This window comes from Cinclus cinclus, chromosome 28, assembly GCF_963662255.1.
Source record: "Cinclus cinclus chromosome 28, bCinCin1.1, whole genome shotgun sequence".
Taxonomy (NCBI): domain Eukaryota; kingdom Metazoa; phylum Chordata; class Aves; order Passeriformes; family Cinclidae; genus Cinclus; species Cinclus cinclus.
In genome coordinates, this window is record NC_085073.1 from 6,499,672 (window position 1) to 6,634,884 (window position 135,213).

Sequence of the window (135,213 nt, forward strand, 5' to 3'; positions counted from 1 at the left end):
ACCCTCACAAAAAAAATCCCCCAAAACCTCACTAAAAATCCCCCAAAATCCCTGAAAAACGCCACTAAACCGCCCAAAACCCACAAATACCCCACAAAAAAGTGAAAACCCACCAAAACCCCCACAATACCCCAACAAAATCCCACCAAACCCCCACAAAAATCCCAGAAAACCCCACCAAAACCCCCTCCAAATCCCACAAAAAAACCACACAAAAACCTCACAAAAACACCCCAAAAAAACCCAGAAAAACTACAAAAATCCCACAAACAACCCCCCCAAAAAAAACCCGCAAAAGCCTCACGAAAAGCTCACAAAATCCCAGAAAACCCCCAAAAAATCCTTCCAAAATCCCACAAACCCCTCACAAATCCCATAAAATTCCACAAAACCCCACAAAAACTTCGCAAAACCCTCACCCCCCCCCAAAAAAAAACAAACCAACACAAAATCCCCACAAAATCCCACAAAAAACGCACAAAAACCTCCCAAAATCCTCCCAAAAAACCCAAAATCCCCCCAGAAACCCCAAATCCCACAAAATCCCGGGAAAGGGACACGGGGATGACCCCAAAACAAACCCCGGGGGGTTCTGGAGCCACCGGAATGCCGGGAATGCGCCGGGATTTCCGCTGGCTGCGGCTGCTCCTTGATCCCAAATCTCCTCCCAGTTCATCCCAGTTCATCCCAGTTCATCCCAGTTCATCCCAGCGCCCCTCTGGAGGGCGAATTCCCAAATTTCGGGGGTGGATTTGGGATTCAAAGGGGTTTGAGAGGGAATTTGGGATGCTTTGGTTGTGTGTCAGAGGTTCCTCGTTCATCCCAGTCCTCCCAGTTCATCCCAGTTCATCCCGGTGCCCCTCTGGAGGACGAATTCCCAAATTTCGGGGGTGGATTTGGGATAGGAAGGGAATTTGGGGAGGATTTGGGAGCTTTTGGGATGTTTTGGGATTTGCTGCGGGTTGGGGGCTCCTCGCTGATCCCAAATCTCCTCCCAGTTCATCCCAGTTCATCCCAGTTCCCCAGTCCTTCCCACTGCCCCTCTGGAGGGCGAATTCCCAAATTTCAGTGATGGATTTGGGATAGAAAGGGGACGAGAGGGAATTTGGGGAGGATTTGGGAGCTTTTGGGGTTTGGCTGCGGGTCAGAGGTTCCTCATTCATCCCAAATCTCCTCCAGTTCATCCCAGTCCTCCCAGTTCATCCCAGTTCTCCTCTGGAGAATGAATTCCCAAATTTCGGGGATGGATTTGGGATTCAAAGGGGACAGAAAGGGAATTTGGGGAGGATTTGGGATGTTTTGGGATGTTCTGGGATTTGGCTGCAGGTCGAGGCCTCCTCGTTCATCCCAAATTTCCTCCAGTCCTTCCCAGTGCCCCCAGTTCATCCCAGTGCCCCTCTGGAGGGCTGAATTCCCAAATTTCAGTGATGGGTAAATAAGGAATGTTGGAATTTGGGAGACCCGCGGGTGGGGAGGCAGCTCCCAGTTCCTCCCAGTCCATCCCAGTCTCCTCTTACTCCTCCCAGAGGGCGATCTCCCAGATCCCAGTTCTGGGTTTTTTTGGTAGGGGGGTTTCAAAAAGGGGTGATTTGAGGGAAGAATAACTTGAAGATTTAGGAAAAATCCGGGACAACCCCAAACCTTCCCTCGGGGTCCCCGCGTTGTCACCTCCCACCCCCTTTGTCACCAGCACCGGGTCCCCTCCATGTCCCCAAGGCCACCTCCAGCGCGCCTTCACCTCCTTTTTTTTTTTTTTTTTACTATTTTTTCCCATTTCCCATAATTTTTTTAAACACTTTTTTTTAATTTTTTTTTTTTTTTGCTGTTTTTTCCTCCCCTCCACCTCCCTCCCCGCCGCATTCCCGAGCTCATCCAATTTTAGCAGCTCGACAAAAACAAACGCTCCGCGCTGCCGGAGCCTCGCGGCCGCCCCGGGCAGAGCTCCCGTCCCTGACTCCGCTCCAGGGATCGGCTCCCGGAGCTGGAAAAGGGCGAACCCTCGCCCTATAAAAGCCGGATCAGCTCCAGCCGAGGTCGCAGTCGCCGTGCGGAGGAGCCATGGCACAGCTGGCACAGCTGGCACAGCTGGCACAGCTGCTGGCACAGCTGGCGGTGCTGGCACAGCTGGGAGCCCCAAGCGTGGCCAGAGGTGCAGGTAAAAAATGAGGGTTTGGGGTTTTTTTTTTTGGTTTTTGTTGTTGGGGGGAAAGGGGTTTGGGATTGCCAGTGGGAATGAGGAGAGGGGAAAGGGGGTGGGGGGTGGTGGCACGGGGTGGGACAGATGGCACCTGCCAGCAGGGAGGGGAGGACGGGCATCTGGGAATTCTGTCCTGCCTGGGATGATGGAGCTGGAGGGACAGGGATGGGGACAGGGATGGGGAAAAGGGATGGGGAAAAGGGGATGGGAAAAAGGGGATGGGGACAGGGATGGGGAAAAGGGATGGGGAAAAGGGGATGGGAAAAAGGGGATGGGGACAGGGATGGGGACAGGGATGAGGAAAAGGGGATGGGGAAAAGGGACAGGGATGGGACAGGGACAGGGATGGAGAAAAGGAGATGGGGACAGGGATGGGGAAAAGGGACAGGGATGGGACAGGGACAGGGATGGAGAAAAGGAGATGGGGACAGGGATGGGGAAAAGGGACAGGGACGGGGACAGGGATGTGGCTCGTGTCCTTGTCCGGGAGCTGGCCAGGAATGTTTCCCACGGATACGGGGTGGGTTCAAACCTCGGCCACCCCTTGGGCCACCCCTGGCTCTCAGGACACCATGGCCCACCCTCGGTGACACCGCCAGCCTGGCCTTGGGGACATCACAAATCCCATCCCCCGGACTGGGGGGGCTCAGGGCGGGGGACACGGCTGGGGAGGGACCCCGGGGATGTGGCAGTGCCACCTCTGCGTCCCCCAGAGCCGCTGGAGAACGACTCGGAGCCGGGCAAGGCTGGCACGGCCGGGAAACCCTGGAAAGCCACACCCGACCTGGAGGAGCTGGACCTGGGCACGGCAGGTACGGCCACCCCGAGGGTCCTGGGGGCCACTGTCCCCAGGGGCTGTCCCCACCGTGTGTGACCCCGCTGTGACATTCCCATTTACCCAGGGGACAATTCCCATCCTGTGCCACCCCTGTGGGACACTGGTGGTGACCACTGTGACATTCCCATGGCTCCAGGGGACAATTCTCATCAGTGGTGACCCTCCATCCCCACAGCCTCTGCCCTCCATGTCCCCTCTCTGTCCCCGCTCTGTCCCACTCTGTCCCCACACTGTCCCACACTGTCCCACTCTGTCCCACTCTGTCCCCACACTGTCCCACACTGTCCCCACTCTGTCCCCACACTGTCCCACACTGTCCCACACTGTCCCACTCTGTCCCCACACTGTCCCACACTGTCCCACTCCATCCAACTCTGTCCCACACTGTCCCCACTCTGTCCCACACTGTCCCACACTGTCCCACTCTGTCCCACTCTGTCCCCACACTGTCCCACACTGTCCCACCCTGTCCCACACTGTCCCACTCTGTCCCCACACTGTCCCACACTGTCCCACACTGTCCCACTCTGTCCCACTCTGTCCCACACTGTCCCACACTGTCCCACTCTGTCCCCACCCTGTCCCAAACTGTCCCACTCTGTCCCCACACTGTCCCACACTGTCCCACACTGTCCCACTCCATCCCCCTGTGTCCCCCTGTGTCCCCACCCGTGGCACCCTCTCTCCGTCTCCCCCAGGTAAAGGTGCCGAGTGGACGTCTTGGTTCAACATCGACCACCCGGGAGGTGACGGTGACCACGAGAGCCTGGCGGCCATCAGGTTCTACTACGGCGAGCGGGTGTGTGCCCGCCCGGTGGCCATCCAGGCCCGCAGCACGGGCTGGGAGCTGCCCGAGGCCCTGGGCCAGGTGGTTCATGCCAGCCCCAAGCGCGGCTTCCGCTGCCTGCACCGCGAGCAGCCCCCGGGCAAGGCCTGCGCCAACTACCACGTGCGCTTCCTGTGCCCGCTGGGTGAGGAACTGGGGGGACTGGGGCGACTGGGGGGACTGGGGGTACCTGGGTTATACCAGGGACCAGATGTGTCCCACCTCTGTCTCACCTGGCACACCTGTGTCCCACCTGTATCCCACCTGTATCCCACCTGTATCCCACCCATATCTCACCTGTATCACACCTGTGCCCCACCTGTATCACACCTGTGCCCCACCTGTATCACACCCGGCACACCTGTGTCCCATCTGTGTCCCACCCGTATCTCACCTGTATCACACCTGTATCACACCTGTATCACACCCATCTCTCACCCATATCTCACCTGTATCACGCCTGTATCACACCTGCGCCCTACCTGGGATGCAGCATGGGGGTGGGGTAAGAGCATCACTTCCCCTTTTAACCCTTTGGCTGCCGGCTCCCAGTTACCCCCAGTATCCCGGCAGGGCACATTTACTGGTCACACTGGTCACCGTGGAGCCCCTGCTCACGCAGCACCTGCGGCACCTGGGGCACTCAGAGCCGCACCCGGCGCTGCCGCAGCGCCCGCAGCCCGGCCCCGCTCAAGGAGCTGCGGTGCCAGGGCAAGGCCAAGGAGCGCCGGGCCTGCAGCACCGGGCCCTGCCCAGGTAGGGGTCACTCACCTGTGGGGTGGGGGATGGCAGGTAGGGACCCCTGAACACCATCGTGCCACCCACCTGTGCCCTGGGGGGCTGCTGGGGAGGGGACAGGAGGTGGCCACGGGGTTGCTGCTGGAGGTGTCCATGGGGTGGCACTGGGGTGACAGCGCAGGTGACAAAAGCCAGGGCTCTTCCCAGGGACCCTAAATCCCCATCTCAGCCCCCACAGAAGGAACAGGTTGTCAGACCAACCTGGTGCCAGCCGGTACCACCGGGTGCCACCCACCTCCGGCTCCTCTGCCCGGGGGTGTGACCCAAGGCTTTGAGGGGACCCGAATCCCACCGGGAATGTCCCCTCAGAGCCCACCTGGACGGAATGGGGCGCTTGGGGTCCCTGTTCCCGCAGCTGCGGCAGCTCCGGGACTCGAGTCCGACACCGGAGCTGCAGAACCGCCAAGACCCCTCCGTGTCCCGGCCGTGCCACCGAGTCTCAGAAATGTCCCCTGTCACCTTGCCCAGGTAACACCCCCAGGTGCCCCTTCCGCGTTGCCACCGCCCCGGGCCCGCTGCGGGCTCTGAGCCGCGTCCCCCCCGCAGGTTGCCCCGGGCTCGCTCTGCACGGCACCGTGGTGACATCCAGCGGGGCGGCACTGCCGGATGCCCGCGTGTACCTGGAGGGCCACCCGGACGTGCCGCTAGCCCGCAGCGATGCCCAGGGGCGATTCACGGCCTCGGGCTTGTGCCCTGGCCCCTCCGCCAACCTCAGCGCCCACCGCGACGGCTTCGCCCCGGGGCTGGCACCGATCGTCACCAACGGCTCGGGGGTGGCCGTGGCTCACCTGAAGCTGCGGCGGCTCGGTGAGAAAGGAGGGCTTGGCTTTGGGGGAACCCCCGGAGGGGCGAGCCGGGGGTGCCCATGGGCTCGCTGGCCCTTTTGCCCCTTTGCAGAGAAGCCCTACATGGTGCTGCACCCCGCGGCCAAGGTGCGGGAGGCCGGGCAGGACGTGACCTTCTGCTGCAAAGCCTCGGGCACCCCCGCGCCCCGGGAATATTTCTGGTGAGGCGGCACAGGGAGCGTAGCGGGCACGGGGGGTGCTGGTGGTGGCAATGTCCCCGCTGAGCCTGTCGCTTTGTCGCCTGTCCCCTGCAGGTACCACAACGGGACCCTGCTGGAGGGGCCGGCTCAGAGCACCGGCGGTCGCCTGGAGCTGCGGGGGCTGGCACCGGAGCAGGCTGGCACCTACCACTGCAAAGCCAGCTCCGAGGCGGGTGCCATCCGCTCGGCGCCCGCACAGCTCACCGTGCTGGGTGAGCGAGCACCGGGGGGGCTCCACCGGGGGTGGCGAGACCCCCCCTGACCCCTCTAATGCCACCCCGTCCGTGCCACCCCTAGCCCCGGGCCAGCAGAGCTGCAGGACGGAGCCGGAGCCCAACCTGGTGGAGTTACCCAGCGAGTGCCCGCAGGATGCCGGCGGCTCCCGTTACTACAACGTGGGGCGCTGCCCGGCCTCGCCGTGCCCGGGGGGCCCCGGGGAGCCCGCGGGGTGCGGGGAGGAGTCGGGGCTCTGCTGCGGGGTGCGGAGGATGGAGCTGCGGCAGGTGCCGTGCGCCGGCTCCGTGCTGCCCGTCAAGGTGGTGGCCGAGTGCGGCTGCGGGCCCTGCGCCCAGCCCCGGGTGTTGGTGCGGGGCCGGGTGACGGCGGCCGACACCGGGGAGCCGCTGCGTTTCGGTCACATCTTCCTCGGGGGGAAAAAAGTGGGTTTCACCGGTTACCAGGGTTCCTTCACCATCGAGGTGCCGCCGGACACGCGACGCTTGGTCACTCGCTTCGTGGACGGCCAGCAGCGTTTGGTGGACACCGTCAAGGTGCTGCCCTTCGACCGGCGAGGAGGAGCCGTGTACCAGGAGGTGAAGATGCCGCGCAAGAAGGAGCCGGTGGAGCTGGACGGCGGCCGGAGCAACGCGATCCCTCTGGGAGAATCCGGCGGCCGGGAGCCCGTGGGGGAGCTCGTGCTGCCGGCCGGAGTTTTCCTCCGGCCATCCGGGGAGGTTTTTAATGGCACGGTCAAAGCCAGCGTCACCTTCGTGGATCCCAGGGACGTGGCCACGGCCAGCGTGGCCTCCAGCGACCTGAGCTTCGCCGACGCCGAGGGGGAAATCGTCCCCCTGCGCACCTACGGGATGTTCGCCGTGGATTTCCGCGAAGGCGACAGCGGGGCGGCGCTGCAGGCGGGGCCGGTGCAGGTGAGGATGGACGCGGGGCAGGTGTGGATGGCGGAGCACCTGCAGAAGATGAAGTTGTGGTCCTTGAACCCCGAGAGCGGTCTGTGGGAGGAGGAGGGCGTGCTGCGGCCAGCCGGGGGTAGCCGGAAAAAAAGAGAGGAGAGAACTTTCCTGGTGGGCAACTTGGAGATCCGCGAGCGGCGCCTCTTCAACCTGGACGTGCCCGAGGATCGCCGCTGTTTCGTCAAGGTCAGGGCTTACAGCAACGAGAAATTCAACCCCTACGAGCAGCTGGAAGGGGTGGTGGTCAGCCTCATCAACCTGGAGCCGCAGCCCGGCTTCCCCAGCAACCCGCGGGCCTGGGGCCGCTTCGACAGCGTGGTCACCGGCCCCAACGGAGCCTGCTTGCCCGCTTTCTGCGATGGCCGGCGCCCCGACGCCTACACCGCCCTGGTCACGGCCACGCTGGGTGGCGAGGAGCTGGAAGCCGTGGCCTCCAGCCCCAAGCTCAACCCGAACGCCGTAGGGGTGGCGCAGCCCTACTTGGGCAAGCTGGGCTACCGCCGCTCGGACCACGAGGACTCGGCGCTGAAGAAGACGGCGTTCCAGATCAACGTGGCCAAACCCGACCCCAACAACGTGGACGAGAGTAACGGGCCCGTCTATTCCTACCGGAGCCTCCGGGAGTGCGAGGAGGCGCCGGTCGGCGCCAACCACCTGCGCTTCTACCGCGTGGAGGTGGACAAGTACGAGTTCAACGTGGTGCCCTTCAAGGAGAGCGACGTCACCTCCTGGACCGGAGATTACCTGGCGTGGTGGCCGAATCCGCAGGAGTTCCGGGCGTGTTTTATCAAGGTGCAGCTGGAGGGGCCGCAGGAGTACATGGTGAGGTCTCGGAACGTCGGGGGGAGCCACCCCCGCACTCGGGGACAGCTCTACGGGCTGCGGGACAGCCGGAGCGTGCGGGACCCGCTGCTGGAAAACACCTCGGGAGCCTGCGTGGAGTTCAAATGCGGCGGGATGCTCTTCGACCAGAGCCTGGTGGACAGAACCCTGGTGTCCGTCATGCCCCAGGGCAGCTGTCGCCGCACGGCCATCAACGGGCTACTGCGGGACTACCTGAGTCGCCACCCGCCGCTGGCCGAGAACAACCACACCGGAGCCTTCTCCATGCTGGCCCCGCTGGACCCGCTGGGCCACAATTACGGCATCTACACCGTGACGGACCAGAACCCGCGGCTGGCCAAGGAAATCGCCATCGGCCGCTGCTTCGCGGGCACCTCGGATGGATTCTCCAGGGAGATGAGGGCGGGCGAGGGCACGGCCGTCACCTTCAGCTGCCAGGAGAGACCCCCGGGCAGGGAGAGTTTCTTCCAGCGCCTGCTGAGCGCTCCGGCGGAGGCGCTGGATGAGATCCGCAGGGAGATGGGGAGATCCGAGCTGCGCCGCGCCCCCCCCGAGGTGATGGACTTCGCCTCCGGAGCCCCCGGCCCCACCCGCAGGACCCCCAGCAGCCAGCGGAGACCGGGCAGGCTGAGGGGACAGCGCTGAGTCCCCTCCGTGTCCCCTCCCCGGCTCTGCTTTGTCGCCTCCCCCCATCCTCTTTTCGCCTTTGTCGCTTTTTGGCCGCGCTCATTTATAACGCCCGAAGAATTGGGGGGACACGGGGAGCGGAGCGGGGGGGGGGGGGGGACGGACAGGGGGTAGGGGACAGCGGGGACGTGGGGAGGGGGTCCTGCCGTCCTCCCCTGGTGCTGTCGCTGCCTCCTCTTGGTGCTCAGCCCCGCGGAGGTGCCGCCGTGGGGATCGAAATAAAAAGAATAATTAAAAAATTTAATAAAAAGGGGGGGGGGGGTGGGTGGGTGGGAACAAACCCGGCGAAGGCCGGGGGTCCCCGCCCGGTGTTTTGTCCCGTTCCACCGGCGGAACCCCGGTGCACCCCGCGCCGGGAGAGTTTCATCCTTGAATCCCACCAAAAAAAAAAAAAAAAAAAAAAAACCCAAACCAAAACGGATTTTTTTTTTTTTTTTTCGAGGAGGAAACCCCAAGGATAACGCGGATCCGAACACCCTCCCTGCGCTGTCACCCCCCGCGGCGGCCCAGATTTGGGCGGATTTGTACATTATTTATTACAAAAATATACAATTCTTATACACCCGCCTGACTGCTGGGCTTCTCCTGGACTGGGAGGGGGAGTGACCCAACCCCGAGTGTCCCCCCGGAGTGTCCCCCCCCCCGCCCCCCCCGGTGCGTCCCCGTTGTCCCCAAGCCCTGCCCCCGTTCGGTAGCACCATCCCGGCCGCTCCTGTTTGCCTGGGGCCGGGCTCAGCCGGGCTGGCACACACCGGGGACGGGCTCGTTGCCAGCGGGACGTGGCAGCCGGGGAGCGAGGAGGGATCGGACCCACCCGGATTGCCCCTCCCGGCACCGGGATGTGCCAAGCCACCAGCCGGGCCACCCCCTGCGTGACCCCGGACAGGGTGGCTCCGTCCTGCTGCCACCTGGATGTCCCCACCGAGGTTTTATTTTATTTTATTTTTTTTTTGGGTGGTCCCCCCCCCCCCCCCCCCCCCCCCTTTTTCTCTCCTCGCCGTCCCAGCCGAGGATGCTGTAATGGAACAAGCGGCGTTTATGGGGCCAAACCCGGGACAACATTTCCCTTTTCCAAGCCGCCCTGGCCGCGGCGAGGCATTTTTCCATCCTTTTTCCACCCTTTTCTCTGGATGAGGGATCAAAGGGGGCGCGGGGGCCTCCCGGGGGGGGTTCCTTGGCTGAAGCAGCGGCCAAATCCCGGCCCCGTCCCGCCGGGATGCGATCCCACCGCGGGCGGATACCGGGGGGGAGACGGAGGGAGGAGGCACCTGGAATGCTGAGATTCCATGGCGAGGTGTCATTCCAACCCCTCCTTCCCAAAATCTGGGTGCTGCCTGGGCCTGGCTGCTCCTTGTCCTGGATTCTCCTTCTCCTGGGTGTTGTTTGTTTTTTTCCCTGGATTCTCCTTGTCCCTGGCTGCTCCTTATCCTGGATTCTCCTTCTCCCGGGGTTTGTTTTTCCCTGGGTTCTTCTTATCCTGTGTGTTGTTTTTCCCTGGATTTTCCTTATCCTGGATTCTCCCTATCCTGGGTGTTTCTTTTTCCTGGATTCTCCTTATCCTGGATCCTCCCTATCCTGGTTTTCCTTATCCCTGATTCTCCCTATCCTGGGATTTGTTTTTCCCCGGATTCTCCCTATCCTGGGATTTGTTTTTCCCCGGATTCTCCCTATCCTGGGATTTGTTTTTCCCTGGGTTCTCCTTATTCTGGGTGTTCCTTATCCTGGTTTTCCTTATCCTGGATTCTCCCTATCCCGAATGCTGCTTTTCCCTGGATCCTGTTTACCTCTGGCTTCTATTTATCCCTGGATCCTGTTTTTCCCTGGATCCTGCTTTCCCCCCGATCCTGATTTTTCCCGGGTGCCAGGAATTGTTCCCACCCCAGGGGAGAACACCTGGATCCGGGATCCTGTGGGAATCCGGGAATGCCGGGATCTGGAATCCTGTGGGAATCCGGGAATGCAGGAATGTGTGAATTCAATGTGGGAATACCAGGATCTGGGGTCCTCTGGGAATCCGGGAATGAGAGAATGAGGGAATTCAATGTGGGAATCTGGGAATGCGGGGATCCTGTGGGAATGCGGGAATGAGAGAATGTAGGAATGTGGGAATTCAATGTGGGAATGCCGGGATCCGGGATCCTGTGGGAATGCGGGAACGAGGGAATTGCGGGGATCAGGGATCCTGTGGGAGTCTGGGAATGTCGGGAATGTCGGGAATGTCGGGAATGTCGGGATCGTTTCCCACCCCCTGCTCGGTTTGGGGCAGACGGAAGCGGATCCCTGGGGCTGGGAAGGAAAACGGGAGGGGGCGGGGGGGGGGGGGGAAGGCAAAAATGGGGAAAAAATGGGGAAATGGGAGCAAAAAAAAGGGAAGGGGGAAAGGGGAAAAAAAAACCTCAAAAGAGGGACAGGAAGGGGTGACTCCCAATCCCAGGAGATTCCCACTCCGGGAACAAAGATCTGTGGAATGGGAGATCCAGAGGGGATTTTTGCAATTTTTTGGGCCAAAAAAAACCCCTCAATTTCCCTGTTTATTTATTTATTTATTTATTTTTTCTTAGCACTAGGAATGTTAAAAAAAAAAATTGGGAATGTGAGATGGGGATGGAGCGAGGATCCCTTAAAATGTCCCGGCCGTGAATTTTGGGGGTGACCCAGAGATGAATTCAACCCTGGAGTGTCCAGGAGGCAGAAACGGGGCTGGGAATATCCCGGGAGAGCTGGGGGGGAAAAAAAAAAAATGGGATGAGAAAAAAACTCAGCTGCTTCTTTTCCCCATTCCAGGCTCCATTCCAAGCGGGAATGGGAACGGGAGCACGGAGCAGGCAGCTACCGGCCCGCCCCGGTAATTTGGGATGGCCGAATCCCAAAAAAAAAAAAAAAAAAAAAAAAAACCCCCAAAACCCAAAAATAAACTGGGAAAAGGATGTGCCAGCACGTCGGGATCTCGTGGCGGTTTTTTAATTTAATTTAATTTAATTTTTTTTTTTTGGGATATTCCCCTTTCCTACAACATCCAAAAAAAAAAACCAAACCAAACCAAAGCAAAACAAAAAAAAAAACCCACGGGGAAGCGGGAGAATTTGGGAATTTTTTTAGGGATTTTTTTTATTTTGGGAATTTTGGGGTATTCCAGCCCTTCTTCCCCCCTCCCCGGGAATAAGGAGCTGAAAAAGAACTTGGGAAGCCGCTTTTGTGCGGTTTTTTTTTTGTTCTTCTTCTTTTTTTTTTATTTCTTTGAAAGAATGGAAAATGTAATGACAGGGTCTGAATGAAAAGGATAAAAGGAAGCAGCTGGAAAGGACCTAAATAGAGAAAAACTAAAAAAAAAATACGAAAAAAAAATGTAAATTCTAAATTAGGGGAAAAAAAAAAAGGCTGAGAGGGAACGGGGGATGAAAAGGGGAAGGAAAATTTGGGATTCCCCCTTTCCAGCCCTGTCCCCATCCCTGGGAACCCCAAAATTAAACATTCCCAGGGGTCCAGAGAATCCCTGGGGACCCCAAATCGGAGAATTCCGGGGTGTCCAAAGCATTCCCGGGGACCCCAAATGGGGAAATCCCTGGGAATCCCAAACTGGGGCATTCCCGGGAATCCCAAACCGGATCATCCCGAGGTACCCAAAACATTCCCGGGAACCCCAGACCCGAGAATTCCTGGAGAATTCCTGGAGCATTCCCAGGAGCGGGGACACGGGAGGTGCCAGATCCCGACTGTGCCTCCAGCTGTGGAATTCCAGCCTGGATCCAGCTGTGGAATTCCAGTCAGGATCCAGCTGTGGAATTCCAGCCAGATTTTAATGGAATTCCAGCCTGGATCCAGCTGTGGGATTCCAGTCAGGATCCAGCTGTGGAATTCCAGCCAGATTTTAATGGAATTCCAACCTGGATCCAGCTGTGGGATTCCAGTCAAGATCCAGCTGTGAAATTCCAGCCAGATTTTAATGGAATTCCAGTCAGGATCCAGCTGTGGAATTCCAGCCTGGATCCAGCTGTGGAATTCCAGTCAGGATCCAGCTGTGAAATTCCAGCCAGATTTTAATGGAATTCCAGTCAGGATCCAGCTGTGGAATTCCAGCCTGGATCCAGCTGTGGAATTCCTGCCAGTTTTCTATGGAATTCCAGTCAAGATCCAGCTGTGGAATTCCAGCCAGATTTCTATGGAATTCCAACCTGGATCCAGCTGTGGAATTCAAACTGGAATATTTTGATGGAATTCCAGCCAGGATCCAGCTGTGGAATTCCAGACTCCCACCCTTCCCAAAGCGTCTCCCTTGGGAAAGGAGCCTCCAAGAACCGGGAATTTTTTTGGGACAATGTGCTGGGAGCAGGGAAAAGAAAAAAAAAAATCCCAATCCCAAAAATCCAACACAGCCCAAGGGGGTCTCCAGGAACCAGGAATTTTTTTTTTTTTTTGGGAACAACCCAAGGGTCTGTGAGATCACCGATTTTTAAATTTATTTTTTCCCCAGTGTAGAATTCCACAGGAAAATTCCTCTCTTTCCCAATACATTCGTACTTTTCCAAGGTATTTTATTATTTTTTATTATTATTATTATTATTATTATTATTTTTATTTTCAGCTTTCACATCCCGAACGTTCAAAACGAGACGCTTCTGGAAAAAACATCCCAGTTTGTTTTTTGGTTTACTTTTCTTTTTTTTATTATTATTTTTTTAACATTTTCCGTCTATTTTTGAACCTTTTTTTGGCTTCCTTTCCCCCTCTGGGGCTGCAGCCCATAAATAATAATAATAACAACATTTCTAAAGCCTTTTCGCTGACACTTCACCGGCCCTGCCAGAACCTTTTCAATCTCCAGATGGTGAAAATCCGCCTCAAAATAATAATAATAATAATAAAAAAAATCTAAAAAAAAAGTGCCTGGAAGTTTTGGTAAATATTTGATTTTTTTTTTTTTAAATTCTGTCACATGAAGCAGGAAAAGTCCTAAAAAAAGTGGAGCAGCTGTTTTTTGGGATGGGGAGGGAGGAAGGTGGAACCCAGGGGTGGCAGCGCCCTGTGCCCAGTTTGGGGTGCCCGAGGGTCCCCCCGAGAGTTTGGGGGTGTCACAGCCCAGGGAGAAACCCCAAATCCCGGTTATTCTATAGCCCAGGAACCCCATAGGATGGATATTTCTAATCCCATAGAATTTCAGGTAGCCAGATCCTAAATATCCCATGAAACTTTCCCCCATTCCCCTGACCCCAAATATCCCACACTCCTGATTTCCCATTCCCTGAATATCTCTGATCCCAAATATTCCAGACCTCTGATCCCTGAATATCCCACACCCCACGAATGTCCCCAAATCCAGCCCGGGAATGTCCCCAAATCTGTCCCGGGAATGTCCCCAGATCCATCCCAGGACTGTCCCCAAACCCATCCCAGGACTGTCCCCAAATCCGTCCCAGGACTGTCCCCAAATCCGTCCCGGGAATGTCCCCAGATCCATCCCAGGACTGTCCCCAAACCCATCCCAGGACTGTCCCCAAATCCAGCCCGGGAATGTCCCCAAATCCGTCCCGGGAATGTCCCCAGATCCATCCCAGGACTGTCCCCAAAGCCAGCCTGGGAATGTCCCCAAACCCATCCCAGGACTGTCCCCAAAGCCATCCCAGGACTGTCCCCAGATCCATCCCAGGACTGTCCCCAAAGCCATCCCAGGACTGTCCCCAGATCCATCCCAGGACTGTCCCCAAATCCGTCCCGGGACTGTCCCCAGATCCGTCCCGGGACTGTCCCCAAAGCCAGCCCAGAGGTCACCGATTGTCCCCGAGCTGGGGATTTTGGGAGTCACGTGATCACCACCCTTTTTTTTGTTGTTGTTTGTTTGTTTTTTGGGTTTTTTTTGTAGAATCGAAACCTCTGCGTTTGGGGTTCGGAACTCGAGGTGCGTCCCTTGCGACAGGCACGATGGGGCTCTGGAAGGCGGTGGCATCTGTGACCCTGATGGCCACGGTGACCCTGGTGGTGGCCGTGCTGGTGGCAGTGACTGTCCCCACGCTGCTGTGTCACCGCGGGAGCTCCACGGAGGAGCTGCAGGAAGCTCTGAATGTCACCAACAGGTCCCTGGCTGCGTCCCGTGAGAGGTGGCAGCGCTGCAGGGAGGAGCTGGTGGGGGTTGGGGACACGGGGACAGCAGCTCTAGGGGGTTTGGGGACACGCTGAGGGGACAGCCCGTGGATTGTCACCGTGTCACCGCTCAGAGAGAACTGCAGGGACGAGTCTTGGAGCTGGAGCAGGCGCTGGCCAATGTCACCCGGCTGGAGGGTGAGTGCTGGCCACGGGGTGGCCACTGTCCCCTGGGCCACCCTGGACAATGTCCCCTGGGTCACCTCGTTCCCCTGTGTTGTCCTGGTCGCTGTCCTTTAGGCCACCTTCATTTCACTGGGCCACCCTGGGGAAATGTCCTGTCCCTTGTCCCCTGTCCCCTGGGCCACCCTATCCCCTGTCCCCTCCGCAGAACAGAACCGGGTGTTGGGGACAGAGGTGACACAGCAGCGGGAGCAGCTGGCAGAGGAGAAGAGCCTCAGGTGAGCTCCACCCCCGCTGCCACGCCCTGTCCCTGTCCCTGTCCCCACTGTCCCTGTCCCTGTCCCTGTCCCTGTCCCTGTCCCCGTCCCCATCCCTGTCCCTGTCCCCACTGTCCCTGTCTCCGTCCCCATCCCTGTCCCTGTCCCTGTCCCCATCCCTGTCCCTGTCCCCACTGTCCCTGTCTCCGTCCCCATCCCTGTCCCTGTCCCTGTCCCCACTGTCCCTGTCTCCGTCCCCATCCCTGTCCCTGTCCCTGTCCCTGTCCCCGTCCCTGTCCCTGTCCCTGTCCCTGTCCCTGTCCCCATCCCTGTCCCTGTCCCTGTCCCCATCCCTGTCCCTGTCCCCACTGTCCCTGTCTCCGTCCCCATCCCTGTCCCTGTCCCTGTCCCCGTCCCTGTCCTTGTCCCAGTCCCAGTCCCAGTCCCTGTCCCTGTCCCTGTCCCTGTCCCTGTCCCTGTCCCTGTCCCCACTGTCTCTGTCCCTGTCCCTGTCCCCATCCCTGTCCCTGTCCCCACTGTCCCTGTCTCCGTCCCCATCCCTGTCCCTGTCCCTGTCCCTGTCCCTGTCCCTGTCCCTGTCCCCACTGTCCCTGTCCCCGTCCCTGTCCCTGTCCCTGTCACTGTCCCTGTCCCTGTCCCCACTGTCCCTGTCCCCGTCCCTGTCCCTGTCCCTGTCACTGTCCCTGTCCCTGTCCCTGTCCCCACTGTCTCTGTCCCCAGCAGGGCCCAGCTCCAGCTGCAGATCCGGCTCCTGCAGGAGCAGCTGCAGGACATGAGGAGCCCGCGCTCTGCAGGGCACAGACCCGCGCTGTCCCCAGGTGTCCCCATGCTCCTCCTCCTCCTCCTCGGGATGCTCCTCCTGTGACCCCGAGCACCCCGGGGTCCCCCTGTCCCCTCTGTGGGGTCGCCGGGGACTGTCCCCACCTGCCCTGGGGGTGGCAGTGGCCCCAGGGTGGTGCTCAGCCTTGTCCCATGGTCCCCAGCTCCGTGGGGACATCCCAGAGTGACCATTCCCCTCCGGCCACCACGGGAGGGAGGGGACAGGGACACAGGGATGTGACAGCGCTGCCGATATCCCAAATTCCTCGTTTTTGAACCAATTCCCAATAAAACCTGACAAAACTCAGCTTTTCCTTGCTGCGGGTGACACAGAGCTCCGTGGTGGGGACAGATGGAAACCTCAGCACCCCAGCGGCCACCAAGGCCACCGCGGCTTGTCCCCTGAGCTGCGACAGAGCCCTGTCCCCTCTCCAGCACAAACAAAACCTATTCCGGGCTGTGACCTGCGACAAACCTCAACCCACACGCGACAATTACGGAGCATCCAGCAGCGCCACCGGCACATCCCGGCACGGCCACCACAGGAGCGGGTCCGCCTGTCCCCTCCTGTCCCCTCCTGTCCCCTCCTGTCCCCGCCTGTCCCCTCCAGCATGGACCCCGCGGTGCCCAGAGCCACCCTGAAGGTGCTGGGGCTGAGCGCGGCGCTGCTGGTGCTGGTGGCCGCGGTGACAGTGGCGGTGGCGGTGATGGTGTGGCGCTCCGAGGCTCTGGGGAAGCTCCGGGGGTGCCGGGAGCGAGCGGCCAACGAGAGCCGGGAGCTCGGGAATCGCCTGGAGCAGCTGGAGAGGCTGCGGGAGAGCCTGGAGCGCGATGGGGACGCGCTGCGCCGGGAGCTGGCACGGGCACGAGGTGACAGCAGGAGGGACAATGCCAGCCTCGTGTCCTGCGGGGAGCGGGCGGTAGGTGGAGGAGGGGTGCTGGTGGCAAGTTTGGGGTGGAAAAAAAAGGGATGGGGACAATGCTGGCTGTCGCCTCACCCGGGGTCTAAGCAGTGTCCCCGTGGGTGGCCGGGGGGTGGGGACAAGGCGGTACCTGGTCACTTTGGGGGGGACAAAGGGATGGGGACAACGCTCGCTGTCCCCTCGGCCAGTCGCTCATTCCATCCCCAGTCCCGATGGGTGGTGGAGGATGGGGACAAGGCGGTCCCTGGTCGCTTTGGGGTGGACAAAGGGATGGGGACAATCCTCACTGTCCCCTCACCGCTGTCCCCTGTCCCCGTGGGTGGCCTGGGGGGTGGGGACAAGGCCGTGCTTGGTTACCTTGGGGTGGAGAATGGGATGGGAAATCGGGAATAGGAAATGGGAATGGGAAATTTAGAATAGGAATGGGAAATGGGAACTGGGAGGGGAATGGGACGCCCCCTGTCCCCTCACCCCCGTCTCCTGTCCCTCCCTCCCTGTCCCAGCCAGGTTCAGGGGACTGCTCCGTCCCTGGGGCAATTCCCACCAGGAAAAGCCCAGGGAATTTCCAGCCGGGGTGAGGAGTTGGGAAATGGGCACGGCCACCGGGGGCCAGAGCTGTGACATCCCTACAGGGAACACCCCAAAAACGAGCCCGGGGTGCTCCGGGCTCCATCCCCCTCATCCCCCCCATCCCCGTCCCGGCGGGGGCAGCAATTCCCGGCCGTCCCGAGTGTCTCCATCCCGGTAATTACCCGGTCCCGAGTGTCTCCATCCCGGTAATTACCCGGTCCCGAGTGTCTCCATCCCGGTAATTACCCGGTCCCGAGGCCGCAGCGGGGGCTGGAGCTCCCCGGTTTGTCCTTCCCGAGTATTTTTAGCTGCGGTTCCAGCCTGGAAAGGGCTCGGGGGAAGAGCCGGGTCCCGCCGCTCCTCTTGGGCTCATCCGGCTGAACAATAGCCCGGAGAGGCTGGAAAATGTCCCAGGCAGGGCTGGGCAGGCTCTGGGAGAGCTGCTGTCCCCTCCCTGGCACCAGCGGTGTCACCCCTGCGGTGACCTGGGGCTGTCGTGACAGCTCGTGGCTTCCCCAGGGCCAGCTACACTCCAGGGATTGTCCCCAGATCTGTGTCCCCAACCCTCTGAGGGGTGCAGACAGGAAGCCAAGGCCACCAGGAGTGTGGGGACAGTTTAGGGACGTGGGTGACCGAGCTGGGGCTCTCCTGTGTGATCCTCATGCTCAGGACAAGCCACCCCTCCAGGGAAGAGGGATTGTTCCCAAATCCCTGTCCCCAAACCCATGCCCCCAAATCCATGTCCCGAAATCCATGCCCCCAAATCCGTGTCCCCAAATCCGTGTCCCCAAATCCGTGTCTCCAAATCCGTGTCCCAAACTTTTTGAGGAAGATGAGAGGGACATCCAAAGCCACCAGGAGTTTGGGGACAGCTTGGGGACGTTGGTGACCTGTGTGATCCTCACACTCAGGACAAGACACTCGTCCAGGGAAGAGGGGTTGTCCCCAAATCTGTGTCCCCAAATCCGTGTCCCCAACCTTCTGAGGAAGGTGACAGAGACACCCAAAGCCACCAGGAGCGTGGGGACATGGGGTGACAGTGAGGCAGAGGAGCAGGGGACGACACCGCCACCGCTGTCCCCACGTGTCCCCTGTCCCCAGGCCAGCCTGGAGGCCAATGTCACTGCGCTGGGGGACGAGCTGGTGGCGCTGAGGCTCGAGCGGGCTGAGCTGGCCGGTGACAAAGTGACACTGCAAGGTGAGCTCTGTCCCCCGCTCCAGGAGCCCGGCCGGGGGGTGGCGGGGTGCGCTCGGTCCTGGGGTGACACCGGTGTGGCCGCTGTCCCCAGAGGAGGTGGCGCGGGGCGCGGAGCAGGCGCGGGGGCTGCGGCGGCGACTGCAGGAGGCGCTGGAGCAGCAGCGGGAGCTGCGGGAGAGCCGGGAGCGCTGCGAGGTGCGACAGAGCGAGCTCCAGGACACCCTGTAAGGTCCTTGTCCCTCGGGGACATCCCCCTGTCGCTTGGGGACATCCCCCCGTCCCTCGGGGACATCCCCCTGTAATGTCCTTGTCACCCTCAGCAGGGTGGGGCCACCCCCAGATCAGCCACCCCCCTAAAAGGAACCACCCACTCCCGCCTTTGTGACATCCTGCCCTGTCCCCTCCCCTCCCCATGGGGACACTCATGTGTCCCCCTAGTCCCCTCCTTCCCTTCCCCGTCCCTGTCCCTTCCCCGTCCCTGTCCCCATCCCTGTCCCCATCCCTGTCCCTGTCCCCGTCCCCGTCCCTGTCCCCATCCCTGTCCCTGTCCCCTCATGTGTCACCCCAGTCCCCTCCTCCCCTTGGGGACCCCCTGTGTCCCCTCCCCGGGACAGGGTCACCCCCTCCACGTGGCTCCTGTCCCCACAGCCGGGACTACGCGGCCGAGGTGGAGGCGCTGCGGCGGCGGGGCAGGGACAGAAGCACCGGGCGCAGGTGTCCCCCGTCCCGGTACTTTTTTGGGGGGACATTCCGGGCAGTGGGGACATCCTGGAGAGGGGACAGCCCGAGGGCGACGTCCCGGGGAGAAGGACAGTTCAAGGATTGGGACATTCCGCGAAGGGGGACAGCCCGGAAAGATGGGACACCCCGAGGAGAGGGGACAACCTGGGAAGTGGGGACATTCTGGGAAGAGAGGGACAATCAGGGAAGGGGACATCCCGGGAAGGTGACACAATCCACGGAGTGGGAAATCCCGCAAGGGGGGACATCCTGGGAAGCGGGGAATTCCTGGGAACTGGGGACATGGTGGAAAAGGGGGACAATCCCGGAAGGGGACGTCCCGGGAAGAGGGGACACAGCATGGAATGTGGCTTCGCTGCCATTGTCACCCGTGTCCCCAGGGCAGCAGGACTCACCCCTGTCCCACCCCCCTCTGCAGGAAGGGCTGAGGCCCCGCAGCCCCCCCGGCCCCGCCCCACCGATCGCGACATTCCCGGTTCTGAGCGCGACATTCCCGGTGCCGCCGTGTCCCCAACGCTGGGACCAGCGGGGCCCAGTCCCGGCCCAGGAGCCGCCAGCACAGCCCGGGGAGAGCTGGGGCTGGGAGAGGGGTCCCGATCCCACCGTGATCCTGATCCCATCGATTCCTGATCCCATTGATCCCTGATCCCATTGATCCCTGATCCCACTGAGCCCTGATCCCACTGATCCCTGATCCCACCATGATCCCACCATTGATTCCTGATCCCATCGATTCCTGATCCCATCCCATGCTCTGACCCTACAGTAGTTCCTGATCCCATCCCATGTTCCAATCCCACTGTGTCCCGATCCTGATCCCACCGCGTGTCCCGATCCCAGTGTGTATCCTGGTCCCAGTCCCGATCCCGCCGTGTCCCAGTCCCCATCCCGATCCCGTTGTGTGTCCCAGTCCCGATCCCGACCCCACCACGCCCCGATCCCTCTGTGATGTCCCCACCCCATCCCGCAGCAGAACAAGGGTCTGCGGGATCCCTTTTCCATTTTTGGGGACACTTTTGGCTCATCCCGGGCACAATTTTTCCCTGGAATCCACTCCGGGAGTTACCGCCACAAGCGCAGCGCTCCAGGAACCGGGAACACCGGGAATTTTGAGGAATTTTGAGGAATTTTGGGGAATTTTGGGGAATAAAAGCTGCTCTGCTCTCCGGGACATCTCCCTGTGCCACCAGCCCGCTGCCCCCTGCTCCCCTGACCCCAAATGTCCCTTCCCCAAACCCAAATGTCCCCCCTAAACTCCAGGGATTTTTCCCAGCCCGGATCCCAACGGCTCTGCCAGGGACCCCAAAACACCCCGAGGCGACACTGGGGGACACAGAGCCACCCCTCACCCTGTCGTGGGGTCACTCCCGGTGTCTTTCCCCCGCGGGGACATCGCTGGCGAGGTGGCTCTGCCCAGCCGGGGGTGGCACCGTGTCCCCATCGTGGTCCCTGCGGGTCCCTGGGGGTCGGGGACACCTTAGGGACACCCTGGGGACACTTTGGGGACATGGAGGGGACACCCTGGGGACATGGAGGGGACTCAGCACAGGGCAAAGGTGGTGCTTGGGGAGGCTGAAGGCGGGGGGCGACATTGTCACTTTGTCACTCGGTGCCACCTCCAAGCGGGTGTCTGGGGGTGTCCACTACGGTCACTGTCACCCTGTCCCCAACCCATGGGGATGTCGCGACTCCCCAGCCCTGCAGGATGGCCAGGGGGAGTCCGAGGGGGCCAGGATGTGGGGCCCCAACTCCTGCCACCACCATTGTCACCCTGTCCCCAACCCATAGAGAGGGGCCGGACCGTGGGACATCGTTCCTGCCACCACCACCGTCACATTGTCCCCATCCCATGGGGATGTCGCGACTCCCCAGCCCCTCCAGATGCCCGGGGGGGGGGAGGGGTTCGGGCACCACGTCCTGCCCACGGCCACTGTCACCTTGTCCCCAAGCCGTGGAGAGAGCTCCGGCTTTGCTCGCGCCCCCAGCCCCGCAGGATGCCCGGAGGGGCCCGGGGGGGGTGCGGGCCGCGGGGCTGACCCCTGCCCGGTGGCTGTTTCCTGTCCTGGCTGCTCCGGGTCCCTTGGGGACAGGGAAGTGTCTGCGATGGCCCGGCCGGTGTCGCTGCCGGAGCCATTCTCAGCTACCGCCGCTTCCTTTTCCTGAGCTGCAAATAACAGTGAGTCACCCGCGGCCCCCCCGAGGGGACAGTGCCACCCCCGAGGGGACACCGCCACCCCTGACCTCCCCCCGAGGGGACAGTGCCACCCCCGAGGGGACACCGCCACCCCTGCCCCCTGTCGCCGCCGGGATGCTCCAGATCCCTCCTCTGTCCATTCCCAAATTAACACCCCCCAATTAACCCATCCCCACACCGTGGGAACGCTGTTCCCAGTTCTGGAATTCCGTTCCCAGTTCGGGAATTCTGTTCCCAGTTCTAGAATTCCGTTCCCAGTTCGGAAATTCTGTTCCCAGTTCTAGAATTCCCTTCCCAGTTCCCCTCCCCAACCCAAACCTTCCCAGGGCAGGGGGGACCGCCCTGGGCCCCACTGGGGGACACCGGGGGACACAAAGGGGACACCGGGGGACACTGGGGGCATCCCCCCGAGGGTTCCGGGGGGACTCCTCGGGGTGGGGGGGCCCGGATGTGTGGCTGCCCTTGGCACAGGATGCGGCCGCAGGAAAATCCAACTTTCCTGGAAATCTTCTTCCAAGCGAGCCCGGGGGCGCTGGGCAGTCACGGCAGAGCTGTCCCCCCCTGTGCCCGCCCTGTCCCCTCGCTGTCCCTTCCCACGGTGCCACCCGAGCTGTCCCCAGCCCCGAGCTGTCCCCAGCCCCGTGTGCCGCCCCGCAGGGACACGCACACGCACTCGCACCCTGCGTTCCCCGCGGGATCCGATTCCCCGCAATTCCCACGCCGCTCCTGGGAACTTTTTTTTTTCCCCCTAGGGTGAGGGGCAATTCCAGGGCACCGAAATGGGATTGGGGGGCGGAGGGGGGGGGGGGGTGAGGGTGGGATCGAATTCCATTATTTTGGGGCAGGAAACAATTCCGGATAATTCCAGGGATGTGCCAGGCAGCGAAATGGGATGAAGGAATGGAATCCCGATTTTTTCCCTCTTTTTTTTCTTTTTTTTTTTTTCTTTTTTTTTTTTCCCCCCTTCCCCTCTCTACTCCAGGATCAACGATTCCAGAGCCCGGATAACCCGACAGGATCGAATTCCCTGGAATTCCCACGCTGGGGCTGGGAATTTTGGGGCAGGACATCATTCCAGACAATTCCAGACAATTCCAGGGGCGAGCCAGGTACCAAAAGGGGATGGAAGGAATGAAATCCCAATTTTTTTTCCTCCGCTCCAGGAACGATCCCAGTGCCCGGATAACCCAGCAGGATCGAATTCCCTGGAATTCCCATTCCGGAGCTGGGAATTTTGGGGCAGGACACAATTCCAGACAATTCCAAGGGTGCAGAAATGGGATGGAAGGAATGAAATCCCATTTATTTTTTTCTTTTACTCTCTCCACTCCAGGAACAATCCCAGCGTTGGCATAACCCAGCGGGATTGAATTCCCTGGAATTCCCATTCCTGGTCTGGGAATTTCGGGGCTGGACACAATTCCAGGGACGAGCCGGGCACCAAACTGGGATGGAAGGAATGAAATCCCATTTATTTATTTTTCTTTTACTCCCTCCGCTCCAGGAACAATCCCAGCGACTGGACAACCCGGGCGGGATCGAATTCCCACGCCGGGGCCGGGAATTTCGGCGCAGAACACAATTCCAGACGGGCGCCGAAACGGGATGGAAGGAACGAAATCCTTTTTTTTTTTTTTTTTTTTTCCTCTCTCTCCACTCCAGGAACAATCCCAGCGGCAGCAGAAGCTTTGCCCGGATAACCCGGCGGGTCCCCGGGAGCATCCGGCACGGCAGGAAGGAGCCCGGCAGGAGGAAATATTAAATCCAGGGATATAAACACCGCTCCGGGAGCAGCTCCACCCCAACACACCCCCCCTAAAAAGCGGGGTGAAGGCAGGGTGGGGCAACCAGAGCTCGGGCAAGGATGGAGAAGAGCAGCTTCGCCATGGCTAAATTCGGTTTGGAGCACAAAGAGGCGATCCCAAAGCGCGACTGCGGTTTTTATGTCAAATATATTTTCCTTTTCACCTCGCTGATCCAATTTTTGATCATCCTGGGGCTCGTGCTGTTCATGGTGTACGGGAATGTCCAGGCGGGCACCGACACTCACCTGAGGCTGCTGGAGGAGCAGGTCCAGAGCCACTACAGCAAGATTGTGGCCTTGGGTGCCACCAACGCCAACCTGAGCCGCGTCCTCAACGCCACCCTCAAGGACAAGGACAAGGTGCAGGGGATGGCGCTGAAGGTGCAGAAGGAGCTGGAGAAGTGTAACAGCAGCCAGAATTCCAACAGCGTGCCCCAGGTGGACCCCGGGGTTTGGGGAGGGTTGGGAATCGGCGGAGGGGAAGGGGTGGCCCAGCCTGAGGGTGACGCTGGTGTCGCCTCCTCGTCACCTCGGGCGGCTGCGGCGAGGGAAGCGCCGAAAGGGGGGGTTTGGAATCTCGGGGTTTTCTTCCTCATCCTCTTCCTCGTCTTCTTCATCCCGTGCGCCCGGAGATCTCCCAGAGCTCAGCAGGGGGTGCCGGGGGATTTTTATGGAGTGTTCTGATCCCTCTACTCTTCCTCCTCTTCCTCCTCCTCATCCCCGGGGCTCTCCCAGAGCCCCTGAGGTGGTGCCGGGGGTGTTTTTGGGGTGCTCTGACCCCTCTCCTCCTCCTCTTCCTTCCCCCGGGTCTCTCTCTGTCACCTGGGATGATGCTGGGAATGTTTTTGGGGTTCTCTGGCCCCTCTCCCCTTCCTCTTCCTACTCCTCCTCATCCTCCCCAGCCCCTGGAGCTCTCCCAGAGCCCCTGAGGTGATGCCGGGGGTGTTTTGGGATGTTCTGACCCCTCTCCTCCTCTTCCTCCTCCTCTTCCTCCTCCTCCTCCTCCTCCTCCTCCCCAGGGCTCTCTCTGTCTCCTCTGGGGACCGGGATGGTGCCTGGGGTGTTTTTGGGGTGTTGTTTTGGTTGTTTTGGGGGTGTTCTGAGCCCTCTCCTCCTCCTCCTCCTCCTCTTCCTCCCGCCCAGCTGCAGGAGCTCGTGTACCACCAGGTGAAGCTGACCGAGTGCCACATGCTCGCCACCATCATCAACACCACCTGCCACGGTAAGAGACACCCCCACCCCCCCCCCCCAAAAAAAAAACCCTGGGCACCCCCCCTCCCCACACTTCTGAGACCCCCAGAACCTCCTGAGAACCCCCAGAACCCCTTGAGGACCCCCCAGAATCCCCTCCTCACCCTCCTGCACACCCCGAACCCTCCCTGAGGACCTCTAGAACCCCCTGGGGACCCTCAACATCCCCTTCCCATCCTCTTTGGGATCCTCAGCACTCCCTGAGGATGCCCAGAACCTCCTTCCCACCCTCCTGGGGACCCCCACACCTCCTGAAGACCCCCAGGACCCCCTTCCCAGCGCCTTTGGAACTCCAGAACCCACTTCCCACCCCTTGGAGCCCCTCAACTCTCCATTCCCACCCTCCCGGGGACCCCCAGCACCCCCTAAGGACACCCAACTCTCCCTTCCCATCCTTTGGAGCCTGCCAGCACCCCCTTTTCCCACCTTTTGGAGCCCCCAAATCTCTCCCCACCCACCTGGGCACCCCCAGCACCGCTTTGAGGATCCCCAGCATCCCCTTCCCACCCTTTGGAGCCCCCCCCAAAACTCTCCATTCCCACCCTCCTGGGCACCCCCAGCACCCCCAAGTGACCTGCACCACCCCAAACCATGGGGTGACACCCAGGGGGAGACCCCCGAATCCCAAATCCCCCTTCCCCAGACCCAAACCCTGTCCCCACAACTTTCCCAAAGGTGACAAGCTGGAGCTGCAGCGACAACTGGACCTGGCCAGGTCATCCAAAAAAACTCTGGAAGAAAATAACCAGCAGAGCCGGGGTGAGCTGGCCAAAGCCACCCAGGAGAGGGACAGATGCCAGCAGGACCTGAAGAGCGCCAGGACCGAGGGTGACCTGAGCAGGGTGGAGCTGGAGGTGCAGAAACACAAATGCAGCTCCCTCCAAAACGACGTGAACGAGAAATTACCAAGGATCTCGGAGCTGCTGAAGCAATTCCAGTGCAAGGAAGCCGAGAACGAGCTGGGGCAGATCCGGGGTCGCGTGGAGGGTTTGTTCCGACAGCAGCAGGAGAGGGATTCCCAATTTATCTGGAAGGGCACCTGCGAGCTGAGCGTGCAGCAGTGTCGCCTCAACTGCTCCCGGGAAATGCAGGAGCTGGAGAAGAAGATCCAGGGGCTGGAGAAGAGGGAGAAAGATGGAGTGGAGGAGAGGAAAAGGCTGGAGGTGGAGAGGGACAAGGCGGGGAAGGAGCTGGAGGAGAAGAGGAGAGCAGCGGAGGCGCAGGCGGAGGCGCTGAGGGAGAGGCTGGTGGGGTGCATGGCCAAGGTGGGGACACGGGGACTTCACTGGGGACACGGGGACACGGGGACTTCATTGGGGACACGGGGACACGGGGACTTCACTGGGGACACGGGGACACGGGGACTTCATTGGGGACACGGAGACTTCACTGGGGACACGGGGACTTCACTGGGGACACGGGGACACGGGGACTTCATTGGGGACACGGAGACTTCATTGGGGACACGGGGACTTCATTGGGGACACGGGGACTTCATTGGGGACACGGGGACACGGGGACTTCATTGGGGACATGGGGACTTCCCTGGGGACACGGGGAATTGGGGGACACGGGGCACTGGGGACATGGGCACAGGCACCTCTGCACCAGGATTTTCCTTCCTGACACCGGGATTTGGTTTGTGTGGGGAATTTCCCACTGACCAGTGCCCCCCTGACCAGTGCCCCCCTGACCAGTGGCCCCCTGACCAGTGCCCTCTGTCCCCCCAGATGCCCCACCTGGAGCTGTCGGGCTCGCGGGTGCCGCTCAGCACCGGCCGCTCGGGCTCCTTCCCAGGCCCGGGCTCCTACATGGAATTCCTGAGGAACCCGGCCACGCTGGGCACCATGGGTGAGTCCCTGCAGGGATTGGGGACACTCCGGGGGGAGTCACCGTGTCCCCCTGGGTGCCCATCCCATCCCATTATCCCATCCCATTATCCCATCCCATTATCCCATCCCATTATCCCATCCCATCCCATCCCATCCCATTATCCCATCCCATTATCCCATCCCATCCCATCCCATTATCCCATCCCATCCCATCCCATCCCATCCCATCCCATCCCATCCCATCCCATCCCATCCCATCCCATCCCATCCCATCCCAATCCCATAAATCCCATCCCATTCCAACCCCACTAGGAAGGAAGAACCTGGAGGACGTCCAGCGGATGCTGCAGGTGATGGAGCAGTACCTGAAGACCCCCAGGTGAGGCTACACAGGTGACACAGGTGACACCGCACCCTTTCCCCACTCCTGGACGTTCCAGTGACCCCAATCCCAATTTCCCCACAGCGGATAACGCCGGGAAAAATCCCTGGAGAACCAAGAGCCGCCCAGGAGGTGCTTCCCGCAGCACGGATGGCATTGTCCCCTCGTGCCCGTGTCCCCAACCCTGCCCCGTGTGTCCCCAGAGGATGTAACCCCCCCCCGGCTGGAGCGGGACAACAGCCAGCCCCAAATCTGGGGACAACTCGCTGCTCGTGTGTGCGGAAATCCATGGAAAAATCGGGATTTGGGGAGTGGGAATTGATCCTGGATCGGCACAGAGGGGTGGGAAATGCCCGAGGATGAGGGACAGGGGTGGCCTTGTCCCCAAAGGATCAGGGACAGGGGTGGCCCCGGCCCCCCTGGAGCCGGGAAGGATTTATCCCCAGCATTTATTCCCACAATCCATTCCCGCCATTTATTCCCATGATTAATTCCCAGAATTTATTCCCGAGATTTATTCCTACGATTTCTTCCCAGGATTTTTTACCAGAATTCATTCCAAGGATTTATTCCGGTGATTTATTCCCAGGATTTATTCCCGGGATTTTTTTCCTAGGATTTATTCTCAAGACTTTTTTCCCAGAATTTATTCCCGCAATTTCCCCCCCCCCTCCAGGATTTATTCCGGTGATTTATTCCCAGGATTTATTCCCGGGATTTTTTTCCTAGGATTTATTCTCAAGACTTTTTTCCCAGAATTTATTCCCGCAATTTCCCCCCCCCCTCCAGGATTTATCCCCGCGATTTATTCCCCAGATTTATTCCCGGGATTTAAATCCACCTTTCCTGTGGAAAATCCTTTTCCTGTCCTGCCACCAGGCGCTCCTCAGCGCCACCTGAGTGTCCCCTCCTCTGTCCTTTGTGCCACCCCAAATGTCCCCAAATCCCAGGATAGTGGCACTGCCACCCCAAATGTCCCCAAATCCCAGGACAATGGCACTGCCACCTCCAGGGATGGCGATGTCACCGTGTCCCCCCCCCACCCACGTCCCTGCCCCGCCCCCTTCCTGCCCAGCCCCAGGACGGGACTGTGGTGACAAAAGTGACAAAAGTGACAAATTGTCACCGTCCCTGAAGGTCTCCGGCACTGCCAGAGGATTTCCTGGAATTCCTCCATGGATAATCTCGGAGCACCAGGCGCTTCCTGAGCCTGGGGAGGGGAAGGGGATGGTGGCACAGGGGTCTCCCCAAGAGATGTCACCATCTTGAGGGTGGCAGAGCCACCAGCAAAACCCCAAATCTGTCGTGGTTTGGGGGAATTCCATGGATTGGGATGGATCCCGGGGATCCCAAACTTCTCCCACCGAATCCTTGGGGTTTGGGGATGCAGGGACGTGTCCCATGTCACACTGGGGATGGGGACACCCCAAGGTGGGGACACCTGGGGTGGCTTTTCCCGTCCAGGTCCTTGTTTGTCCCCCTGATCGGGAAACGGGACCTTTTTTGGGTTTTTTTCCCAGCCTTTTTTGGGGGTTTTCCAGGCCTTTTCTGAAGTTCTTTGCCCATATTTGGGGCTTGGGGACACCCACAGGGGGACACCAAAGCCACCACGGTTTAATCCCGGTGCCACCACAACAATGGGGACAATCCCACGAGTGCTGGTGTCACTTCCCGACACAAAAATCCCGAAAAATGACATCCAGGATGTCATCGGTGCCCACGTGCCCGGTGATCCTGCCCAGCTCCCGCCGTGCCACCCTCAGCAGCTCGGCTGCCACCGCCAGGTCCCCGGTGTCACCGGCGTCACCGCGGCCGAACCGCGCCAGCGCCGCCGCGCAGGCCCCGAGGTGACGGCTGTGCCTGGTCTGGGTCAGGGTGGGGGACCCCAAAAGGGGATCCCCACATCTGGAAAAGGGGAGCAGGTGTGGGGAAAGGGGATTGTGGGGAAAATGGAATGGGATGGGATGGGATGGGATGGGATGGGGACAGGGATGGGATGGGATGGGATGGGATGGGATGGGATGGGATGGGATGGGATGGGATGGGATGGGATGGGATGGGATGGGATGGGATGGGATGGGATGGGATGGGATGGGATGGGGACAGGGATGGGATGGGGACAGGGATGGGATGGGATGGGATGGGATGGGATGGGGACAGGGATGGGATGGGATGGGATGGGATGGGATGGGATGGGATGGGATGGGATGGGATGGGATGGGATGGGATGGGATGGGATGGGATGGGATGGGATGGGGACAGGGATGGGATGGGGACAGGGATGGGATGGGATGGGATGGGATGGGATGGGATGGGATGGGATGGGATGGGATGGGATGGGATGGGAAAAGGGATCAGGGATGGAAAAGGGATCAGGGATGGAAAAGGGGATCACCCATGGAAAAGGAGGCTCACCCAGCCCAGAGCACCCCAAAAATCACCAGGATGAAGCTTTGGGATCCCCCACCCGCCCCCCCTGGACTCACAGCTGTGCCAGCTGCTGTGCCAGCAGATCCAGCAGCGCCTCCAGCCCCTGGCCCGTCTTGCAGGACAGGAGGGTGGCAGGGTGTCCCTGGGCACAGGTGGCACTCGGGGACACGCCGTGCCCCCCCAGCAGGTCGCACTTGTTGAGCACCAGCACACAGGGGGTGTCCGGGGGGGGCTCCAGGGCGGCCAGAGCGTCCCCCAGGGCCACCGGGGTGGGTGACACCGAGGTGGCATCCAGCACTGCCAGCACCAGGTCAGCCTGGCACAGCCTGGGGACAACACGGTGAGGTCACCTTCGGGTCTGAGCTATGGGGACAACCCCAAAACCCACCTAAACCACCCCAAAACCTCCCCAAACCACCCCCAAACCATCCCAAAACCTCCCTAAACCACCCCAAAACCTCCTGAAAACTCCTCCAGCCCCACTGAGGTGACATCCAGCACTGCCAGCCCCGCACAGCCTGGGGACACACAGCAATGTCACCTTCGGGTCTGAGCTATGGGGACAACCCCAAAACCACCCGAAAATCTCCCCAGAACCACCGCAAAACTTCCTGAAACATCTCCAGCCCCCAGGGCCACCAGGGTGGGTGACACTGCTAAATCTCCTCAAAATCCCCCCAAAACACCTCAAAACCACCCCAAAACCTCCTGAGAATCTCCCCAAAACCCCCCTGGGCAAATGCAGCTCCCAGGGCCACCATGGTGGGTGACACTGAGGTGACATCCAGCACTGCCAGCCTGGCACAGCCTGGGGACACACATGAACGTCACCTTCGGGTCTGAGCAACGGGGACAACCCCAAAACCTCCCTAAACCACCCCAAAACCTCCCAAAACCACCCCAAACCTCCCCAAGCCATCCCGGGTCTCACCGGTGCCGGGCCCGGGTCACCCCCTCGCGCTCCACGGGGTCGGTGGCCTGGCGCAGCCCCGCGGTGTCACTGAGCACCAGCGGGTACCCCCCGATGTCCAGGGCCACCTCCAGCACGTCCCGCGTGGTGCCCGCCACGGGGGACACGATGGCGGCGGGACGGCGGCCTGGGGACAGCGGGAAGGGTCCCTGGGGGATTTTGGGAATTGTCCTGGTCCCCGCTGTGGGTGACCTGGGGGGCAATGGGAATGGTTCCCTCTGGAATTTTGGGAGCGTTATCCCAATCCCTCCACACCCAGTCCCCACCGTAGGTGACACAATGGCCTGGGGACAGCAGGAATGGTTCCCTCTGCAATTTTGGGAATTTTCTTGATCCCTCCATGCCCGCAGGTGACTTGGGAGACATCGGGAAGGGTCCCTGGGGGATTTTGGTAATTGTCCCAGTCCCTGCTGTGGGTGACCTGGGAATGGTTCCCTGTGGAATTTTGGGAATTATCCCAACCCCTCCTCACCCATGGGTGACCTGGGAATAGCTCCCTGTGGAATTTTGGGAGCGTTCCCACCACGGGTGACACGGTGACCCTGGGGACACCGGGAACAACTCCCTCTGGAATTTTGGGAATTATCCCAGCCCTTCCACACCCACGGCTGCACACAATGACCTGGGGACACCGGGAACGGTTTCCCTGTGGGATTTCGGGAATTCTCCCGGGTTTCCCCGTGCCCCACTCACACAGCAGGTTCAGCAGGCTGCTCTTGCCCACGTTGGGGGGTCCTGTGATGACCGCCCGGACCCCTCCCCTCAGCAGCTCCCCCCGGCGCCCGTCCCGCAGGTGAGCTCGGATCTGCTGCTCCAGAGCCCGCACGGTGCCCTGCACTGCGGGGACACGGCCGGGGGTCACCCCAAAGCGGGGGGAAACAGCCCGGGAGACCCCCGTGCTGACCCCAAACCAGGGGGATTAAAACAACGGGAGAGACCCCCTGTGCTGACCCCAAATTTGGGAATAAAACAACGGGAGTGACCCCCTGTCCTGATCCCAAATTTGGGATTAAAACAACGGGAGTGACCCCCTGTCCTGATCCCAAATTTGGGATTAAAACAACGGGAGAGACCCCCTGTCCTGATCCCAAATTTGGGATTAAAACAACGGGAGAGACCCCCTGTCCTGATCCCAAATTTGGGATTAAAACAACGGGAGTGACCCCCTGTCCTGATCCCAAATTTGGGATTAAAACAACGGGAGTGACCCCCTGTGCTGACCCCAAATTTGGGAATAAAACACCAGGAGTGACCCTCTGTGCTGACCCCAAATTTGGGAATAAAACACCAGGAGTGACCCTCTGTGCTGACCCCAAACTGGGGGGGAAACAATAGGAGAGACCCCCCCCCCCCCCCATGCTGACCCCAAATTTGGGATTAAAACAACGGGAGTGACCCCCTGTCCTGATCCCAAATTTGGGATTAAAACAACGGGAGAGACCCCCTGTCCTGATCCCAAATTTGGGATTAAAACAACGGGAGAGACCCCCTGTCCTGATCCCAAATTTGGGATTAAAACAACGGGAGTGACCCCCTGTCCTGATCCCAAATTTGGGATTAAAACAACGGGAGTGACCCCCTGTGCTGACCCCAAATTTGGGAATAAAACACCAGGAGTGACCCTCTGTGCTGACCCCAAATTTGGGAATAAAACACCAGGAGTGACCCTCTGTGCTGACCCCAAACTGGGGGGGAAACAATAGGAGAGACCCCCCCCCCCCCCCATGCTGACCCCAAATTTGGGATTAAAACAACGGGAGTGACCCCCTGTCCTGATCCCAAATTTGGGATTAAAACAACGGGAGAGACCCCCTGTGCTGACCCCAAATTTAGGAATAAAACACCAGGAGAGACCCCCTGTGCTGACCCCAGATTTAGGAATAAAACACCAGGAGTGACCCCACATCCCACCCAGGTGCACAAACACAAACCTGGATTACCCAGGTGGCCAAAAGCCACCCCGAATGTCCCCACTGCCCCGTGCCACCGTGCCCAGCAGCCCGGTGGGGACACAGCTGTGACACAGCGAGGACATCACCTCCTCACCTCGAGACAAAACCTCTTCCTCCACGTTGTCATCCTCACCGAAATCGATGTAAGCCTCGATATGGGCCAGTGCCTGCTTGGGAATGCGAGCCATGGGGACATCCCCAAACTGGTGGCCACAATAATGAGGTCTGGTAGCCCTCCAGGTGAGTCTCACCTGGGTTAAGGGATATGAGCAAGCACCTATTTGGGACTGTGAGCCCCGGGATCACCCCCCAAACTGGTGGCCACCACAGGGAGGTCTGGTAGCCCTCCAGGTGGGTCTCACCTGCGTTAAGGTGTGGCTCCAGCCCTGGTACAGCCGCCCCAGGTCTCCCTCCATCTGTCTCAGGGCCTGCCGTCGCTGTGCCTCGGTCTCGGCCCCGATCAGGTCCCGCAAGCCCTCGGCCGCCGTCAGGTCCAGCTTGCCCCGACGGAACGCGCGCAAGGTGAACTCACCTGGCTCGGCCGGCCGGAGCCCGGGCAAGCGGCCTGAGACAGGGGAGAGGGAGCAGGAGATAAAGGGGAGAGGTGGGAAGGGCGGGAGGATCCCGAGGGAAAAAGGGTTTGGGAGGAACGGAGAGGATTTTGGGGTCAGAAGGGAGAAGTGGGAAGGGTGGAAAGATCCCGAGAGAAAAGGGATTCCAAGAGAAAAGGGATCCCGAGGGAAAAGGGTTTGGGAGGAACAGAGAGGATTTTGGGATAACAAAGGGGAGAGGTGGGAAGGGTGGAAGGATCCTGAGGGAAAAGGGATTCCAAGAGAAAAGGGATCCCGAGGGAAAAAGGGTTTGGGAGGAACGGAGAGGATTTTGGGGTCATAGGGGAGAAGTGGGAAGGGTGGAAGGATCCCGAGAGAAAAGGGGTGGGGAGAAACTGAGAGAATTTTGGGATCACAAAGGGGAGAAGTGGGAAGGGTGGAAGGATCCTGAGGGAAAAGAGGTCCAGACTCTGAAATTTGGGGAAAGAACATTGGGAGAGGTGTTGTGTCCTGACCCCAAATTTGGGGAAAAAACAGCAGGAGAGACCCAGCATGGGGAGTAACTGAGAGAATTTTTGGGATCACAAAAGGAAGGGGGGAAAAGGGGTAGAGGAGAATCCCCTGGCAGCATCAGGATTCTAAAGGGAAGGACACCAAGGGGAAAGGGAAAAAGGGATAGTTTGGGGTAGGATGGAAAAGGGACATTTTGGGGTGGGACAGGATCGGGATGGGAAGGAAAAGGAAAATTTTGGGGTGGGAAAGGGATATTTTGGGATGGGAAACAACCAGGATAAGATGGCAAAGGGACATTTTGGGGTGGGGGCTCACCCAGGGCCCGCAGCACCCCGCTGACCACGGCGGGCCCCCCGTGCACGTGCAGCTCAGCACAATCCTCCCCAGTGAAGCTGTGGGGTCCTGGGGGCACACGGGACTGGGCTGGGCTGGGCACCCCCATCTCCCACCCCAAACACCCCAAAATGGCATTTGGGCACCCCCAGGACTGACCTTTTCCCTGTAGGATCCCAAACTGGGCCGGGAAATCCCAAAGGGATCTGCCAGTTCCCAAGAGCCCCATGGGGCACTGAACACCCCCTAACCCATCACCCAGAGCCCCCAAAAACCCAATTTGTGCCCCCCAAATTCCAAATCCGTGCCCCCTACTTGGGAACCAGACCCCCATGGAGCCCTGAGCTCGCCCCCAAACCCCGATTTCTGATCCCCAAACCCCAATTCATCCCCTAAACCCCAATCCGTGCCCCCAAACCCCAATTTCTGCTCCCCAAACCCCCAATCCGTGCCCTCCCAAACCCCAATTTTTAGCCCCCAAACCCCAATCCATTCCCCCAAACCCCAATTTCTGCTCCTCCAAACCCCAATTCCTGCCCCCCAGACCCCAATTTCTGTCCCCCCCAGACCCCAAATCCCAATTCCTGTCCCCCAAACCTGGGAACCAGACCACCAGTCCCCGGTCCAGGGTCTCGGCCGTGTGGGGGTCCCGGATCCTCCTCAGGGCCAGGACCCTCGGGGGGGGCATTTTGGGGGTCCCGGCCAGGCTCTGCAGGGCCCCCCGGCTGCCCGGGCCGCTGGCACGGATCACGGCCACCCCACAGCGACCCGGGGCAGAGGACAGCGCGAAGATGGTGTCACCTGTGCCACCTGTGCCAGCTCTGTCACCTGTGCCACCTCTGTAACCTCTGTCACCTGTGTCACCTGTGCCACCTCTGTAACCTCTGTCACTTGTGTCACCTCTGTCACCTCTGTCACCTGTGCCACCTCTGTAACCTCTGTCACCTGTGTCACCTGTGCCACGTCTCCCTGCAGGTGGCACCGCGCAGCTCAGGGGACGGGCCCAGCTAGGGGAGGGGAGGGCTGGGGTCATTATGGGCACCCCCGGGTGGGCACAGAGCGGGAGAGACCCCCGGGCGTGCCCAGGGAACCTCCACAGGTGTGCTCAGGTATTCCCGTCTACAGGTGGGACCCCTCTCCAGGTGAGACCCCTCCCCAGGTGAGACCCTTCCCCAGGTGGGCCCCTCCCCAAGTGAGACCCCTCCCTATACACCCCCTCCCCAGGTACCCCCATCCCCAGGTGAGACCCCTCCTCAGGTACTCCCCTCCCCACACACCCCCCGCACCCCACATCCCCCAAACCCCCATCTCACCCATTCCCGTCCCCTCCATCCCAGAGCCACCCCCGGGGGTGTCCCCGTGTCCCCGTGTCCCCCTGTCCCTGTTACCTGCCCCGCACCGCCCTCACAACCCCGCGCAGCGCCATCATCCCGCGCCCCCCTAGCCCCGCCCACCGCCGCACGCCATTGGTCGATACTCACCGGGACGGGCGTGGCTACGAGGAAATCCCGCTTCTGATTGGCTAATACGTAACAATAGCAGCGCCCTTTCCCCTGCTCTTCCGCCCATCAACGCATACTATTGGTCAGTACAAAGTGGGGGGCGTGGCTAATAGTGAAACATCGATTCTGATTGGTTAATAATCAAACATGGCGGCGCCCTGATTGAAGCCATGCAGACCCAGCAGTTCCGCCCGGTCCTGCCCGGGGATCCCCGCGTGTCCCCTCGGGGTCGCGCTGCCCGAACCCCCCCCGGGTTTGTTCCCCACCCCGAGGGGCTACCGGGCTGCAGCCCGCTCCTCTCGGTCCCTTCCAGCCTCTGCTCGCCCACCGCTCACGGCTGTACCCTAAAAATCCTCCTGTACTAGTTTCGGATTTGATAATTTGAATATTTTTTTTGGCCAAAACACCAAATTTATGTTGAGGGTTTAGCGTTGGCCAAATTGTCAGTGCGCTTACTAGAATGTTTTATTCCTTTTCTGCTGTGAGATAGGATTAGGAGGGAGGCAAAACAGGTTTAACTTTAAATGATGTAATGAAAATCTTTATTACTAAAAACCATAAGGAAAAGAATAAAACTTAGAATAAACGTTTCAGAACACTTTTCCTCCCCCTACAACTTCTTTTTTTTTTTTTTTCCCCACTGACAATGTACAAAAATAATTCGTCCTTTCTACACCCACACATGTTGCAGTGCCGGGTTGGGGGGATGTGGCTTTGTCCCCATCCTGGGGTGTCCTGGAGCATCTGAGGGTTTTGGGGGACCCTTGCCCACCTTGGGGGGTCCCTCCCGCTTGGCACCCCCGCACCCCGAGAGGCTGTACCCACCCAAGCCGGAGCTGCTCCTCCCCCGGGAACCCCAATCCCAGCCCGTCCCGGGGCTCCGATCCCCCCGAAGGGCTCGGCACCGAGCCCTGGCTTGGGGGGCGAGGGGGGGACCCCAAAAAAATCTTCCCTGGTGTGCGGGGAAGAGCCGCGGCCGCCCGAGCCCGCAGCGCTCCGTGAACCAGAAAAATGATCCGGGAGCCGCGTCATGGCTCGGCTCGGCTCGGCTCCTCGTCCTGCTCTCCATCCTCATCCTCATCCTCATCCTCATCCTCATCCTCCTCATCCTCATCTTCATCCTCATCCTCTTCCCATCCTGCTCGCCTTTCTCTTTATCCCCCATCCCTTCCTGCTCTCAGTCTACTGGGATAGACCGGGATAGACCGGGAATCACACTGGGATAGACTGGGATGAACAGAGATGGACTGGGATAGACTGGGAATCCCACAAGGATATAGACAGAGATAGATCGGGACAGACTGGGACAGACTGGGAATCCCAGTCAGGGACACTGCCCAGGCCACAGCGATTTCCGGGGTACCTGAGCCCAGCGATGCCACTGGCTCCCCAAAATCCCCGCAGGCACCACCCCCAGACCCCATTCCCCACCCGGGACAAGATTCGGGGATCATCCCGAAGGATCCACAATCCCGATTCCCACCCGGGACAGGATTCGGGGATCATCCCGAAGGATCCACAATCCCCATTCCCACCCGGGACAGGATTCGGGGATCATCCCGAGGGATCCACAGCCCTGCCATGCTCAGCCCTGCCCTCCCCAGGAAATATTCCCAATCCTGCCCCCCCCCCGCCCCCCCCCCCCCCCCCCAGATCTAACTGTGCCCTGTCTCCAGCTGAGGTGACAACAGCGGGGACATCTCCTGGTGGCACCAGCGAGCCGGGCTGGCACCCAGCCCCTGCCCCAAAATAGCCACGGGAGGGGCAGGGGGGGCAGGGCTGGGCACAGCTCTCACCCCAAATCCCAAATTCCCGGGGAGCGGGGAGGGGATGGGGGGGGTCCCAGGCGGTCCAGGCCAGGAAGGACCCTCCGGGATTTATTTTCTGGGAGGTGGGGGTGGGAGGTGCAGGGGATCCCCTTAAGATGAGGAAGACGGGGGGGAGCACAGCCCGAGGGGGGGAGCGGGCGGGGGGGGGGTCACCCAAAATGTCACGAGGGCAACGCGCGCCCCGCTCGGATTACCGGGAACGGGGCGGGGGAGGGGGGGGGGACCGAGGGGGACACTCGGGGACAACCAAAACAAAGATGGGGGGGCGGGGTGAAGATGTGAGGAGGGGACACTGGGGACAGCGTGGGACAAAACTGGGACCCCCACCCACTCGTGAGCCCCCCCCATCCCCACCCCCGGGACAGGGCGCGGCCGGACACGCGTGGCCGGTGCTGCGGGCGCTGGGGAGACGCGGCCAACCAGAGCATTAAAGGGGGGGAGGAGGACCGGGAGCTGCGGGCTCCGCTCCGCCGCCTTTGTCCCTCCTCCCGAGCCGCCGCCGGCCGTGGCACCGGCGGTGGCACCCGGTGGTGGCCCCGGCGGCCTCATGCACCGCTCCCCGCCGCCGCCGCCGCCGCCGCGCTCCGTACCATGCCCGAACCGGCGGACGGCGAGCGGCCCCGGCGGGCCCCGGTCACGGAGGAGAGAGCGGAACCGGCGGGCCACACCGGAGTGTTGGGTACGGGAGAACCGGGGGGACGTTGCGGGAAGCGGCGGAGGGGAAGGGGAAGGGGGGTACGGGGAGAACCGGAGGGACGAGGAGGAGGAAGGGTGGGGGGGCCGGGATGCGGCTCGCTGCGGATGCGGCTCCATGGGATTACCGGGAATGGGGAGGGGGTCGGGGTTGCCGGTGGAGCTCTGAGCATTCCCGCCCCCCCGGTACCGGGATAGCTCCGAATCTCCCCCCACCCCCTCCCCACGTTGGGGTCTCGCTTCATATTGGAGGGGGGGGGGGGTTGTTAAGATTTTGTGTCGCCCCCTCCCCAATCCCGGACAGCTCCGAGCCCTCCCCGGGATGGGGTCCGCGTCCTCCGCTCACCGGTGACACCCCCAGCGCCCCCCTACCCGTGTCACCCCCACCCCAGCAAGGAGGTTTCTTCCCCCCCCCCCCCCCGCCCCCCCCCAGCACGACACGGGGGTGGCGCAGCTCGCAGCCTTTGTGTCGTTGTCCCCACGTTGTCGTTGGGGTCCCCTCCCCCGCGTGGCGCTGGGCCAGGTGACATCCCCCGATTGGGGTCCCCGCGGCGGGGGGTGGGGGGGGGGGGGGTTGGTGACAAGGCCTGGTGGCTGCTGTGCCACCGAGCGCCACTGCTGCCTGCGGGTGACCCACTTCGTGTCCCCCCCACCGCCCCTCGGGGACACCGCTCGGGCCCCGGGCAGTGGCGGTCCCCGGCACGCCGCAGCTCCGGTGACCTTAGCCCGGGAGCCAAGGTGAGCGACACCGCCGGGGACAAACGGGGACAAAGCGGGGGGACCCAGGGGGGTGGCACACCGCGCCAACACAGCCCTCAGTGTCACTTCAGCGGTGCCACCGTCGGGAGGGGTTGAGGGGGACGCGTGTGAGGGTGGCGGTCACCCCTCAAATCCATCCAGTTTGGGGGTGCTGGGGTGTCACCCCTTTATCCATGACCTTGGGTAGGAAAAGCCCCCCCGCCCTGCCCATGGATCTGCGCCCACCGGGCTGGCACAGGCGCGTGGCAGAGTCGCGGGTGTCCCCGTCCCCCCGCAGCCGTCACCCGCGCCGGGTGGCACCGCTGCGGGCAGGACATAAATAATGCAGGGTGTGGGTGAGCTCAGCCCGCCGGCGTCACCCGGCTGCCCGGGCAGGGAGGCGTGTGCCCACCGGGCAGCCTGGGAGATCTGCAGCGTGATATCCCAATGGCCTGGCACCCTAAAACACCGGCACCCTAAAACACCGGCACCCTAAAACATCAGCACCCTAAACCTTGGCACTCTAAAAACACCGGCACCCTGCTAGCCCCAAAGCCTGATATCCCAACGGCCTGGCACAATAAAAACACTGACACCCTGGCACCACAACACCCGAGCACCCCTAAACCTCAACACCTCTGCACCTTGCTACTCCAACACTCTTGCACCCCCTTACCCCACACCCTGACACCCCAGTACCCCGAGACCCCAACACTCTGACACCCCATTACCCCACACCCCATTACCCCAACACCCCATTACCCCATTACCCAACACCCTGACACCCCATTACTCCACACCCCATCACCCCACACCCCATCACCCCACACCCCCTTATCCCATTACCCCAGGGCAGGACCTGGCCGTGCCCCTCCTGCCGGGCCGGTGCCACAGCGGGGGTGGCATCCTGGCCTTGTCCCCAAAGTGCCACCCACGTCTCGGGGACAGCGCAGCCTTTCAGGGCGCCGCGGGGTTTGTGGGGTCTCAGCAGAGATTCCGGCAGCTCCCCGGGATTTGGGGTGCATTCCCTGGCGCGAGCAGCTCTGGAATTTCCTGTTTTCCCGGGAGGTTCCGGCACCCCGAGCCCTTCCCAGCCCTGGAGCGCCCGGCGACATCCGCGGCCGAGGAGGCGACCCTGAGGCAGGAGGGGACACCGCGACAAACGTGGGGTCCCCGCGCCATGGAGGGACCCCCGTCCCTCCATCCCTCCCAATCCTGGCTGTATTTTTTTGGGATGCCCCTTGTCCCCCACCCTCCCCGCGATGGGGACAACGCGTCCCAGCGGTGCGGCCACCCCAGAGCGGGACATCGGCGCTGTCCCCTCGCTGCCACCCTCTCGGGGGGTGGCTTTGGGGACTGTCCCCATGTCCCCATCCCATTTCCGTGCGGCGGCGCGGGGCCTCGCTGGGTTTCCATGGAGACCGGTTGAATTTTTTTTTTTTTCCCTTATTCGTGTTTTTCCTGCGGTTTTCCATCCCTCGGAGCCCGAGGGGCAGAGAGAGGAGGTGAGAGGCTCTGGGGACACTCCGAGGGGACATCCCGGTGACATTCGGTAACCTTTGGGGTGCCAGCACGGCTCCCGCAGCTGTCGGGGCTGATTTTTGGGAATTGCCGCAGGAGAAATCCGATGCCAGGGCGGTGGCACCGCTGTGACCTGTGCCATGACCGGGTTGGGGACAAGCGGGGACGTGTCCCGCACCCATCCCGAGATTCCTGGGAGCTTTGGGATTCGCTTCCTCGGGATTTTCATCCTTTCCCGGCCTCTCCCCGGCAGATAAACTCTTCGGGAAGCGGCTGCTCCAGGCCGGGCGCTACATCATGTCCCACAAGGCCTGGATGAAAACGGTGCCCACGGAGAACTGCGATGTGCTCATGACCTTCCCGGGTAGGAATGGGATCGGGAAAACCGGGATCGGGATGGGGAAACTGGGATCGAGATGGGAAAACCGGGATTGAGATGGGATGTAACTGGGAAAACTGGGATCAGGATGGGATGGGGAAAACCGGGACCAGGATGGGCCCGGGAAAACTGGGGTCGGGAGGGGTGTGACTGAGAAAATCGGGATTGGGATGTGACTGGGAAAACTGGGACCGGGAGGGGATGGGGAAAATTTGGAAAGTCGGGATTGGGATGGGATGGGATGGGATGGGATGGGGAAAACCGGGATTGGGAGGGGTTGTGACCAGGGAAACCGGGATTGGGATGGGGAAAATGGGGATTGGGATGGGGAAAACCAGGATCAGGATGTGACGGGGAAATCCAGGATTGGAATGTGACTGGGAAAACCAGAATTGGGATGGGATGTGAATGGGAAAATCGAGATTGGGATGTGCCCTGGAAGATTGGCATGGGATGGGATAATGGGAAAATGGGATGGGAAGTTCCCAGGAAAATCTGGGATATCTGGGGCAGGAAGGGGTGGGGATGGTGGGGAGAGCCCGGGAGGTGGCAGTGGGGGATGGGGGATGTTGGGAGGGATGTGGGATGTTGGGAAGAATGAGAGATGTGAGGAGGGATGGGATGTGGGAAAGGGACAGGGCCTGGAATGAGGGACCCAGGGATGGACGAGGACCAGGACAAGTGACACATAACGGGATAAAGGACACGGGGATGGATGGGGAGTGGGATAAGGGACAAATAACGGGATAAGGGACACGGGGATGGATGGGGAGTGGGATAAGGGACACGGGGATGGATGGGGAGTGGGATAAGGGACACGGGGATGGATGAGGAGTGGGATAAGGGACACGGGGATGGATGAGGACTGGGATAAGGGACACGGGGATGGATGAGGAGCGGGACAAGCACCCGGGGATGAGGACGCAGACCCCGCTGCCCGCCCCGCAGACAGCACAGATGACCACACGCTGCTGTGGCTGCTGAACCACATCCGCCTGGGCATCCCCGAGCTCATCGTGCAGGTGCGGCACCACAAGCACACGCGCGCCTACGCCTTCTTCGTCACCGCCACCTACGAGAGGTGCGTCCCCAGAGTGTCCCCAGAGTGTCCCAGAGTGTCCCCAGCCCATCCCCAACGTATCCCCACTGCTGTGGCTGCAGTTTGCTGCGTGGGGCAGATGAGATCGGGCTGCGGAAGCCGGTGAAGGCAGAGTTTGGGGGCGGCATGCGGAGCTTCTCGTGCGAGGAGGATTACATCTACGAGAACATCGAGAACGAGCTGGGCTTCTTCAGCTCCCAGGTGGGGTACGGGGTGTGGGGGACGGTTATGGGGTGTGGGGGACAGGTATGGGGTGTGGGGGACAGGTATGGGGTGTGGGGGACAAATATGGGGTACGGGGTGTGAGGACAGGTATGGGGTGTGGGGTGTGGGGTGTGGGTATGGATATGGGGTTTGGGCTTTGGGGTGAGGGGTATGGCATGTGGGAATATGGGGATGTGGGGGTATGAGATATGGGATATAGCATGTGGGACACGAGGTGTGGGGTGTGGTGGATATATGGAATACTCCGTGTATGATATGGAGTATGGATATGAGGTATGGGATGTATGGTACGGGGTGTGGGATATAGGACATGGGATATGAGATGTGGGGTGTGGGGTACAGGGATATGGGGATGTGGAAATATGGGATACAGGGATATAGGGTACAGGATATGGGGTTATGGGGAGTCTGGGTGAGGATCGAGCCACTCCCGGCGCTGGGGACAGGAGGGGACAGGAGGGGACAGGAGGGGACAGGGACAAGCCGGGCTGTGCCCCCAGGAGCGGCAGAACATCATCCGGTACTGGCTGGAGAACCTGCGGGCCAAGCAGGGAGAGTCCCTGCACAACATCCACTTCCTGGAGGGACAGCCCATCAGTGAGTGTGGCACTGGTGGCCCTGCCATGACACCTGGTGGCACTGCCATTGTGGGATCGTGACGGGCACAGAGCTCCCACATGTCCTGTCCCCACTGTCCATGTCCCTGTCCCCATGGGGTGGCAGCGGTGTTCCCTGACCCATGTCCCCATCCCTGAGCTGTGTCCCTGACCCCTGTCCCCATGTCCCTGTCCCCATGGGGTGGCACTGGGGTTCCCTGACCCCTGTCCCCATGTCCCTGACCCCTGTCCCCATGTCCCTGTCCCCATGGAGTGGCACTGGGGTTCCCTGACCCCTGTCCCCATGTCCCTGTCCCCATGGAGTGGCACTGGGGTTCCCTGACCCCTGTCCTGTCCCTGAGCCGTGTCCCCGGTGCCAGTCCCGGAGCTGGCAGCTCGGGGTGTCATCCAGCAGCTCTTCCCGCTGCACGAGCAGAGGATCCTAAAGCGCCTCATGAAGTCCTGGGTGCAGGCGGTGTGCGAGGCGCAGCCCCTCGGTGAGATCTGGGGTCACCACGGGGAAATTTGGGGTCACCCCGGGGCAGTTTTGGGGAACCCAGAGGGTTTGGGGTCACCCCAACAGGGTTTTTGGGGTCCCAGCTCCTTGCTGAGATTTGTGATGACCGTGGTGGGGTTTTTGGGATCCCAGATGGTTTATGTTGGCCCCGGTGAGGTTTTTTGGGGTCCTGGCCCCACTGACACCCCTGTGCCCACCCAGATGACATCTGTGACTATTTTGGGGTGAAGATCGCCATGTACTTTGCCTGGCTGGGTTTCTACACCTCGGCCATGGTGTACCCAGCCGTGTTCGGCTCCATCCTCTACACCTTCACCGACAGCGACCAGGTGAGGCCTCCAGGGGGCACGGGGGGTCCCCAAACTTCCTGCAGGGGGTCCAGCCCTTCTTGGGGTTTCCAGCCCTTTTTGGGGTTTCCCTCTCTTCTTGGGGTTTCCAAACTCCTTCAAGGGTTCCCAAACTTCTGGGATGTTTTTTATCCCTTTTTGGGGTTTCCATCCTTTCTTGGGGTTTCCAAACTCCTTTAAGGGGTTCTGTCCCTTCTTGGGGTTCCCAGCCTTTCTGGAGGGTTCCCAAACTTCCTGGAGGATTTTTATCCCTTCTTGGGGTTTCCATCCCTTCCTGGGGTTTCCAAACTTCCTGGAGGGTTCCCAAATTTTCTTGAAGGTTTCCATTCCTTCTTGGGGTTTCTGGACTTTTTTGGGGTTTCCGTCCCCCCTTGGGATTTTCCATCCCCCTTGAGGGGTTTCCTTTCTTCCTTGGAATTTCCCATCTCCCTTTATGGGGTTTCCTTTCTTCCTTGAGATTTCCCATCCTTCCTTGATGTTTTCCTTGGGATTTCCCATCTCTCCTTATGGGGTTTCCTTTCTTCCTTGGAATTTCCCACCCCTCCTTGATGTTTTCTTCAGGATTCCCCACCCTTCCTTTTCCCCTTCCTCCCATGAAGGATTCCCTCCCTCTTCCTCCAACTTCTCCCTCAATCCCCCTTCCCTGCCATTCCCGCTGTGCTGGGCGATGGAATTCCCACCCCTACAGAGCTGCATTTGGGGGATGTCAGGGCCGGGAGGGGACCAACCCCGGTGCAGTTGGTGCCATCTGTCCCCCAGACCAGCCAGGACATCTCCTGCGTGGTCTTTGCCATCTTCAACGTCGTCTGGGCCACGCTGTTCCTCGAGGAGTGGAAACGCCGCGGAGCCGAGTTCGCCTACAAGTGGGGGACACTGGACACGCCCGCCGAGTCCATCGAGGAACCCCGACCCCAATTCCGGGTCTGAGCCCTGAGGGAAGGGGGTCCCAGCCCTCGGGGGGGATCTCGTCCCTTGGGAAGGGTCACGTTCTTTGGGGGATCCCATCCCTTGGGAAGTGTCCCATCCATTGGGGGATCCCATTCCTTTTGGGGGATCCCATTCACTGGGGGATCCCATTCCTTGAGGAGGGTCCCATCCCATCTCAGGGATCCTATTCCTTGAGGATGGGATATGAGAATGTGGGGTCCCATCCTTTTTGGGGGGATCCCATCCCTTTTGGTCAATCCCATCCCTTTGGGGGATCTGATTCCTTGGGAAATATCCCATCCATTTTGGGGGATCCCATTCCTTTTGGGGGGGCTCCATCCCTTGGGAAGGTTCTCAGATCTGTGAGATCCCATCCCGAGGGGGGTTCAGACACCAGCCCTGGGTTCACAGGGGGGATTTCAGGGACTGTGGGGTCACAGGAAATTTCAGGAATTGTGGGGTCACAGGGAATTTCAGGGACCGTGGGGTCAGAGGGAGATTGCAGGGACTGTGGGGTCTCAGGGACCGATTGTGGGGTCCCAGCTGTCTGTGCCACCCCAATCCCAGGGCATGAAGCGGATCAGCCCCGTGACCAGCACCGAGGAGTTTTATTACCCGCCCTGGAAGCGGCTCTTGTTCCAGAGCCTCGTCAGCCTCCCCGTGTGCCTCGCCTGCCTCGCCCTCGTCTTCCTCCTCATGCTCGGCTGCTTCCAGCTCCAGGTGAGACCCTGGGCCAGCAGGGACAGGGACAGGGAAAGGGACAGGGACAGGGACGGGGACAAGGACAGGGATGGGGATGGGGACAGGGACAGGGACAGGGACGGGGACGGGGACGGGGACAGGGACTGGGACAGGGACAGTGGCACTGCTCCTGCTCCTGTTCTTGATTCTGTTCCTGGCCCTGATTCTCTCCCTGATCCTGTTCCTTTCCCTGATCCTGATCCCGATCCTGATCCTGATCCTGTCCCTTATCTCTGTCCCTATCCCCATCTCTGTCCTGTCCCCTGTCCCCTGTCTCTGTCCCTTTTCCCCTGTCCCTGTCCCTGTTCCTGTCCCTGTCCCTGTCCTCACAGGAATTTGTTCTGAGTGTCCAGGAGCTGCCGCGCATCCTCCGCTTCCTGCCCAAAATCATCCTGGCTGTCATTGTCACTGCCTGTGACGAGCTCTACAAGAAAGTGGCCTTGTGGCTCAATGACATGGGTGTGTTGGGGACCCTGGGGTGGCCCTGGGACCGCCCCCCCCCCCCCCCCCCCCCCGAGCCTCCCTGACCCTGCCTGTGCCCTACAGAGAATTATCGACTGCAGAGCGCCTACGAGAAACACCTCATCATCAAGATCGTCCTGGTGAGGGGACAGGGGACATGGGGACAGGGGAAATGGGGACATGGGGACAGGGGAAATGGGGACATGGGGACATGGGACATGGAACAGGGGACATGGGGACATGGGGACAGGGGACATGGAAGAGGGGATGTGGGGACATGGGGACACCTCATCATCAAAATTGTCCTGGTGAGGGGACATGGGGACACGGGGGTGTGGGGACATGGGGACATTGGGGACACTGGGGGACTGGAGGCATCCAGGATCAGGGACTGGAGGGACTGGGAGGGACTGGAGTGGTCCTGGCAGCTCTTGGTGAGGGGACAGAGGGGACAGAGGGCTCCTGGCAGCTGCAGAGGTGACAGATAAGGCTGGCAATGTCACCAAGGGGACACAGAGGGAACCGTAAGGTTCCTCCTACCCTTGATGGGACACCGAGGTGCCCGAGGTGCCACCCCCCGGTGTCACCACCAGTTCCAGTTCGTCAATTCCTACCTGAGCCTTTTCTACATCGGATTCTACCTCAAGGACATGGAGCGGCTCAAGGAGGTGAGGACACCCTGCCAGGAGGGGGTGGACAGATGTCCCCAAAGTGTCCTCAATGCTCCTTCACCCCCCTCTCCACCACCACAGTGTCCCTCTGGGTGTCCCCGTGTGTGTCCCCACCACGGTGTGGCGGTGCCAGCGCAGCTCACGGCCGTGTCTCTGTGTCACTGTGTTGGTGTCGCCGTCGTGTCCCTTTTGTGTCCCTTCCACAGCTCCTGCTCATCCTGTCCCTGTCCCAGAGCCTCGCGCGGCAGCTCCGGGAGGCTCTGCTCCCCTCCATCTTCCTCCACCTCCACCTGTCCCTCATCTTCCTCAGGCGCCTCCTGAGCTTTTGCTGGACACTGGGAGTATCCAAAGTAGGAGCGGGGAGGGACAGGCTGGGAACCCGGGGGAGGGGACAGACAGGGGACAGAGGTGTCCCCAAAACCCCCTTGGTCATGGGGGCACTCAGGGGACATTGGTGTCTCCAACTCCCCTGGGTACCCAAGGTCGTGGGGACATGGGACAGGAGCAGGGACATCCCAAGAGGAACAGGGACATCAAAGGAGAAGTGGGGACAACACAAGAAGAACGGGGACATGACGAGGACACCACAGGAGGAGCAGGGACACCATGGGGGGAACAGAAACCCTACAGAAACCCTACACCCCCTTGTCCCCCACCATCCCCGAGCGGGTGAGAGGTGACACCGTGGCCACTGTGTCCCCACCAGATGCTGGCCACGCTGCTGATCACGCGGCAGTTCCTGCAGAACGTGCGGGAGGTGTCGCAGCCTCACCTGTACCGGCGCCTCCGCCGTGGCGACCTCACCCTGCGCAACCTCCGCCAGCTCGCCCACACCCTGCTCTGCCTGCTCGCCCCTCGGCGACCCCCGCAGCCACCTCCGGAGGGGCCACGAGGCGAGAAGAAATGTCTGAACGGGGGGTGCGGGGTGCCGGAGGAAGAGGAGGAGGAGGAGGAAGAGCGGCGCGGTTCGGACTCGGAGGAGGAGAGCTCGCTGGACTGCGGGCTGAAGCTGAAGAAGGTGAGCTTCATCGAGCGTGGCGAGCGGCGAGCGGAGCCCGCTGGCCCCGAGGACGAGCCCTTCCTGGAGGAGGGTAGCCCCACCATGGTGGAGAAAGGCATGGACCCCGCGGCCGTGTTCGAGCTGTGCGAGGAGGAGGAGGAGGAGGCCGAAGGGCAGCCCGGGAGCCCCGGCAGGGCGGCGGAGCCGGCGGTGCTGGCGAGGAGGAGGAGGAGGGAGGACGAGGAGGGAGAGGAGGAAGGGAGGAAGCGCGACCGCGCCTCGTGGATTGACCCCCCCGAGGAGGATTTCTCCACGCAGCTGACGCAGGCAGAGGTGGAGAGCTGCATGAAGAAGTACGAGGTGGGGTGGCCTTTGTCCCCTTTGTTCCTTTGTCCTCCTTGTCCCCTTGTCCCAGGACCTGCTGGGCTCCCCAAGGTGTTCCTGGGGCTCCCCAAGGTGTCCCCGTGGCTGGTGGCCTTCCCAAAATGTTCCTGGACCTGGTGGCCTTCTTGAGGTATCCCCATGGCCATCAGGATCCCCAAGGTGTCCCATGGGCTCCCTGAGGTGTCCTCATGGCCAGTGGCCTCCTCAAAGTGTCCCTGGACCTCCTGGGCTCCCCAAGGTGTTCCTGGGGCTCCCTGAGGTGTCCCTGTGGCCATCAGGATCACCAAGGTGTCCCTAGACCTGGTGGCCTCCCCAAAGTGTCCCTGGACCTGGTGGCCTTTCTGAGGTGTCCTCATGGCCACCAGGATCCCCAGGGTGTCCCATGGCCTCCCCAAAGTGTCCCTGGACCTGGTGGCCTCCCTGAGGTGTCCCCATGACCACAAGGATCCCCAAGGTATCTGATGGGCTCCCCAAAATGTCCCTGGACCTGGTGGCCTCCCCGAGGTGTCCCCATGACCACCAAGATCCTCCCTAGAACTCTCCCTGGCCCCATCCACACCACTCTTGTCCCCTCAGGACACCTTCCAGGACTACCAGGAGATGTTCATCCAGTTTGGCTACGTGGTGCTCTTCTCCTCGGCCTTCCCGCTGGCCGCCATGTGCGCCCTGGTCAACAACATCATCGAGATCCGCAGCGACGCCTTCAAACTCTGCACGGGACTGCAGAGACCCTTCGGCCAGAGAGTCCAGAGCATCGGCCAGTGGCAGGTGGGCACCTTGGGGACACCTTGGGGACACCTTGGGGATATCGGGTGGCTCTGACAGAAGAGAGATTTATGCTCCTGCAGAAGGTGATGGAGGCCATGGGTGTGCTGGCCATCGTGGTCAACTGTTACCTGATTGCCCAGTGTGGCCAGCTCCAGAGGCTCTTCCCGTGGCTCAGCCCCGAGGGAGCCATCGTGTCCGTGGTGGTGCTGGAGGTACGGGGTGGTGGCCCTGGGGTCACTGAGGGGTTTGGGGGCTGCAGGAGTTGGGATCTCAGATTTTGGCTGTGGTTGTGGATGTCCGGCTCGGGGCGGGTGATGAGAGGGGAATGGTGGGGATGGTGGAGATGATGGGGATGGTGGAGATGATGGGGATGGCGGGAATGGTGGGAATGGTGGGAATGGTGGGGATGGTGAGGATGGGCGAGGGGGTTGAGGTGGCTGGGCAGCCTGGACACTCAATTCCTTGGACACTCAATTCCCTGGACACCCAAATCTCTGGACACTCAAATCCTTGAACGTTTGATTTCCTGGACACTCCCATCCCTGGTTTTGGGATTTTGAACTGAATTTTGGGATGGAAGGGCTGGATTTTGGGATTTTGTGCTGGACTCCGTGATAGAAGAGGCAGATTTCAGGGTGGAAGTGCCATATTTTGGGCTGGGTTTGGGGCTGAATTTTGGGATTTGGGGCACTCTGGGAACACTCAGGTGGGTCCCCGTGTCCCCGTGGTGTCCCCAGCACTTCGTGCTGCTCCTCAAGTACGTGATCCAGGTGGCCATCCCTGACATCCCCGCCTGGGTGGCCGAGGAGATGGCCAAGCTGGAATACCAGCGCCGCGAGGCTTTCAAGGTGGGTCCTGCCAGAGTGGTGTCCCCAAGATGTCCCCAAAGGCTGCTGGGCTCCCCAAAGTGTCCCCAGAGTCAGTGAGTGCCCCGAGGTGTCCCCAGAGTGTCCTGGGATCACTGGGCTCCCCAAGATGTCCCCAAAGTGTCCCCAGGGTCAGTGAGTGCCCTGAAGTGTCCCCAAAGTGTCCCCAAAGTGTCCCCATGGCCACTGGCCACCCTGGGCTGTCCCCCATGCCTGGTGTCCCCTGGATGTGTCCCCATGCTCGGTGACCCCTCAATGTGCCCTGGATGTGTCCCCATGCCCAGTGTGATGTCCCCTTTGCTGTCCCCATGCCGATGCCCCCCGGCTGTGTCCCCATGCCCGGTGTCCCCTCGATGTCCCCTTCGCTGTCCCCAGAAGCACGAACGGCAGGCCCAGCACCATTTCCAGCAGCAGCAGCGCCGCAAACGCGAGGAGGAGGAGCGGCAGCGCCACGCGGAGCTGCAGGCGCGCCGGGAACGCGACACCGGCCGCGACGAGGCCACCAAAACCGAGGCCACCGGGCAGGACCCGGCACACGACAAGAGCCAGGCCAAAGGGAAAAGCTCCGGAGCTTCCTCCTCGCACGGATCGGACAAACCCAAGCGGCCGAGCTCGCTCCTGGCTACCAACAACGTGATGAAGCTGAAGCAGATCATCCCCCTGCAGGGCAAGTTTCTGTCCGGTGGCACCGCCGCGGGTGGCACCGCCACCGCCAGGTCGCCTCAATCGCCCACGGGCAGCGAGAACAAATTGCCGGGATTCTTGAGCTTCAAATTCCTCAAATCGCCCGAGACTAAGCGGGACGCGAGCACCGAGAAGGTGCAGTCGCCCACCAAGCCCTTCAACCCCGGCAAGCTCTTTAATTTCGGCAAGTCCGAAGGGCTCGGGGCTAACGGGGGAGCTGCCAGCGCGTCCCCGCAGCCCCGGGCGGGGCCCTCGGTGGACGCGGGGACGGGGAAGTCGCATCTCAACGAGGAAGGGTCGCGGGAGGAAGCGGAGAACCGGCAGGAGGAGGAAGGCGGCGGTGCCCGGCTCTGACCGGGGATCCGGGGGTTCGGGAGGAACCGGGAGAGCGGCGGTGCCCGGCTCTGCCCGGGGATCCGGGAGCACGGGGAGCCGGAGAAGCGGGAGGAGGAAGAGGAGGAGGAAGGCGGCGGTGCCCGGTTCTGACCGGGGCTCCGGTGGTTCCGGGAGCCGCTCGCTCCCTGCTGCGCGTGGCCGTGGCCGTCGGGAGCCTCTCGCCACCGCTCGCCCGCGGGGCCAGCCCGGGCCCGGGGGCTTCCAGCGCCGCGCTCCGCTCCGGTGCTCTGTGCTGTGTCCCCCCGTGTCCCCCGGGCTGTGTCCCCCCGTGTCCCCCCGGTCCCCGGGTCTTTGTCCCCCCGGATCCCCCCGGTCGGAGCCGCCGCCGTCACCGACCCGGGGGGACAGCGGGGGAGGCTTGAGAGCGGAGAAATCCCGGTACCGGGAACATGGAGAGAGATATCCCGGAGAAATCCCAGTACCGGGACTGGAGCATCCCGAATTTTTCCAGGCTCACCGGGAGGAATGATCCCGGTTTTTTTCGGAACATCCGGGTTTCCATGGGAACGGGTTGGAGTTATCCCGGTTTGGCTCGAGCATCCCAAAATTCTTCCATGCTCCTGGTCTGGCTGGAACATCCCGGTTTCCATGGGCACGGCTGGGATTTATCCCGGTTTTTTTGGAACATCCCAAACTTTCCCACATTCCCGGTTTATCCCAGAGACGCCTTTGGATCCTTCGGGGGCGCCCGCAGCCACATCCCCGCTCCTGGAATTCCCGGAATTCCTGAAATTCCCGGGACGAGCCCGATTCAGCCGTGCCTCAAACCCTGTTCCTCCCGATCCCAAATCCCGGATGTCAAATCCCGGACATCCTTCCCAAGGAATTTTCCAGCCGGGAATGCCGTGCATGGGGGCAGCGTTTCTTGCACTAAATCCCAATCCCAAATCCCGCCGCCGGTGCCGCTTCTCCCCATCCCCAAAAAAAAAAAAAAAAAAAAAAAATCCCAAATCCCAACGGGGGAAAATTCCCGGCTCCATGCAGCTCCGAATTCCCTGGAATTCTGTCGCAATAAAGGGCGGGACAAGGAGGGGACACGGGGAGGGACAATTTGGGAGGGGGTGGGAGCCGCTTCGCTGCTGCCGCAGGAAGGAATTCCTGGATTCCCTGGATTCCCTGGAATTCCTGGATTGGTTTTTCCAGCGGGATCCACGCTGGGAATTTCACTCCCTCCTTTCCCTGCTTCGCTTTCGCGGGGTTGGTGGCACTTGGGGACATCCATTCCCAAGGGGGGGGAAAATCTGGGAAAAGAGGGGAAAAAAAAACTGGGAAAAGGGGAAGGGATCCCCTCCCTGTCCCCTCTTCCCAAAAGTCAGGTTGGAATTTTTTTAGGGATTTTTTTTTCTCCCCTCCTCTTCCGAAGAATCCATGGGATTTTGAAGAATCCGTGAAATTTTTTTTTCAATTTTTTTTTTTTTTTTTTTTTTTTTTTTTTGTGGGGGAAGCAGGATTCCCAAATCGAAGCCATTTTCCTGAGCAATAAGGGCAGGAAAAAAAAAAAAATCAGAATTCCCAAGGGAAAGGTTCCGGGCTGGGAAAAATCCAGGTGGGATCGGGGAAGGAGATTTGGGAATTTGGGAAGGGAAATTCGGGAATTGGGGATGGAAATTTGGGAATCTGAGCGAGGAATTTGGGGACGGAGATTTGGGAATTTGAGGCAGAGATCTGGGATTGGGGATGAAGATTTGGGAATTCAAGACAGGAATTTGGGATGGAGTTTGGGAATTTCGGAGGGAGATTTTGCAATTGGGGACAGAGATTTGGAAATTTTGGATGAAAATTTGGGAATGTGAGGCAGAGATTTTGGAATTCAGGGACAGAGATTTGGAATTTGGGATGGAGATTTGGGAATCTGGGGATGAAGATTTGGGAATTTGAGGCAGGAATTTGGGGATGAAGATTTGGGAATTCAGGATGAAAATTTTGGAATTTGGATCCAGGATCCCAAATCCCCCCCCCCCCCCTCGGCCTGGAAGATCCCAGAGAAATCTTGGGGCAAATCCTGGGAAAAGGGAGCTCTGGGAAAGTTGGGAATTCCAGGAGCTCTGGGAAAGTTGGGAATTCCTCACTCATTCCACGGGATTTTCCAACTCTGCCCATCCCAAAAAAACCCCGCTGGATTTCCCAGGAATGGCTTCAATCCCATTTCCCTCCAGAGCAGAGAATTCCTGGAATTCCCAGAGGGAAAAGCCCCAAATCCAGGGAATTTTCATCCCTTCCCCCCCTCCCCCTCCCAAAAAAAAAAAAACCAAAAACCAACCCAACAACAACAACAACAAAAATCCCTGGAATTTTGGAGGAGGGAAAAATTCCGGAATGGTTTTTCCTTTGACTTTTTTTTTTCCTCTTGGAATGAGAATTCCGTGGGAATTCCGGGAAAGGAAGGAAAGGGGGGGAGGAGGATTTAATTTATTTCTTTTTAATTTATTTTTGTAAAAGCCGCAATAAAAAAGAAATTTATTTCAACAGCTCATTTGCATCTCATTTGCATATTTAAATATTCTAATTAGGCAGCAGGAGCCGGAGCAGCATTCCCAACCTCTGGAAAACAGGATTCCAAATATTCCCAGGAGGAAAGGATGGAAAAATCTGATTAAATCCTAGAAATGCCATCAAATTATTATTTATAAAAATGTGGAATTGTTGGATTAAAATTCTCAGAAAAAGAATTCCGATGGAAATCAGGAATTTTTTTGCTGGATTTGGGGAAATTCCAGGCTTTTTCCAGCTTCACAATCCAAGATTTTGGGGGAAAAATGAAAAGATTTTGAACAAGAAATTTCCCCCAAAATAAAATTATTCAGTGGATATCTGGGATACTCACAGGATTCTGGGAACTCTTTATGGGATTTTTTCAGAAATTTTGGGATAAATCCCAATTTTTTCCAGCTCTCTGATCCCAGATTTTGGGTGGAAATGAAGGATTTGAAGGGGAAATCCTGGAGTTGGGAATGCTGGAGATTCCCAGGATTTGGGAATTACCAAAATTGGGTGGAAAATTCCCCAAAAAATTCAGGATTTAGCTCGGGATGAGCTCAGGAATTCCAGGAATTCTGAGAATTCCAAGCCCTGGGGGCGTTTGGGAGCAGAATCCCGGGATTTGGGCACACAGAAACTTCTGGGATGAGGAGGAAGAGGCAAAAAAACAAAAAAAAAAAAAGTGGAAAAAGCACAGGATTTGGTGGATTTAGGGAATTCCATGTTGGAAGGCACCAGGAAGTCACAGGAGGGGATTTTTCTGGGAATTTTCTGGGATGGGATCAAGGATGGGGGAAGATGGGAGGCAGAGCTCTGGGAATTCTGGGAAAAGTTGGGAATGAGCTGGAGGAGGAGGAGGGGGGAAGGGATCCCAAATCCAGGGATGGGAAAAGGAAAGAAGGATCCCAAAGAAATCCATGGAGAAGCCCAAATCCAGGGATCCCAGAGAAATCCATGGAGGAGAATCCCAGATCTAGGGATCCCAAATCCCAAATCAATCCAGGGATGGCTCCGGACATCCCGGTGCTCCCAACCCCCTCCTGTTCCTGTCCCAGCTCCGGCCATTACCAAATTTCCCTCAACCCCAGAATTCCCAAATCCCATTTTTCTCAGGATCAATCCTCATTCCCAAAGTTCCCATCCCCCTTTTTCCCCAAAGGGGAAGAAAAGCTGGAATTTTGCACCAGGAAGTGCCAACACTTTAATGGAACAACATTCCCGAGCCTCTGGAATTCCGGGATCCGCCCTCCTTTCCTGGAATCCCGGAATTCCTTCCAAGGATTCCTCAAATCCGGCTCTTCCCGGAGTTTTCCAGCTGGAAATCCCATCCCAAAAAAAATCAAAAAACAAAAACAAACTAAAAAACCCAAACAAACAAACAAAAAAATCCCGGGAATTCCGCTTTTCCTCCCCCCTCCCCCCACCTCTCCCCCACCCCATTCCAGGAATTCCAAAGTTGCATCCATTAAAAAAAAAAAAAACCAAAAAACAAATAAACAAAAATAAAATTGGGGAAAACGCAGGCAGAGCCAAAGTTCTGGATAGAATTCCAGTCCCAAATTCTGGGAGTTCCGACGGGAGCTGCTCTTCCCCGGGTTCCGCTTCCAACGCCGCCAGAATTTTGGCCTTTCCCAGCCTGGAATTCCAAGGATGGATCCAGGATTTTCTGGGAAAAATGAGTGGGCAGGAATCCTCCGAGAGTCAGAGCTTGGATTTTTTGGGTTTTTTTTTTTTGGGAATCTCCTGGAAAAATCCACGGATTTCACAGCAGAAGGGGAGGGAAAACGGCTCCGAATTCCAGGATTTCTGTGGGAATTGGATCCTCGTGGAAAAGCAGCTGGAATTTTTTGGGATCACTTTGTCCTTTCCTGGCTTTTCCCCGGGGTTTTCCATGAATCCCAAACTTCTGGATGGTCCTGGAAAAGCAGCTGGGAATTGTCTCCAATCCTGAAGATTTTGGGAGCGCTGGATTTGCTCCAAATTCCTGGAATTCCATCCCAAATTCCATCCTGGATGATTCCATCCCAAATTCCCAAATTCCATCCTGGATTCTTCCATCCCAAATTCCCAAATTCCAGCTGGGATTTCTCCCAAATCCAAATCTGGAGCCGCTCCCGGTCCCGTCCCTTTGGAATTCCGAGTGATCCCTCGGAGAGGATCCGGTGATTTCCCGGGAAAATATTCGGGATTGAAGGATTGAAAACTCTGTTTTTTTGTTTTTTTTTTTTTTTTCCAGAAGATTGGGGGGAGGGAAAAATATAAATAATCCACAGATCCCAAAAAAATTCTGGGATCCAAATTCCTGGGAATTGGCTCCAGCCATGATCAGAGCAAGGGAAGGGGTTGGGAATTTTTTTCTGGAAAAATGGGAAAGGCCTCAAATTCCAAAGGATTCCTGGGAATACGTCAAGGGAAGGGATATAAAAAAATTCCTGGAATTTTATAGGGAGGGGATTTGGGGAATCCCAGGGAAAAAGGGATTTTTGGGAAGGGTGGGGATAGTGGAAAAAGTGGAATTTTGGGAATGAGGAATTCTGGGATATCATAGGGAAAAGATCCCAACAATCCCAAAAAAAGCAGAATTTTGGGAAAAAAAATAATAATAATAAAAAAAAAGGTTATCCTGGAATTTTGTGAAGAGTAAATTCATGGGGTCCCAGAAAAAAGGGAATTTTTGGGAATAAGGGATTTTGGGATATTACAGGAGTAGATTTCAGGAATTCCAGGAAAAAGGGAATTTCAGGAAGGAAATAAATCCCAGGAAAAGTGGATTTTTGGGAAAGAGAATTCTCCTGGAATATTTCAAGGATTAAATCCCAGTAATCCCCAAAAAAAGTGGATTTTTGGGAATGAGTTCTGGGATAATTTAGGAGCAAATCCCAGGAATCCCAGGAAAAAAAAAAAAGGGAATTTTGGGAATAAGAAATTCTGGAATACCACAGGGGTTAGAACCCAGGAATCCCAGGGAAAAAAAAAATGGGAATTTTGGGAATAAATTCTGGGAAATCACAGGGAATAGAAGCCAGGAATCTCATTTAAAAATGGGAATTTAGGGAATAAATTCTGGGAAATCATAGGGAATAGATCCCAGGAATCTCATTAAAAAAATGGGAATTTTGGGAATAAATTCTGGGATACCACAGGGAATAGAAGACAGGAATCTCATTAAAAAATGGGAATTTTGGGAATAAGAAATTCTGGGATACCACAGAATTTCCAGGAAAACCCCCTGCCGCCCAAAAAAAAAAAAAAAAGAAAAAAAAAAAAAAAAAAAAGGAATTTTGGGAATAAGGGACCTTCAGGACGATCAATTTTAACAATTTCCCCTCCCCATAAAAATCCCATAAATACAAAGACAAAGCCCGGGAAAAAGAGGCAAATCCCAAATAAATAGGGCGGATCCTGGGAATTCCCAGCGGGTTGGGAATGGAAGTGGGGAGAAGGGGAGGTGAAAAAAAGCGGGAAGAGCTTTGGGAATTCCCGAATTTTGTTTGTTTTTTCGGGGTGTGTTTAAGTGTCCTCGGTCATGTCCTGGCTCCCGGTCCGGGCGATTTTCCGGGGTGGGGCTGAATTCTCCCCCTCCAGCTCACCCTGCTCCTGGTCCCGCTTCTTGGCTGCATTCTGGGAATGGCAATTCCAGAGGGGATTCCAGAGGGGATCACAGGATGGGGATTGCTGGTGGTCCCACGGACTGGGATTCCCAAATCTCAGCGTTCCCACATCCCAGTGTTCTGAAATCCCGGAGTTCCCACACTACAGAATGTCCCACATCAGCATTCCCAAATTCCAGCGTTCCCACGTGCCAGCATTCCCAAATTCCAGCGTTCCCCCGTGTCAGCATTCCCAAATTCCAGCGTTCCCCCGTGCCAGCATTCCCAAATTCCAGCGTTCCCCCGTGCCAGCATTCCCAAATTCCAGCGTTCCCCCGTGCCAGCATTCCCAAATTCCAGCGTTCCCCCGTGCCAGCATTCCCCCGTGCCAGCATTCCCCCATCCCGGGGCTCCCCCATCCCGGCGTTCCCCCATCCCAGGGCTCCCCCATCCCGGGGCTCCCCCATCCCGGGGCTCCCCCATCCCGGGGTTCCCCCATCCCGGCGTTCCCCCATCCCGGCGTTCCCGCACTTCAAATTCCCAAACCCCCTCAATCCCAATTTTCCCCTCACTTCCATCCCAGGATTTCCCGCCTGCAATTCCCAAGTCAATCATTAACATCTGGACAATTAGTGCAATTTCTCAATCCCAAATTCCCGTTTTTCCCCGGGAATTTGGATCCCAAATTTCACCTTTTTGTCCCACTGCTGGTGGAGGTAGCGCAGGAGGATGTTCGTCTTCTCTGTCACAATAACTGGGAAAAAATTCCAGGGAAAAAAATTCCAGGTTTTAGGGGGACTGGGATGGGTGAGGAGGGAGGAAAAATTGGGAATTGTTGAGGGGAAATCAGGAATTAAAAAAAAAAGGGGAAAATGGGAATAAGTAAAGAGAAAATTTGGAATAAATGAGGGGAAAATTGGGAATAATTAAGGAGAATACGGGGAATAATTAAGGAGAATACTGGGAATAAATGAGGGCAATATTGGGAATAATTAAGGAGAACACTGGGAATAATTAAGGGCAATATTGGGAATAATTAAGGAGAATATTGGGAATAAACAAGGAGAATATTGGGAATAAACAAGGAGAATATTGGGAATAAATAAGGAGAATATTGGGAATAAACAGAGGGGGAAATCTGGAATAAATAAAGGGCAGAAATGGGGATAAGTAAAAGGAAAAATGGGAATGAAGAAGAGAAAAAATGGAAATAAAGAAAGGGAAAATTGGCAGTTAATAGAGGGAAAATATGAGATAAATAAATATTGGGAATTCATAAGGGGAGAATTTGGAATAAATAAGGGGAATATTGGGGGTAAAGGAGGGGAAAGTTGGGAATAAATAAAGGGGAAAAATTTGGAATAGATAAGGAAAAAAATGGGAATTAAAAGGGAGACTATTGGGAACAAAGAGAGAGAATAATGGGAATTAAAAGTGGGGAGAGTTGGGAATTAAAAGGGGGGAAAGTTGGGAATAAAGGGGAAAATTGGGAATTAAAAGGGGGAAATTTGGGAATATTGGGATTTTGGGATTTCCAGACAAGCAGGATTTTCCTGGGAAAACTCACTCTGTTCCGAGGGGAATTCTCTGGTGGGCAAATACACCGAGGGCCGGCGGTTCTGGAATGGGAATTCCAAGAAATCCTCAGGAATGGGAATGGGAACAGGACTGGGAGTGGAAATGGAGGGGTTGGGAATCTCAGGATTGGGAATGCTGGGAATTCTGCGATTCAGGAATGTCAGGATTTGGGAATCCTGGGAGAATGCCAGGAAATGAAAATGCAGGGATTTGGGAACACTGGGATGGTGAATTCTGGAATTTGGGAATTCTAGAATTCAGGAACTCCGGGATGGGGAACACCAGGATTTGGGAATTCTGGGATTTGGGAACTCCAGAATCTAGGGACACTGGGATGGGGAATGGCAGGATTTGGGAATTCCAGGATGGGGAATGGCAGGATTTGGGAATTCCGTGATGAGGGATGGTGGGATTTGGGAATTCCAGGATTCAGGAATTCCAGGCTCAGGAGCACTCACGGAAGCCTTGCAGACGGAATCCGCATGGAATCTGCTGAAGTTGCTCTTGTTGTACACCGGGAGCCCCTTCAGGAAATCTGCCTGGAAAATCCAGAATTCCCAAAAAAAAAAAAATAAAATAAAAAAAAGAGCCCTCAGGCAAGGAGCAGGGAATGCTGCCAGACCGCAGATTTGTGCCATCTGGATTTGTGTCCAACCCCAGCTTCCAAGGATTGAGCAGAAAATCCCCAGGATTTGGGCAGCTCCAAGTTTTCACTTCCCAGGTAAAATTCCCCCGGTGATCCCAAGGCTGCAATTCCCAACCCCTGGGACATCTGGGAATGTTCCTCATCCAAGCCCATGGAAAAAATTCCCAACCCAAAATTCCCAAGGGATCATCCCAGAGGAGCTCAAATCCTGAAATTCCCATCCCCAAATTCCCAAGGAATCATCCCGGGGATGGGATTCCAAATTCCTTAATTCCCAAAAAACCTGAGGGTGGAGGAACTGTCCAATCCCAACCCCCAAAACTGAAGGTGGGGAAGCCCCCAAATCCCAGGGGGATCCCAAAATATTCCAACACTCTCTCCAAATATTCCAAGGGGGAACACCCAGCACCTCTAAACCCTGCCCATAAAACAAATGGTTCAGTCCCATTTTAGGGTTCCCCCTAAAACCCCCACATAAAACAAATGGTTCAGTCCCATTTTAAGGTGCCCCCTAAAACCCCCACATAAATCAAATGGTTCAGCCCCACTTTAGGGTGCCCCCCACCCATACTGGAGTGCTCCAGCCCCACCCCGAGCCCGTGGCACCCCCCGGAACCCCAAAATCCTCAAACCCACGCAACCCCCCCTGCCCTGCGCTTCGTCCGCAACCCTAAAATCCTCCGGACCTCCCAAACCCTGCCCTGAGACTTCCCCTCGACCTCAGCACCCTCAGCACCCTCCGCCCTGAGGGCGGGAACCCCTCACACCCCCCCCACCCCCTCAGCCCCGCCACCCCCGGCCAGGCCGCGGCGGGCGCGGCCTCTCCAAGCCGGAGATGGCCGCGGTTCCGCCCTTGCGGTACCGGGAAGGCCGCAGCCGGTGCAGCGGAGCCCTGGAGCCGCAGCCGGGCCGCTGAGGCCGGCCCGGGGCCGCCATTGCGGCCGGGGTCTCACGTACCATCTTCGCCGCCGCCAGCCGGGAGGAGCCGCCCCGGCCCGCCCACTGCCAATGCCGCCCGCCCGATGCGCGCCGATTGGTCCGCGCAGCGAAACGCGGCGTTTTTATTGGACGAGATGCCTGTCAATCATCGACAGTAAGGTTGGGTTGAAGCAGGAAGTAGCCGCGCGGAAGGGTGGGGGAATGCAGCGCAGAAGGACCCGGATGGAGCGCAGGGCACGCTGGGAGTTGTAGTTTGGTCGGCGGGTTCGCGCGTTAATTAAGGGGCGGCTCATTAGCGGCGGGGAAGGAGAATTCCTTCCCTTTATTCCATCCCAGAGCTGCTGCTGCTGGAGTCAGGATCCTAAAGGACGGAGCAGCGAAGGGGCAGAGGCGCTGCTGAGTGAAGCCAGCCTGAATTCCATTCCTAATTCCAAAAAATCCTTAGCAAATATCTGCCCCTGGAACACGCCAGATTCCCCCTCCTCATTGCATTTCCCATCCTGATTAACGCAGGAAATTCCAGGCGACACGCTGGGATTGAACCACACTCCGCATTTCCACGTTTATAAGCAAACAAACAAAAAAAGGGAGTAAACACACGGAAAAACCGAGAATAATTTAACAACTGGAGCAGCAACCGCGTCCCAAACCCCTCCGAGGCCACGCAGGTGACAGGGACAGCAGGGCTGGCCACCACCTTCATGGCTCGGCGGGATCATCTTGAACTCCTGGAGAATTCCCAGAGAATTCCAGAGGGTCCCTCAGTGGCTCAGGGATTTCCTGCCCTTGAGCATTCGGCGCAGGATCACGGCGATCCCTCCGGGAGTTCTGATCCGTTTGATCCAGCCGTGAGTCTTCTTCCGCTTCCAGTTGTTGGGCTGGTATTCGTTCCCTCGGGCTTTTCCACGGATTTGTTGGAAACTCCACACTGGGATGGGGCTGGAAGTCCTGGGAAGAGGCTCCAGAGGCTTTGGGAGCACCGGGAATAGAAAACCTTGCAGCAGTGAAAAGCTTAGGGAAAATTCAAGCAGAACAAAGAATAAAGACAGGAAAATAAAGGATAAATTGGGACGTTTAAGGTTGGAATTTCCCCTCCCGGTACCTGCGGCCACCGACTCGAGCCCACACCCGACCCAACGCCGCCATTTTGCTCCGCCCGCCAGCAACACCGCTTCCCATTGGCTCCGTCCTCCAGCCAATCACAGCTGGCGCTGCGCCGGAAGGGCTGATGGGGGTTGTAGTCCTTGGAGGGGGGGTCGTGGCGGAGTTACCATGGCAACGGCCCCACCGCGGCCTTGTCGCCTCGGGGGGTGTCGTTTGTCCCCAAGGCTGTCGCGACAGGCCTCAAAGCCACTCCTAGAGGGCAGGAGAGGGTTTTGGGACAAGGGATGGAACTCTAGGACACAGGGAATGGCTTCAGAATGGAAAAGGGGGATTTGGGAAGGAATTCCTGGCTGGGAGGGTGGGAGGGGAATGGAATGGAATGGAATGGAATGGAATGGAATGGAATGGAATGGAATGGAATGGAATGGAATGGAATGGAATGGAATTCCCGGAGGAGCTGTGGCTGCTTCTGGATCCCTGGGAGTGACCAAGGCCAGACTGGAGCCACCTGGGATGGTGGAAGGTCCAAGATGGGACTGGATGGGATTTCAGGTCCTTCCAAGCCCAACAATTCTGGGATCCCAATTTTCCTGGATTTCCTGATCAATCCCAGCCCTACCCCAAGAGCAGGAACAGCCCTGGGCTTTTTCCCTCCTGGTTTTTGTGTCACTCATGGCACTGTCACATGTTACACGATTGTGGCACTGTCACCTTCATGGCACTGCCACACGTGTGACACCTTCATGGTAGTGACAGGTTTGTGGCACTGATAGATTTGTGGCACTGTCACCTTCATGGCACTGCCTGTGGCACTGCCACGCTTGCGTCCTTTGCCACCCCAGTACCTCCACACTGTCACCACCCCATCCCAAATGCCACCTCTGTTCCTGTCCCTATCCTACCCTTGTCCCTGTCCTGTCCCCATCCCTGTCCCCTTCCTGTCCCGTCCTGTCCCACTGTCCCTCCTGGAGCTGGCACTGCCCTATCCCTGTCCCCATCCCTGTCCCCATCCCTGTCCCTTATCCCTGTCCCCATCCCTGTCCCTATCCCTGTCCCCTCCGTCCCCTCCTGTCCCCGTGTCCCTCCCGGAGCTGGCACTGGCCCTTCCCGCTGTCCATCACCTCCCGGTCCCGCCTCCTTAGGAGGGATTTGGGGTTTTCCATGGCGACAGCTCCAAGGACAAACCCCCCCGAGTCCCCATGGAGCGGGGGGCAAGCGGCGAGGGGGGGAATTTGGGGAATTTTGGGAATTTTATGGGGGGCGATGAGAGCAGCTGAAGAGATTTCCCCCCTCGCGCCCCTCCAAAAAACCTGGAAAAAATCGGGATTTTAACCACCCTGCTCCCACCGCCTCGGGCATCGCTTGCTCTGCTTTTCCATAGGGAATTCTGCGGAATTCCAAGATTTTTTTTCGCCGTCCCCAAACCCCGACAACCCTCGGCAATAAATGAGGTGAGGTGAGCGGCGCTTTTATTTATTTATTTATTTATTTATTTATTTTCCCTTCTGCGGTGCTGCGGGAATGTCCTGACGCCAAAGGTGCTGCTGAGAGGGAAGGGAGGGAAATAACCCCAAAATGCGGGAATTTTTTCCATCGGGAAAAAAAAAAAAAGGGATCCGAGGGGGGTTTGGATGTTGCAGGAGCAGAGATTGAAATAACCTGGATTTCTCCAGGTGCCCCGAGGGAGGGAGGAGGGGAAGGACGAGGGGGATGGGGGGATTTATCCTGGAAATGCAAGTTAAGGAAAAGCTTCGCTCGTGATGCAACGGCGGGGAAGGATTGCTGCGGGAGGGTCCCAAATCCCGCTGGAATTGCGGCTGGAATTTTGGGAAAACCTGCCCGTGGTGGGGGGAGAGGCTGGGCTGATTCCAGTGCCTGATTCCAAACCCTGATCCCAAAGGCTTCTGATTCCAAACCCCAATTCCCAACGCAGATTGCAAACACAGATTCCAAACCCTGATTCCAAAGGCTGATTTCAAAGGATCCTGATCCCAGACCCAGATTGCAAACCCTGATTCCAAATCCCAATTCCAAACCCAAATCCCAAACCCCTATTCCAGATCTTGATTCCAAACCTAGATCCCCAACCTGGATTCCCAACCCAGATCCCAAACCCAGATCCCAAAGCTCTTTTGTGTCCTGAGGTTTTTGTGCTTCCCGAAAGGGCGACCAGCAGCCTTGGGGCTTCTCCCCTTTCCCTGTTCTCTTTTCCCAGTTCCCTTTCCCTGTTCCCTTTTCCCAGTTCCTCTTTCCCAGTTCCCTTTCCCAACTCCCTTTTCCCATCCCCATTCCTTAGGGATGTTCCCTTTTCCCTGCTCCCCTTACCCAGCCCTGTGCCATTCCCACATCCCTCAAGTCATTCCATGTCCCTTGTGCCACCCCCCTGTGCCATCCCCGTGTCCCCTGTGCCTGTCCCAATGTCAGGATCCCAATGTCAGGATCCCAGTGGAAAGATCCCAAGGCAGAATCCCTTGTCTGGATCCCTTTGGCTCCAGGATCCCTTGGCTGGATCTCTCAGGTGGATCCCAAGGTTGGATCTCTCTGGCAGGATCCCAAGCCCAGGTTCATCAGCCAAATCCTTTTGGCTCCAGGATCCCTTGGCTGGATCCTTCCAGCTCAACTCCAACGTTGGATCCCTCAGCTGGATCCATTGGCTGGATCGCTCTGGCAGGATCCTGAGGTCAGATCCCTCTGTCAGATCCCACAGCTGAATCCCTTTACCTCCAGGATCCCTTGGCTGGATCCCAGGACCAGATCCCTCAGCCAGATCCCTTTGGCTGCTGGCTCCCAGGACTGGATCCCTCAGCTGAATCCCTCTGACAGATCCTGCCATTCCCACCTCATTGCCATTCCCACCCTTACCTAACCGGCACCAAATTACCAAAATCCTGGTGGCTGAATTCCCAAAATCCTGGTGGCCAAATTCCCAAAATCCCGGTGGGACCCAGGATCAGGCTGGGAAGGGGGGGTTGGGATAATCCCCCCCCCCCATCCCGTTTCCATGACAACTGGCATCATTCCTGCTTTCCTGCATCCATCTGGATCCTTTTCCAGCTTTTTCCCTCCCTGGATGTTCCCAGCTGCTCACGGGGTCACAGAATGTGGGGGAGGTGGGAGACAGGAATCCGGGAATCCCGACCCCGGGAATGAGGCCTGGGGTGGAGCTGAATCCCTGGAATCTTAAATTCCTGCTGGGCTTTATCCCTGGAAATGTTGGATCCAACCTGGAGGTTGGATTTTGTGATGCCAGGAGGATTTTCCAGCCATAATTCCAGGATTTCAGAGGGGTTTTCCGTGGATTTCCATCAGGAATGGGCAGATCCTGGACTGGGATCTCCAGCCTGGGTGAATCCGAGTGGATCCAGCTTTTCCAGAGGGATCCAGAAATGTGGGAACACCAGGATTTGGGAATATTTGGGAGAATGCTGTGATTTGGGAATGCTGGGATTTGGTAACACAGGGATTTGGGAACACCAGTATTCAGGAACACCAGGATTTGGGAATATTTAGGAGAACGCTGGGATTTGGGAACACTGGGTTTTGGGAATGCTGGGATTTGGGAATGCTGGGATTCAAGCAGCTTTGAGGCTCTCCAGATTCCCTGGATGTTTCTCCAGAGCCATTTTCCCCCACATTTCCCCACATTTTCCCCCATTTTCCACATTTTCCCCCATTTTCCATGTCCTTCCATGTTTTCTCATCTTTTTTCCACATTTTTCCATATTTTCCCACTTTTTTTCCTGTATTTCCCCCCATCCCCCCCATCCCCCCCATTCCCCCCATTCCCACATTCCCACATTCCCCTCAATTCCTCACATTTTCCCGTTTCCCCACAGCACCTTATCCCACATTTCCCCCAATTTTCCTGTATTTCCCCACATTTTTCCCACTTCCCCCCTGGATTTTTTCCCCCCCTCAGGGATCAAAATGCTGACCACCATCACCGACGGTTTCCTTTGCTGCCTCCTGGGCAAGACCCCCAACGCTGTGGGGCCGCTGGACAGCGTTGAATCCAGCGACGGCTTCACCTTCCTGGAAGTCAAACCCGGCCGAATCCTCCGGATCCGTCACAACGTTCCCAACCGCCCGGAATTCCCGGCGGAACCGGAGGAACCGTCGCCGCGCCGCCGCGGCGCCGTGCGCTGCAAACGCCGCATCACGCTCTACCGCAACGGGCAACTCCTCATTGAGAACCTCGGCGACGCCGAGTGCCGAAACCTCGACCTCGACGCCGAGTTGGAAATACCGGATCCGCCGGGAATTCCGCCGGGAATTCCTCCCAAGGACGGCGCCAAACGTCGCAAGCGCAAACCCAAGAAAGTGGTGACGGTGGATTGCGAGAAACTCATCACGAGCTGCAAGGGCACGCACGGGGACGTGGTGCTGTTCTTCATCCACGGCGTGGGAGGTTCCTTGGACATCTGGAAGGAGCAGCTGGAATTCTTCGCCAAGTTGGGATACGAGGTGGTGGCTCCGGATTTGGCCGGGCACGGTTGCAGCTCGGCACCGCCCGTGGCCGCTGCCTACACGTTCTACGCGCTGGCCGAGGACATGAGGGCCGTGTTCAAACGTTACGCCAAAAAAAGGAACATCCTGGTGGGGCATTCCTATGGGTAAGGGGGATGGCAACATCCCAAAAAATGGGAATGTCAGAAATCCCGAGTTTTGGGGATGTAGGAGGCGTTTGTCCCATTTTTGCACTCTGGAGGCATTTGTCCCACTTTTGTCCCATTTTTGCCTGAATTTTGCCCTATTTTTACCCTATTTTTATCCCATTTTTATCCCACTGTTATCCCACTTTTTAAATCCAATTTTTATCCATTTTTTTCCCTTCTTCATCCCACTGTTACCCCATTGTTACCCCTTTTTTATCCCATTGTTATCCCATTTATCCTGGGGTTTGGAGCTCCCGAGTGGCCCTGGGTTGTGTTCAAACATTATGCCAAAAAAAGGAATAACCTGGTGGGGCATTCCTATGGGTGAGAGGGATTCCCCAAAAAATGGGAATGTCACAAATCCCGAGTTTTGGGGGTGTAGGGTTAACATTTGGGGGATTTGTCCCATTTTTACCCCTTTTAAAATCCCATTTCTATCCCATTTTTACCCCATTTATCCCAGGATTTGGAGCCCCTCAATTCCCTGTAGGCCCATCTCGGTGCCTGGATAATCCCAGAGGCACTGGGAGGGCAGGGACTATAAATAGAATAAAGCTATGATTAAAGCTCCTCATTAGGTGGAGACTAATGAAGGGGAAGGAGCCTGATCAGATCCAGGCAGGATTGGCTCAGGGGTGGCACAAAATCTTCCCCCTGCTGCAGAATTTGGAGACTCTGATCCCAAAAATTTGGGGTGGATTGTTGGGATGGTGGAGACTGGGAGGGAGAGGAAAAATCATCTGGGTGGGGTGGGCAGGGACAGCTTGAGATGGGTCACGATGGAAGGGACATGGGCAGGGGTGGCACAGGGACACCTGGGCATGGCTGGGACGCCTGGAATGGGACAGGGACACCCGGGTATGGCACAGGGACCTGGGAAGGGACATTTCCCATTGTCCCCAGATGCTCCAAGGGACACTGCCAGGAATGACACAGGGACAAGAACGTGACCATGGGCCACCAACCCCTACCATACCTACCTGCCACCCTGATGTCCCCGTGTCCCCTCAGGGTGTCCTTCTGCACCTTCCTGGCACACGAGTACCCGGAGCTGGTGCACAAGGTGATCATGATCAATGGTGGTGGCCCCACGGCGCTGGAGCCCAGCCTGTGCTCCATCTTCAACCTGCCACCCTGTGTGCTGCACTGCCTGTCCCCCTGCCTGGCCTGGAGCTTCCTCAAGTGAGTCACCACTCCTGGGGACAGCCTGGGCCACCCTGGGCCACCTAGGGGGATGTCCCGGGAATGCCACTGCTGGGGGATGGGACAGGGAGTGGCTGGGACTCACCTCAGCACTGCCACTCCTGGGGGATTTAGGGGATTGGGATCTTCCTGTGCCACTCTGGGGACATCCTGTGCCACCCTGGGGAGTGTCCTGTGCTACCCTGGGACATCCTGTGCCACCTGAGGGGGTGTCCTGTGCCACTCTGGCACTGCCACTGTTGAAAGAGGGGACGAGGAGTGACTTTTTGGGTGGTTGGACTCTGCTGGCACCTCTGAGGGGACTCATGCCAGTGCTGCCACTCCGAAGGACGGGACAGGGGGTGGAATTTGGGGAGCTGGGGGCTTCCTGTGCCACTTGAGGGTCTCATCCTGGCACTGCCACTCCGAGGGAGGGGACAAGGGGGTGGATTTTTGGGGGACTGGGGGTGGATTTTGGAGACTGGGGCTGCCTGTGCCACCTTTGACCCTTCCTGCCCCCCCCCAAATTTCGGGCTAACCCCATTCCCCACCGTGCCAGGGCCGGCTTTGCCCGCCAAGGTGCCAAAGAGAAGCAGCTGCTGAAGGAGGGCAACGCCTTCAACGTCTCGTCCTTTGTGCTGCGGGCAATGATGAGTGGCCAGTACTGGCCCGAGGGTGATGAGCTGTACCACGCTGAGCTGGCAGTGCCCGTGCTGCTGGTCCATGGCATGCACGACAAGTTCGTGCCTGTCGAGGAGGATCAGAGGATGGCAGAGGTACGAGGGTACAAAATCCTCCCCGCCCCCGCAGCAGGGTTTTGGGGATTCTGATCCCAAAGATTTGGGGTGGATCGTTGGGATGGTGGAGACTGGCAGGGTGGGAGGGAGAGGAAAAATCATCTGGGTAGGGTGGGCAGGGACAGCTTGAGATGGGTCACGATGGAAGGGACACGGGCAGGGTATGGCACAGGGACACCTGGGCATGGCTGGGACATGGACAGGGACACCTCCCACTGTGCCAGGGTGCTCCAAGCCCTGTCCAGGGTCGCTCCAAGGGAGGGGACACAGTGTGGCTTTTGGGGACCTGGGGTCTTGTGCCACCTCTCAGAGGGGTCACCCTGGCACTGCCACTCTCGAGGGAGGGGACAGAGCAGCTTTGGGGCTCTCATGCCACCTCGGAGAGGTCTCAGACATTCTCTGCCCGCCCGCAGATCCTGCTGATCGCCTTCCTGAAGGTGATCGACGAGGGCAGCCACATGGTGATGCTGGAGTGTCCCGACACGGTGAACACGCTGCTGCACGAGTTCGTCCTCTGGGAGCCCGAGACGCCCGACGGCGACGGCGACACCAAATGAGGGCCAGCGCCGGGCCAGGACACCGGGCTGCTCCCCCGGGAGAGGCGGAGCGCGGAGAGGGCTCCGGTTTGTGTGCCCGAGCACGGAGCGAGGAGGCTCCGCCAGGCCGGGATGTGCAGAGCCGGCAGCAGGAGCGAGGGGAGGCGGCGGAGCCGGTCCCCGACCCTGGGGACAGAGGGGACGTGGAACGGCCTGTCCCCAGCCCCGGACATTGTCACAGCCTGTCCCCAACCCCGAGGACAGCAGGGACATGGCACGACCAGTCCCCAACCCCAGGGACAGGTGGGACGTGGAACAGCCTGTCCCAAATCCTGGACATTGTCACACCCGGTCCCCAACCCCAGGGACAGGTGGGACATGGAACAGCCTGTCCCCAACCCCGGACATTGTCACACATGGTCCCCCGACCCCAGACATGCCACCCACTGTCCCCACCCCCGATCCCGCTGGAGCGGCTCCATCCCGTTTTTGTTGTTTTGGTTTTTTGTTTTTTGTTTTTTTTTTTTTTTTTTTTGTTTGTTTTTGTTTTTTTTTTTTTTTTGTTTTTTTTTTTTTTTTTTTTTTTTTTTTTTTTTTTGTTTTTGTTTTTTTTTTTTCTTTTCTTCCCATTGTTGTCACTCCCGCACGAGGAGGCAGCTCCGGGGACCCCGGGAGAGGAGGGGGTGACATCGGGAGGGGGTGACACCGGGAGGTCCCCGCAGGGATTTTTGGGGTGGTTTTAAAGAGAATCCAGAGGCTCCTCTGCGTTGGGATCTGCCGGGATTTTTTTTTTTTTTGGGGGGTGGGGGGGGGGGGGGAGGGTGTTGTCCTTGTGGGGTTCGGCAGCTCCTGGTGGGATGAGGAGGATTCCTGGGATGAAGGCATGGGACCATCCCGGGACTCCCCCAGGCTTTTCCAGCGGCTCCATCCCTGTGATTCCCGGGGATGATTCCCAGTGATTCCTGCATGGATCCATGGGATCCCGGAGCGCCCCATCCCATCCCTCTGTAAAATCCCATCATTCCCACTCTTCCCAGGGTTCCTGGGAATGATTCCCAGGAATTCCTGCACGGATCTATAGGATCCCAATCCCATCCCTCCATACAAATCCCGTCATTCCCACTCTTCCCAACAGCCAGGCACGAGCGGAGAAGCCACCTCGGGATGTCCCCGTTGTCACCCACAATGCCAGGAGGTGCCACCTGCGTGTATTCCAAGTCCCCCTTCCCGAAATTCCCCAAAAATTTAAACCAAAGAAATCCCCATGGAAATCCCAACCCTATCCCTTGTCCCCAAAACGATGCCAATGCACCCCAAAAATATCACCAATGCCCCCCCAAAATGTCACCAATGTCCCCAGAAATGTCACTAATGCCCCCAAAACTGTCACCACGTGGCCGTGGCCATGTCCAGCCAGCTGTGGGGTCACAGCTCTGTCCCCTCTCGTGCTGCCACCCCCGTGTTTGTGTCACCACACCAGTAAAGCCTTGCTGTGTCCCAGCCGTGTCCAGTTCCATACTGGGAATGTCCGGAATGCATTGGGGCGGGGACAGGATCCAAAAAAATCCCCCCAAAAAACAGCCCAGGTGGAGTTTATTAAGAAAAAATAACAATATCCCCCAAAAATACCACACCCGGGGGGACCCGGTGTCACTTTGGGGTGCTCGGTGTCACCTGGCACTTGGTGTCACACTGGGGGGTTCAGTGTCACCCTGTGGCACTCGGTGTCACCCGAGGATGTCCCCAGGGCACATCTGGCACTCAGTGTCACCCGGGGATGACCCCAGGGCACAGATGGCACTCGGTGTCACCCGGGGATGACCCCAGGGCGCAGATGGCACTCGGTGTCACCCGGGGATGTCCCCAGGGCGCAGATGGCACTCGGTGTCACCCGGGGATGACCCCAGGGCGCAGATGGCACTCGGTGTCACCCGGGGATGTCCCCAGGGCGCAGCTGGCACTCTCCCTGTGCCAGCAGGACGTTCATGGCACGGTGCAGCAGGGACACCCCCAGGCGCCGGCGCCGTTCGGCCGGCCAGGCCACGGCCACGCCATAGCATGGCCCCTGGCGGGCATTGGTCAGAGACTGCAGGCCTGGGGACAGGCACGGGTCAGGGTGGCACCCACGGGGACAGAGGTGGCACCCGCACGGATTTGGGACAGCCTTAGGACCCCTGGACTGTGCTGGGATTGTGAGAATGAGGGGTTGGGGCTGCAGGATTGGGAGTGGAGGAGTAGCATTTGGGGTTTGGGATTGGGGAGTGGCAATGGGGGCAGTGGGATTTGGGATTGGGAACGTATGTGGGAGTAGGGCTGAGGGGCTCACCCAACGCCTCCAGCATGCAGCTCTCGCGGGTGAAGGCCTCGGCGGGCACGCGGTGCTGGAAGCACTGCAGGGGCACCACGCCCTGCCCCGAATCCCAAATCTCCAGGATGCGCCGCACCTTGGGGCAGCCCTGGGCACCACGGCACTGTCACCACAACCCCAAACCCCATTCCCAATCCCTTGCTCTCCGGCCCCCCCAGAGCAGCCCCTCATTCCAACCCCAATGGGCTCCAGCCCTCATTCCCAATTCCCTGCCCCACTCCCCCCATTCCAAATCCCCCTTTTCCAGTCCCTTAATGCCCCATTCCCATTCCCCATTCCCATTCCCATCCCCATTCCCCATTCCCATTCCCATCCCCATTCCCATCCCCCATTCCCATTCCCCATCCCCACCCTGTGTGTCCCACGCTGGTGCTGTGCCCGCGCTTGCCGCAGGTGCCACCAGGGCCTGGCACGTGTCCCCTTGCCCACGTAGAACACGGCGGTGACAAAATCCTGGAAGAGCTGAGCCGGGCTGAGGCTGGGGCTGCGCCGGGGCAGGTCCTGGGTCACCCTGGGGGACACCGGGGTGGCATGGAGATGGCACAAGGGTGGCCCAGCTATGTCACAGCAGTGGCACAGGGATGGCCTGGGGGTTCCATGGAGGGGGCCCAGGCTGGCACACCTGGGGTCCAGCAGCAGGTAGTTGAAGCTGCACTTAAGCTGCCCCTCGCGCCCGGCCCGGCCCCGCTGTGGCTGCTTGAAGTGCCGGCTCAGTGCCAGCTCGTCCTGGGCACAGTCAGGGATGTGCCCGGTCCTGAGCGCGGCCACGAGCTCCGGGCTGTGCCCTGTGGGCAGTGCCAGCCGTGGGCACCCAGGGGATCCCCTGTGCTCGGCAGCGTGACCGCAAAACCCCAATGCTCATCGCAAAACCTGTGACCGTCCCCATGGCACCAAAACCCCAATGCCATCCTCACGGTCCTAAAACCCTGACACCCGTCAACATGATCCCAAAATCCCTGGTCCAGCCCCATGCCCACCCCCATGACCCCAAAATCTCAGCACAGCTCCCCAAAACCCCAGTGCACATCCCCACGACCCCAAACCCCCCCAGTGTCCATCACCATGGCACCAAAACCCCAATGGCCACGCCCATTGCACCAAAATCCTGATGGTCACCCCCATGGTCCCTAAACCTCAGTGCCCATCACCATGATCCCAAATGCCCCCAGTGCCCATCGCCATGACCCCAAAACCCAATGGCCACCCCCATGGCACCAAAATCCCAATGCTCAATCCCCTGACCCCAACAACCCCCAGTGCTCATCCCCACAACCCCAAACCTCCCCATTCCCATCCCCCTCTCTTTCCCGCCCCCCACAGGTTCCCGGGGGATCCCTGGGGTGGCACCCGTGGGTGGCACCCCCGGACTCACCCTTGGGCCACCCCCGCTGTCCCCGTGCCAGGCCCTCGAGCCGCGGCAGCTCGGTGACAGCACCGGGATTGTCCCCAAGATCCGGCTGCCACAGCGACACGCGGCCACCGCTCCCGGTGCCACCCCCGGCGCTGCTGGTGGCATCCGTGCCACGCCCGGGGCTGCCACCAGGGCTGTGACATTCGCAGGGTGCCTGGTCCTGTGTCACGTCCTCTTGGTGGCTCTCGGAGTGTGGGGTGGCACAGCCGGGTGACAGTGGCACCGAGGGTGTCCCCAATTCCCCGTTGGGTGACAGTGGCACCGAGGGTGTTCCCAGCTCCCCACTGGCACTGCCAGGTGGTCGCGGGACGAGGAGGTGCCTGAGGACCCGCTGGGACCGGGATGTCCCCAAGGGCGAATGGCGTTGCCACCCAGTGCCACCCTCAGTCCTGGGGCTGCTGGTGGCACTGGGGGGACCTCGAGTGACCGGCGGGGACTTCTGGGGGTGTTGCCGCTTCCCCGGGACCGGCCAGAGCCAGGGACTGGATCTGGGGGAGTCCCGGGCAAGTGACAGAGAGTTCTGGGTGTGTCCCTTGTCCCCAAGTCCCCGCAGGACCCCGGTCCCGGATTTGGGGGCGCTGCCACCCCCAGGGGACAAGCCGTGGACGGTCTGGGTGTCACCCCAAGAGCCGCCGGTCCCTTCTCCATCGCCACCGGACACGTCCCTGTCCCCTGCGGGGACACAGCGGCCCGGGGGGGAGGTGACAGCGACCCCGGGTGGTCTCGGGGACATCGGGAGCGTCTCGGGGAAGAGGGACGAGGAAGAAGAGCACAGGCGGAGCCGCGCTGCCACCCCCCGCAGGCGGCTCCTGCTCCTGGGGGTGACGTGGCGGTCCCCAAAATTGTCGCGGTCCCCGGGGGTGACACCGCCAGGGCTGCCAGGACGGGGACAGCAGCGCGGGGACCCCCCGAGGCTGCACCCCCCGAGCGGGGCAAGGAGCCCCCCGACATCCGAGCAGGACTCGGGGATTTGGGGGTCGGCCCTGGAGTCCTCCCATCCCAAATCCTGCCCCAAATCCCGGGGGGGTGTGGCGGGCCCTGCCCCCTCCGAGGGACCCCCGGGCTGAACCCCCCCGGCCCCGCTGGTCCCCAGGGACTCGCGGGCGCTGACGAAGCTGTCGCTGCTGTCCCCAAAGCCAGCGCGGTCCCCGCCGCCCGTCTCTGTCACCCCCGTGTTGGGGACAGCCCCTCCCCACCCCCCAGGGGTGTCACCCGCGATGTCACCGGAGCTCTGAGGTGCCACCGAGCAGCTGCTGAAGCCACCACGGGCCAGGAGGGACCTCGGGGACACCGCGCGTGTCCCCAAGATCCCGCCCGGGTGCTGCCTCAGGGACACACCGGGAGCGACACGGGGACAGGGGACAGGGATGTCACCAAGGCTGGGCGTGAGGGGACATCCTGTCCGTGTCCCCAAAGTGCGGCTCGGGGGTGGCTCCTGGGGACGATCTCGGTCCCAGAGCAGAGTGCTGGAGGCCAGGGGTGGCAGGGGGACAGCGGTGTCCCCACGGTGTTCTTGGGGACAGCCCGGCCAAAGCCAGGGGACAGCGCTGTCCCCCGGCTCGTCCAGGAGGGACCTGCGGGTGCTGCTGAGGGGTCCGGCCTCGGGAATGTCCCCAAGGGGCACCCAGGAGTCGCTGTCGTCGCTGCCATCTTCGGTCAGGAAGGACAGGGCCCTCCGGGGCCACCCCGGCTCTGGGGACACAGATTGGGGTCACCCCCCCCCTGTTCAGCCCCCCCACCCCCCGTTGTCCCCAAGCAGGAGGGGACACCGTGGGGACCTCACCCACCCTTGGCAGGGCTCTGGCTCCTCTCCAGCGCCAGCGGCTCCTGCGGGGAGGGGACAGCGCTGTCACCGCTGCCACCACGGGGTGGCACAGCTGTCGCTGTCCCCATCCCCATTCCGGGGTTGTCGCTGACCCCATCCCCTGGTTGTCGCTGACCCCACGCTGGCCCCGCTCACCTGTGCCCGCAGGCAGCGGTGAAACCCCCGGGCCACATCCAGCGGTGGTAGCTCGCGGGTACAGCTGGGGGGGGGGGGGTTGGGGGTGGCACCGGGACAGGGTCACCCCAGGGCACGGCCATCCCTCGGGGACACGCCAGGGCCACCAGCAGCGCTGGGGACATCGCGTGACCCCGGCCGGGACACGGGGCTGGGGTCCCCCCCTCGGTCCCGGTGCCACCCCCGGTGCCAGGGTCTCCTCGGCAGCGCTGGTGTCCCCCAAGGTTGCGTTGTGTCCACCCCACGGTCCCAATGTCCCCCGCCCTGGATCCCGACATCCCTATCGCTATATCCCGATCGCAGTATCCCAATATCCCGGTATCCCAGAATCCCAACCCCGATATTCTGATCCCCCGATAGGGCGGTGTGCCAACGCCGATAACTCGATATCCCTATGCCGACGCCAATATCCCGATATTCCGGTGTCCTGATATCCTGGAATCCCAATTCTAATAGCAGGATCTCGATACCGATATTCTGATATCCCGCTGTCCCCGTCCCGCTGTCCCTGTCCCGATATCTCCAGCCCGTTCCCCCTCCGCTCACGCTCTGTTCATCCCGCCCGTTCAAATGCCCCACGCCGCCGCTGATTGGCTGAACAGGAGCCAATAGGAGGTGGCCACTGTCGGTCACGCCCATCACGCAGGATGACGTAATACGCAGCAGGGCAGGGCCAATACACTGAGCGCCCCCCGGTGGCCAAAACTGGTAACGCCCAGTGCCACCAGTGTCCCCAAACTGGCACTGCCCAGCGCCACCAGTGTCACCCAGCGTCCCCAACCACCCTGGGGTCCCCAAAATGTCCATCCCTGTCACCTGGAGGTGACAAACGACCAGCAGAGGTGACCCCAAACACCACCACAAAAACGCCAAAAATCAGCACAATTCTCTTTACTTTCCCAACCAGTGACACCACCCTGGGGTGCCACCAACTCCAGGAGCTCCATCCCTGTCACCTGGAGGTGACACAGAACCAGAGGAGGTGACACAGAACCATGAGAAGTAACCCCAAACCCCACAAAAAACACCCCAAAATCACCAAAACCCCCTTTCCCCCACCCACCCACCCCACGGTGCCACCACGCCGGTGTGTCACTGCGCTGTCCCCTCAGACGGTGGCCTCGCTGTCAGGGCTGTCTCCCCCGTCCAGCAGCCCATAGGCCGCGTGGCTCTGGCAGGGGCGCTGCAGGGGATGCGCCAGGAGCTTGGCCATGCAGTTGTGCAGCTCCAGTGCAGGCCCTGCCAGCGCCACCTCGTATTTGTAATTGGTGCCTTTGGTGTCCAGGCTGCCAAAAAATCCGAACATGTCCTGGGGCGTGGGGAAGGGAGGGACGGACAGACAGACAGACAGAGGGACACCGTGCTTCAGTGGGGTGCGGGGAGGAGAAGTCACCGTCTCCAAATCGCCCCAAAATTCCTCTTTTCCCCCCCCTTATTCTGAGCCAAAATTCCTCCAATAAACCCTTTTGTCGCCCCATTCTGCCCCAAAATTCCCCCCAAATTCCCTCCTTTTTCCCCCCAATTCTGCCCCAAAATTCCCACCACAAACCCTTTCTTTTGTCCACGATTCTGGCCCCAAAATTCCCCCCCCAAATTCCCCTTTCTCCCCTTCATTCTGTCCCCAAATTCTCCCCAAATCCCCCCTCATTCTGCCCCAAAATCCCCTTTCTCCCTCCATTCTGCTCCTGAAATTTTCCCCCAGAATTCCCCCCAAATTTCCTCCTTTTCCCTCATTCTGCCCCCAAAATCTCCTAATTTTCTCCCCATCCTGCCCCCAAAATCCCTTCATTTCCCCCCCCATTCTGCCCCAAAATTCCACCAGATTCCCCTTTTTCCCACCATTCTGCCCCAAAATTCCACCCAAAATCCCCCTTTTCCTCCTCTATTCTGTCCCCAAATTCTCCCCAAATCCCCCCTTCTGCTCCAAATTTTCCCCAAATTCCCCCCACTGCCCCCCTCATTTTGCCCCAAAATCCCCTAATTTTGCTCCCCAATTTCCCCCATTCTGCCCCCACAATTCTCCCCAAATTCCCTCCTTTTGTCCCCCCATTCTGCCCCAAAAGGGGAATTTTGGATGCAAAAGGTGGGATTTGGGGGTAAATTCAGAGGGATTTTGGGGTAAATTTGGGTGGATTTGGGGGTAAATTCAGAGGGAATTTGAGGTAAATTTGGGGGGATATTGGGGTAAATTGAGGGAGATTCTGTGGAAAATTTGGGTGGATTTGAGGGTAAATTCAGTGGGATTTGGGGGAAATTTGGGTGGATTTAGAGATAAATTTGGGAGGATTTGGGGGTAAATTTGGGTGGATTTTGCAGTGAATTCAGAGGGATTTTGAGGTAAATTTGGGTGGATTTTGGGGTAAATCAGGGGGGATTTTGAAGTAAATGTGGGTGATTTGGGGATAAATTCAGGGGGATTTTGGGGTAATTGTGCCCCCTTTACCTTCCAGCTACCCTCGTCCTCCTTGTCATCCTGCCCGTTGTGGATGTAAACGACATCGAAGAAGAAATAGGGGCACTGCAGCAACTTCTGGGGGAAAAAAAAAAGGAGGAAATTAGGGGAAAAAAGGGGGAAATTTTGGGGGGGAAATGAACGGAAAAGGGGAAATGGGGAGCAAGAGGGGATGGGGGATTTTGGGTGGAAATTTTGGGATTTTGGGTGGAAACCACGGGATTTTGGGGTTGCTCAGACCTTGACGTGGTCGCCCCCACAGAACTGGGGCTGGCAGCGTGGGCGCCCGAACACCAGGATGGTTCTCACCACGAAGGGAGGGGGGATGGTCTGGACATTGTCGGTCACCGGCAGCTCGATCTTCTGCTGGCTGGGACACGGACAGGGTGACACCCGTGGGGACAGGAACAGGGACAGGGTGACACCCCCCCGTGGGGACAGGGACAGGGTGACACCCGTGGGGACAGGAACAGGGAGACACCCCCCCGTGGGGACAGGGACAGGGTCACACCCGTGGGGACAGGAACAGGGAGACACCCCCCCGTGGGGACAGGGACAGCACAAGGACATGGTGACACCTGTGGGGACAGTGTGGCACCCACAGAGTCAGGGATGAGTGGGAGGTCAGGGTGGCACCCCTGGGGCCATGGGACAGGGTCATAGTGGCACCGACAGGGTCAGGGGACAGGGTGCCACTCTCTCCTGGCCCTTCCAACCCCTCCTATCCCCCCTCTCCCCCCAGAACCTTCTGAAATTCCCAACCCCCCCCAAGTGCTCACATGAGGTTGAAGAGCCCGTCCAGATCTGAGCTGGGGGTCAAGGCTGGCACCTGGCACCTGTGACACCCCCAGGGACACCTGTGCCATCCCCAAGGAGACCTGTGACACCCCTGGGACACCTGACACCCAAGGGACTCTGGTGGCACCCCGATGGCACCCAGAACACTCTGGTGGCACCCAGGACACCCCAATGGCACCCCAGTGACCCCAGTGGCACTGATGGCAGGATACTGAAGGACTGGCACACGACAGTGTCCAGGTCGTAGAGGCAGCTGCAAACCTCACGTGGGTCTGAGGTGAACCCTGAGAGCTGTGGGGTACAGAAGGCATGGGGACAGGGAGGGGACAGGGATGGGGACAGAGTTGGCACAGGACTGGCACTGAGTTGGCACTAGTCTTGAGTCCATCCTTGTCCCAGTCCCCACCTCTGTGCCCACCCTGTGCCCATCCCTGTCCCCACCATGTCCCCACACACTCCCTCCCCACTCCTGTCCCCGGGTCCCCCTCATGCCCCCCATCCCCGTCCCCATCCCTGACCCTGTACATGTCCCCTCATGTCCCCCCGTGCCCACTCCTGCCCCCATCCCTGTCCCCCTCCCTGTCCCCGTGTCCCTCCCATGCCCCCTCGTCCCCGTCCCTGTGTCCCCCCTGTCCCCATACCCAGGTGGCATCGTTGTTCACCACCACCAGGGCGAACTCGTGGCTTTTGTCGATTTTGTGTTTGGTCCTGACAAACATCTCGATCATCTTCTGGGACACCGTCAGGGCATTGCTGCGGCACCTGGCACCCCAAAAACCCCAAAAACCTCACCTGGCACCGAGGGCACGGGTCAGGGCACCCCAAAAACCTCACCTGGCACTGAGGGCATGGGTCAGGGCACCCCAAAAATCCCAGAAACCTCACCTGGCGCCAAAGGCATCCACCCAAAAACAGGAGTACAGGGATGGGCACAAATGTGGCACAGGACTCAGAAAGTCCCCAAAAAGAGTTGGGGACAGGGACAGGCACAGGGACGGGCTCAAAGCAGGGCTGGGGCTCAGGGCCCCAAACCAGCCCCCATGGCACTGACCCCGGCACTGACCCGTTGAAGGACTCCAGTTTGGGCAGTGCCATCTCCTCAGCCAGGTCCAGGCAGATGATCTGGGGAGAGGGCACAGCTCTGAGCCCAGACTATCCCCAGTAACCTCCCAGTATCCCCAGTAACCTCCCAGTCCATCCCAGTGCCCTCCAATCCCCCCCATTCTCCTCCCAGTGATCCCCATTCCCCTCCCAATCCCCCAATTCCCCTCCCAGTCCCCTCTAATCCCCCCCATTCCCCTCCCAGTCACTCACCACCTTCTCGGGGCAGTTCACCCGGGGTGTTTTCACCTGCACCTCGGCGGGGCCATGCCAGGCGCTGCCCTGCCCGGGGCTGGCCTGGGGGCTGTGCCCAGCGCTGGCCGCCTCCCCTTCACCCTCACTCCGGTTGCCCACCCCGGGCTGGCCCCGGTCCTCAGCACCCTCAGGGTTGGAGCGAGTGCGGGGCCGCACTTCTGGAACCTTCTCCTCCTCATCCTCGGCAGCGCTGCCCGGCTCTGGTGTATCCATGGGGAGCGGGAGGGGCTGGCACCCCAGGAATGGGGAGGGGGGGAGGACAGGGGGTGCAGGGAGATCGAATCAGAGGTGTAGGGGGTGCTAGGACACCAAAATCAGAGGGTTAGAGGGGCCTGGGGGGCTGGAACACCAAAATCAGAGGGCCAGGGGTCCTGGGACACCAAAACAGGGGGTCAGGGACCCCAAATCCAGGGTGCAGGGGGTGCTGGGATCCCAAAAGCAGTGGGTTAGGGGGTGCTGGCGGTGCAGGGACATCAAAACCGGGGGTCAGGGACCCCAAAACTGGGGTGTCGGGGGATCCTGAGAGGCTGAGATCCCAAAACCGGGGGTCTCAGGCGGGTCCTGGTGCTTGGGAAGGAGCTCCACGGAAAGTGGGGTACGGGGAACAGGGTCTCTGGGGGTGTTCCCCACTCCTCCCTTCCAGGCCCCCCACCCCAAATTCCCTGCACCCACTTTCCCACGCACCCCTCTGCCCCATTTCCCTATCTCTTCACGCCCTCCTTTCCCCACGGCCCCTAATTCGTGTTTGCCCCCCAGACCCCCCAAAACTCCCCCGTACCCCCCAAAATGCCCCTGAATCCCCCCAAATCCACCTAGCCCCTCACGCTCACCGCTGCTCTGGTCCCGCCCCGTCCCGCCGGAAGTGGCGCCGCGCGAAGGCTGCTGGGAGTTGTAGTCACTCGGCTGCCCGGTGACCACCGCGGGGAGCAACCCCCGAGCCCCGAACTCCGCTCTTAGCCCCCATCCCCTCACGCAGCTCCTTCCCCACATTTTTCCCGGTTGTGTTTCTCGACCCCCGCCAGGCCCCCAAAACACCCCGGAGCCCCACAGAGCCCCCCACGCTCATTCCGCCGCGCTCCGCCGGAAGTGAAGCCGCGCGGAGTCTGCTGGGAGTTTTAGTCCCTCAGGGCCCCACGCCGCACCCCAAATATCGTGTCTGCCCCCCATGAATTGCTTCCTGCACCCCAAATACTCACCTGCACGCCACATACCCTGTCTGCCCCCATGAAGTGCTTCCTGCACCCCAAAAAGTCCATTTGCAACCCCCTACACCCCAAATATCCACACGTGCACCCCAAATCCCCTCTCAGCACCCCAAAAATCTCCAAACTCGCTTCTCACATCACCTCCACACCCCTCCCAGCGCCCCCAAATTTTCCTGTGCACCCCAAAAGTGTTCTGGGGATGTTTTCTGGGGAGAGCTTTGGGGGGCATATGGGTAAGTTTTTTTTGGGGGGTTCTGAGCGTGGTTTGGGGGGTTTTGGGAGGGGTTTTTGGGGGAGTTCTGGGTTTTTTTGGGGGGTGCTTTGGGGGGTTTTGGGAGGGTTTTTTTTGGGGGGGTGAGAAGGGTTTTGGGGACAGTTTTTGGGGCGATTTGGGAAGTAGAGCACCCCGAAGAGGCTCCTCTGGTCCCCAGCAGCCAGGGCAGCTCCAAGGGTAAAGGAAGAGGAAATAACAGCAGGAACCACCGGGAGGGGCCGGAACCGGGACTGGGGGGGAGAACCGGGGACAGAACCGGGGACAGAACCGGGGACAGAACCGGGAGAGAGAGACTCTCGTGGGGAACTGGGACCTACTGGGATGGAAAGGAAAACCGAGGATGTAACGGGAGCCCCAGGGGGGATCTGGGATAGAATGGGAAAACCGAGGTGGGACCAGATGAATGCTGGCCCGTACTCCAAACCTGGCTGCCAGCGGAAGGCCAAACTTGAATCTCACTAAATAAAAGCAAAAAATACTCTGCAAACTAAAAAACCTACACCATACAACCCACTACCAGCAATAAAAAACCCACACTACATTCTTTTCACTAAGAACTCTCATCACATTCTTAAAATGAAACAGAAATAAAAAACTGTATAGAAACCCTCATAACAAATCACAAGTACTACTACAAAGAATAAATCAAACCATCTTATTTAACTCAGAATGATGCAATTGACTCTAAACATTCCTAAAAAAAAATAACTAAAACTCTACCTCTACACTAACTCATAAATAGTAACGAATACTCTAGAAAATAACTTTAAAAATCAAAACTAATTGATAACATTACAGGAATCTAAAAGTACTAAAATATTTAAAAAAAATTACTACAGGAAAAAAACCTACCTAAAAAATCCACTCTATAAATATCCATGTTCCCAAAAATAAAACTAACAAAAAAAACCCAAAACAACAAACCAACCAAACTACAAAAATGAAAATAGCACAAATAAACCTAAATTTACTACGCCAGAAGAAATTACTCCTAACTCAATCAACCCATTATGTCTCAAACCATCAATACACAAATACCACCTATAAATAAACACAAAAACAAAAGATAATGTAAACATAAATAGTATCTCCCATATTATCTATAACTATAAAACACATACTTCTAAAAAATAAAAGCCCAATGATATAATAATAAAACTAATAAAACATAAATACTAATTGAACAAACCAAACAAATCCCGTATAATATAATAATAAGCCAATATAAATAACATAACCTATATAATATTCCAATTATAAGAATAAAAAATTAATAAATCAGCTACATGACATTACCTCAAACCCTCCAAAACAAACACTAAATTCTCACAATATTAAAAGCCATCACAAAATAATTGAAAACCTATCCTATGCTTTACGCTACAGCCCACAACACCATCGTAAACCTTATCAACACATCCTTGAAAAAAAAAACCACCAAAAAAACCCATAAAAACAAAACTCAATTCAAGAAATACCTTATCATGACCTAAACTAAAAAATACAGCATTAACTAGACAATATCTCTTATCATATGCCACCTACCAACTATATAAAATTATACACTATCTTATTGACAACCACCTTTAAAGCACTCCAATGAAAAACTTCCGAAAAATTAAAAACTGCACCAAAAAAAAAAAAAAAGGCTATCTAATAATTTGGCAACCAAAACCCCACCAGCAGAGCTGGTCCTACCCAAAATATCCATCATACGTATCAGAAGTCTATTTTAAAAACCTGCTCCAATTAACTCCACACCAAACAAAGCCCATATAGTCAATAATGCCAAAAAAGAAAACAACACACCATAGTCCGCCAAAAAACACTGATTTGAAACCAAATACAAAGACCACTATATATTAAATAGCACAGCCACCATGTATATTTAACTATAAGTAAATGCATGTATATACTTGAAATATATTACTTTCAGCATATAGCTGATAACATAAAGTAACAAAGTGTTCTAGAATGATATTACCATAGGAGAGCCTCTACCATCCTCCAGCAAATTATCTTACCTGTAATTGGAAGGCGTCCACGTTATTACTTAAAGCTGTATCAGCTAAAGAGCAGCACCGACAAAGCCCAAGGACAAAAATGCGGCAGGGTCGGGGCGGAGTCTTCCCCCCCGCCCCGTCTTCCCTTCCGTGGCTTTCAGAAGCTGATGAACCCCAGGCGTTCCCCAGCGCCCCTTGCCGGGACTCGCTCCACGGTGCGGGGAGCCGGGCAGGCCACGGCAGCGGCGGCACTCGGGGCCCGGCCCGGCCCCGCGCTCCCGGCACCGGGCGGAGCGCAGCTCCCGGCAGGAAAAGCCGCTCCTCGGGCGGCTCCTCCGGCAGGCAAAGACGGCGCCGCGCCGGGAGCCCCACGCCCGCCCGGCGGGGCCGGCACCGTGCCCAGGGGTCACCCCAGAGCGGACACAGCGACCGGGACGGGCTCGGCTCCGTGCCGCCGCTCCTGCCGGCCGGGCACAGCTCGACCCGGCACCGCTCGGTCAGCACTCAGCAGCAGCCCGGCCACCAAATGTCTGTCCCACCTCAGCAGTTCCCCTGGGAAAGGGGCATTCCCCACGGTTTAAACACATACAGTAAAGGAAGAGGAGCGGCTTCCCTTCATTTAAATTCCTTTTACTCTCAAAGCCCCCATACATTCCTGGGGATACCAGGGAGTGAGAAGCAAAATAAAACTGAAAACAAAAAGCAGACAAGTCCCACAACAAGGCCATACTGACTCACATGCCCAGCAGCTGCTTCCTCACACAAAGGCTTCTCCCTCAGCACGGCAAACAGTAACACACAACATTCCAGGACATCCAGGGTACGGCCAGACCCGAAAAAACGGCCCCCGTACCTGCGACCCGCAGGAAACCACCAGAAGCCCACCACAAACGACACAAGCCCCGCAAGCCAAAAACGAGAGCGGAGCCCTCCCCTTAAAATAGCTCCGGAGGACACGCCTCCTGCTCATGGTAACTGCTTACACCTGGAGATGTCCGCAATACTTATCCCTCCGAAGTGTTTGCACCTGGGGCTGTTGAGGGGCGGCACCAGACAGAGCGCAGTGGGGGCGGGATCCTCTCATACAGAGAGACCAACATGCTGAAATTGGCTGCGACTGATGATGGGCTTTTGCCTACAAAAATTCCAGAAGGACGAGGATTTCTCCCAGAACAAAGCTGCCCCCTCCTCCAAACCTGGCCGCCATCGGAGGCCCAAACGCGCCCCACAAAATGACATCTGCATTGAGGGCTCTTGAGTTTGGCTTCTTGGGGAAAAGTGCCTCCTTTCAGAGCCAACTTGCCTAACTTGCCTGCGGCCTGTCCTGGGCTTTTGCCTACAAAAATTCCAGAAGGATGAGGATTTCTCCCAGACCAAAGCTGCCCCCTCCTCCAAAATTGGCTGCCATCGGAGGACCAAACGTGCCCTACAAAATTACATCTGCATTGAGAGATGTTGAGTTTGGCTTCTTGGGGAAAAGTGACTCCTTTCGGAGCCAACTTGCCTGTGACTCATCCTGGACTTTTGCCTCCAAAAATTCCAGAAGGACGAGGATTTCTCCCAGACCAAAGCTGCCCCCTCCTCCAAACCTGGCTGCCATCGGAGGCCCAAACGCGCCCTACAAAATGACACCTGCCAAGTGGGCTCTTGATTTTGGCTTCTTGGGGAAAAGTGACTCCTTTCAAAGCCAACTTGCCGGCGTCCCGTCCCGGGCTTTTGCTACAAAAATTCCATAAGGACGAGGATTTCTCCCAGACCAAAGCTGCCCCCTCCTCCAAACCTGGCTGCCATCGGAGGCCCAAACGCGCCGCACAAAATGACATCTGCATTGAGGGTTCTTGAGTTTGGCTTCTTGGGGAAAAGTGCCTCCTTTCAAAGCCAACTTGCCTAACTTGCCTGCGTCCCGTCCCGGGCTTTTGCTACAAAAATTCCATAAGGACGAGGATTTCTCCCAGACCAAAGCTGCCCCCTCCTCCAAACCTGGCTGCCATCGGAGGCCCAAACGCGCCCTACAAAATGACACCTGCCAAGTGGGCTCTTGATTTTGGCTTCTTGGGGAAAAGTGACTCCTTTCAAAGCCAACTTGCCGGCGTCCCGTCCCGGGCTTTTGCTACAAAAATTCCATAAGGACGAGGATTTCTCCCAGACCAAAGCTGCCCCCTCCTCCAAACCTGGCTGCCATCGGAGGCCCAAACGCGCCGCACAAAATGACATCTGCATTGAGGGTTCTTGAGTTTGGCTTCTTGGGGAAAAGTGCCTCCTTTCAAAGCCAACTTGCCTAACTTGCCTGCGTCCCGTCCCGGGCTTTTGCTACAAAAATTCCATAAGGACGAGGATTTCTCCCAGACCAAAGCTGCCCCCTCCTCCAAACCTGGCTGCCATCGGAGGCCCAAACGCGCCCTACAAAATGACACCTGCCAAGTGGGCTCTTGATTTTGGCTTCTTGGGGAAAAGTGACTCCTTTCAAAGCCAACTTGCCGGCGTCCCGTCCCGGGCTTTTGCTACAAAAATTCCATAAGGACGAGGATTTCTCCCAGACCAAAGCTGCCCCCTCCTCCAAACCTGGCTGCCATCGGAGGCCCAAACGCGCCGCACAAAATGACATCTGCATTGAGGGTTCTTGAGTTTGGCTTCTTGGGGAAAAGTGCCTCCTTTCAAAGCCAACTTGCCTAACTTGCCTGCGTCCCGTCCCGGGCTTTTGCTACAAAAATTCCATAAGGACGAGGATTTCTCCCAGACCAAAGCTGCCCCCTCCTCCAAACCTGGCTGCCATCGGAGGCCCAAACGCGCCCTACAAAATGACACCTGCCAAGTGGGCTCTTGATTTTGGCTTCTTGGGGAAAAGTGACTCCTTTCAAAGCCAACTTGCCGGCGTCCCGTCCCGGGCTTTTGCTACAAAAATTCCATAAGGACGAGGATTTCTCCCAGACCAAAGCTGCCCCCTCCTCCAAACCTGGCTGCCATCGGAGGCCCAAACGCGCCCTACAAAATGACACCTGCCAAGTGGGCTCTTGATTTTGGCTTCTTGGGGAAAAGTGACTCCTTTCAAAGCCAACTTGCCGGCGTCCCGTCCCGGGCTTTTGCTACAAAAATTCCATAAGGACGAGGATTTCTCCCAGACCAAAGCTGCCCCCTCCTCCAAACCTGGCTGCCATCGGAGGCCCAAACGCGCCCTACAAAATGACACCTGCCAAGTGGGCTCTTGATTTTGGCTTCTTGGGGAAAAGTGACTCCTTTCAAAGCCAACTTGCCGGCGTCCCGTCCCGGGCTTTTGCTACAAAAATTCCATAAGGACGAGGATTTCTCCCAGACCAAAGCTGCCCCCTCCTCCAAACCTGGCTGCCATCGGAGGCCCAAACGCGCCGCACAAAATGACATCTGCATTGAGGGTTCTTGAGTTTGGCTTCTTGGGGAAAAGTGCCTCCTTTCAAAGCCAACTTGCCTAACTTGCCTGCGTCCCGTCCCGGGCTTTTGCTACAAAAATTCCATAAGGACGAGGATTTCTCCCAGACCAAAGCTGCCCCCTCCTCCAAACCTGGCTGCCATCGGAGGCCCAAACGCGCCCTACAAAATGACACCTGCCAAGTGGGCTCTTGATTTTGGCTTCTTGGGGAAAAGTGACTCCTTTCAAAGCCAACTTGCCGGCGTCCCGTCCCGGGCTTTTGCTACAAAAATTCCATAAGGACGAGGATTTCTCCCAGACCAAAGCTGCCCCCTCCTCCAAACCTGGCTGCCATCGGAGGCCCAAACGCGCCGCACAAAATGACATCTGCATTGAGGGTTCTTGAGTTTGGCTTCTTGGGGAAAAGTGCCTCCTTTCAAAGCCAACTTGCCTAACTTGCCTGCGTCCCGTCCCGGGCTTTTGCTACAAAAATTCCATAAGGACGAGGATTTCTCCCAGACCAAAGCTGCCCCCTCCTCCAAACCTGGCTGCCATCGGAGGCCCAAACGCGCCCTACAAAATGACACCTGCCAAGTGGGCTCTTGATTTTGGCTTCTTGGGGAAAAGTGACTCCTTTCAAAGCCAACTTGCCGGCGTCCCGTCCCGGGCTTTTGCTACAAAAATTCCATAAGGACGAGGATTTCTCCCAGACCAAAGCTGCCCCCTCCTCCAAACCTGGCTGCCATCGGAGGCCCAAACGCGCCGCACAAAATGACATCTGCATTGAGGGTTCTTGAGTTTGGCTTCTTGGGGAAAAGTGCCTCCTTTCAAAGCCAACTTGCCTAACTTGCCTGCGTCCCGTCCCGGGCTTTTGCTACAAAAATTCCATAAGGACGAGGATTTCTCCCAGACCAAAGCTGCCCCCTCCTCCAAACCTGGCTGCCATCGGAGGCCCAAACGCGCCCTACAAAATGACACCTGCCAAGTGGGCTCTTGATTTTGGCTTCTTGGGGAAAAGTGACTCCTTTCAAAGCCAACTTGCCGGCGTCCCGTCCCGGGCTTTTGCTACAAAAATTCCATAAGGACGAGGATTTCTCCCAGACCAAAGCTGCCCCCTCCTCCAAACCTGGCTGCCATCGGAGGCCCAAACGCGCCGCACAAAATGACATCTGCATTGAGGGTTCTTGAGTTTGGCTTCTTGGGGAAAAGTGCCTCCTTTCAAAGCCAACTTGCCTAACTTGCCTGCGGCCCGTCCTGGGCTTTTGCCTTCAAAAATTCCAGATGGACGAGGACTTCTCCCAGACCAAAGCTGCCCCCTCCTCCAAACCTGGCTGCCATCGGAGGCCCAAACGCGCCCTACAAAATGACACCTGCCGAGTGGGCTCTTGATTTTGGCTTCTTGGGGAAAAGTGCCTCCATTCGGAGTCAACATGCCTGCAGCCCGTCCTGGGCTTTTGAGTACAAAAATTCCATAAGGACGAGGATTTCTCCCAGACCAAAGCTGCCCCCTCCTCCAAACCTGGCTGCCATCGGAGGCCCAAACGCGCCCTACAAAATGACATCTGCCAAGTGGGCTCTTGAGTTTGGCTTCTTGCGGAAAAGTGCCTCCTTTCGGAGTCAAGTTGCCGGCGGCCCATTCTGGCCTTTTGCCTACAAAAATTCCATAAGGACGAGGATTTCTCCCAGACCAAAGCTGCCCCCTCCTCCAAACCTGGCTGCCATCGGAGGCCCAAACGTGCCCTACAAAATGACATCTGCCAAGTGGGCTCTTGAGTTTGGCTTCTTGGGTGGAAGTGCCTCCTTTCAAAGCCAACTTGCCTGCGGCCTGTGCTGGGCTTTTGCCTACAAAAATTCCATAAGGACGAGGATTTCTCCCAGACCAAAGCTGCCCCCTCCTCCAAACCTGGCTGCCATCGGAGGCCCAAACGCGCCCTACAAAATGACACCTGCCAAGTGGGCTCTTGAGTTTGGCTTCTTGGGTGAAAGTGCCTCCATTCAAAGCCAACTTGCCTAACTTGCCTGCGGCCCATGCGGGGTTTTTGCCTACAAAAATTCCATAAGGACGAGGATTCCTCCCACACCAAAGCTGCCCCCTCCTCCAAACCTGGCTGCCATCGGAGGCCCAAACGCGCCCTACAAAATGACATCTGCCAAGTGGGCTCTTGAGTTTGGCTTCCTGGGGAAAAGTGCCTCCTTTCGGAGTCAACTTGCCTGCGGCCCATGCAGGGCTTTTGCCGACAAAAATTCCATAAGGACGAGGATTTCTCCCAGAACAAAGCTGCCCCCTCCTCCAAACCTGGCTGTCATCGGAGGCCCAAACGCGCCCTGCAAAATGACACCTGCCAAGTGGGCTCTTGAGTTTGGCTTCTTGGGGGAAAGTGCCTCCTTTCAAAGCCAACTTGCCTGCAGCCCCTCCTGGGCTTGTGCCTACAAAAATTCCATAAGGACAAGGATTTCTCCCAGACCAAAGCTGCCCCCTCCTCCAAACCTGGCTGCCATCGGAGGCCCAAACGCGCCCTACAAAATGACATCTGCCAAGTGGGCTCTTGAGTTTGGCTTCTTGCGGAACAGTGCCTCCTTTCAAAGCCAACTTGCCTAACTAGCCTGCGGCCCGTGCTGGGCTTTAGACTACAAAAATTCCATAAGGACGAGGATTCCTCCCAGACCAAAGCTGCCCCCTCCTCCAAACCTGGCTGCCATCGGAGGCCCAAACGCGCCCTACAAAATGACATCTGCCAAGTGGGCTCTTGAGTTTGGCTTCTTGGGGAAAAGTACCTCCTTTCGGAGTCAACTTGCCGGCGGCCCATGCAGGGCTTTTGCCTACAAAAATTCCATAAGGACGAGGATTTCTCCCAGACCAAAGCTGCCCCCTCCTCCAAACCTGGCTGCCATCGGAGGCCCAAACGTGCCCTACAAAATGACATCTGCCAAGTGGGCTCTTGAGTTTGGCTTCTTGGGTGGAAGTGCCTCCTTTCAAAGCCAACTTGCCTGCGGCCCGTCCTGGGCTTTTGCCTACAAAAATTCCATAAGGACGAGGATTTCTCCCAGACCAAAGCTGCCCCCTCCTCCAAACCTTGCTGCCATCAGAGGCCCAAACGCGCCCCACAAAATGACATCTGCATTGAGGGTTCTTGAGTTTGGCTTCTTGGGGAAAAGTTCCTCCTTTCGGAGCCAACTTGCCTAACTTGCCTGCGGCCCGTCCTGGGCTTTTGAGTACAAAAATTCCATAAGGACGAGGATTTCTCCCAGACCAAAGCTGCCCCCTCCTCCAAACCTGGCTGCCATCGGAGGCCCAAACGTGCCCTACAAAATGACACCTGCCAAGTGGGCTCTTGAGTTTGGCTTCTTGGGGAAAAGTGACTCCTTTCAAAACCAACTTGCCTGTGTCCCGTCCCGGGCTTTTGCTACAAAAATTCCATAAGGACGAGGATTCCTCCCAGACCAAAGCTGCCCCCTCCTCCAAACCTGGCTGCCATCGGAGGCCCAAACGCGCCCTACAAAATGACATCTGCATTGTGGGTTCTTGAGTTTGGCTTCTTGGGGAAAAGTGCCTCCTTTCAAAGCCAACTTGCCTAACTTGCCTGCCGCCCATGCGGGGTTTTTGCCTACAAAAATTCCATAAGGACGAGGATTTCTCCCAGACCAAAGCTGCCCCCTCCTCCAAACCTGGCTGCCATCGGAGGCCCAAACGCGCCCTACAAAATGACACCTGCCAAGTGGGCTCTTGAGTTTGGCTTCTTGGGGAAAAGTGACTCCTTTCAAAACCAACTTGCCTGCGTCCCGTCCCGGGCTTTTGCTACAAAAATTCCATAAGGACGAGGATTCCTCCCAGACCAAAGCTGCCCCCTCCTCCAAACCTGGCTGCCATCGGAGGCCCAAACGCGCCCTACAAAATGACATCTGCCAAGTGGGCTCTTGAGTTTGGCTTTCTGGGGAAAAGTGCCTCCTTTCGGAGTCAACTTGCCTGCGGCCCATGCAGGGCTTTTGCCTACAAAAATTCCATAAGGACGAGGATTTCTCCCAGACCAAAGCTGCCCCCTCCTCCAAACCTGGCTGCCATCGGAGGCCCAAACGTGCCCTAGAAAATGACATCTGCATTGTGGGCTCTTGAGTTTGGCTTCTTGGGTGGAAGTACCTCCTTTCAAAGCCAACTTGCCTGCGGCCCGTCCTGGGCTTTTGCCTACAAAAATTCCATAAGGACGAGGATTTCTCCCAGAGCAAAGCTGCCCCCTCCTCCAAACCTGGCTGCCATCGGAGGCCCAAACGCGCCCTACAAAATGACATCTGCCAAGTGGGCTCTTGAGTTTGGCTTCTTGCGGAAAAGTGCCTCCTTTCAAAGCCAACTTGCCTAACTAGCCTGCGGCCTGTGCTGGGCTTTTGCCTACAAAAATTCCATAAGGACGAGGATTTCTCCCAGACCAAAGCTGCCCCCTCCTCCAAACCTGGCTGCCATCGGAGGCCCAAACGTGCCCTACAAAATGACACCTGCCAAGTGGGCTCTTGAGTTTGGCTTCTTGGGGAAAAGTGACTCCTTTCAAAACCAACTTGCCTGTGTCCCGTCCCGGGCTTTTGCTACAAAAATTCCATAAGGACGAGGATTCCTCCCACACCAAAGCTGCCCCCTCCTCCAAACCTGGCTGCCATCGGAGGCCCAAACGCGCCCTACAAAATGACACCTGCCAAGTGGGCTCTTGAGTTTGGCTTCTTGGGGGAAAGTGCCTCCTTTCAAAGCCAACTTGCCGGCGGCCCGTCCTGGGCTTGTGCCTACAAAAATTCCATAAGGACAAGGATTTCTCCCAGACCAAAGCTGCCCCCTCCTCCAAACCTGGCTGCCATCGGAGGCCCAAACGTGCCCTACAAAATGACATCTGCCAAGTGGGCTCTTGAGTTTGGCTTCTTGGGGAAAAGTGCCTCCGTTCGGAGTCAACTTGCCGGCGGCCCATGCAGGGCTTTTGCCTACAAAAATTCCATAAGGACGAGGATTTCTCCCAGACCAAAGCTGCCCCCTCCTCCAAACCTGGCTGCCATCGGAGGCCCAAACGTGCCCTACAAAATGACATCTGCCAAGTGGGCTCTTGAGTTTGGCTTCCTGGGGAAAAGTGCCTCCTTTCGGAGTCAACTTGCCTGCGGCCCATGCAGGGCTTTTGCCGACAAAAATTCCATAAGGACGAGGATTTCTCCCAGAACAAAGCTGCCCCGTCCTCCAAACCTGGCTGCCATCGGAGGCCCAAACGCGCCCTACAAAATGACACCTGCCAAGTGGGCTCTTGAGTTTGGCTTCTTGGGGGAAAGTGCCTCCTTTCAAAGCCAACTTGCCGGCGGCCCGTCCTGGGCTTGTGCCTACAAAAATTCCATAAGGACGAGGATTTCTCCCAGACCAAAGCTGCCCCCTCCTCCAAACCTGGCTGCCATCGGAGGCCCAAACGTGCCCTACAAAATGACATCTGCCAAGTGGGCTCTTGAGTTTGGCTTCTTGGGGGAAAGTGCCTCCATTCAAAGCCAACTTGCCTGCGGCCCGTCCTGGGCTTTTGCCTTCAAAAATTCCAGATGGACGAGGATTTCTCCCAGACCAAAGCTGCCCCCTCCTCCAAACCTGGCTGCCATCGGAGGCCCAAACGCGCCCTACAAAATGACATCTGCCAAGTGGGCTCTTGAGTTTGGCTTCTTGGGGAAAAGTGACTCCTTTCGGAGCCAACTTGCCTAACTAGCCTGCGGCCTGTGCTGGGCTTTTGCCTACAAAAATTCCATAAGGACGAGGATTTCTCCCAGACCAAAGCTGCCCCCTCCTCCAAACCTGGCTGCCATCAGAGGCCCAAACGCGCCCCACAAAATGACACCTGCCTAGTGGGCTCTTGAGTTTGGCTTCTTGGGGAAAAGTGACTCCTTTCAAAACCAACTTGCCTGTGTCCCGTCCCGGGCTTTTGCTACAAAAATTCCATAAGGACGAGGATTCCTCCCAGACCAAAGCTGCCCCCTCCTCCAAACCTGGCTGCCATCGGAGGCCCAAACGCGCCCTACAAAATGACATCTGCCAAGTGGGCTCTTGAGTTTGGCTTCTTGGGTGGAAGTGCCTCCTTTCAAAGCCAACTTGCCTGCGTCCCGTCCTGGGCTTTTGCCTACAAAAATTCCATAAGGACGAGGATTTCTCCCAGACCAAAGCTGCCCCCTCCTCCAAACCTGGCTGCCATCGGAGGCCCAAACGCGCCCTACAAAATGACATCTGCATTGTGGGTTCTTGAGTTTGGCTTCTTGGGGAAAAGTGCCTCCTTTCAAAGCCAACTTGCCTAACTTGCCTGCGGCCCATGCGGGGTTTTTGCCTACAAAAATTCCATAAGGACGAGGATTTCTCCCAGACCAAAGCTGCCCCCTCCTCCAAACCTGGCTGCCATCGGAGGCCCAAACGCGCCCTACAAAATGACACCTGCCAAGTGGGCTCTTGAGTTTGGCTTCTTGGGGAAAAGTGACTCCTTTCAAAACCAACTTGCCTGCGTCCCGTCCCGGGCTTTTGCTACAAAAATTCCATAAGGACGAGGATTCCTCCCAGACCAAAGCTGCCCCCTCCTCCAAACCTGGCTGCCATCGGAGGCCCAAACGCGCCCTACAAAATGACATCTGCCAAGTGGGCTCTTGAGTTTGGCTTCTTGGGGAAAAGTGCCTCCTTTCGGAGTCAACTTGCCTGCGGCCCATGCAGGGCTTTTGCCTACAAAAATTCCATAAGGACGAGGATTTCTCCCAGACCAAAGCTGCCCCCTCCTCCAAACCTGGCTGCCATCGGAGGCCCAAACGTGCCCTAGAAAATGACATCTGCATTGTGGGCTCTTGAGTTTGGCTTCTTGGGTGGAAGTACCTCCTTTCAAAGCCAACTTGCCTGCGGCCCGTCCTGGGCTTTTGCCTACAAAAATTCCATATGGACGAGGATTTCTCCCAGACCAAAGCTGCCCCCTCCTCCAAACCTGGCTGCCATCAGAGGCCCAAACGCGCCCTACAAAATGACACCTGCCAAGTGGGCTCTTGAGTTTGGCTTCTTGGGGAAAAGTGCCTCCTTTCGGAGCCAACTTGCCTAACTTGCCTGCGGCCCGTCCTGGGCTTTAGCCTACAAAAATTCCATAAGGACGAGGATTTCTCCCAGACCAAAGCTGCCCCCTCCTCCAAACCTGGCTGCCATCGGAGGCCCAAACGCGCCGTACAAAATGACACCTGCCAAGTGGGCTCTTGAGTTTCGCTTCTTGGGGAAAAGTGACTCCTTTCAAAACCAACTTGCCTGCACCCGGTCCCGGGCTTTGGCTACAAAAATTCCATAAGGGCGAGGATTTCTCCCAGACCAAAGCTGCTCCCTCCTCCAAACCTGGCTGCCATCGGAGGCCCAAACGCGCCCTACAGAATGACACCTGCCAAGTGGGCTCTTGAGTTTGGCTTCTTGGGGAAAAGTGCCTCCTTTCGGAGCCAACTTGCCTGCGTCCCGTCCTGGGCTTTTGCCTACAAAAATTCCATAAGGACGAGGATTTCTCCCAGACCAAAGCTGCCCCCTCCTCCAAACCTGGCTGCCATCGGAGGCCCAAACGCGCCCCACAAAATGACATCTGCATTGAGGGCTCTTGAGTTTGGCTTCTTGGGGAAAAGTGCCTCCTTTCGAAGGCAACTTGCCTGCGGCCCATGCAGGGCTTTTGCCTTCAAAAATTCCAGATGGACGAGGATTTCTCCCAGACCAAAGCTGCCCCCTCCTCCAAACCTGGCTGCCATCGGAGGCCCAAACGCGCCCTACAAAATGACACCTGCCAAGTGGGCTCTTGAGTTTGGCTTCTAGGGGAAAAGTGACTCCATTCAGAGTCAACTTGCCTGCGGCCCATGCAGGGCTTTTGCCTACAAAAATTCCATAAGGACGAGGATTTCTCCCAGACCAAAGCTGCCCCCTCCTTCAAACCTGGCTGCCATCGGAGGCCCAAACGCGCCGCACAAAATGACATCTGCATTGAGGGTTCTTGAGTTTGGCTTCTTGGGGAAAAGTGCCTCCTTTCAAAGCCAACTTGCCTAACTTGCCTGCGTCCCGTCCTGGGCTTTTGCCTACAAAAATTCCATAAGGACGAGGATTTCTCCCAGACCAAAGCTGCCCCCTCCTCCAAACCTGGCTGCCATCGGAGGCCCAAACGCGCCCCACAAAATGACATCTGCATTGAGGGCTCTTGAGTTTGGCTTCTTGGGGAAAAGTGCCTCCTTTCGAAGGCAACTTGCCTGCGGCCCATGCAGGGCTTTTGCCTTCAAAAATTCCAGATGGACGAGGATTTCTCCCAGACCAAAGCTGCCCCCTCCTCCAAACCTGGCTGCCATCGGAGGCCCAAACGCGCCCTACAAAATTACACCTGCAAAGTGGGCTCTTGAGTTTGGCTTCTTGGGTAAAAGTGCCTCCTTTCAAAGCCAACTTGCCTGCGGCCCGTCCTGGGCTTTTGCCTTCAAAAATTCGAGATGGACGAGGATTTCTCCCAGACCAAAGCTGCCCCCTCCTCCAAACCTGGCTGCCATCGGAGGCCCAAACGCGCCCTACAAAATGACATCTGCCAAGTGGGCTCTTGAGTTTGGCTTCTTGGGGAAAAGTGCCTCCTTTCAAAGCCAACGTGCTTAACTTGCCTGCGGCCCATGCAGGGCTTTTGCCTACAAAAATTCCATAAGGACGAGGATTTCTCCCAGACCAAAGGTGCCCCCTCCTCCAAACCTGGCTGCCATCGGAGGCCCAAACGCGCCCTACAAAATGACACCTGCCAAGTTCGCTCTTGAGTTTGGCTTCTTGGGGAAAAGTGACTCCTTTCAAAACCAACTAGCCTGCGTCCCGTCCCGGGCTTATGCTACAAAAATTCCATAAGGACGAGGATTTCTCCCAGACCAAAGCTGCCCCCTCCTCCTAACCTGGCTGCCATCAGAGGCCCAAACGCGCCCTACAAAATGACATCTGCATTGTGGGTTCTTGAGTTTGGCTTCTTGGGGAAAAGTGCCTCCTTTCGGAGCCAACTTGCCTAACTTGCCTGCGGCCCGTCCTGGGCTTTAGCCTACAAAAATTCCAGAAGGACGAGGATTTCTCCCAGACCAAAGCTGCCCCCTCCTCCAAACCTGGCTGCCATCGGAGGCCCAAACGCGCCCTACAAAATGACATCTGCCAAGTGGGCTCTTGAGTTTGGCTTCTTGGGGAAAAGTGACTCCTTTCAAAACCAACTTGCCTGCACCCGGTCCCGGGCTTTGGCTACAAAAATTCCATAAGGGCGAGGATTTCTCCCAGACCAAAGCTGCTCCCTCCTCCAAACCTGGCTGCCATCGGAGGCCCAAACGCGCCCTACAAAATGACACCTGCCAAGTGGGCTCTTGAGTTTGGCTTCTTGGGGAAAAGTGCCTCCTTTCGGAGCCAACTTGCCTGCGGCCCGTCCTGGGCTTTTGCCTACAAAAATTCCATAAGGACGAGGATTTCTCCCAGACCAAAGCTGCCCCCTCCTCCAAACCTGGCTGCCATCGGAGGCCCAAACGCGCCCTACAAAATGACATCTGCATTGAGGGCTCTTGAGTTTGGCTTCTTGGTGAAAAGTGCCTCCTTTCGAAGGCAACTTGCCTGCGGCCCATGCAGGGCTTTTGCCTACAAAAATTCCATAAGGACGAGGATTTCTCCCAGAGCAAAGCTGCCCCCTCCTTCAAACCTGGCTGCCATCGGAGGCCCAAACGCGCCCTACAAAATGACATCTGCATTGTGGGCTCTTGAGTTTGGCTTCTTGGGGGAAAGTGCCTCCTTTCAAAGCCAACTTGCCTGCGTCCCGTCCTGGGCTTTTGCCTACAAAAATTCCAGAAGGACGAGGATTTCTCCCAGACCAAAGCTGCCCCCTCCGCCAAACCTGGCTGCCATCGGAGGCCCAAACGCGCCCTACAAAATGACACCTGCCAAGTGGGCTCTTGAGTTTGGCTTCTTGGGGGAAAGTGCCTCCTTTCAAAGCCAACTTGCCTGCGGCCTGTGCTGGGCTTGTGCCTACAAAAATTCCATAAGGACGAGGATTTCTCCCAGACCAAAGCTGCCCCCTCCTCCAAACCTGGCTGCCATCGGAGGCCCAAACGCGCCCTACAAAATGACATCTGCCAAGTGGGCTCTTGAGTTTGGCTTCTTGGGGAAAAGTGCCTCCTTTCGGAGTCAACTTGCCGGCGGCCCATGCAGGGCTTTTGCCTACAAAAATTCCATAAGGACGAGGATTTCTCCCAGACCAAAGCTGCCCCCTCCTCCAAACCTGGCTGCCATCGGAGGCCCAAACGTGCCCTACAAAATGACATCTGCCAAGTGGGCTCTTGAGTTTGGCTTCTTGGGTGGAAGTGCCTCCATTCAAAGCCAACTTGCCTGCGGCCCGTCCTGGGCTTTTGCCTACAAAAATTCCATAAGGACGAGGATTTCTCCCAGACCAAAGCTGCCCCCTCCTCCAAACCTGGCTGCCATCGGAGGCCCAAAGGCGCCCTACAAAATGACACCTGCCAAGTGGGCTCTTGAGTTTGGCTTCTTGCGGAAAAGTGCCTCCTTTCAAAGCCAACTTGCCTAACTAGCCTGCGGCCCATTCTGGGCTTTTGCCTACAAAAATTCCATAAGGACGAGGATTTCTCCCAGACCAAAGCTGCCCCCTCCTCCAAACCTGGCTGCCATCGGAGGCCCAAACGCGCCCTACAAAATGACACCTGCCAAGTGGGCTCTTGAGTTTGGCTTCTTGGGGAAAAGTGCCTCCATTCGGAGTCAACTTGCCGGCGGCCCATGCAGGGCTTTTGCCTACAAAAATTCCATAAGGACGAGGATTTCTCCCAGACCAAAGCTGCCCCCTCCTCCAAACCTGGCTGCCATCGGAGGCCCAAACGCGCCCTACAAAATGACATCTGCCAAGTGGGCTCTTGAGTTTGGCTTCTTGGGGGAAAGTGCCTCCTTTCGGAGCCAACTTGCCTAACTTGCCTGCGGCCCGTCCTGGGCTTTTGAGTACAAAAATACCAGAAGGACGAGGATTTCTCCCAGACCAAAGCTGCCCCCTCCTCCAAACCTGGCTGCCATCGGAGGCCCAAACGCGCCCTACAAAATGACATCTGCCAAGTGGGCTCTTGAGTTTGGCTTCCTGGGGAAAAGTGCCTCCTTTCGGAGTCAACTTGCCGGCGGCCCATGCAGGGCTTTTGCCTACAAAAATTCCATAAGGACGAGGATTTCTCCCAGACCAAAGCTGCCCCCTCCTCCAAACCTGGCTGCCATCGGAGGCCCAAACGTGCCCTACAAAATGACACCTGCCAAGTGGGCTCTTGAGTTTGGCTTCTTGGGTGGAAGTGCCTCCTTTCAAAGCCAACTTGCCTGCGGCCCGTCCTGGGCTTTTGCCTACAAAAATTCCATAAGGACGAGGATTTCTCCCAGACCAAAGCTGCCCCCTCCTCCAAACCTGGCTGCCATCGGAGGCCCAAACGTGCCCTACAAAATGACATCTGCCAAGTGGGCTCTTGAGTTTGGCTTCTTGGGTGGAAGTGCCTCCTTTCAAAGCCAACTTGCCTGCGTCCCGTCCTGGGCTTTTGCCTACAAAAATTCCATAAGGACGAGGATTTCTCCCAGACCAAAGCTGCCCCCTCCTCCAAACCTGGCTGCCATCGGAGGCCCAAACGCGCCCTACAAAATGACATCTGCCAAGTGGGCTCTTGAGTTTGGCTTCTTGGGGAAAAGTGAATCCTTTCGGAGCCAACTTGCCTAACTAGCCTGCGGCCTGTGCTGGGCTTTTGCCTACAAAAATTCCATAAGGACGAGGATTTCTCCCAGACCAAAGCTGCCCCCTCCTCCAAACCTGGCTGCCATCGGAGGCCCAAACGTGCCCTACAAAATGACATCTGCCAAGTGGGCTCTTGAGTTTGGCTTCTTGGGTGGAAGTGCCTCCATTCAAAGCCAACTTGCCTGCGGCCCGTCCTGGGCTTTTGCCTACAAAAATTCCATAAGGACGAGGATTTCTCCCAGACCAAAGCTGCCCCCTCCTCCAAACCTGGCTGCCATCGGAGGCCCAAACGCGCCCTACAAAATGACATCTGCCAAGTGGGCTCTTGAGTTTGGCTTCTTGCGGAACAGTGCCTCCTTTCAAAGCCAACTTGCCTAACTAGCCTGCGGCCCGTACTGGGCTTTAGACTACAAAAATTCCATAAGGACGAGGATTTCTCCCAGACCAAAGCTGCCCCCTCCTCCAAACCTGGCTGCCATCAGAGGCCCAAACGCGCCCCACAAAATGACACCTGCCTAGTGGGCTCTTGAGTTTGGCTTCTTGGGGAAAAGTGACTCCTTTCAAAACCAACTTGCCTGTGTCCCGTCCCGGGCTTTTGCTACAAAAATTCCATAAGGACGAGGATTCCTCCCAGACCAAAGCTGCCCCCTCCTCCAAACCTGGCTGCCATCGGAGGCCCAAACGCGCCCTACAAAATGACATCTGCCAAGTGGGCTCTTGAGTTTGGCTTCTTGGGGAAAAGTGCCTCCTTTCGGAGTCAACTTGCCTGCGGCCCATACAGGGCTTTTGCCTACAAAAATTCCATAAGGACGAGGATTTCTCCCAGACCAAAGCTGCCCCCTCCTCCAAACCTGGCTGCCATCGGAGGCCCAAACGCGCCCTACAAAATGACACCTGCCAAGTGGGCTCTTGAGTTTGGCTTCTTGGGGGAAAGTGCCTCCTTTCAAAGCCAACTTGCCGGCGGCCCGTCCTGGGCTTGTGCCTACAAAAATTCCATAAGGACAAGGATTTCTCCCAGACCAAAGCTGCCCCCTCCTCCAAACCTGGCTGCCATCGGAGGCCCAAACGCGCCCTACAAAATGACACCTGCCAAGTGGGCTCTTGAGTTTGGCTTCTTGGGTGGAAGTGCCTCCTTTCAAAGCCAACTTGCCTGCGGCCCGTCCTGGGCTTTTGCCTACAAAAATTCCATAAGGACGAGGATTTCTCCCAGACCAAAGCTGCCCCCTCCTCCAAACCTGGCTGCCATCGGAGGCCCAAACGCGCCCTACAAAATGACATCTGCATTGTGGGTTCTTGAGTTTGGCTTCTTGGGTAAAAATGCCTCCTTTCAAAGCCAACTTACCTAACTTGCCTGCGGCCCATGCGGGGTTTTTGCCTACAAAAATTCCATAAGGACGAGGATTCCTCCCACACCAAAGCTGCCCCCTCCTCCAAACCTGGCTGCCATCGGAGGCCCAAACGCGCCCTACAAAATGACATCTGCCAAGTGGGCTCTTGAGTTTGGCTTCCTGGGGAAAAGTGCCTCCTTTCGGAGTCAACTTGCCTGCGGCCCATGCAGGGCTTTTGCCGACAAAAATTCCATAAGGACGAGGATTTCTCCCAGAACAAAGCTGCCCCCTCCTCCAAACCTGGCTGCCATCGGAGGCCCAAACGTGCCCTACAAAATGACATCTGCCAAGTGGGCTCTTGAGTTTGGCTTCTAGGGTGGAAGTGCCTCCATTCAAAGCCAACTTGCCTGCGGCCCGTCCTGGGCTTTTGCCTACAAAAATTCCATAAGGACGAGGATTTCTCCCAGACCAAAGCTGCCCCTCCTCCAAACCTGGCTGCCATCGGAGGCCCAAACGCGCCCTACAAAATGACATCTGCCAAGTGGGCTCTTGAGTTTGGCTTCTTGCGGAACAGTGCCTCCTTTCAAAGCCAACTTGCCTAACTAGCCTGCGGCCCGTGCTGGGCTTTAGACTACAAAAATTCCATAAGGACGAGGATTTCTCCCAGACCAAAGCTGCCCCCTCCTCCAAACCTGGCTGCCATCAGAGGCCCAAACGCGCCCCACAAAATGACACCTGCCTAGTGGGCTCTTGAGTTTGGCTTCTTGGGGAAAAGTGACTCCTTTGAAAACCAACTTGCCTGTGTCCCGTCCCGGGCTTTTGCCTACAAAAATTCCAGAAGGACGAGGATTTCTCCCAGACCAAAGCTGCCCCCTCCTCCAAACCTGGCTGCCATCAGAGGCCCAAACGCGCCCTACAAAATGACACCTGCCAAGTGGGCTCTTGAGTTTGGCTTCTTGGGGAAAAGTGCCTCCTTTCGGAGCCAACTTGCCTAACTTGACTGCGGCCCGTCCTGGGCTTTAGCCTACAAAAATTCCATAAGGACGAGGATTTCTCCCAGACCAAAGCTGCCCCCTCCTCCAAACCTGGCTGCCATCGGAGGCCCAAACGCGCCGTACAAAATGACACCTGCCAAGTGGGCTCTTGAGTTTCGCTTCTTGGGGAAAAGTGACTCCTTTCAAAACCAACTTGCCTGCACCCGGTCCCGGGCTTTGGCTACAAAAATTCCATAAGGACGAGGATTTCTCCCAGACCAAAGCTGCCCCCTCCTCCAAACCTGGCTGCCATCGGAGGCCCAAACGCGCCCTACAAAATTACACCTGCAAAGTGGGCTCTTGAGTTTGGCTTCTTGGGGGAAAGTGCCTCCTTTCAAAGCCAACTTGCCTGCGGCCCGTCCTGGGCTTTTGCCTTCAAAAATTCCAGATGGACGAGGATTTCTCCCAGACCAAAGCTGCCCCCTCCTCCAAACCTGGCTGCCATCGGAGGCCCAAACGCGCCCTACAAAATGACATCTGCATTGAGGACTCTTGAGTTTGGCTTATTGGGGAAAAGTGCCTCCTTTCGAAGGCAACTTGCCTGCGGCCCGTCCTGGGCTTTAGCCTACAAAAATTCCATAAGGACGAGGATTTCTCCCAGACCAAAGCTGCCCCCTCCTCCAAACCTGGCTGCCATCGGAGGCCCAAACGCGCCCTACAAAATGACACCTGCCAAGTTCGCTCTTGAGTTTGGCTTCTTGGGGAAAAGTGACTCCTTTCAAAACCAACTAGCCTGCGTCCCGTCCCGGGCTTTTGCTACAAAAATTCCATAAGGACGAGGATTTCTCCCAGACCAAAGCTGCCCCCTCCTCCTAACCTGGCTGCCATCAGAGGCCCAAACGCGCCCTACAAAATGACACCTGCCAAGTGGGCTCTTGAGTTTGGCTTCTTGGGGAAAAGTGCCTCCTTTCGGAGCCAACTTGCCTGCGTCCCGTCCTGGGCTTTTGCCTACAAAAATTCCATAAGGACGAGGATTTCTCCCAGACCAAAGCTGCCCCCTCCTCCAAACCTGGCTGCCATCGGAGGCCCAAACGCGCCCTACAAAATGACATCTGCATTGAGGGCTCTTGAGTTTGGCTTCTTGGTGAAAAGTGCCTCCTTTCAAAGGCAACTTGCCTGCGGCCCATGCAGGGCTTTTGCCTACAAAAATTCCATAAGGACGAGGATTTCTCCCAGAGCAAAGCTGCCCCCTCCTTCAAACCTGGCTGCCATCGGAGGCCCAAACGCGCCCTACAAAATGACACCTGCAAAGTGGGCTCTTGAGTTTGGCTTCTTGGGGGAAAGTGCCTCCTTTCAAAGCCAACTTGCCTGCGTCCCGTCCTGGGCTTTTGCCTACAAAAATTCCAGAAGGACGAGGATTTCTCCCAGACCAAAGCTGCCCCCTCCTCCAAACCTGGCTGCCATCGGAGGCCCAAACGCGCCCTACAAAATGACACCTGCCAAGTGGGCTCTTGAGTTTGGCTTCTTGGGGGAAAGTGCCTCCTTTCAAAGCCAACTTGCCTGCGGCCTGTGCTGGGCTTGTGCCTACAAAAATTCCATAAGGACGAGGATTTCTCCCAGACCAAAGCTGCCCCCTCCTCCAAACCTGGCTGCCATCGGAGGCCCAAACGCGCCCTACAAAATGACATCTGCCAAGTGGGCTCTTGAGTTTGGCTTCTTGGGGAAAAGTGCCTCCTTTCGGAGTCAACTTGCCGGCGGCCCATGCAGGGCTTTTGCCTACAAAAATTCCATAAGGACGAGGATTTCTCCCAGACCAAAGCTGCCCCCTCCTCCAAACCTGGCTGCCATCGGAGGCCCAAACGTGCCCTACAAAATGACATCTGCCAAGTGGGCTCTTGAGTTTGGCTTCTTGGGTGGAAGTGCCTCCATTCAAAGCCAACTTGCCTGCGGCCCGTCCTGGTCTTTTGCCTACAAAAATTCCAGAAGGACGAGGATTTCTCCCAGACCAAAGCTGCCCCCTCCTCCAAACCTGGCTGCCATCGGAGGCCCAAACGCGCCCTACAAAATGACATCTGCCAAGTGGGCTCTTGAGTTTGGCTTCCTGGGGAAAAGTGCCTCCTTTCGGAGTCAACTTGCCGGCGGCCCATGCAGGGCTTTTGCCTACAAAAATTCCATAAGGACGAGGATTTCTCCCAGACCAAAGCTGCCCCCTCCTCCAAACCTGGCTGCCATCGGAGGCCCAACCGTGCCCTACAAAATGACACCTGCCAAGTGGGCTCTTGAGTTTGGCTTCTTGGGTGGAAGTGCCTCCTTTCAAAGCCAACTTGCCTGCGGCCCGTCCTGGGCTTTTGCCTACAAAAATTCCATAAGGACGAGGATTTCTCCCAGACCAAAGCTGCCCCCTCCTCCAAACCTGGCTGCCATCGTAGGCCCAAACGCGCCCTACAAAATGACATCTGCCAAGTGGGCTCTTGAGTTTGGCTTCTTGGGTGGAAGTGCCTCCATTCAAAGCCAACTTGCCTGCGGCCCGTCCTGGGCTTTTGCCTACAAAAATTCCATAAGGACGAGGATTTCTCCCAGACCAAAGCTGCCCCCTCCTCCAAACCTGGCTGCCATCGGAGGCCCAAACGCGCCCTACAAAATGACATCTGCCAAGTGGGCTCTTGAGTTTGGCTTCTTGCGGAACAGTGCCTCCTTTCAAAGCCAACTTGCCTAACTAGCCTGCGGCCCGTACTGGGCTTTAGACTACAAGAATTCCATAAGGACGAGGATTTCTCCCAGACCAAAGCTGCCCCCTCCTCCAAACCTGGCTGCCATCAGAGGCCCAAACGCGCCCCACAAAATGACACCTGCCTAGTGGGCTCTTGAGTTTGGCTTCTTGGGGAAAAGTGACTCCTTTCAAAACCAACTTGCCTGTGTCCCGTCCCGGGCTTTTGCTACAAAAATTCCATAAGGACGAGGATTCCTCCCACACCAAAGCTGCCCCCTCCTCCAAACCTGGCTGCCATCGGAGGCCCAAACGCGCCCTACAAAATGACATCTGCCAAGTGGGCTCTTGAGTTTGGCTTCTTGGGGAAAAGTGCCTCCTTTCGGAGTCAACTTGCCTGCGGCCCATACAGGGCTTTTGCCTACAAAAATTCCAGATGGACGAGGATTTCTCCCAGACCAAAGCTGCCCCCTCCTCCAAACCTGGCTGCCATCGGAGGCCCAAACGCGCCCTACAAAATGACACCTGCCAAGTGGGCTCTTGAGTTTGGCTTCTTGGGGGAAAGTGCCTCCTTTCAAAGCCAACTTGCCGGCGGCCCGTCCTGGGCTTGTGCCTACAAAAATTCCATAAGGACAAGGATTTCTCCCAGACCAAAGCTGCCCCCTCCTCCAAACCTGGCTGCCATCGGAGGCCCAAACGCGCCCTACAAAATGACATCTGCCAAGTGGGCTCTTGAGTTTGGCTTCTTGCGGAACAGTGCCTCCTTTCAAAGCCAACTTGCCTAACTAGCCTGCGGCCCGTACTGGGCTTTAGACTACAAAAATTCCATAAGGACGAGGATTTCTCCCAGACCAAAGCTGCCCCCTCCTCCAAACCTGGCTGCCATCAGAGGCCCAAACGCGCCCCACAAAATGACACCTGCCTAGTGGGCTCTTGAGTTTGGCTTCTTGGGGAAAAGTGACTCCTTTCAAAACCAACTTGCCTGTGTCCCGTCCCGGGCTTTTGCTACAAAAATTCCATAAGGACGAGGATTCCTCCCACACCAAAGCTGCCCCCTCCTCCAAACCTGGCTGCCATCGGAGGCCCAAACGCGCCCTACAAAATGACATCTGCCAAGTGGGCTCTTGAGTTTGGCTTCTTGGGGAAAAGTGCCTCCTTTCGGAGTCAACTTGCCTGCGTCCCGTCCTGGGCTTTTGCCTACAAAAATTCCATAAGGACGAGGATTTCTCCCAGACCAAAGCTGCCCCCTCCTCCAAACCTGGCTGCCATCGGAGGCCCAAACGCGCCCTACAAAATGACACCTGCCAAGTGGGCTCTTGAGTTTGGCTTCTTGGGGGAAAGTGCCTCCTTTCAAAGCCAACTTGCCGGCGGCCCGTCCTGGGCTTGTGCCTACAAAAATTCCATAAGGACAAGGATTTCTCCCAGACCAAAGCTGCCCCCTCCTCCAAACCTGGCTGCCATCGGAGGCCCAAACGCGCCCTACAAAATGACATCTGCCAAGTGGGCTCTTGAGTTTGGCTTCTTGGGGAAAAGTGCCTCCTTTCGGAGTCAAGTTGCCGGCGGCCCATGCAGGGCTTTTGCCTACAAAAATTCCATAAGGACGAGGATTTCTCCCAGACCAAAGCTGCCCCCTCCTCCAAACCTGGCTGCCATCAGAGGCCCAAACGCGCCCCACAAAATGACACCTGCCTAGTGGGCTCTTGAGTTTGGCTTCTTGGGGAAAAGTGACTCCTTTGAAAACCAACTTGCCTGTGTCCCGTCCCGGGCTTTTGCCTACAAAAATTCCAGAAGGACGAGGATTTCTCCCAGACCAAAGCTGCCCCCTCCTCCAAACCTGGCTGCCATCAGAGGCCCAAACGCGCCCTACAAAATGACACCTGCCAAGTGGGCTCTTGAGTTTGGCTTCTTGGGGAAAAGTGCCTCCTTTCGGAGCCAACTTGCCTAACTTGCCTGCGGCCCGTCCTGGGCTTTAGCCTACAAAAATTCCATAAGGACGAGGATTTCTCCCAGACCAAAGCTGCCCCCTCCTCCAAACCTGGCTGCCATCGGAGGCCCAAACGCGCCGTACAAAATGACACCTGCCAAGTGGGCTCTTGAGTTTCGCTTCTTGGGGAAAAGTGACTCCTTTCAAAACCAACTTGCCTGCACCCGGTCCCGGGCTTTGGCTACAAAAATTCCATAAGGACGAGGATTTCTCCCAGACCAAAGCTGCCCCCTCCTCCAAACCTGGCTGCCATCGGAGGCCCAAACGCGCCCTACAAAATTACACCTGCAAAGTGGGCTCTTGAGTTTGGCTTCTTGGGTAAAAGTGCCTCCTTTCAAAGCCAACTTGCCTGCGGCCCGTCCTGGGCTTTTGCCTTCAAAAATTCCAGATGGACGAGGATTTCTCCCAGACCAAAGCTGCCCCCTCCTCCAAACCTGGCTGCCATCGGAGGCCCAAACGCGCCCTACAAAATGACATCTGCCAAGTGGGCTCTTGAGTTTGGCTTCTTGGGGAAAAGTGCCTCCTTTCAAAGCCAACGTGCTTAACTTGCCTGCGGCCCATCCTGGGCTTTTGCCTACAAAAATTCCATAAGGACGAGGATTTCTCCCAGACCAAAGGTGCCCCCTCCTCCAAACCTGGCTGCCATCGGAGGCCCAAAAGCGCCATACAAAATGACATCTGCATTGAGGACTCTTGAGTTTGGCTTATTGGGGAAAAGTGCCTCCTTTCGAAGGCAACTTGCCTGCGGCCCGTCCTGGGCTTTAGCCTACAAAAATTCCATAAGGACGAGGATTTCTCCCAGACCAAAGCTGCCCCCTCCTCCAAACCTGGCTGCCATCGGAGGCCCAAACGCGCCCTACAAAATGACACCTGCAAAGTGGGCTCTTGAGTTTGGCTTCTTGGGGGAAAGTGCCTCCTTTCAAAGCCAACTTGCCTGCGTCCCGTCCTGGGCTTTTGCCTACAAAAATTCCAGAAGGACGAGGATTTCTCCCAGACCAAAGCTGCCCCCTCCTCCAAACCTGGCTGCCATCGGAGGCCCAAACGCGCCCTACAAAATGACACCTGCCAAGTGGGCTCTTGAGTTTGGCTTCTTGGGGGAAAGTGCCTCCTTTCAAAGCCAACTTGCCTGCGGCCTGTGCTGGGCTTGTGCCTACAAAAATTCCATAAGGACGAGGATTTCTCCCAGACCAAAGCTGCCCCCTCCTCCAAACCTGGCTGCCATCGGAGGCCCAAACGCGCCCTACAAAATGACATCTGCCAAGTGGGCTCTTGAGTTTGGCTTCTTGGGTGGAAGTGCCTCCATTCAAAGCCAACTTGCCTGCGGCCCGTCCTGGGCTTTTGCCTACAAAAATTCCATAAGGACGAGGATTTCTCCCAGACCAAAGCTGCCCCCTCCTCCAAACCTGGCTGCCATCGGAGGCCCAAAGGCGCCCTACAAAATGACACCTGCCAAGTGGGCTCTTGAGTTTGGCTTCTTGCGGAAAAGTGCCTCCTTTCAAAGCCAACTTGCCTAACTAGCCTGCGGCCCATTCTGGGCTTTTGCCTACAAAAATTCCATAAGGACGAGGATTTCTCCCAGACCACAGCTGCCCCCTCCTCCAAACCTGGCTGCCATCGGAGGCCCAAACGCGCCCTACAAAATGACACCTGCCAAGTGGGCTCTTGAGTTTGGCTTCTTGGGGAAAAGTGCCTCCATTCGGAGTCAACTTGCCGGCGGCCCATGCAGGGCTTTTGCCTACAAAAATTCCATAAGGACGAGGATTTCTCCCAGACCAAAGCTGCCCCCTCCTCCAAACCTGGCTGCCATCGGAGGCCCAAACGCGCCCTACAAAATGACATCTGCCAAGTGGGCTCTTGAGTTTGGCTTCTTGGGGGAAAGTGCCTCCTTTCGGAGCCAACTTGCCTAACTTGCCTGCGGCCCGTCCTGGGCTTTTGAGTACAAAAATTCCATAAGGACGAGGATTTCTCCCAGACCAAAGCTGCCCCCTCCTCCAAACCTGGCTGCCATCGGAGGCCCAAACGCGCCCTACAAAATGACATCTGCCAAGTGGGCTCTTGAGTTTGGCTTCCTGGGGAAAAGTGCCTCCTTTCGGAGTCAACTTGCCGGCGGCCCATGCAGGGCTTTTGCCTACAAAAATTCCATAAGGACGAGGATTTCTCCCAGACCAAAGCTGCCCCCTCCTCCAAACCTGGCTGCCATCGGAGGCCCAACCGTGCCCTACAAAATGACACCTGCCAAGTGGGCTCTTGAGTTTGGCTTCTTGGGTGGAAGTGCCTCCTTTCAAAGCCAACTTGCCTGCGGCCCGTCCTGGGCTTTTGCTACAAAAATTCCATAAGGACGAGGATTCCTCCCACACCAAAGCTGCCCCCTCCTCCAAACCTGGCTGCCATCGGAGGCCCAAACGCGCCCTACAAAATGACATCTGCCAAGTGGGCTCTTGAGTTTGGCTTCTTGGGGAAAAGTGCCTCCTTTCGGAGTCAACTTGCCTGCGGCCCATACAGGGCTTTTGCCTACAAAAATTCCAGATGGACGAGGATTTCTCCCAGACCAAAGCTGCCCCCTCCTCCAAACCTGGCTGCCATCGGAGGCCCAAACGCGCCCTACAAAATGACACCTGCCAAGTGGGCTCTTGAGTTTGGCTTCTTGGGGGAAAGTGCCTCCTTTCAAAGCCAACTTGCCGGCGGCCCGTCCTGGGCTTGTGCCTACAAAAATTCCATAAGGACAAGGATTTCTCCCAGACCAAAGCTGCCCCCTCCTCCAAACCTGGCTGCCATCGGAGGCCCAAACGCGCCCTACAAAATGACATCTGCCAAGTGGGCTCTTGAGTTTGGCTTCTTGCGGAACAGTGCCTCCTTTCAAAGCCAACTTGCCTAACTAGCCTGCGGCCCGTACTGGGCTTTAGACTACAAAAATTCCATAAGGACGAGGATTTCTCCCAGACCAAAGCTGCCCCCTCCTCCAAACCTGGCTGCCATCAGAGGCCCAAACGCGCCCCACAAAATGACACCTGCCTAGTGGGCTCTTGAGTTTGGCTTCTTGGGGAAAAGTGACTCCTTTCAAAACCAACTTGCCTGTGTCCCGTCCCGGGCTTTTGCTACAAAAATTCCATAAGGACGAGGATTCCTCCCACACCAAAGCTGCCCCCTCCTCCAAACCTGGCTGCCATCGGAGGCCCAAACGCGCCCTACAAAATGACATCTGCCAAGTGGGCTCTTGAGTTTGGCTTCTTGGGGAAAAGTGCCTCCTTTCGGAGTCAACTTGCCTGCGGCCCATACAGGGCTTTTGCCTACAAAAATTCCATAAGGACGAGGATTTCTCCCAGACCAAAGCTGCCCCCTCCTCCAAACCTGGCTGCCATCGGAGGCCCAAACGCGCCCTACAAAATGACACCTGCCAAGTGGGCTCTTGAGTTTGGCTTCTTGGGGGAAAGTGCCTCCTTTCAAAGCCAACTTGCCGGCGGCCCGTCCTGGGCTTGTGCCTACAAAAATTCCATAAGGACAAGGATTTCTCCCAGACCAAAGCTGCCCCCTCCTCCAAACCTGGCTGCCATCGGAGGCCCAAACGCGCCCTACAAAATGACATCTGCCAAGTGGGCTCTTGAGTTTGGCTTCTTGGGGAAAAGTGCCTCCTTTCGGAGTCAAGTTGCCGGCGGCCCATGCAGGGCTTTTGCCTACAAAAATTCCATAAGGACGAGGATTTCTCCCAGACCAAAGCTGCCCCCTCCTCCAAACCTGGCTGCCATCAGAGGCCCAAACGCGCCCCACAAAATGACACCTGCCTAGTGGGCTCTTGAGTTTGGCTTCTTGGGGAAAAGTGACTCCTTTGAAAACCAACTTGCCTGTGTCCCGTCCCGGGCTTTTGCCTACAAAAATTCCAGAAGGACGAGGATTTCTCCCAGACCAAAGCTGCCCCCTCCTCCAAACCTGGCTGCCATCAGAGGCCCAAACGCGCCCTACAAAATGACACCTGCCAAGTGGGCTCTTGAGTTTGGCTTCTTGGGGAAAAGTGCCTCCTTTCGGAGCCAACTTGCCTAACTTGCCTGCGGCCCGTCCTGGGCTTTAGCCTACAAAAATTCCATAAGGACGAGGATTTCTCCCAGACCAAAGCTGCCCCCTCCTCCAAACCTGGCTGCCATCGGAGGCCCAAACGCGCCGTACAAAATGACACCTGCCAAGTGGGCTCTTGAGTTTCGCTTCTTGGGGAAAAGTGACTCCTTTCAAAACCAACTTGCCTGCACCCGGTCCCGGGCTTTGGCTACAAAAATTCCATAAGGACGAGGATTTCTCCCAGACCAAAGCTGCCCCCTCCTCCAAACCTGGCTGCCATCGGAGGCCCAAACGCGCCCTACAAAATTACACCTGCAAAGTGGGCTCTTGAGTTTGGCTTCTTGGGTAAAAGTGCCTCCTTTCAAAGCCAACTTGCCTGCGGCCCGTCCTGGGCTTTTGCCTTCAAAAATTCCAGATGGACGAGGATTTCTCCCAGACCAAAGCTGCCCCCTCCTCCAAACCTGGCTGCCATCGGAGGCCCAAACGCGCCCTACAAAATGACATCTGCCAAGTGGGCTCTTGAGTTTGGCTTCTTGGGGAAAAGTGCCTCCTTTCAAAGCCAACGTGCTTAACTTGCCTGCGGCCCATCCTGGGCTTTTGCCTACAAAAATTCCATAAGGACGAGGATTTCTCCCAGACCAAAGGTGCCCCCTCCTCCAAACCTGGCTGCCATCGGAGGCCCAAAAACGCCATACAAAATGACATCTGCATTGAGGACTCTTGAGTTTGGCTTATTGGGGAAAAGTGCCTCCTTTCGAAGGCAACTTGCCTGCGGCCCGTCCTGGGCTTTAGCCTACAAAAATTCCATAAGGACGAGGATTTCTCCCAGACCAAAGCTGCCCCCTCCTCCAAACCTGGCTGCCATCGGAGGCCCAAACGCGCCCTACAAAATGACACCTGCCAAGTTCGCTCTTGAGTTTGGCTTCTTGGGGAAAAGTGACTCCTTTCAAAACCAACTAGCCTGCGTCCCGTCCCGGGCTTTTGCTACAAAAATTCCATAAGGACGAGGATTTCTCCCAGACCAAAGCTGCCCCCTCCTCCTAACCTGGCTGCCATCAGAGGCCCAAACGCGCCCTACAAAATGACACCTGCCAAGTGGGCTCTTGAGTTTGGCTTCTTGGGGAAAAGTGCCTCCTTTCGGAGCCAACTTGCCTGCGTCCCGTCCTGGGCTTTTGCCTACAAAAATTCCATAAGGACGAGGATTTCTCCCAGACCAAAGCTGCCCCCTCCTCCAAACCTGGCTGCCATCGGAGGCCCAAACGCGCCCTACAAAATGACATCTGCATTGAGGGCTCTTGAGTTTGGCTTCTTGGTGAAAAGTGCCTCCTTTCAAAGGCAACTTGCCTGCGGCCCATGCAGGGCTTTTGCCTACAAAAATTCCATAAGGACGAGGATTTCTCCCAGAGCAAAGCTGCCCCCTCCTTCAAACCTGGCTGCCATCGGAGGCCCAAACGCGCCCTACAAAATGACACCTGCAAAGTGGGCTCTTGAGTTTGGCTTCTTGGGGGAAAGTGCCTCCTTTCAAAGCCAACTTGCCTGCGTCCCGTCCTGGGCTTTTGCCTACAAAAATTCCAGATGGACGAGGATTTCTCCCAGACCAAAGCTGCCCCCTCCTCCAAACCTGGCTGCCATCGGAGGCCCAAACGCGCCCTACAAAATGACACCTGCCAAGTGGGCTCTTGAGTTTGGCTTCTTGGGGGAAAGTGCCTCCTTTCAAAGCCAACTTGCCTGCGGCCTGTGCTGGGCTTGTGCCTACAAAAATTCCATAAGGACGAGGATTTCTCCCAGACCAAAGCTGCCCCCTCCTCCAAACCTGGCTGCCATCGGAGGCCCAAACGCGCCCTACAAAATGACATCTGCCAAGTGGGCTCTTGAGTTTGGCTTCTTGGGGAAAAGTGCCTCCTTTCGGAGTCAACTTGCCGGCGGCCCATGCAGGGCTTTTGCCTACAAAAATTCCATAAGGACGAGGATTTCTCCCAGACCAAAGCTGCCCCCTCCTCCAAACCTGGCTGCCATCGGAGGCCCAAACGTGCCCTACAAAATGACATCTGCCAAGTGGGCTCTTGAGTTTGGCTTCTTGGGTGGAAGTGCCTCCATTCAAAGCCAACTTGCCTGCGGCCCGTCCTGGGCTTTTGCCTACAAAAATTCCATAAGGACGAGGATTTCTCCCAGACCAAAGCTGCCCCCTCCTCCAAACCTGGCTGCCATCGGAGGCCCAAAGGCGCCCTACAAAATGACACCTGCCAAGTGGGCTCTTGAGTTTGGCTTCTTGCGGAAAAGTGCCTCCTTTCAAAGCCAACTTGCCTAACTAGCCTGCGGCCCATTCTGGGCTTTTGCCTACAAAAATTCCATAAGGACGAGGATTTCTCCCAGACCAAAGCTGCCCCCTCCTCCAAACCTGGCTGCCATCGGAGGCCCAAACGCGCCCTACAAAATGACACCTGCCAAGTGGGCTCTTGAGTTTGGCTTCTTGGGGAATAGTGCCTCCATTCGGAGTCAACTTGCCGGCGGCCCATGCAGGGCTTTTGCCTACAAAAATTCCATAAGGACGAGGATTTCTCCCAGACCAAAGCTGCCCCCTCCTCCAAACCTGGCTGCCATCGGAGGCCCAAACGCGCCCTACAAAATGACATCTGCCAAGTGGGCTCTTGAGTTTGGCTTCTTGGGGGAAAGTGCCTCCTTTCGGAGCCAACTTGCCTAACTTGCCTGCGGCCCGTCCTGGGCTTTTGAGTACAAAAATTCCAGAAGGACGAGGATTTCTCCCAGACCAAAGCTGCCCCCTCCTCCAAACCTGGCTGCCATCGGAGGCCCAAACGCGCCCTACAAAATGACATCTGCCAAGTGGGCTCTTGAGTTTGGCTTCCTGGGGAAAAGTGCCTCCTTTCGGAGTCAACTTGCCGGCGGCCCATGCAGGGCTTTTGCCTACAAAAATTCCATAAGGACGAGGATTTCTCCCAGACCAAAGCTGCCCCCTCCTCCAAACCTGGCTGCCATCGGAGGCCCAACCGTGCCCTACAAAATGACACCTGCCAAGTGGGCTCTTGAGTTTGGCTTCTTGGGTGGAAGTGCCTCCTTTCAAAGCCAACTTGCCTGCGGCCCGTCCTGGGCTTTTGCCTACAAAAATTCCATAAGGACGAGGATTTCTCCCAGACCAAAGCTGCCCCCTCCTCCAAACCTGGCTGCCATCGGAGGCCCAAACGTGCCCTACAAAATGACATCTGCCAAGTGGGCTCTTGAGTTTGGCTTCTTGGGGAAAAGTGCCTCCTTTCAAAGCCAACTTGCCTGCGTCCCGTCCTGGGCTTTTGCCTACAAAAATTCCATAAGGACGAGGATTTCTCCCAGACCAAAGCTGCCCCCTCCTCCAAACCTGGCTGCCATCGGAGGCCCAAACGCGCCCTACAAAATGACATCTGCCAAGTGGGCTCTTGAGTTTGGCTTCTTGGGTGGAAGTGCCTCCATTCAAAGCCAACTTGCCTGCGGCCCGTCCTGGGCTTTTGCCTACAAAAATTCCATAAGGACGAGGATTTCTCCCAGACCAAAGCTGCCCCCTCCTCCAAACCTGGCTGCCATCGGAGGCCCAAACGCGCCCTACAAAATGACATCTGCCAAGTGGGCTCTTGAGTTTGGCTTCTTGCGGAACAGTGCCTCCTTTCAAAGCCAACTTGCCTAACTAGCCTGCGGCCCGTACTGGGCTTTAGACTACAAAAATTCCATAAGGACGAGGATTTCTCCCAGACCAAAGCTGCCCCCTCCTCCAAACCTGGCTGCCATCAGAGGCCCAAACGCGCCCCACAAAATGACACCTGCCTAGTGGGCTCTTGAGTTTGGCTTCTTGGGGAAAAGTGACTCCTTTCAAAACCAACTTGCCTGTGTCCCGTCCCGGGCTTTTGCTACAAAAATTCCATAAGGACGAGGATTCCTCCCACACCAAAGCTGCCCCCTCCTCCAAACCTGGCTGCCATCGGAGGCCCAAACGCGCCCTACAAAATGACATCTGCCAAGTGGGCTCTTGAGTTTGGCTTCTTGGGGAAAAGTGCCTCCTTTCGGAGTCAACTTGCCTGCGGCCCATACAGGGCTTTTGCCTACAAAAATTCCATAAGGACGAGGATTTCTCCCAGACCAAAGCTGCCCCCTCCTCCAAACCTGGCTGCCATCGGAGGCCCAAACGCGCCCTACAAAATGACATCTGCATTGTGGGTTCTTGAGTTTGGCTTCTTGGGTAAAAGTGCCTCCTTTCAAAGCCAACTTACCTAACTTGCCTGCGGCCCATGCGGGGTTTTTGCCTACAAAAATTCCATAAGGACGAGGATTCCTCCCACACCAAAGCTGCCCCCTCCTCCAAACCTGGCTGCCATCGGAGGCCCAAACGCGCCCTACAAAATGACATCTGCCAAGTGGGCTCTTGAGTTTGGCTTCCTGGGGAAAAGTGCCTCCTTTCGGAGTCAACTTGCCTGCGGCCCATGCAGGGCTTTTGCCGACAAAAATTCCATAAGGACGAGGATTTCTCCCAGAACAAAGCTGCCCCCTCCTCCAAACCTGGCTGCCATCAGAGGCCCAAACGCGCCCTACAAAATGACACCTGCCAAGTGGGCTCTTGAGTTTGGCTTCTTGGGGGAAAGTGCCTCCTTTCAAAGCCAACTTGCCTGCAGCCCGTCCTGGTCTTGTGCCTACAAAAATTCCATAAGGACAAGGATTTCTCCCAGACCAAAGCTGCCCCCTCCTCCAAACCTGGCTGCCATCGGAGGCCCAAACGCGCCCTACAAAATGACATCTGCCAAGTGGGCTCTTGAGTTTGGCTTCTTGGGGAAAAGTGCCTCCTTTCGGAGTCAACTTGCCGGCGGCCCATGCAGGGCTTTTGCCTACAAAAATTCCATAAGGACGAGGATTTCTCCCAGACCAAAGCTGCCCCCTCCTCCAAACCTGGCTGCCATCGGAGGCCCAAACGTGCCCTACAAAATGACATCTGCCAAGTGGGCTCTTGAGTTTGGCTTCTTGGGTGGAAGTGCCTCCTTTCAAAGCCAACTTGCCTGCGGCCCGTCCTGGGCTTTTGCCTACAAAAATTCTATAAGGACGAGGATTTCTCCCAGACCAAAGCTGCCCCCTCCTCCAAACCTGGCTGCCATCGTAGGCCCAAACGCGCCCTACAAAATGACATCTGCCAAGTGGGCTCTTGAGTTTGGCTTCTTGGGGAAAAGTGACTCCTTTCGGAGCCAACTTGCCTAACTAGCCAGCGGCCTGTGCTGGGCTTTTGCCTACAAAAATTCCATAAGGACGAGGATTTCTCCCAGACCAAAGCTGCCCCCTCCTCCAAACCTGGCTGCCATCGGAGGCCCAAACGTGCCCTACAAAATGACATCTGCCAAGTGGGCTCTTGAGTTTGGCTTCTAGGGTGGAAGTGCCTCCATTCAAAGCCAACTTGCCTGCGGCCCGTCCTGGGCTTTTGCCTACAAAAATTCCATAAGGACGAGGATTTCTCCCAGACCAAAGCTGCCCCTCCTCCAAACCTGGCTGCCATCGGAGGCCCAAACGCGCCCTACAAAATGACATCTGCCAAGTGGGCTCTTGAGTTTGGCTTCTTGCGGAACAGTGCCTCCTTTCAAAGCCAACTTGCCTAACTAGCCTGCGGCCCGTGCTGGGCTTTAGACTACAAAAATTCCATAAGGATGAAGATTTCTCCCAGACCAAAGCTGCCCCCTCCTCCAAACCTGGCTGCCATCAGAGGCCCAAACGCGCCCCACAAAATGACACCTGCCTAGTGGGCTCTTGAGTTTGGCTTCTTGGGGAAAAGTGACTCCTTTCAAAACCAACTTGCCTGTGTCCCGTCCCGGGCTTTTGCTACAAAAATTCCATAAGGACGAGGATTCCTCCCAGACCAAAGCTGCCCCCTCCTCCAAACCTGGCTGCCATCGGAGGCCCAAACGCGCCCTACAAAATGACACCTGCCAAGTGGGCTCTTGAGTTTGGCTTCTTGGGGGAAAGTGCCTCCTTTCAAAGCCAACTTGCCTGCGTCCCGTCCTGGGCTTGTGCCTACAAAAATTCCATAAGGACAAGGATTTCTCCCAGACCAAAGCTGCCCCCTCCTCCAAACCTGGCTGCCATCGGAGGCCCAAACGCGCCCCACAAAATGACACCTGCCTAGTGGGCTCTTGAGTTTGGCTTCTTGGGGAAAAGTGCCTCCTTTCGGAGTCAACTTGCCGGCGGCCCATGCAGGGCTTTTGCCTACAAAAATTACATAAGGACGAGGATTTCTCCCAGACCAAAGCTGCCCCCTCCTCCAAACCTGGCTGCCATCGGAGGCCCAAACGTGCCCTAGAAAATGACATCTGCATTGTGGGCTCTTGAGTTTGGCTTCTTGGGTGGAAGTACCTCCTTTCAAAGCCAACTTGCCTGCGGCCCGTCCTGGGCTTTTGCCTACAAAAATTCCATATGGACGAGGATTTCTCCCAGACCAAAGCTGCCCCCTCCTCCAAACCTGGCTGCCATCAGAGGCCCAAAGGCGCCCTACAAAATGACACCTGCCAAGTGGGCTCTTGAGTTTGGCTTCTTGGGGAAAAGTGCCTCCTTTCGGAGCCAACTTGCCTAACTTGCCTGCGGCCCGTCCTGGGCTTTAGCCTACAAAAATTCCATAAGGACGAGGATTTCTCCCAGACCAAAGCTGCCCCCTCCTCCAAACCTGGCTGCCATCGGAGGCCCAAACGCGCCGTACAAAATGACACCTGCCAAGTGGGCTCTTGAGTTTCGCTTCTTGGGGAAAAGTGACTCCTTTCAAAACCAACTTGCCTGCACCCGGTCCCGGGCTTTGGCTACAAAAATTCCATAAGGGCGAGGATTTCTCCCAGACCAAAGCTGCTCCCTCCTCCAAACCTGGCTGCCATCGGAGGCCCAAACGCGCCCTACAGAATGACACCTGCCAAGTGGGCTCTTGAGTTTGGCTTCTTGGGGAAAAGTGCCTCCTTTCGGAGCCAACTTGCCTGCGTCCCGTCCTGGGCTTTTGCCTACAAAAATTCCATAAGGACGAGGATTTCTCCCAGACCAAAGCTGCCCCCTCCTCCAAACCTGGCTGCCATCGGAGGCCCAAACGCGCCCCACAAAATGACATCTGCATTGAGGGCTCTTGAGTTTGGCTTCTTGGGGAAAAGTGCCTCCTTTCGAAGGCAACTTGCCTGCGGCCCATGCAGGGCTTTTGCCTACAAAAATTCCAGATGGACGAGGATTTCTCCCAGACCAAAGCTGCCCCCTCCTCCAAACCTGGCTGCCATCGGAGGCCCAAACGCGCCCTACAAAATGACATCTGCATTGTGGGTTCTTGAGTTTGGCTTCTTGGGGAAAAGTGCCTCCTTTCAAAGCCAACTTGCCTAACTTGCCTGCGGCCCATGCGGGGTTTTTGCCTACAAAAATTCCATAAGGACGAGGATTTCTCCCAGACCAAAGCTGCCCCCTCCTCCAAACCTGGCTGCCATCGGAGGCCCAAACGCGCCCTACAAAATGACACCTGCCAAGTGGGCTCTTGAGTTTGGCTTCTTGGGGAAAAGTGACTCCTTTCAAAACCAACTTGCCTGCGTCCCGTCCCGGGCTTTTGCTACAAAAATTCCATAAGGACGAGGATTCCTCCCAGACCAAAGCTGCCCCCTCCTCCAAACCTGGCTGCCATCGGAGGCCCAAACGCGCCCTACAAAATGACATCTGCCAAGTGGGCTCTTGAGTTTGGCTTCTTGGGGAAAAGTGCCTCCTTTCGGAGTCAACTTGCCTGCGGCCCATGCAGGGCTTTTGCCTACAAAAATTCCATAAGGACGAGGATTTCTCCCAGACCAAAGCTGCCCCCTCCTCCAAACCTGGCTGCCATCGGAGGCCCAAACGTGCCCTAGAAAATGACATCTGCATTGTGGGCTCTTGAGTTTGGCTTCTTGGGTGGAAGTACCTCCTTTCAAAGCCAACTTGCCTGCGGCCCGTCCTGGGCTTTTGCCTACAAAAATTCCATATGGACGAGGATTTCTCCCAGACCAAAGCTGCCCCCTCCTCCAAACCTGGCTGCCATCAGAGGCCCAAACGCGCCCTACAAAATGACACCTGCCAAGTGGGCTCTTGAGTTTGGCTTCTTGGGGAAAAATCCCTCCTTTCGGAGCCAACTTGCCTAACTTGCCTGCGGCCCGTCCTGGGCTTTAGCCTACAAAAATTCCATAAGGACGAGGATTTCTCCCAGACCAAAGCTGCCCCCTCCTCCAAACCTGGCTGCCATCGGAGGCCCAAACGCGCCGTACAAAATGACACCTGCCAAGTGGGCTCTTGAGTTTCGCTTCTTGGGGAAAAGTGACTCCTTTCAAAACCAACTTGCCTGCACCCGGTCCCGGGCTTTGGCTACAAAAATTCCATAAGGGCGAGGATTTCTCCCAGACCAAAGCTGCTCCCTCCTCCAAACCTGGCTGCCATCGGAGGCCCAAACGCGCCCTACAGAATGACACCTGCCAAGTGGGCTCTTGAGTTTGGCTTCTTGGGGAAAAGTGCCTCCTTTCGGAGCCAACTTGCCTGCGTCCCGTCCTGGGCTTTTGCCTACAAAAATTCCATAAGGACGAGGATTTCTCCCAGACCAAAGCTGCCCCCTCCTCCAAACCTGGCTGCCATCGGAGGCCCAAACGCGCCCCACAAAATGACATCTGCATTGAGGGCTCTTGAATTTGGCTTCTTGGGGAAAAGTGCCTCCTTTCGAAGGCAACTTGCCTGCGGCCCATGCAGGGCTTTTGCCTTCAAAAATTCCAGATGGACGAGGATTTCTCCCAGACCAAAGCTGCCCCCTCCTCCAAACCTGGCTGCCATCGGAGGCCCAAACGCGCCCTACAAAATGACACCTGCCAAGTGGGCTCTTGAGTTTGGCTTCTAGGGGAAAAGTGACTCCATTCAGAGTCAACTTGCCTGCGGCCCATGCAGGGCTTTTGCCTACAAAAATTCCATAAGGACGAGGATTTCTCCCAGACCAAAGCTGCCCCCTCCTTCAAACCTGGCTGCCATCGGAGGCCCAAACGCGCCGCACAAAATGACATCTGCATTGAGGGTTCTTGAGTTTGGCTTCTTGGGGAAAAGTGCCTCCTTTCAAAGCCAACTTGCCTAACTTGCCTGCGTCCCGTCCTGGGCTTTTGCCTACAAAAATTCCATAAGGACGAGGATTTCTCCCAGACCAAAGCTGCCCCCTCCTCCAAACCTGGCTGCCATCGGAGGCCCAAACGCGCCCCACAAAATGACATCTGCATTGAGGGCTCTTGAGTTTGGCTTCTTGGGGAAAAGTGCCTCCTTTCGAAGGCAACATGCCTGCGGCCCATGAAGGGCTTTTGCCTTCAAAAATTCCAGATGGACGAGGATTTCTCCCAGACCAAAGCTGCCCCCTCCTCCAAACCTGGCTGCCATCGGAGGCCCAAACGCGCCCTACAAAATTACACCTGCAAAGTGGGCTCTTGAGTTTGGCTTCTTGGGTAAAAGTGCCTCCTTTCAAAGCCAACTTGCCTGCGGCCCGTCCTGGGCTTTTGCCTTCAAAAATTCGAGATGGACGAGGATTTCTCCCAGACCAAAGCTGCCCCCTCCTCCAAACCTGGCTGCCATCGGAGGCCCAAACGCGCCCTACAAAATGACATCTGCCAAGTGGGCTCTTGAGTTTGGCTTCTTGGGGAAAAGTGCCTCCTTTCAAAGCCAACGTGCTTAACTTGCCTGCGGCCCATGCAGGGCTTTTGCCTACAAAAATTCCATAAGGACGAGGATTTCTCCCAGACCAAAGGTGCCCCCTCCTCCAAACCTGGCTGCCATCGGAGGCCCAAACGCGCCCTACAAAATGACACCTGCCAAGTTCGCTCTTGAGTTTGGCTTCTTGGGGAAAAGTGACTCCTTTCAAAACCAACTAGCCTGCGTCCCGTCCCGGGCTTTTGCTACAAAAATTCCATAAGGACGAGGATTTCTCCCAGACCAAAGCTGCCCCCTCCTCCTAACCTGGCTGCCATCAGAGGCCCAAACGCGCCCTACAAAATGACATCTGCATTGTGGGTTCTTGAGTTTGGCTTCTTGGGGAAAAGTGCCTCCTTTCGGAGCCAACTTGCCTAACTTGCCTGCGGCCCGTCCTGGGCTTTAGCCTACAAAAATTCCAGAAGGACGAGGATTTCTCCCAGACCAAAGCTGCCCCCTCCTCCAAACCTGGCTGCCATCGGAGGCCCAAACGCGCCCTACAAAATGACATCTGCCAAGTGGGCTCTTGAGTTTGGCTTCTTGGGGAAAAGTGACTCCTTTCAAAACCAACTTGCCTGCACCCGGTCCCGGGCTTTGGCTACAAAAATTCCATAAGGGCGAGGATTTCTCCCAGACCAAAGCTGCTCCCTCCTCCAAACCTGGCTGCCATCGGAGGCCCAAACGCGCCCTACAAAATGACACCTGCCAAGTGGGCTCTTGAGTTTGGCTTCTTGGGGAAAAGTGCCTCCTTTCGGAGCCAACTTGCCTGCGGCCCATGCGGGGTTTTTGCCTACAAAAATTCCATAAGGACGAGGATTTCTCCCAGACCAAAGCTGCCCCCTCCTCCAAACCTGGCTGCCATCGGAGGCCCAAACGCGCCCTACAAAATGACATCTGCATTGAGGGCTCTTGAGTTTGGCTTCTTGGTGAAAAGTGCCTCCTTTCGAAGGCAACTTGCCTGCGGCCCATGCAGGGCTTTTGCCTACAAAAATTCCATAAGGACGAGGATTTCTCCCAGACCAAAGCTGCCCCCTCCTCCAAACCTGGCTGCCATCGGAGGCCCAAACGCGCCCTACAAAATGACACCTGCCAAGTGGGCTCTTGAGTTTGGCTTCTTGGGGGAAAGTGCCTCCTTTCAAAGCCAACTTGCCTGCGGCCTGTGCTGGGCTTGTGCCTACAAAAATTCCATAAGGACGAGGATTTCTCCCAGACCAAAGCTGCCCCCTCCTCCAAACCTGGCTGCCATCGGAGGCCCAAACGCGCCCTACAAAATGACATCTGCCAAGTGGGCTCTTGAGTTTGGCTTCTTGGGGAAAAGTGCCTCCTTTCGGAGTCAACTTGCCGGCGGCCCATGCAGGGCTTTTGCCTACAAAAATTCCATAAGGACGAGGATTTCTCCCAGACCAAAGCTGCCCCCTCCTCCAAACCTGGCTGCCATCGGAGGCCCAAACGTGCCCTACAAAATGACATCTGCCAAGTGGGCTCTTGAGTTTGGCTTCTTGGGTGGAAGTGCCTCCATTCAAAGCCAACTTGCCTGCGGCCCGTCCTGGGCTTTTGCCTACAAAAATTCCATAAGGACGAGGATTTCTCCCAGACCAAAGCTGCCCCCTCCTCCAAACCTGGCTGCCATCGGAGGCCCAAAGGCGCCCTACAAAATGACACCTGCCAAGTGGGCTCTTGAGTTTGGCTTCTTGCGGAAAAGTGCCTCCTTTCAAAGCCAACTTGCCTAACTAGCCTGCGGCCCATTCTGGGCTTTTGCCTACAAAAATTCCATAAGGACGAGGATTTCTCCCAGACCAAAGCTGCCCCCTCCTCCAAACCTGGCTGCCATCGGAGGCCCAAACGCGCCCTACAAAATGACACCTGCCAAGTGGGCTCTTGAGTTTGGCTTCTTGGGGAAAAGTGCCTCCATTCGGAGTCAACTTGCCGGCGGCCCATGCAGGGCTTTTGCCTACAAAAATTCCATAAGGACGAGGATTTCTCCCAGACCAAAGCTGCCCCCTCCTCCAAACCTGGCTGCCATCGGAGGCCCAAACGCGCCCTACAAAATGACATCTGCCAAGTGGGCTCTTGAGTTTGGCTTCTTGGGGGAAAGTGCCTCCTTTCGGAGCCAACTTGCCTAACTTGCCTGCGGCCCGTCCTGGGCTTTTGAGTACAAAAATACCAGAAGGACGAGGATTTCTCCCAGACCAAAGCTGCCCCCTCCTCCAAACCTGGCTGCCATCGGAGGCCCAAACGCGCCCTACAAAATGACATCTGCCAAGTGGGCTCTTGAGTTTGGCTTCCTGGGGAAAAGTGCCTCCTTTCGGAGTCAACTTGCCGGCGGCCCATGCAGGGCTTTTGCCTACAAAAATTCCATAAGGACGAGGATTTCTCCCAGACCAAAGCTGCCCCCTCCTCCAAACCTGGCTGCCATCGGAGGCCCAAACGTGCCCTACAAAATGACACCTGCCAAGTGGGCTCTTGAGTTTGGCTTCTTGGGTGGAAGTGCCTCCTTTCAAAGCCAACTTGCCTGCGGCCCGTCCTGGGCTTTTGCCTACAAAAATTCCATAAGGACGAGGATTTCTCCCAGACCAAAGCTGCCCCCTCCTCCAAACCTGGCTGCCATCGGAGGCCCAAACGTGCCCTACAAAATGACATCTGCCAAGTGGGCTCTTGAGTTTGGCTTCTTGGGTGGAAGTGCCTCCTTTCGGAGCCAACTTGCCTGCGTCCCGTCCTGGGCTTTTGCCTACAAAAATTCCATAAGGACGAGGATTTCTCCCAGACCAAAGCTGCCCCCTCCTCCAAACCTGGCTGCCATCGGAGGCCCAAACGCGCCCTACAAAATGACATCTGCCAAGTGGGCTCTTGAGTTTGGCTTCTTGGGGAAAAGTGAATCCTTTCGGAGCCAACTTGCCTAACTAGCCTGCGGCCTGTGCTGGGCTTTTGCCTACAAAAATTCCATAAGGACGAGGATTTCTCCCAGACCAAAGCTGCCCCCTCCTCCAAACCTGGCTGCCATCGGAGGCCCAAACGTGCCCTACAAAATGACATCTGCCAAGTGGGCTCTTGAGTTTGGCTTCTTGGGTGGAAGTGCCTCCATTCAAAGCCAACTTGCCTGCGGCCCGTCCTGGGCTTTTGCCTACAAAAATTCCATAAGGACGAGGATTTCTCCCAGACCAAAGCTGCCCCCTCCTCCAAACCTGGCTGCCATCGGAGGCCCAAACGCGCCCTACAAAATGACATCTGCCAAGTGGGCTCTTGAGTTTGGCTTCTTGCGGAACAGTGCCTCCTTTCAAAGCCAACTTGCCTAACTAGCCTGCGGCCCGTACTGGGCTTTAGACTACAAAAATTCCATAAGGACGAGGATTTCTCCCAGACCAAAGCTGCCCCCTCCTCCAAACCTGGCTGCCATCAGAGGCCCAAACGCGCCCCACAAAATGACACCTGCCTAGTGGGCTCTTGAGTTTGGCTTCTTGGGGAAAAGTGACTCCTTTCAAAACCAACTTGCCTGTGTCCCGTCCCGGGCTTTTGCTACAAAAATTCCATAAGGACGAGGATTCCTCCCAGACCAAAGCTGCCCCCTCCTCCAAACCTGGCTGCCATCGGAGGCCCAAACGCGCCCTACAAAATGACATCTGCCAAGTGGGCTCTTGAGTTTGGCTTCTTGGGGAAAAGTGCCTCCTTTCGGAGTCAACTTGCCTGCGGCCCATACAGGGCTTTTGCCTACAAAAATTCCATAAGGACGAGGATTTCTCCCAGACCAAAGCTGCCCCCTCCTCCAAACCTGGCTGCCATCGGAGGCCCAAACGCGCCCTACAAAATGACACCTGCCAAGTGGGCTCTTGAGTTTGGCTTCTTGGGGGAAAGTGCCTCCTTTCAAAGCCAACTTGCCGGCGGCCCGTCCTGGGCTTGTGCCTACAAAAATTCCATAAGGACAAGGATTTCTCCCAGACCAAAGCTGCCCCCTCCTCCAAACCTGGCTGCCATCGGAGGCCCAAACGCGCCCTACAAAATGACACCTGCCAAGTGGGCTCTTGAGTTTGGCTTCTTGGGTGGAAGTGCCTCCTTTCAAAGCCAACTTGCCTGCGGCCCGTCCTGGGCTGTTGCCTACAAAAATTCCATAAGGACGAGGATTTCTCCCAGACCAAAGCTGCCCCCTCCTCCAAACCTGGCTGCCATCGGAGGCCCAAACGCGCCCTACAAAATGACATCTGCATTGTGGGTTCTTGAGTTTGGCTTCTTGGGTAAAAATGCCTCCTTTTAAAGCCAACTTACCTAACTTGCCTGCGGCCCATGCGGGGTTTTTGCCTACAAAAATTCCATAAGGACGAGGATTCCTCCCACACCAAAGCTGCCCCCTCCTCCAAACCTGGCTGCCATCGGAGGCCCAAACGCGCCCTACAAAATGACATCTGCCAAGTGGGCTCTTGAGTTTGGCTTCCTGGGGAAAAGTGCCTCCTTTCGGAGTCAACTTGCCTGCGGCCCATGCAGGGCTTTTGCCGACAAAAATTCCATAAGGACGAGGATTTCTCCCAGAACAAAGCTGCCCCCTCCTCCAAACCTGGCTGCCATCGGAGGCCCAAACGTGCCCTACAAAATGACATCTGCCAAGTGGGCTCTTGAGTTTGGCTTCTAGGGTGGAAGTGCCTCCATTCAAAGCCAACTTGCCTGCGGCCCGTCCTGGGCTTTTGCCTACAAAAATTCCATAAGGACGAGGATTTCTCCCAGACCAAAGCTGCCCCTCCTCCAAACCTGGCTGCCATCGGAGGCCCAAACGCGCCCTACAAAATGACATCTGCCAAGTGGGCTCTTGAGTTTGGCTTCTTGCGGAACAGTGCCTCCTTTCAAAGCCAACTTGCCTAACTAGCCTGCGGCCCGTGCTGGGCTTTAGACTACAAAAATTCCATAAGGACGAGGATTTCTCCCAGACCAAAGCTGCCCCCTCCTCCAAACCTGGCTGCCATCAGAGGCCCAAACGCGCCCCACAAAATGACACCTGCCTAGTGGGCTCTTGAGTTTGGCTTCTTGGGGAAAAGTGACTCCTTTCAAAACCAACTTGCCTGTGTCCCGTCCCGGGCTTTTGCTACAAAAATTCCATAAGGACGAGGATTCCTCCCAGACCAAAGCTGCCCCCTCCTCCAAACCTGGCTGCCATCGGAGGCCCAAACGCGCCCTACAAAATGACACCTGCCAAGTGGGCTCTTGAGTTTGGCTTCTTGGGGGAAAGTGCCTCCTTTCAAAGCCAACTTGCCTGCGTCCCGTCCTGGGCTTGTGCCTACAAAAATTCCATAAGGACAAGGATTTCTCCCAGACCAAAGCTGCCCCCTCCTCCAAACCTGGCTGCCATCGGAGGCCCAAACGCGCCCCACAAAATGACACCTGCCTAGTGGGCTCTTGAGTTTGGCTTCTTGGGGAAAAGTGCCTCCTTTCGGAGTCAACTTGCCGGCGGCCCATGCAGGGCTTTTGCCTACAAAAATTACATAAGGACGAGGATTTCTCCCAGACCAAAGCTGCCCCCTCCTCCAAACCTGGCTGCCATCGGAGGCCCAAACGTGCCCTAGAAAATGACATCTGCATTGTGGGCTCTTGAGTTTGGCTTCTTGGGTGGAAGTACCTCCTTTCAAAGCCAACTTGCCTGCGGCCCGTCCTGGGCTTTTGCCTACAAAAATTCCATATGGACGAGGATTTCTCCCAGACCAAAGCTGCCCCCTCCTCCAAACCTGGCTGCCATCAGAGGCCCAAAGGCGCCCTACAAAATGACACCTGCCAAGTGGGCTCTTGAGTTTGGCTTCTTGGGGAAAAGTGCCTCCTTTCGGAGCCAACTTGCCTAACTTGCCTGCGGCCCGTCCTGGGCTTTAGCCTACAAAAATTCCATAAGGACGAGGATTTCTCCCAGACCAAAGCTGCCCCCTCCTCCAAACCTGGCTGCCATCGGAGGCCCAAACGCGCCGTACAAAATGACACCTGCCAAGTGGGCTCTTGAGTTTCGCTTCTTGGGGAAAAGTGACTCCTTTCAAAACCAACTTGCCTGCACCCGGTCCCGGGCTTTGGCTACAAAAATTCCATAAGGGCGAGGATTTCTCCCAGACCAAAGCTGCTCCCTCCTCCAAACCTGGCTGCCATCGGAGGCCCAAACGCGCCCTACAGAATGACACCTGCCAAGTGGGCTCTTGAGTTTGGCTTCTTGGGGAAAAGTGCCTCCTTTCGGAGCCAACTTGCCTGCGTCCCGTCCTGGGCTTTTGCCTACAAAAATTCCATAAGGACGAGGATTTCTCCCAGACCAAAGCTGCCCCCTCCTCCAAACCTGGCTGCCATCGGAGGCCCAAACGCGCCCCACAAAATGACATCTGCATTGAGGGCTCTTGAGTTTGGCTTCTTGGGGAAAAGTGCCTCCTTTCGAAGGCAACTTGCCTGCGGCCCATGCAGGGCTTTTGCCTACAAAAATTCCAGATGGACGAGGATTTCTCCCAGACCAAAGCTGCCCCCTCCTCCAAACCTGGCTGCCATCGGAGGCCCAAACGCGCCCTACAAAATGACATCTGCATTGTGGGTTCTTGAGTTTGGCTTCTTGGGGAAAAGTGCCTCCTTTCAAAGCCAACTTGCCTAACTTGCCTGCGGCCCATGCGGGGTTTTTGCCTACAAAAATTCCATAAGGACGAGGATTTCTCCCAGACCAAAGCTGCCCCCTCCTCCAAACCTGGCTGCCATCGGAGGCCCAAACGCGCCCTACAAAATGACACCTGCCAAGTGGGCTCTTGAGTTTGGCTTCTTGGGGAAAAGTGACTCCTTTCAAAACCAACTTGCCTGCGTCCCGTCCCGGGCTTTTGCTACAAAAATTCCATAAGGACGAGGATTCCTCCCAGACCAAAGCTGCCCCCTCCTCCAAACCTGGCTGCCATCGGAGGCCCAAACGCGCCCTACAAAATGACATCTGCCAAGTGGGCTCTTGAGTTTGGCTTCTTGGGGAAAAGTGCCTCCTTTCGGAGCCAACTTGCCTGCGGCCCATGCAGGGCTTTTGCCTACAAAAATTCCATAAGGACGAGGATTTCTCCCAGACCAAAGCTGCCCCCTCCTCCAAACCTGGCTGCCATCGGAGGCCCAAACGTGCCCTAGAAAATGACATCTGCATTGTGGGCTCTTGAGTTTGGCTTCTTGGGTGGAAGTACCTCCTTTCAAAGCCAACTTGCCTGCGGCCCGTCCTGGGCTTTTGCCTACAAAAATTCCATATGGACGAGGATTTCTCCCAGACCAAAGCTGCCCCCTCCTCCAAACCTGGCTGCCATCAGAGGCCCAAACGCGCCCTACAAAATGACACCTGCCAAGTGGGCTCTTGAGTTTGGCTTCTTGGGGAAAAGTGCCTCCTTTCGGAGCCAACTTGCCTAACTTGCCTGCGGCCCGTCCTGGGCTTTTGCCTACAAAAATTCCATAAGGACGAGGATTTCTCCCAGACCAAAGCTGCCCCCTCCTCCAAACCTGGCTGCCATCGGAGGCCCAAACGCGCCGTACAAAATGACACCTGCCAAGTGGGCTCTTGAGTTTCGCTTCTTGGGGAAAAGTGACTCCTTTCAAAACCAACTTGCCTGCACCCGGTCCCGGGCTTTGGCTACAAAAATTCCATAAGGACGAGGATTTCTCCCAGACCAAAGCTGCTCCCTCCTCCAAACCTGGCTGCCATCGGAGGCCCAAACGCGCCCTACAGAATGACACCTGCCAAGTGGGCTCTTGAGTTTGGCTTCTTGGGGGAAAGTGCCTCCTTTCAAAGCCAACTTGCCTGCGTCCCGTCCTGGGCTTGTGCCTACAAAAATTCCATAAGGACAAGGATTTCTCCCAGACCAAAGCTGCCCCCTCCTCCAAACCTGGCTGCCATCGGAGGCCCAAACGCGCCCCACAAAATGACACCTGCCTAGTGGGCTCTTGAGTTTGGCTTCTTGGGGAAAAGTGCCTCCTTTCGGAGTCAACTTGCCGGCGGCCCATGCAGGGCTTTTGCCTACAAAAATTACATAAGGACGAGGATTTCTCCCAGACCAAAGCTGCCCCCTCCTCCAAACCTGGCTGCCATCGGAGGCCCAAACGTGCCCTAGAAAATGACATCTGCATTGTGGGCTCTTGAGTTTGGCTTCTTGGGTGGAAGTACCTCCTTTCAAAGCCAACTTGCCTGCGGCCCGTCCTGGGCTTTTGCCTACAAAAATTCCATATGGACGAGGATTTCTCCCAGACCAAAGCTGCCCCCTCCTCCAAACCTGGCTGCCATCAGAGGCCCAAAGGCGCCCTACAAAATGACACCTGCCAAGTGGGCTCTTGAGTTTGGCTTCTTGGGGAAAAGTGCCTCCTTTCAGAGCCAACTTGCCTAACTTGCCTGCGGCCCGTCCTGGGCTTTAGCCTACAAAAATTCCATAAGGACGAGGATTTCTCCCAGACCAAAGCTGCCCCCTCCTCCAAACCTGGCTGCCATCGGAGGCCCAAACGCGCCGTACAAAATGACACCTGCCAAGTGGGCTCTTGAGTTTCGCTTCTTGGGGAAAAGTGACTCCTTTCAAAACCAACTTGCCTGCACCCGGTCCCGGGCTTTGGCTACAAAAATTCCATAAGGGCGAGGATTTCTCCCAGACCAAAGCTGCTCCCTCCTCCAAACCTGGCTGCCATCGGAGGCCCAAACGCGCCCTACAGAATGACACCTGCCAAGTGGGCTCTTGAGTTTGGCTTCTTGGGGAAAAGTGCCTCCTTTCGGAGCCAACTTGCCTGCGTCCCGTCCTGGGCTTTTGCCTACAAAAATTCCATAAGGACGAGGATTTCTCCCAGACCAAAGCTGCCCCCTCCTCCAAACCTGGCTGCCATCGGAGGCCCAAACGCGCCCCACAAAATGACATCTGCATTGAGGGCTCTTGAGTTTGGCTTCTTGGGGAAAAGTGCCTCCTTTCGAAGGCAACTTGCCTGCGGCCCATGCAGGGCTTTTGCCTACAAAAATTCCAGATGGACGAGGATTTCTCCCAGACCAAAGCTGCCCCCTCCTCCAAACCTGGCTGCCATCGGAGGCCCAAACGCGCCCTACAAAATGACATCTGCATTGTGGGTTCTTGAGTTTGGCTTCTTGGGGAAAAGTGCCTCCTTTCAAAGCCAACTTGCCTAACTTGCCTGCGGCCCATGCGGGGTTTTTGCCTACAAAAATTCCATAAGGACGAGGATTTCTCCCAGACCAAAGCTGCCCCCTCCTCCAAACCTGGCTGCCATCGGAGGCCCAAACGCGCCCTACAAAATGACACCTGCCAAGTGGGCTCTTGAGTTTGGCTTCTTGGGGAAAAGTGACTCCTTTCAAAACCAACTTGCCTGCGTCCCGTCCCGGGCTTTTGCTACAAAAATTCCATAAGGACGAGGATTCCTCCCAGACCAAAGCTGCCCCCTCCTCCAAACCTGGCTGCCATCGGAGGCCCAAACGCGCCCTACAAAATGACATCTGCCAAGTGGGCTCTTGAGTTTGGCTTCTTGGGGAAAAGTGCCTCCTTTCGGAGCCAACTTGCCTGCGGCCCATGCAGGGCTTTTGCCTACAAAAATTCCATAAGGACGAGGATTTCTCCCAGACCAAAGCTGCCCCCTCCTCCAAACCTGGCTGCCATCGGAGGCCCAAACGTGCCCTAGAAAATGACATCTGCATTGTGGGCTCTTGAGTTTGGCTTCTTGGGTGGAAGTACCTCCTTTCAAAGCCAACTTGCCTGCGGCCCGTCCTGGGCTTTTGCCTACAAAAATTCCATATGGACGAGGATTTCTCCCAGACCAAAGCTGCCCCCTCCTCCAAACCTGGCTGCCATCAGAGGCCCAAACGCGCCCTACAAAATGACACCTGCCAAGTGGGCTCTTGAGTTTGGCTTCTTGGGGAAAAGTGCCTCCTTTCGGAGCCAACTTGCCTAACTTGCCTGCGGCCCGTCCTGGGCTTTAGCCTACAAAAATTCCATAAGGACGAGGATTTCTCCCAGACCAAAGCTGCCCCCTCCTCCAAACCTGGCTGCCATCGGAGGCCCAAACGCGCCGTACAAAATGACACCTGCCAAGTGGGCTCTTGAGTTTCGCTTCTTGGGGAAAAGTGACTCCTTTCAAAACCAACTTGCCTGCACCCGGTCCCGGGCTTTGGCTACAAAAATTCCATAAGGACGAGGATTTCTCCCAGACCAAAGCTGCTCCCTCCTCCAAACCTGGCTGCCATCGGAGGCCCAAACGCGCCCTACAGAATGACACCTGCCAAGTGGGCTCTTGAGTTTGGCTTCTTGGGGAAAAGTGCCTCCTTTCGGAGCCAACTTGCCTGCGTCCCGTCCTGGGCTTTTGCCTACAAAAATTCCATAAGGACGAGGATTTCTCCCAGACCAAAGCTGCCCCCTCCTCCAAACCTGGCTGCCATCGGAGGCCCAAACGCGCCCCACAAAATGACATCTGCATTGAGGGCTCTTGAGTTTGGCTTCTTGGGGAAAAGTGCCTCCTTTCGAAGGCAACTTGCCTGCGGCCCATGCAGGGCTTTTGCCTTCAAAAATTCCAGATGGACGAGGATTTCTCCCAGACCAAAGCTGCCCCCTCCTCCAAACCTGGCTGCCATCGGAGGCCCAAACGCGCCCTACAAAATGACACCTGCCAAGTGGGCTCTTGAGTTTGGCTTCTAGGGGAAAAGTGACTCCATTCAGAGTCAACTTGCCTGCGGCCCATGCAGGGCTTTTGCCTACAAAAATTCCATAAGGACGAGGATTTCTCCCAGACCAAAGCTGCCCCCTCCTTCAAACCTGGCTGCCATCGGAGGCCCAAACGCGCCGCACAAAATGACATCTGCATTGAGGGTTCTTGAGTTTGGCTTCTTGGGGAAAAGTGCCTCCTTTCAAAGCCAACTTGCCTAACTTGCCTGCGTCCCGTCCTGGGCTTTTGCCTACAGAAATTCCATAAGGACGAGGATTTCTCCCAGACCAAAGCTGCCCCCTCCTCCAAACCTGGCTGCCATCGGAGGCCCAAACGCGCCCCACAAAATGACATCTGCATTGAGGGCTCTTGAGTTTGGCTTCTTGGGGAAAAGTGCCTCCTTTCGAAGGCAACATGCCTGCGGCCCATGCAGGGCTTTTGCCTTCAAAAATTCCAGATGGACGAGGATTTCTCCCAGACCAAAGCTGCCCCCTCCTCCAAACCTGGCTGCCATCGGAGGCCCAAACGCGCCCTACAAAATGACACCTGCAAAGTGGGCTCTTGAGTTTGGCTTCTTGGGTAAAAGTGCCTCCTTTCAAAGCCAACTTGCCTGCGGCCCGTCCTGGGCTTTTGCCTTCAAAAATTCGAGATGGACGAGGATTTCTCCCAGACCAAAGCTGCCCCCTCCTCCAAACCTGGCTGCCATCGGAGGCCCAAACGCGCCCTACAAAATGACATCTGCCAAGTGGGCTCTTGAGTTTGGCTTCTTGGGGAAAAGTGCCTCCTTTCAAAGCCAACGTGCTTAACTTGCCTGCGGCCCATGCAGGGCTTTTGCCTACAAAAATTCCATAAGGACGAGGATTTCTCCCAGACCAAAGGTGCCCCCTCCTCCAAACCTGGCTGCCATCGGAGGCCCAAACGCGCCCTACAAAATGACACCTGCCAAGTTCGCTCTTGAGTTTGGCTTCTTGGGGAAAAGTGACTCCTTTCAAAACCAACTAGCCTGCGTCCCGTCCCGGGCTTTTGCTACAAAAATTCCATAAGGACGAGGATTTCTCCCAGACCAAAGCTGCCCCCTCCTCCTAACCTGGCTGCCATCAGAGGCCCAAACGCGCCCTACAAAATGACATCTGCATTGTGGGTTCTTGAGTTTGGCTTCTTGGGGAAAAGTGCCTCCTTTCGGAGCCAACTTGCCTAACTTGCCTGCGGCCCGTCCTGGGCTTTAGCCTACAAAAATTCCAGAAGGACGAGGATTTCTCCCAGACCAAAGCTGCCCCCTCCTCCAAACCTGGCTGCCATCGGAGGCCCAAACGCGCCCTACAAAATGACATCTGCCAAGTGGGCTCTTGAGTTTGGCTTCTTGGGGAAAAGTGACTCCTTTCAAAACCAACTTGCCTGCACCCGGTCCCGGGCTTTGGCTACAAAAATTCCATAAGGGCGAGGATTTCTCCCAGACCAAAGCTGCTCCCTCCTCCAAACCTGGCTGCCATCGGAGGCCCAAACGCGCCCTACAAAATGACACCTGCCAAGTGGGCTCTTGAGTTTGGCTTCTTGGGGAAAAGTGCCTCCTTTCGGAGCCAACTTGCCTGCGGCCCGTCCTGGGCTTTTGCCTACAAAAATTCCATAAGGACGAGGATTTCTCCCAGACCAAAGCTGCCCCCTCCTCCAAACCTGGCTGCCATCGGAGGCCCAAACGCGCCCTACAAAATGACATCTGCATTGAGGGCTCTTGAGTTTGGCTTCTTGGTGAAAAGTGCCTCCTTTCGAAGGCAACTTGCCTGCGGCCCATGCAGGGCTTTTGCCTACAAAAATTCCATAAGGACGAGGATTTCTCCCAGACCAAAGCTGCCCCCTCCTCCAAACCTGGCTGCCATCGGAGGCCCAAACGCGCCCTACAAAATGACACCTGCCAAGTGGGCTCTTGAGTTTGGCTTCTTGGGGGAAAGTGCCTCCTTTCAAAGCCAACTTGCCTGCGGCCTGTGCTGGGCTTGTGCCTACAAAAATTCCATAAGGACGAGGATTTCTCCCAGACCAAAGCTGCCCCCTCCTCCAAACCTGGCTGCCATCGGAGGCCCAAACGCGCCCTACAAAATGACATCTGCCAAGTGGGCTCTTGAGTTTGGCTTCTTGGGGAAAAGTGCCTCCTTTCGGAGTCAACTTGCCGGCGGCCCATGCAGGGCTTTTGCCTACAAAAATTCCATAAGGACGAGGATTTCTCCCAGACCAAAGCTGCCCCCTCCTCCAAACCTGGCTGCCATCGGAGGCCCAAACGTGCCCTACAAAATGACATCTGCCAAGTGGGCTCTTGAGTTTGGCTTCTTGGGTGGAAGTGCCTCCATTCAAAGCCAACTTGCCTGCGGCCCGTCCTGGGCTTTTGCCTACAAAAATTCCATAAGGACGAGGATTTCTCCCAGACCAAAGCTGCCCCCTCCTCCAAACCTGGCTGCCATCGGAGGCCCAAAGGCGCCCTACAAAATGACACCTGCCAAGTGGGCTCTTGAGTTTGGCTTCTTGCGGAAAAGTGCCTCCTTTCAAAGCCAACTTGCCTAACTAGCCTGCGGCCCATTCTGGGCTTTTGCCTACAAAAATTCCATAAGGACGAGGATTTCTCCCAGACCAAAGCTGCCCCCTCCTCCAAACCTGGCTGCCATCGGAGGCCCAAACGCGCCCTACAAAATGACACCTGCCAAGTGGGCTCTTGAGTTTGGCTTCTTGGGGAAAAGTGCCTCCATTCGGAGTCAACTTGCCGGCGGCCCATGCAGGGCTTTTGCCTACAAAAATTCCATAAGGACGAGGATTTCTCCCAGACCAAAGCTGCCCCCTCCTCCAAACCTGGCTGCCATCGGAGGCCCAAACGCGCCCTACAAAATGACATCTGCCAAGTGGGCTCTTGAGTTTGGCTTCTTGGGGGAAAGTGCCTCCTTTCGGAGCCAACTTGCCTAACTTGCCTGCGGCCCGTCCTGGGCTTTTGAGTACAAAAATACCAGAAGGACGAGGATTTCTCCCAGACCAAAGCTGCCCCCTCCTCCAAACCTGGCTGCCATCGGAGGCCCAAACGCGCCCTACAAAATGACATCTGCCAAGTGGGCTCTTGAGTTTGGCTTCCTGGGGAAAAGTGCCTCCTTTCGGAGTCAACTTGCCGGCGGCCCATGCAGGGCTTTTGCCTACAAAAATTCCATATGGACGAGGATTTCTCCCAGACCAAAGCTGCCCCCTCCTCCAAACCTGGCTGCCATCGGAGGCCCAAACGTGCCCTACAAAATGACACCTGCCAAGTGGGCTCTTGAGTTTGGCTTCTTGGGTGGAAGTGCCTCCTTTCAAAGCCAACTTGCCTGCGGCCCGTCCTGGGCTTTTGCCTACAAAAATTCCATAAGGACGAGGATTTCTCCCAGACCAAAGCTGCCCCCTCCTCCAAACCTGGCTGCCATCGGAGGCCCAAACGTGCCCTACAAAATGACATCTGCCAAGTGGGCTCTTGAGTTTGGCTTCTTGGGTGGAAGTGCCTCCTTTCAAAGCCAACTTGCCTGCGTCCCGTCCTGGGCTTTTGCCTACAAAAATTCCATAAGGACGAGGATTTCTCCCAGACCAAAGCTGCCCCCTCCTCCAAACCTGGCTGCCATCGTAGGCCCAAACGCGCCCTACAAAATGACATCTGCCAAGTGGGCTCTTGAGTTTGGCTTCTTGGGGAAAAGTGAATCCTTTCGGAGCCAACTTGCCTAACTAGCCTGCGGCCTGTGCTGGGCTTTTGCCTACAAAAATTCCATAAGGACGAGGATTTCTCCCAGACCAAAGCTGCCCCCTCCTCCAAACCTGGCTGCCATCGGAGGCCCAAACGTGCCCTACAAAATGACATCTGCCAAGTGGGCTCTTGAGTTTGGCTTCTTGGGTGGAAGTGCCTCCATTCAAAGCCAACTTGCCTGCGGCCCGTCCTGGGCTTTTGCCTACAAAAATTCCATAAGGACGAGGATTTCTCCCAGACCAAAGCTGCCCCCTCCTCCAAACCTGGCTGCCATCGGAGGCCCAAACGCGCCCTACAAAATGACACCTGCCAAGTGGGCTCTTGAGTTTGGCTTCTTGCGGAACAGTGCCTCCTTTCAAAGCCAACTTGCCTAACTAGCCTGCGGCCCGTACTGGGCTTTAGACTACAAAAATTCCATAAGGACGAGGATTTCTCCCAGACCAAAGCTGCCCCCTCCTCCAAACCTGGCTGCCATCAGAGGCCCAAACGCGCCCCACAAAATGACACCTGCCTAGTGGGCTCTTGAGTTTGGCTTCTTGGGGAAAAGTGCCTCCTTTCGGAGCCAACTTGCCTGCGGCCCATGCAGGGCTTTTGCCTACAAAAATTCCATAAGGACGAGGATTTCTCCCAGACCAAAGCTGCCCCCTCCTCCAAACCTGGCTGCCATCGGAGGCCCAAACGTGCCCTAGAAAATGACATCTGCATTGTGGGCTCTTGAGTTTGGCTTCTTGGGTGGAAGTACCTCCTTTCAAAGCCAACTTGCCTGCGGCCCGTCCTGGGCTTTTGCCTACAAAAATTCCATATGGACGAGGATTTCTCCCAGACCAAAGCTGCCCCCTCCTCCAAACCTGGCTGCCATCAGAGGCCCAAACGCGCCCTACAAAATGACACCTGCCAAGTGGGCTCTTGAGTTTGGCTTCTTGGGGAAAAGTGCCTCCTTTCGGAGCCAACTTGCCTAACTTGCCTGCGGCCCGTCCTGGGCTTTTGCCTACAAAAATTCCATAAGGACGAGGATTTCTCCCAGACCAAAGCTGCCCCCTCCTCCAAACCTGGCTGCCATCGGAGGCCCAAACGCGCCGTACAAAATGACACCTGCCAAGTGGGCTCTTGAGTTTCGCTTCTTGGGGAAAAGTGACTCCTTTCAAAACCAACTTGCCTGCACCCGGTCCCGGGCTTTGGCTACAAAAATTCCATAAGGACGAGGATTTCTCCCAGACCAAAGCTGCTCCCTCCTCCAAACCTGGCTGCCATCGGAGGCCCAAACGCGCCCTACAGAATGACACCTGCCAAGTGGGCTCTTGAGTTTGGCTTCTTGGGGGAAAGTGCCTCCTTTCAAAGCCAACTTGCCTGCGTCCCGTCCTGGGCTTGTGCCTACAAAAATTCCATAAGGACAAGGATTTCTCCCAGACCAAAGCTGCCCCCTCCTCCAAACCTGGCTGCCATCGGAGGCCCAAACGCGCCCCACAAAATGACACCTGCCTAGTGGGCTCTTGAGTTTGGCTTCTTGGGGAAAAGTGCCTCCTTTCGGAGTCAACTTGCCGGCGGCCCATGCAGGGCTTTTGCCTACAAAAATTACATAAGGACGAGGATTTCTCCCAGACCAAAGCTGCCCCCTCCTCCAAACCTGGCTGCCATCGGAGGCCCAAACGTGCCCTAGAAAATGACATCTGCATTGTGGGCTCTTGAGTTTGGCTTCTTGGGTGGAAGTACCTCCTTTCAAAGCCAACTTGCCTGCGGCCCGTCCTGGGCTTTTGCCTACAAAAATTCCATATGGACGAGGATTTCTCCCAGACCAAAGCTGCCCCCTCCTCCAAACCTGGCTGCCATCAGAGGCCCAAAGGCGCCCTACAAAATGACACCTGCCAAGTGGGCTCTTGAGTTTGGCTTCTTGGGGAAAAGTGCCTCCTTTCGGAGCCAACTTGCCTAACTTGCCTGCGGCCCGTCCTGGGCTTTAGCCTACAAAAATTCCATAAGGACGAGGATTTCTCCCAGACCAAAGCTGCCCCCTCCTCCAAACCTGGCTGCCATCGGAGGCCCAAACGCGCCGTACAAAATGACACCTGCCAAGTGGGCTCTTGAGTTTCGCTTCTTGGGGAAAAGTGACTCCTTTCAAAACCAACTTGCCTGCACCCGGTCCCGGGCTTTGGCTACAAAAATTCCATAAGGGCGAGGATTTCTCCCAGACCAAAGCTGCTCCCTCCTCCAAACCTGGCTGCCATCGGAGGCCCAAACGCGCCCTACAGAATGACACCTGCCAAGTGGGCTCTTGAGTTTGGCTTCTTGGGGAAAAGTGCCTCCTTTCGGAGCCAACTTGCCTGCGTCCCGTCCTGGGCTTTTGCCTACAAAAATTCCATAAGGACGAGGATTTCTCCCAGACCAAAGCTGCCCCCTCCTCCAAACCTGGCTGCCATCGGAGGCCCAAACGCGCCCCACAAAATGACATCTGCATTGAGGGCTCTTGAGTTTGGCTTCTTGGGGAAAAGTGCCTCCTTTCGAAGGCAACTTGCCTGCGGCCCATGCAGGGCTTTTGCCTTCAAAAATTCCAGATGGACGAGGATTTCTCCCAGACCAAAGCTGCCCCCTCCTCCAAACCTGGCTGCCATCGGAGGCCCAAACGCGCCCTACAAAATGACATCTGCATTGTGGGTTCTTGAGTTTGGCTTCTTGGGGAAAAGTGCCTCCTTTCAAAGCCAACTTGCCTAACTTGCCTGCGGCCCATGCGGGGTTTTTGCCTACAAAAATTCCATAAGGACGAGGATTTCTCCCAGACCAAAGCTGCCCCCTCCTCCAAACCTGGCTGCCATCGGAGGCCCAAACGCGCCCTACAAAATGACACCTGCCAAGTGGGCTCTTGAGTTTGGCTTCTTGGGGAAAAGTGACTCCTTTCAAAACCAACTTGCCTGCGTCCCGTCCCGGGCTTTTGCTACAAAAATTCCATAAGGACGAGGATTCCTCCCAGACCAAAGCTGCCCCCTCCTCCAAACCTGGCTGCCATCGGAGGCCCAAACGCGCCCTACAAAATGACATCTGCCAAGTGGGCTCTTGAGTTTGGCTTCTTGGGGAAAAGTGCCTCCTTTCGGAGCCAACTTGCCTGCGGCCCATGCAGGGCTTTTGCCTACAAAAATTCCATAAGGACGAGGATTTCTCCCAGACCAAAGCTGCCCCCTCCTCCAAACCTGGCTGCCATCGGAGGCCCAAACGTGCCCTAGAAAATGACATCTGCATTGTGGGCTCTTGAGTTTGGCTTCTTGGGTGGAAGTACCTCCTTTCAAAGCCAACTTGCCTGCGGCCCGTCCTGGGCTTTTGCCTACAAAAATTCCATATGGACGAGGATTTCTCCCAGACCAAAGCTGCCCCCTCCTCCAAACCTGGCTGCCATCAGAGGCCCAAACGCGCCCTACAAAATGACACCTGCCAAGTGGGCTCTTGAGTTTGGCTTCTTGGGGAAAAGTGCCTCCTTTCGGAGCCAACTTGCCTAACTTGCCTGCGGCCCGTCCTGGGCTTTAGCCTACAAAAATTCCATAAGGACGAGGATTTCTCCCAGACCAAAGCTGCCCCCTCCTCCAAACCTGGCTGCCATCGGAGGCCCAAACGCGCCGTACAAAATGACACCTGCCAAGTGGGCTCTTGAGTTTCGCTTCTTGGGGAAAAGTGACTCCTTTCAAAACCAACTTGCCTGCACCCGGTCCCGGGCTTTGGCTACAAAAATTCCATAAGGACGAGGATTTCTCCCAGACCAAAGCTGCTCCCTCCTCCAAACCTGGCTGCCATCGGAGGCCCAAACGCGCCCTACAGAATGACACCTGCCAAGTGGGCTCTTGAGTTTGGCTTCTTGGGGAAA

General features: G+C 57.0%; 10 protein-coding genes across 15 annotated transcripts; 4 read left to right on the forward strand and 6 right to left on the reverse strand.

Annotated features, from left to right (window-relative positions):
- The first annotated feature begins 1,412 nt into the window (after window positions 1-1,412).
- CILP2 (cartilage intermediate layer protein 2) lies at window positions 1,413-8,382 on the forward strand. Its single transcript, XM_062510137.1, has 9 exons — window positions 1,413-2,155; window positions 2,911-3,009; window positions 3,734-4,006; window positions 4,435-4,617; window positions 4,969-5,127; window positions 5,206-5,466; window positions 5,557-5,665; window positions 5,759-5,916; window positions 6,002-8,382. Exons 1-9 carry the CDS (start codon window positions 2,059-2,061, stop codon window positions 8,380-8,382), a joined length of 3,720 nt encoding a protein of 1,239 aa, XP_062366121.1. The 5' UTR covers window positions 1,413-2,058.
- A 13,809-nt stretch (window positions 8,383-22,191) lies between these two features.
- PLVAP (plasmalemma vesicle associated protein) lies at window positions 22,192-26,765 on the forward strand. The gene is made up of 6 exons (XM_062510080.1): window positions 22,192-23,647; window positions 24,353-24,431; window positions 25,136-25,725; window positions 26,191-26,311; window positions 26,605-26,671; window positions 26,759-26,765. Exons 1-6 carry the CDS (start codon window positions 23,270-23,272, stop codon window positions 26,763-26,765), a joined length of 1,242 nt encoding a protein of 413 aa, XP_062366064.1. The 5' UTR covers window positions 22,192-23,269.
- Window positions 26,766-27,889: 1,124 nt separating this feature from the next.
- GTPBP3 (GTP binding protein 3, mitochondrial) lies at window positions 27,890-37,303 on the reverse strand. The gene is given in 14 exon segments (XM_062510081.1): window positions 27,890-28,579; window positions 29,161-29,430; window positions 30,036-30,201; window positions 30,768-30,911; window positions 32,121-32,193; window positions 32,389-32,591; window positions 33,406-33,492; window positions 34,021-34,262; window positions 34,378-34,430; window positions 35,525-35,778; window positions 35,781-35,879; window positions 35,882-35,974; window positions 36,586-36,664; window positions 37,082-37,303. Coding segments are annotated over 14 exon segments (2,226 nt in total). The 3' UTR covers window positions 27,890-28,338.
- Window positions 37,304-37,345: 42 nt separating this feature from the next.
- ANO8 (anoctamin 8) lies at window positions 37,346-49,726 on the forward strand. The gene is made up of 18 exons (XM_062510188.1): window positions 37,346-37,433; window positions 39,960-40,070; window positions 41,034-41,166; window positions 41,247-41,385; window positions 41,910-42,006; window positions 42,386-42,502; window positions 42,724-42,851; window positions 43,629-43,790; window positions 44,364-44,516; window positions 44,870-44,996; window positions 45,084-45,139; window positions 45,593-45,667; window positions 45,877-46,020; window positions 46,377-47,030; window positions 47,631-47,822; window positions 47,903-48,034; window positions 48,560-48,670; window positions 49,064-49,726. Exons 1-18 carry the CDS (start codon window positions 37,346-37,348, stop codon window positions 49,724-49,726), a joined length of 3,282 nt encoding a protein of 1,093 aa, XP_062366172.1.
- Window positions 49,727-55,639: 5,913 nt separating this feature from the next.
- DDA1 (DET1 and DDB1 associated 1) lies at window positions 55,640-58,682 on the reverse strand. Of its 3 annotated transcripts, none has more exons than XM_062510059.1 (4): window positions 57,873-58,682; window positions 57,404-57,455; window positions 56,529-56,590; window positions 55,640-55,999 (listed from the first exon to the last, which is right to left on the reverse strand). In XM_062510059.1, the coding sequence occupies exons 1-4, from the start codon at window positions 58,050-58,052 to the stop codon at window positions 55,757-55,759; spliced, it is 537 nt and encodes a 178-aa protein (XP_062366043.1). In that variant the 5' UTR covers window positions 58,053-58,682; the 3' UTR covers window positions 55,640-55,756. The 3 variants fall into 3 exon arrangements, with proteins under 3 accessions (XP_062366043.1, XP_062366045.1, XP_062366044.1); XM_062510061.1 differs by having other exon boundaries at window positions 55,729-55,867; window positions 57,888-58,682; XM_062510060.1 differs by having other exon boundaries at window positions 55,729-55,867.
- An 854-nt stretch (window positions 58,683-59,536) lies between these two features.
- On the reverse strand, window positions 59,537-60,178 carry MRPL34 (mitochondrial ribosomal protein L34). The gene is made up of 2 exons (XM_062510129.1): window positions 60,102-60,178; window positions 59,537-60,010 (listed from the first exon to the last, which is right to left on the reverse strand). The coding sequence occupies exons 1-2, from the start codon at window positions 60,176-60,178 to the stop codon at window positions 59,761-59,763; spliced, it is 327 nt and encodes a 108-aa protein (XP_062366113.1). The 3' UTR covers window positions 59,537-59,760.
- Window positions 60,179-64,030: 3,852 nt separating this feature from the next.
- Window positions 64,031-67,707, forward strand: ABHD8 (abhydrolase domain containing 8). The gene is made up of 5 exons (XM_062510146.1): window positions 64,031-64,716; window positions 65,770-65,940; window positions 66,500-66,716; window positions 67,151-67,576; window positions 67,645-67,707. Exons 1-4 carry the CDS (start codon window positions 64,031-64,033, stop codon window positions 67,292-67,294), a joined length of 1,218 nt encoding a protein of 405 aa, XP_062366130.1. The 3' UTR covers window positions 67,295-67,576; window positions 67,645-67,707.
- A 1,223-nt stretch (window positions 67,708-68,930) lies between these two features.
- On the reverse strand, window positions 68,931-72,098 carry ANKLE1 (ankyrin repeat and LEM domain containing 1). The gene is made up of 5 exons (XM_062510130.1): window positions 71,014-72,098; window positions 70,264-70,426; window positions 69,993-70,152; window positions 69,600-69,729; window positions 68,931-69,367 (listed from the first exon to the last, which is right to left on the reverse strand). The coding sequence occupies exons 1-5, from the start codon at window positions 71,783-71,785 to the stop codon at window positions 69,201-69,203; spliced, it is 1,392 nt and encodes a 463-aa protein (XP_062366114.1). The 5' UTR covers window positions 71,786-72,098; the 3' UTR covers window positions 68,931-69,200.
- Window positions 72,099-72,260: 162 nt separating this feature from the next.
- Window positions 72,261-73,690, reverse strand: LOC134054368 (uncharacterized). The gene is made up of 4 exons (XM_062510082.1): window positions 73,388-73,690; window positions 73,013-73,076; window positions 72,840-72,879; window positions 72,261-72,744 (listed from the first exon to the last, which is right to left on the reverse strand). The coding sequence occupies exons 1-4, from the start codon at window positions 73,688-73,690 to the stop codon at window positions 72,423-72,425; spliced, it is 729 nt and encodes a 242-aa protein (XP_062366066.1). The 3' UTR covers window positions 72,261-72,422.
- Window positions 73,691-74,126: 436 nt separating this feature from the next.
- Window positions 74,127-81,181, reverse strand: BABAM1 (BRISC and BRCA1 A complex member 1). 4 transcript variants are annotated; one of them, XM_062510029.1, is made up of 9 exons: window positions 81,161-81,181; window positions 77,616-77,957; window positions 77,365-77,423; window positions 76,943-77,063; window positions 76,514-76,592; window positions 76,283-76,307; window positions 75,744-75,873; window positions 75,495-75,581; window positions 74,127-74,360 (listed from the first exon to the last, which is right to left on the reverse strand). In XM_062510029.1, exons 2-9 carry the CDS (start codon window positions 77,868-77,870, stop codon window positions 74,160-74,162), a joined length of 957 nt encoding a protein of 318 aa, XP_062366013.1. In that variant the 5' UTR covers window positions 77,871-77,957; window positions 81,161-81,181; the 3' UTR covers window positions 74,127-74,159. The 4 variants fall into 4 exon arrangements, with proteins under 4 accessions (XP_062366013.1, XP_062366012.1, XP_062366015.1 ...); XM_062510028.1 differs by lacking the exon at window positions 81,161-81,181 and having other exon boundaries at window positions 77,616-78,352; XM_062510030.1 differs by lacking the exons at window positions 76,943-77,063; window positions 81,161-81,181 and having other exon boundaries at window positions 74,222-74,360; window positions 76,283-76,592; window positions 77,616-78,368.
- Between the last annotated feature and the right edge of the window lie 54,032 nt (window positions 81,182-135,213).

Excerpts from the sequence above, each read along its gene's own strand:
- LOC134054368 (XM_062510082.1), bottom strand. The coding sequence starts at position 73,690 with ATGGGCGTGACCGACAGTGGCCACCTCCTATTGGCTCCTGTTCAGCCA. Across the intron at positions 73,077-73,387 it reads CGGGGGATCAGAATATCGGG|CTGTACCCGCGAGCTACCAC; the intron begins GTTGGGATTCTG and ends CCCCCCCCCCAG. Across the intron at positions 72,745-72,839 it reads GAGCCAGAGCCCTGCCAAGG|AGCCGGGGTGGCCCCGGAGG; the intron begins GTGGGTGAGGTC and ends CTGTGTCCCCAG.
- DDA1 (XM_062510059.1), bottom strand. The coding sequence starts at position 58,052 with ATGGCACAAATCTGCGGTCTGGCAGCATTCCCTGCTCCTTGCCTGAGG. Across the intron at positions 57,456-57,872 it reads ATTCCGTCTGCAAGGCTTCC|AACCGCCGGCCCTCGGTGTA; the intron begins GTGAGTGCTCCT and ends TTCCCATTCCAG. Across the intron at positions 56,591-57,403 it reads AGAATTCCCCTCGGAACAGA|TTATTGTGACAGAGAAGACG; the intron begins GTGAGTTTTCCC and ends ATTTTTTCCCAG.
- MRPL34 (XM_062510129.1), bottom strand. The coding sequence starts at position 60,178 with ATGGGAAGCGGTGTTGCTGGCGGGCGGAGCAAAATGGCGGCGTTGGGT. Across the intron at positions 60,011-60,101 it reads GCTCGAGTCGGTGGCCGCAG|CTTTTCACTGCTGCAAGGTT; the intron begins GTACCGGGAGGG and ends ATTTTCCCTAAG.
- BABAM1 (XM_062510029.1), bottom strand. The coding sequence starts at position 77,870 with ATGGATACACCAGAGCCGGGCAGCGCTGCCGAGGATGAGGAGGAGAAG. Across the intron at positions 77,064-77,364 it reads AAACTGGAGTCCTTCAACGG|GTGCCGCAGCAATGCCCTGA; the intron begins GTCAGTGCCGGG and ends TTGGGGTGCCAG. Across the intron at positions 76,593-76,942 it reads TGAACAACGATGCCACCTGG|CTCTCAGGGTTCACCTCAGA; the intron begins GTATGGGGACAG and ends TGTACCCCACAG.
- ANKLE1 (XM_062510130.1), bottom strand. The coding sequence starts at position 71,785 with ATGTCCCCGAGACCACCCGGGGTCGCTGTCACCTCCCCCCCGGGCCGC. Across the intron at positions 70,153-70,263 it reads TACCTGCTGCTGGACCCCAG|GGTGACCCAGGACCTGCCCC; the intron begins GTGTGCCAGCCT and ends GGTGTCCCCCAG. Across the intron at positions 69,368-69,599 it reads CTGCATGCTGGAGGCGTTGG|GCCTGCAGTCTCTGACCAAT; the intron begins GTGAGCCCCTCA and ends GCCTGTCCCCAG.
- ABHD8 (XM_062510146.1), top strand. The coding sequence starts at position 64,031 with ATGCTGACCACCATCACCGACGGTTTCCTTTGCTGCCTCCTGGGCAAG. Across the intron at positions 64,717-65,769 it reads CTGGTGGGGCATTCCTATGG|GGTGTCCTTCTGCACCTTCC; the intron begins GTAAGGGGGATG and ends GTGTCCCCTCAG. Across the intron at positions 65,941-66,499 it reads CTGGCCTGGAGCTTCCTCAA|GGCCGGCTTTGCCCGCCAAG; the intron begins GTGAGTCACCAC and ends CCACCGTGCCAG.
- CILP2 (XM_062510137.1), top strand. The coding sequence starts at position 2,059 with ATGGCACAGCTGGCACAGCTGGCACAGCTGGCACAGCTGCTGGCACAG. Across the intron at positions 4,007-4,434 it reads GCGCTTCCTGTGCCCGCTGG|GGCACATTTACTGGTCACAC; the intron begins GTGAGGAACTGG and ends GTATCCCGGCAG. Across the intron at positions 5,666-5,758 it reads GCGCCCCGGGAATATTTCTG|GTACCACAACGGGACCCTGC; the intron begins GTGAGGCGGCAC and ends TGTCCCCTGCAG.
- PLVAP (XM_062510080.1), top strand. The coding sequence starts at position 23,270 with ATGGAGAAGAGCAGCTTCGCCATGGCTAAATTCGGTTTGGAGCACAAA. Across the intron at positions 23,648-24,352 it reads ATTCCAACAGCGTGCCCCAG|CTGCAGGAGCTCGTGTACCA; the intron begins GTGGACCCCGGG and ends CCTCCCGCCCAG. Across the intron at positions 24,432-25,135 it reads CATCAACACCACCTGCCACG|GTGACAAGCTGGAGCTGCAG; the intron begins GTAAGAGACACC and ends ACTTTCCCAAAG.
- ANO8 (XM_062510188.1), top strand. The coding sequence starts at position 37,346 with ATGCCCGAACCGGCGGACGGCGAGCGGCCCCGGCGGGCCCCGGTCACG. Across the intron at positions 42,852-43,628 it reads CCTTCACCGACAGCGACCAG|ACCAGCCAGGACATCTCCTG; the intron begins GTGAGGCCTCCA and ends TCTGTCCCCCAG. Across the intron at positions 47,031-47,630 it reads GCTGCATGAAGAAGTACGAG|GACACCTTCCAGGACTACCA; the intron begins GTGGGGTGGCCT and ends TTGTCCCCTCAG.